Source organism: Tigriopus californicus, chromosome 4 (assembly GCF_007210705.1).
Source record: "Tigriopus californicus strain San Diego chromosome 4, Tcal_SD_v2.1, whole genome shotgun sequence".
In the NCBI taxonomy this organism is placed as follows: domain Eukaryota; kingdom Metazoa; phylum Arthropoda; class Copepoda; order Harpacticoida; family Harpacticidae; genus Tigriopus; species Tigriopus californicus.
Genome location: NC_081443.1, coordinates 801,857 through 903,013, shown reverse-complemented (window position 1 = coordinate 903,013; position 101,157 = coordinate 801,857). Strand labels below are relative to the sequence as shown.

Genomic DNA, 101,157 nt, shown 5'->3' with positions numbered 1-101,157 from the left:
TATTCAATACGTCCCTGGTGCTGCTAAATAATGGAATTTGCTCAAAGCAACCCTTTGCCAATTCCAGAGCCACTCTGAGCGACGACCTCTTCTCTAAGATCAGGCCGTATCAGCAAACAACAACAATAAGCACTACTATTGCAGCAACAACAACAACAACAACAACAACAGCCACAATGGCAACTACCACGATGTCGACGACGAAGACGAAGACCATGCAGAGGATTCAAAATGTGAACCAGACACTCACTCGCTCGTCTTCTTCCACTACGCTGCGTCCTACTCCTCGGCGTCCTCCTCCTCTTCATTCGCTTTGGTCTCTTCGTTCTCTTCGTTTTCGGCGTCTTGGTTTTGTAGGCTGGATTGGTTTGCAAACTCCCTCTGATTCTCGGACATTCACCCCCTCCATCCCAGTTAGTTGCGAAGCCTCTTGTTTGTTACTTAATGGCTTGGCTCAGAATGCGGGTCAGGATTCTTGAAATTCAATTTCGCGACTCTTTCGTCTAAAATGAATATTCCTGAAAAAAAAATATTTACATTCCCAGATCCTGTAATGATATACGCTAGATGAAATGCTAACTAACATGTGTCAAGCACTGATAAAAAAGATATTTCATGGATGAGTCTTTTGTAGACTTGGAGAAATAATATGGACCATATAATGCATTTCGTTTTTGAAGACTTCAACTGTTGATTGTTAGATATCTGACTTAATGGGCCTCCTCCTAGACGCTTTAAATAAAAGATCGGATATATGAACTCGCTTGCACTTTTTGATTCATTTGGTCAAATAGTGAAGATTTCTTTCCTTCTCAGGTCTCTGAAAGTGGCCGCCGTTTGAAACTTCCCTGTTAAGTTCTTAAGGTCATTGAGACCAATAGTTGAATGGAAGATCCTTTAACTGCCTGACCATATAACCCGGAACAACCCCGTTTCACTCAATTGAGCCATTGGTTCTGAGTTTCTTAGTTCTATGTCAAAAAATTCATCGTTATTCTTTTGCACCCTCAGCAAAGAATTGTCGTTGGAGGCCTCGTCACAATCCCAGCCCTATATTGCAAAGTTCTCCCTCAGTACCACAAGCAATATCACGGTCGTAGGGACCAAAGGTAGATTTACACACAACATACCGGCGAAGGTGGTGGTGGTGATGGTGGTTGTGTCGGTTGTAGTCAGGGCTTGTCGAGTCGAGGAGGCAGTACCAGTTACGATTATTCCACTGGATGTGGGTCTGGCCACTCGGTCGCAAAGAGTCATTTAATTTCAGCACGTCTTTTTTGCCAGCTTTATAAGCATGATTATGATCGTTGTGTAGTACTTGCTTGGGCCATCGGCCCATTGGGCTACGCACGTACGTACATCCAGAACTGTTTGTGCCAAGTACTTTTAAGAGAGGGGGAAGGGGCGGTTGGTTGAGCGGCTATGGTTGGAAGTAGTTGTTGGCCCATTCGCGAGAATGCTAGTGGGTGTGTTGTGGTTGCCCAGGAGAACCAGAGAAAAGCCGACTTAGTAAGACTCGAGGGGGGTGGTTATTGTTGATGATGTTGATGATTGCGAATGGTACGAGTACCTGCTTGTTCTTATGTCTGGGCATGAAAAAATAGTCCGCGCAGACCAAGAGCACAACGAGGGAGAAAGAGAGAGGGTTACCTGCCATTGTTTTACGAGTTAATAAAATATAATCACTGAAGGGTTGATTGTCCGTTAGTTTGGTCGGTTGGTCGGTGGCTTTTGATATGAGCATGGGGCAACATCAACAGGTTGGAATAAATCAGAGGGCCCACGATGCTAAATCTGTCCCGACCTTAGTTGCCCTACGTAAATGGACACTAAATTTTTGGTCGGGTTTTCCTAGCCAGGCCTAGGGGGGGAGGTATCCTTTTGAATTCGAAGAGTGATGAAAGCCCCCATAAATTTTGGTCTCTGGAGGGCATGCAAACTTTTTTTGTTACTCCAGCGATGAAATCAAGATTGAGGCATGCTTATGGTGGAGTATAATGACTCTTTAAATGGCCAACCCCTCCTAGAAACATGTTGGGATGAATCGCTCCATGGGCCTATTACGTCATCTCGACAACAACAACAACAACCACCACCACCATCATCGCAATCCACTTTCATGGTCTTCCAACCACCAGGGCATAAGAAAGATCTATGATATTGGCAGGCCTATCACTACCAAGGTGGACGTACTACTAAAATCACTATTACTACTACCACTACCAATCCCTCTCCTCCCTCTCCTCCTCCTTCTCCTCCTCCACCACCTCCACCATCTTCAACTTGATCATACAGTATATATGGTATACCAAAGAGACCTTCCAGCCCTGGCCAAGCTCCCTTCCTTTTTGTACCTACATCTAGTGTACATTCAGTTCAGAATAGTAGGACGAGTCCAGGGTGAAGAAGCCAGAGAGCCTCTGTGAATTCATTATGTAGCCATAATGGGCCTGGAATCACTTTCCAGTGGAAGCGGGGGTCGCTCCATCCAAGATGGTGGTGGTGGTGGTGGTTGGCCCAACTCGATCGAAGAAAGAAAGAAAGAAAGAGAGAGAGAGAAAAGAGGCGACGTTTCCAGTTGCTCTCAAGGAACGAGTAGTGAGCTCTTTCGGTCTTTCTTAAGGGGGATCTGGGCAAGAATGGGAAGAAGACGAAAATAATTATTGCAGATTGGAGGAAGATAGTTAAGATGCATATTAATTGCGATCTTTTCGGCACTTGCCAAAAAGCTTCGAAAAGATGAATATGCCATGAATAAAGAATTTCGCAACGTTTTGATTTGAGATGGCCTATTGTGCACGTACTCTTACACACTCTTGCTTGCGTTTATTTCTCGTTGGAGCTTGAATGAATAACAATAAAGGCAACATTATTGGCAGATTTTTGCTCTTTTTCGGACCTCTTCACCTATGCCACTTGCAATCCCAAGGTTCATGATAGATACGATCCGGTTTTTTTACTGCAGGGTCTGGGATAACGGTCCTTAATCTTTTGAAACTGTTCATCGTCTGAAATGGGATAATATCGATGATGTCGTGACGACTCAAGTATTGCGAAGTTCTGAAGAGGTTGTACGACAAATTGGTATCTCTAGAAGAGTTTAGTTACAATACCGTTTTGTAGATGGCAGCAAGTCCTGGAGTTTTTTTTTGTTTTCAACCAACGACCAATTCATTTGAAATTCGGTAACGTTTTAAGACCTAAATTGACTTGAAATGGATACAATTTCATGTTTGCACATATATTTGCCAAAATGACTAAATTCCATAATTTTCACTTGTTTTAGCCCAATCTGCCAACTGAAATTTATTGGAAGACTAGATATTATAGAAAATAAAAGTTTCAGTGGCAACAAAACGAAAAAAGTTTTTTTTAACTTATATTAGGAGATAACGTTTCTTAATGGTTTGAAAAAGTCCGCAATGACCGAACCGGAAAAACGAGACATCTTTCAGACTTATTTTGGAATCAGAGATTTTCACTAAAATTATTGAATGACACAATTCAAAGAACTTTGGCTATCATATGAAATGACATGGGCAACATGGTACATTGTCCTTGACATGCTAGAACTATGATTTAAGACATTTGCAACTTTGTAAAGGAATATTGTACTGGTTTTGAATTTGGTATTTGTTTTTCAAGGTTATCTGATTTGGTTATTTGAGTTCGTGCATAATCCAAATCTTTTTGTAAGCATTGCTTAACATCATTTATCAGTTTTTCATGCCAATCGTTTCAACCAAATTTTCTTTCAGAAAAACTCGTTTCTTTCTTTTGGCCTTGCTTTCAGCCTCACTGGGCAAAACCCATTTTAACTGTATTCCCCCTAATTGACCAGCATCGTTGGAGTGATAAGTAAAGCTGTAAAAAGGTGCAAATATGAAGGCCAAAAAGTGCCCATAAAATGAACTAAATCAGGCAAAACGTACAAATATGAAATTCAATCGTTTTTATATCTGTTAGTGAGTAAAAATGTCACATGCATGGCTATATATTAATAGAGCAACATTTTCTTTGGGGGATAAGTTGATTGGAATTGTAATTAAACGACCTCCCAATATCAATAATGATGTGAAGTAAACCGACAATTGTTAGCTACTAATACGACCTACTGAAATTAATGTTGCAGTCATATTTGTTATCTTATTCATAAAATGCTGTATCTGGAAACGGTAAGAAGTGCATGTATCCCATTTGGTACTTTTTTAGTGCTCTAGTAATTCCATTATATAACTAAAACCCGGATCGACGATTTGCTAATGCTTCTTACTGAAAGGACGTCCTGGTATTTGTTTACTTGTAATTTCGCAACTTTCTCTCGCGAAAATAAAATTATGAGCGTTCTTTTGCATCCTGTTCAAATGTCAACAGCCACTTGTTTTCCTCATTCTTTTTCTATTTCGTTCAATCTAGAACTTCCACGTGATTCGGCCAATTTCAAACAAATGCATTTCGGTTTTCAGGAATATGCAATAAATTTATTCATCTCACAAACAGTAGGTTCTATGACATTTAATACTATGTTTAAGTTTGCAAATGGAAAGCCCAAACCAGTATATGCTTAAACAAGGTTGGTCATCTTCAATCCGGTGTAGATCGAGCATCCCCACAATCCGAAGTATCCCAGATAGCCAAAAGCTCCTTGCATTCGCTTCTCAGGCTTACCTGTACCAGAAAAAAAAAATCGGAATTAGAAAATTAATATCAGAAATGAACGTTGGCACCATTATTCACAAATATACCAGTGGAGTATCCCAAAGCATAGACAATCCGGCTAATAGTCCAAAGCAATCCGGCTCCGGCGCAAAATCTCGGGCAAGAAATCCCGCCCGTGGCCAGAAAGAACAGGAATTGGGGGTACACTTCCAGGGTGTTTTGATGAGATCGCTTTTTGAATGCAAAATCATAAGATAATTGATCCTGTACAAAACCATCATAACTCTATATTTGAAAGCCAACCTGAACGCAATTGAAGACGTTATCCCCACCGTTTTCCGTGCTGTACATGACGGGGTACTTTATGTTGTGGGCCTTGCGAGCTTGGCCAACTTTGATTGCCTTCCACATAACCATAAAGGCTAAAATGATACAATTTCGTAACGATGTACTCCAAAACAATGTGGCATTCAGATCTAGGCGAAGTTATTACCGGAAGTTGCTCCGGCCAAGATGACATATCCATAATCGGGAGTGAGTTGAATATGCATTTTTGGCTAGAAGAGACAGTTGGCAGTCAATTGGAGGCATTGGTGGCAATGTTACGGTATGTCAGGATTAGCTTACAGATTAATGTGAGTTTTCTTGTTTCCAGAAATGTGTTTTCTCAATGGCGTCAAGGCGTAGAATAACGACGTTTCCCGAATGTTTAGAATACACGGTCTGTTGATTACTGTCTCTCCAGGAACTGAACAGCCTATTTGGTTCTCATACTTGTATTTTCATTCACTCATATGCATGAACTAACTAATGGTTGCAGCTGGAAGAATATGAAAAGATATGAACGGAACATAACGCCACGAAAATGATCTTTTAAAAGGAGCAATCTTTCAATTCGAGATGGACACGACGATCAACGTTTCCATTTTGAACCCGAGGTCTGTGATCATTTCCTCTCTGTGGCGGTGAGGGAAAGGAGTTGTTTGAACATGGCGGGAACCCCACTCTTTGGATGCCTTATAGACTGAAATATTATTCGATGTGCCTGAATCATTAATCGGATGCTTACATGTTTTAAATAATGCGAAATAAACCAATCGTATTAATTTTCTATGTCAACATGCTATCTAATCCTCACATCAACATACAACACACTCTACTATACAACTTAAATATGCCTTCATATCGACACAAATTGACAATTCTCATCCTCATTTCGGATTGTCAAAACGACAAACATGCTGATATGTGGGGTTCATTTTTGACAGAACAATTTGCATTGGAAAGTCCAGAGGCACTCGGAAGGACGCAGTAAATAATAGAGTAGCGTTAAAGAAGATTTACGAACACTTGTTCATGGTAGGGATGTGCAGTAGATATCCGATAGAGTTTTGAATATTTCTTGCGACGAATGATTTAAAGTTTTATGATTTTTATCAGTTGTGTCCATTATTGAGAATTTACTTAGTAGTCCATTCTGCTACAATTTCATGCAAATCAATGCCATCCTAAGAAACAACTGTTTAGTAAGCGGTTACTTAAGGTTCTCATTGAAAAAACTAAAGGTAAAACTAGAATGCACAATTCTTTAACAAATAGTGATATCATAAATGTCAAATACATTTCAAATGTGTTTTAAGTGATCTATCATACCATTGTTAGCTAAATTTACATTACACCAAGCTGCAAAATTGTCTTGATACATGAGATCTAAAATGTAACTAACTCTTATCGATTTATTGCCAAGGTACCGTCAAAGCATTTTGGTAGCCAGTTTTGACGACATCTGGGCCATCGAAAAAGTTAGTTAAAGTATGCCCATCAAACTAGGACCGAAATTAGACTTGCGCCCTACATGATTAACTTTATTTTTTGTCGGACAGGCTGAGCTGTGTTTTAATTGTAATTGCAATTATATTTTCATGTAATATGATTATATTTTCATGTAATGTGATTATATTTTCATGTAATATGATTATATTTTCATGTAATATGATTATATTTTCATGTAATATGAGCATATTTTCATGTAAATGTTATTATATTTTCATGTAATTGTAATTAGTCACATTGAGAAACAGTAATTGTATTAAATTACATTTGATTAATTGAGACATTTTAATTACAAATTACAATTACATTTTCATCCGAAAAAAAAATTTTTTTTTTTTATTTTTTTTTTTTTTTTGGCTAGATATTCATGTTTCTTCATTTCATCTTGCTCATCAATTTATTCCTTTGGTTGAACTTTCCTCCATGGAATGCAATGCTCATCCGACTTTGCGCTCATGGAGCAGTGTTGCCAATCATCTCTGCCACTGACCATAGTATCTAAAATATATTATATGATAGTAGCTAAAATATATAATATGATAGTAGCTAAATATATAATATGATAGTAGCTAAAATATATATGAGTACGGTTCATTAAAGTGCAAAGAATGTTATTCCTGTGACACTTTCTATCCTCAATTATCTTCACAGAGTAATAATCAGGGAACTATGACTTAAACTGAATGAGTACGCGCATTGTCATTGTATTTCAATATTAGAAGGCGCTTAGCTTGTTCAGGCCAAGTTAGTTCCCACATGGCTGAGATAATGAATTTGATAAAAAGCTAAAAAATTAGAACGGTGGCGGATTCAGAATAAAGGTAAGTCAAAGCCTTTTATTTCAAAGAGGTGTTCTGCAAAAAAGAAATTTAAATGTAATTTAACTACAATTTGAAAGTATTTGTAATTAATTACATTTCAAAATGAAGTAATTGCAATTGTATTTATTACATCTGAAACGAACGTATCTGTAATTTATTACATTTTATAAAATAATTGACACAAGTCTGCCGCTAAGTATGCTTTTAGTGACATAAAGTACCTTTTTGATAAGGCAACAAGTTGTTCTTTGTAATTTACACTCTTCAAAAAGGATCTTTAGAAGTTATGAGAGCATTGCTCAATGTTACCTAACAATATTGCAACCCAGAGTCAAGCTTTGATGGATGGGTTTTAAAATTGAGAGCTGAATTTCAGTATTATCAGTTACTCATCAACTTTCATTGTAATGAACACATGAATCTCCGTTCATTGCTCGGTCGATTGTAATGGTTACTTTTACACCGGTGCATTTAACGTGCCGTCATTCTGAAAGAATCACGTTTTAGTAGAAATGTTTGAACCAAAATTTTTGGTCATTCCCAAAATAGCTTGTTTCATATTTACAGTATAGTGGTTAATTTAACAAAAAACATTGAAACTAATCCATTTTTCGTTTTTATCGTTAACACATCCTTAACACATCTTAATTCCACATGTACGCATTAATTGTGATCACATTTGAAAGTAAGTTGATTTTAAATTGTTTGACTCATTTGCTCTTTCATCTATTCATTACTCTATATAACTGGGTTGGAGGGTGATGTCTTGCAACTCAGCATTAAATAAACACAAAAGAGAACTGGAATGCGCGCCATTAGTTCAAATATTATGAAACTCAATCCTGGATCCGAATCTGTATCGACCCGAAGCACATCTCTAATTCACAAAGACCTACCTGAGAACGTCGCACAAATGATACTCTTCGAGTTGTGATCGGTCCAAGGATCTTTGTTACAGGTAAGTACGTGTAGTATGAATTCTTAAGACTAACAAATTTGCTTTATGATTTTGTCTTTCCTGTCGAGCTACTTATACGTAAGTTGGGGCCTAAGGGAAATTTTCTCAATCGGCGAGGGGTGGCTAAAATATGAAGTACGAAGGATAAGGTGACTTCTGTCACGATACTTGCGAATGAAAGGGACCAGACGCTTATGATACTGTGCTTTCTATTTTGTATGAATAATGTGCCCGAATAGTAAGACGAGTAAGACCAAGACAAAATTGGCAAACAAATGGTTTAGAAGTTAATCCTATATGACTTTCCTCTTGTTACCTTGGTCTAAGCAATTTCTTGTCCAAGTCACAGAGAACGTGCGGTTACTGGTCACTTCGATTTCTTGTCACTAATGAATGTGGAACAACGTTCAATGTGACCTCTCTGCGAGTGTGTCGGAAAGTTTCAATGTCGCATGTTAACAACGTTCCTTTCTTCAAATAAGGAAGACAAATATCTAGAGCTGCTTCAGCGTTATTGATTATAGCTATACCAATGATAGGACTTGTGCATTATTCATGATCCTACTCCCAAAAAGGCCTTGCCAAGGCCTTTTCACACTGCTGCATAGTCCCCTCACCAATGGTTGGTTGATCATAGTTCAGTTCTCTCCAAATATCAAATGTCAGGATTTCTTGGAATGGGACGCAGTCCCGGGTGCCTTGAATTCCAAGGTCATTTTCCCCGTTTTAAAGGTTGGAAAAGTTGATTCATCGCCGAGCCAAGCCTTTCTCCTACATCGTTCCGTTGAGGTATTTCTAAATGTTAGTTTCAAATTTGTTTCCATGTTCATGTGATGAGAGGGGCTTGATGTAATAACTACCCTCAGAGGTGTACTACATTTAGTTCAACGAACGGTCCAATTGTTCCATTGCTCTACTGTTCTCTGCAGTCCTCTTCTGTCATGACATGAAGGCTTGTACCTCCTAGCACATGGACCCACCGTCCAACAAGGGTGGCGAAACACTTTTCCGAACTTGGTTTGTTCCACAAAATAGGAGCTTATTTCCAAACTCTGTTATGTTCTCCAATGTCTACCCTCCAATACACCAACCAAATTTGCACTCAAATCATGTTAACGAATTTACAGGTAGGGTTGCCAAGGTGACGTGACAATTTCCTGACAGACCTTTCTACCGTCACTTCGTGGAACAAGGAGGAACCTGCGTGTGAGGGACCAACAAGGAGGGCGGCGAGTTCATGGCGATCCACAGGTATATTATTCATTGGCTCATGGGCCAACGCGGGTCCGTTGAATTACTACTAGGAGAACCTTGGCCACCAGCCTTTCATTTCATGATGATGACTGCACCTGGTCGGAAATCAGCCAATGCCACTACTACTACAACAACTACAACCAACCACCATACGCCATGGCCCACCAGCCATAGACAATTGATCCAATGAGACGATAAAAGTCCAGATGGATGGACTATGTTCATGCGGTTGCGACTGTGTGTGTTTGTGTGCGGATTCGTGTAGACTTGAAGGTCCTACTCTAATGCTACTCTTGGATGCATAATTGACGAAGACACATTAACGTTGAGTCTCCGATTCAAGGGAAATCCAACGAGGTTGGAAGTTGGAATGAAAGAACAAACAAAAAACATCACTACCACTTTAAACGGTGGAAATAGTGATTTATAGTGATCTAATTTTGCTGGGATAAAAAGGATGTTCTCATATTTCATTGAGGCAACATTTAAGTGAATCCTTCCTTCCAAATCTGCTTGGCCATGGTGGCTGTCAAACCTTCAGGTGAGTCCATCGATTCTATTGATATAAATAAAGAAAGTTGCATACTCAATTGAACAACAAAATGTACAAGACTTGTGAAAGCTTGTCAACTCAACAAGGTCGCCAACGCTGATTTGATAAAACGGAAAAAAAATCAAAGGCATAGGAACTTGGGTTGGTTTGCGACTAGTAGTACTACTAGTAGTAGTAGGACGGGAGCCTCGCCTCTTTCTTGAATTCATCCATTAGTCGGGCATCAGAGTTCTCGGCGGATCGGCAAGAATATGCATGCAGTCAGTGTCTATGCTCACCATGTTCTAGGGTAGGTTGTCGATGCATTCACTTGTCCCAGCTTTCCTGAGACACAAGTTGAACACAGTTGTTGAACTGTTGTCAAATATGCGCCATTCAGCTGTTAGAAATCGAAATACACCGTGCAACATACCCCGAAGATTCTCCGCAAGTCCAAGACAACGCTCTCGTAGAGCTCGAACAACGAATGGCAAACAAGTTTGGAGCCTCCAATTGGAGGTAAAAATGTCATGAATGCCTTTTGGAGTGTCCCCAGTGACCAAGTGCCTTACTGGATTGAGCTGGCTTGCCCTACCGAAACATTCATTAACCGAAAGATAAGTCCCCCCACTCTGTTTGAACGAATTTGGCTGATTTTCTAAATCACCGTCAAGATTAAGCCAACGGAAATGGTAGCATGCTTGTCTGAAAAGTCAGTGAGTGGCATTTGAACACTTCAAGTGGGCCCGAAATGACTGAGCTTCAGCATTGTGAGAGTTACAGTGACATTGAGGCCGAGGAACGACTCTCACTGTTAGAGGCTAGTCAGGGCCATTCTAGTTACGTGGATGACTCCATCATCCTCGAGAAAGTGTCTGTAGTGAATGTGGACCGGACCAAGGTCAGATTTTGTTCCGTCCACGACTCAGAATCCAATTATGGAGGATTTTCCTTACCAGCATGGTTTGGACGACGGAAAACGGAAGGTAATGACTGGGGTTTTCCTTGAAATCCGATCAAGTGTTGACAAAATCGAATCTCTTAGACCAAACAACAACATCGTTCTTTATGATTGAGCAAGGTTGTGAGGTAGAGACTCTAAGAGATACCTAGCTTACCCACGAAACAGGTTATGCAAAATAAAAGGGAAAAAATGCAAGCCAACGTAATTGTGTTAGGTTAGTTGTTGGCTGATGCACCAACCGAAACTTGTAAGATAAGTGTCCGCTCAACATTGTATTGATTCACCGCAAAAGTTATCATTCGTGAGCACATAGCGTTACATTTCTAAAGGTAATATTTGGAACTAACCCAAGGGTTGTCAGGGTCCAAGAGTGCTATGTATCCTCGATCCACAGGTAAGCCATCAACTTACAAGTCTTTTTCGGACCTTGAAGGGTTTGGTTACCAATGAGCAATCGCAACGTATTGGATCAAAAGTCACGCAGCCTCGTTTCTTTCTCGGAATCCCCTCGTTTGTGAAAAGTTGACAGGCGAGCTGGGCCAAGAATGAAGGCCTTACCTGTATTTCACAGGCACAGCAACTCAGCTTGATGTTGCCGTGCCATAGGCGTCCCTTCCCACATCAGCACCTTTGTCGCTCCTATCCTCCTTTTACCAGGATTTGCACTTAAAATGTACCTAGAAATATGGCCAATCCCCAGGGATGAATCACAATTATCGAGCCTGGAAACAATTATGATGCATGCCTTCAACCTGTTGATGTTACGATTCTTTTGGGGATTAGTTGCGAGAGTGGATATAATGATCCTCTTATCGCACTTTCCGCGGAAACTCGCCACTCCAATTGACTTGAAGTCCACTTTGGCATCCCTGAAATACTGTCTCACGGAACATAACAGCTCATTATTCACTACGTGTTGAACGCACTCACTTTGATCTGCGGAGGATCTTTCAAAGTCCTCAGGTGAATTTGCATTAAACTATGAAAGAAAGCCCTCTAGCCATCGTGTCTCCAAATGACTTTCCTGTCCTTTGACGTGCCTTTTACATTTATCTAAACAAATAAGAGTGACACAAAGTGCTTCCAAGATGCATTGGCTGAAGGAATTCCTGGCCAAACCTCCCTCTTTGGGTAAGGACAATTGTTTTTTTCTTCATGCTCAAAAACGTGTGACCTTGATTGTACTTTGAAGTTAGTGGCCCAAGATTGGATTGGGAGGGATTAAATAAATTGAACCTTTTTGAGGGATATATGGATTGGGACTACACCATATCTGGACCAATGCATGTCTTGTCCTGGCTGAATGCTTGTGGTTGAGCCATTTATTATCAAGTTCCTGAGCTGAACGAGCAGCGATGAATACATAGAGTGCAGATTTGAATGGGATTCGGATAAGGCATGGGACATTAAGTTAATGTGCTTGGTTGAAGTTCTGAATTCTAATCTTAGATCTGCTTACTTGAAAAGGACATTTTTGAGATGATTCAAGCGAGTAAAAACAGAATCACTTCAAAATTAGCAATGTGCCACTGATAACTTGAAATTGAGTTAGTGAGAAAATATGGAATCCAAAATGTGACTAAAGCAAATTCCCAGACGTTTCTGTTTCGGAAGTTTTGGAACATGCGTTTTGATCGATGAGGCCGAAACAGTTTGCAACAATAACTTCTGAATCTGTCTCCTAAAAATGACTGTTGATTGAAGCAATTGATAGTCAGATCCAACCCCTCCCAGAAATGATGGATTCGTCAAGAGGGGTTCCTTTCGTCAGGGGGAACTTCCAAGGACAAAATATAATGAAAGAGGTGCTCCCAACCTCCAACCGTGACTTGATAGTTCTGAAGTCTCAATTTCAAAGCGATGGTGAAAAGCAAAATTCTAATGCTCGTTTCGTGGAGAGACTTGTTCGTTACGAAGGACCTCCAGTCTTTGGCACAGTTTTGAATGATGAAGCGAAAGGTGACATTGGTCCGTCTCTCAGTGGAAATCCTTTGAAAAGAGACTTGGTTAATTCAATAAATCAAAGCAAGTCGATGATAGTGATGATGAAAAAGCTGATAATGGTAATGAATCAAACCGGATACAACTTGTACTTTTATCGTCGTTGAGTGTCGATGAGAATTCCCGCATCATGAAAAACGGTGTCAAACTCAATGGTTCAATAAAAGGACATCTATAAATCAGTCCTAAAACCATGACACTCATGCAAGCGGATCATTTGATTGAGTCATTTTGCATGTGAGATAATCCATGATGAAGGAGATTTGGGAACGCAACCCCCCTCGAGGGGTCAATAATCCTCTGCCCCACGCCATAGAGAGTCACATCTAGCCTCAATTTTTTGGCATGATATAATCTTGCGACAGTTGTAGGAGAGGAAGGATATTATCATAGTTCCTTATCGTCGTCCGAAAGTATACCTTCCCAAAACTCGAGCCCGAGGTGTTGAGGAGTATCATTTGGCAGGTTCTTTTGTCCTTCAAGTGGCATTACGCGTTAGAAATACATTGTGATACGGATAATTCCTCAAAGCTACGAATATGAGTCAAGGTTGGCTCTCTGGTTTGTCTGAAGGTCGCTGCCACCCGTGAGAAAACCAATTTATTACCGCTCAACCCCGCGATGATGGATCGGTTTGATCGATAATTTCCACAATACGCAAGGCCATTCCATTCGTCCATCCATCCATCTATCCACCTACCTTCCGACCAACCAACTTACCGACCTACGCCGACTCAGTCACTGGCCGTTCAATGAGGTTCCAAATCCTCAGGGTGTCATGGCACAGCCAAGATTTGTGACCGGAATCTGCTCTGTTTCACTCTTGTTCCATTTTGTGCCCTGTTGAGCGACTAGGTACGAGGTACTTACATACCGTCTTGCAACTCGCGGTTACCAGTTGTGTATTGTGGTACCTTGGGGTCTAAAAAAAGCAGGAAGGAACGGGAAAGGGGACGCTTTTGTGCGTTTCCTTGCCTCCTTCGTCATTTGTTATCAAGCTGCTATCAAATGACTTTCTGCCTCTACAAATCGTGGAGCTCACTCGTATTTTGCATTGACCAGTAGTGGAAAGCGGAACGATAAGGCGTGAGCTTTGTACGATCAGAAGAAGTCATGGGCGTAATCCAAGCCGATCGTTATTTAGAGAGGACTTTGCCTCAACAAAGACAATTGGTGGCTCCGTCATTTGAAAGATACCCCAACGGGAGACGACGACTGTCCAGTTACAGCCATGGAACCCTGTGCTTATTAAGGTGCAGCCAAAAGGTGTTCCCATTTGATTTGTGGGGTAAGGCTGGGCGTAGGCGTGACTGTGACTAAATGGCGAATCCGGACACAGTATTAATCAATGCCAATCGGTGGATTCAAACCTTGGTTTGCCTTTTCATTTCAGAGTCACAACGTGATATCATCGCCAATGACAGTGTGTACAATAGTCGATTCAATTATGCGGTAAGTGAGACGTCCTTGGTTATCAGTTCGTTCGCCGGCTGAGCTTTTAACACGGAGCCTTTCTTTGGATTGCAGAACAATCACATCAAGACATCCAAATACACGTTTTTGACGTTTCTACCCCTGAATCTCTTCGAGCAGTTTCAAAGGCTGGCCAACTTCTACTTTATATGTCTCTTCATTCTTCAGGTAAGAACATTCGTTCTGAAGTACTTGGGAATGAACACGGTCTTAAATCGGAAAACTAAGGCTGCAGAGAAACCCACCGAGTTGTTCGCATAGACATGTTTTGAATTCCATTAAAGGCATAAACGTGAAATAATGCATAATTCAATTTCGAACCGTGAACACGAACGAATTTGAGGATTTACATTAGGGATGCCGTCGACATCGAGCAGGGTCCTTTGTGGCATATAAAAGAAAAGGGAATGACATGAAGTGGAGTCAAATGCATTTATCATTCTCTTTTCTTTTGGGAAACGCAGACAGGATTTCGAAATCAGGAAGGGGACAAGCTCAAGGGTCTCGTGGACCATGGTGTCAGATTTGGATTTCGGGGGAGATGTGAAGATTTGAAAGCACACCTCGTTTTGGTAAACTTTTCTGAACGAGCTTCCAAGTTTCAATCTCAAGTAGGCCCTAAAATTCTAGCTAAACACAACCACTAAGAACAAGTTGTTCTTTTTTCAAATATGAAGGCAAGTGAAGCAAAATGATCTCTTGGCGCACATCGTGAATGATGCTGAACTGGAATAAAGGGCTCATTTGCAATTCTGCTTGCTGCGCCTGTTTGCTATTCTCACTCGAAGTTTCCCTTCAGTTGGATAACATGCCTTTCACACTAGAACTCACTGGAAGTACCCGATAACGATGATCTCAATGCATTTTGATGCACTTTGGTTCTGCCTTCATGAGCACCATTTCCTCCTTTCGGTCATTTCAGCTCATTCCTGTGATATCATCTCTTACGCCAGTGACCACAGCTGTACCTTTAATCGGGGTCCTCTCCATAACGGCCATTAAGGATGCCTACGACGATGTGGTAGGTTCCAATTATCTTCTCCTTGTCTGGGGTGTTCTCTTTTCGGAGCTGCTCCGAAATGATGACCAAGGTCTTGGGAGTTATCCTCTTGGAGTCTTTTTATGATCTTTATCCTTTGTCTCCCCAGCAACGACATCGGACTGACAATCAAGTCAATAATCGAAGGTCCAAGGTCCTTCGGAAAGGTTGTTTGGTGGAGGAAAAATGGCATCGAGTTCAGGTGAGTGGTGATCATTACTGATCTCCCATTGGAGAAGAAGGATTTGATTTCCCATCTTCTTATTTTCTTGCAGGTCGGGGACGTTATTCGAATGGAGAACAATCAATTTGTGGCAGCCGATATCCTTCTCCTTTCGTCGCACAATCCCAATGGTTTGTGCTACATCGAAACTGCCGAATTGGACGGGTAAGGTTCAGGTTCCATTTAGGTTTTTGGCAATTTCCCGAGAAGTAAAAATAGGCCGAGCTCTAGAATGGTTGTTCAAGAGCAACATATTCTTGGAACTTCTTATTCGAACAGACACTCGCTTAAAAAGGAAAAAAACACCGAAGGCCATAAACATCTATCACGAATGACGAAAATGCTCGAATCTTGTTTACAGAAACATTATAGTCCATCCTTTTCCATCCCAGGCCTTACATTAAGTCCCTCAGATTCAAGTCGTGAAAAGAGATTGTAAATCAGTGCCTTAATCAATCAACTCCAAACACTCTTGTCCTAATGTAGCCTCTCCTTGGTCGGTTAGAAATCAATTCTTCCACAAACTCGCTCGCAAAGAAATACATTTTTCAAACTTTACCCAAGATTTACAGATTTCGGATAACTTACTTTCCAAGTTTTTCCTACTTGTACATACTACCACCTCTCACGCCGACCTTATATTTGTACATAAAGAATGTTTTTCTCGAGGTCTCAACCTCATTTGAATATGAATCCATTCAGGAAGGGCCCTTCCAATAAGGAAAAAGATCACCAATGTAACCCATGTTTCTATTGAAAGGAATCTTATGTAATGCATTCCTAGGGAGACCAATCTCAAAGCCCGCCAATCTGAGGAGCTGACCAATCAGTTGGGGCAAAACGAGAACGCCTTGAGTCAGTTCAATGGACACATCGTGTGCGAGGCCCCCAACAATAACCTCTCCAGGTTCGAAGGTACCCTCAGTTGGGAGGGTCAGAATTTCCCCGTGGACAATGACAACATCCTGCTACGTGGGGCGGTTCTACGGAATACCCTGTGGTGTTATGGGGTCGTGATCTTCGCCGGAAGAGACACGAAGCTCATGCAGAATTCGGGCAAAACAAAGTTCAAACGAACTAGTATCGACAGATTGTTGAACTTTATCATTCTTGGGGTAAGAAGCTCTGCATTCACTCTCTCACTCAGAAGTGGGTTATCCCAAATTGAACGGATGAACATTGAACCAGGATGGCTTGTATTGCAGATCGTGTTTTTCTTGGTGTGCATGTGCCTGTTTTGCACCATCGCCTCTGCCGTGTGGGAGACTCTCACTGGACAGCAATTCCAAGTAGGTCCTTTATTGGAACGGATAATCAATGGGACGGTAGTTTGGGATTTCACACCAACCATCCGTTTCGAACGACTTGAAGTGCAATTTTCACATAAGGGAACAGAATCTCGTAAATACGTACGTTCTGAACTGACAAATATGGTGGTGAACACTAACGCGAGTACTCAATGTTCCGCCATAACTTGCTCCTTCCAATGGAGGAGGAGGGNGGGGGGGGAGAGGGGACTAAGAAAACCAATGGTAGTCACTCAATTTGCCGGAGCAAGGCCCTTTGTCTTATTTTTCCGATCCGAGCGAGTGGGAGTGTTGTGGGTTTGTGAGATAGAAGGCGAAGAAGCAACCAGATGGTTTCGTACTCTCCTCGTTATTTGCATACCCCCAGATTTGGCCTCCGGAAACCGGAACGGCCTTTCGATGGGCCATCCTTTCCCTCCTATCCATGGTGCACACTTAATCTAAGTAGTGAGTCTGGCTGGGTGCCTGGGGGGCTGTAATATTGAGATGCAAAGTGGAGCGAGAAAAAAACTCTCTTAAATGAAGGGTTTTCGGTTTGTGGGCTGGTCTGTCCTACTATCCTTCTTTTCTTTAGACGATAGTCTATCCAAACCCCGTTGAAGGAACATTCGGCTCAAATGGTAGTTTCGAATCCCCCGGCAAAAAAGCAACTCCAAGCTAAAGAAGTCGTTCTCTTTGTACATGTACGTTAGGATAGGAGAAGAAAATTACGTCACTTGAGAACGATTTAATTTGTTTCTACTTCTTTGACATCAATATAACAGCAACCGATTAATGGCAAAAGAAAAATCTAAGCATGAAATTTGCTTAAGAAATGCGTTTCTTTTATACATGTAAGAATGCTTTATAGTTATACAGTTAGAAAAACATGTCAATAAAGCGAACGGCCATTCTCAGTTTTACACTTACTCAAAGCCCCAATAATCTTTAAGGAAAAAAAATATGCTTCCTTCAGCGCGATCTGGAAAATGAGATGATTTGTGCATGTGCTGATAATCTGGTTTGGATAAAAATTCCAGCTGAGATCGACTGCTTTCATCTTGGTTTGTTTTTCATCATGAAGGAAAAAGTATCTTCTATTAAGGACAAATCGGAATGGAGCCGATTGCCTCGATCTCCCGTCATGAACGGCTTTCCTCTCACTTATTCTAGATTTATTTGCCTTGGGACTCCATAATCCCAACGGAACCCATAAGTGGAGCCACTCTGATCTCATTCCTGGTGTTCTTTTCGTATGCCATAGTCCTCAACACTGTGGTTCCAATCTCTCTTTATGTCAGGTAAACCTCTTGTTTTATCCATGTACACGTCTGCATGGAACAAGATGCTGGGAACTCGCTTTCTCATCTCTCTGTGGTGGAGATTGGGGAAACGTGTACTTTATACCTTGGGACCAGGATTCGTAATTTGATGGGGCCGAGGACCTTCCCTGTTAGTTTTCGTCTTCCTCCAATATTTTCTTTTCATCAAATGGTGATGCTTTCTTTGTCAACTCCTTTCCTCCATGCGCACCTAGTTTAACCTTTCTGACCATTCGGCTCGATGTTCCAGCGTGGAAGTGATCCGATTGGCCATGAGCTTCTTGATTGGTTGGGACTTGAATATGTATTATGAAAAGACAGACACCCCTGCCCGAGCTCGAACGACTACCCTCAATGAAGAGCTCGGACAAATCGAATACATCTTTTCGGACAAAACGGGAACCCTTACTCAGGTAAGAGGGAAAAAAGATAAAAGTATTCTCAAGGTTACATTGAGTACCCATGCCCAGCCAAGAGGTCTGAGTGGACAGCACCAAAGCATTGGTTAAAATATAAGCCTAGCTTTTCTCAAGTTTTCAGAATGTACTTCTCTCCGCCTCTCAAAAGAATCCTTCAGAACAAATTTCCCCCTTTTTGACCAATTTGAAAGAAAGAAGGGAAAAAAACCCTGTAGGCACACGGCCCATTCTTTCCAATACAGAGTCGTAGCAATAGACCACTTACGCATTCAATGTCGAAGGTACAAATCGAGATGCAGAAAAGGTTATCTTCGTTTGGTAGTAAACAGTAGACTGACCGTCTGAATATTCTATCGCTTCAACCCCAAAGATCGACACGTCAAACATCTAGGACTACAAAGAAAGGAACAAGAGCCAAATTCCTAACTAGCTTCAGCTCAATCTCTTCGGATATTAGACGATGCTATTTGCAAATATCGGTGCAATATCGTCTAAATTTCGTCTTCTCTCCCCAGAACATAATGACCTTCAATAAATGCACTGTCCGTGGTGTCTGCTACGGAGATGTTATCAACGAAACAGAGCAAGAAGTGGACCCGGAAGAGGTGAGATTGTACCGTACAGAAACATAGCCTAATATTTATATATAAGTATAGTATAAGAGATGCTACTATTAGGCGATGAATCCTAACTAGGCTGTTGTAAAGTTCAAATCAGTGTGGATAAATCCGTAATAATCTTTTGTGCCTTCCTTGACGACTAAATAGATTACCGTGAGCCAACTGACCAAAATAATGGTAAGCTCTTTGGCCTGCCTGCCCAATAACCCTTAGCCTACGACAGACCAAACCGTTCGAGCACGTTCGTATTTAACACATATTACACCTGCAGTATATGTTTAACTTTTCATTCCCCTTCCACCCCTCGAGTGTGATTATCTCAATCCGGAAAGCAATGGCAATATCACTACTAGTACTAGAAAAACTTTAGCAACAACCGAAGCACGGCATTCTTTTTTCTGCTCGCTATCACCACACTACTCCCAATATTTGATTAGGATGAAACTACCGCCCATTTGGAGCGAGAGGAGCCCTCGTTTGCACTCATCACCGACATTTTTAGTCGATTCCTCATTCGAGAGGCCACTGCCAATATCCAAGGCGTTGATTATCAATTGCCCAATCCGAGTGACGAGAGGCCCCAAATTGCCGCCATATCGACAAATGGAAGTCTGGGAGCCCGTCCCAAAACGCAGCCGGACAAACCCAAAAGTTCCAATTTAAAACAGCCCAATGCGGCCCCTCTCGCAAAAGTAAACTTTATTTCGAGCATGCGTTAAATAGCTTATGTTCTTCCTTTGAAAGGAGGCGCCTAATTTTAACCTAATGTGATTCTGGGTGAGGCATAATCGAACATTATGTATGTACTATACAATTGTAAATTGAGATCTGAACCAAGTCGTAAGGCAAAGTTGAAGTATTACTTGTGACTGGAGTTGACCTCCATTTTTGCTTTGAATTACCTTCTCTAAAGCGGAGTTCTCTTAGGATCCAAATAACAATTTCAAAAAGCAACAGTGTCTAAAATAAGAGTTCTCTCTGGGAATGACAAAATATCTCTGCTTACCCTCAAAATGGCGGTCAATCAAAATGCCGATCGTTTTTTACTCAGCGTGACCATTGCTGGTCAGATCTGGCTCGTTGGGTATTTTCATCTTGTCAAAAAAACCTCCCTGAAGAAGGTTTGAATTTGTACTCCTTTCAAAGTTGAACTTGCTTTGGGCGCATTCGATTTGGTTGAAGTTGTACAAAGTTTTATGGAGAGATGTTTTTTTTTAAAATGGTGATTTGGTTCTGTAAATACTTTAATATGGCGAGTGTTTGCACTAATTGTGTAGTATTTGTTTTGTTTGATTATTCTCTACTGCATGACATGTGCCTTCTTGTTGGTTTTTCTCTAAATGTTTCCTTTGGCCGAAGGTCAATTTAAGTGGAATTGTCGAGAGTAAGTCTCAAAAAACTGCGACAGTCACATCAAGCATCATTGGTCTTTCTACTGTGACAATAAGTCCATTAATTTTCGCCTTTTTTCTCTTCGTTACCACCCACAGAAAGAGAAAAAGGTCGATTTCTCCGCCAATCCAATGTCTGAAGCCACATTTGACTTCTATGACCAAAGCCTGTTGGATGCCGTGGGTTCAAATTCAGATGTGGACGAGTTCTTCCGATGTCTGGCCATTTGTCACACAGTCATGCCCGCAGAGAAAGATGGTAAGCTCAATTGACTGGCCCATTCATTTTTAGCCTTAAAAGCCCGGTCTGTCGAAAGTCGACAAATCATCCCGAGTCTTTGTTGACCTCAAACTCACTTGGCCCAAGTTTCTCGCCTTTTGGGCACTTTGTGAGAGAAAGAGAGGTGATTTGAGAGTTGATGAGGCTTTCTTCCTGTGGAGTTCAAAGACACTTCAACCGTAATCAAAGACTTCTTTCCTTGGCAGAGCTAATTCAAGTCTGAACTGTGGATTCTTTTCAGGGAAATTGGAATATCAAGCTCAATCGCCCGACGAAAATGCTCTGGTCTCGGCAGCCAGAAACTTTGGGTTCGTGTTCTTGCAACGTTCTCCCCGAAGTGTGACGATTTCATGCAATGGCAAGGTGAGTTTGGACTTCTTTTTGGAGCCCTGCTTTCGATCACAATAAGTTTATCTCCTCAAATTGAAAAGTGGCACTTGCCAAATGTATTCATAATGGATTCTCAGATCATAGGGGATTTATCGAAACCTTATTTTAGGAGGAAATCTACGAGGTGTTGTGCATTCTCGATTTCAATAATGTCAGGAAGCGCATGTCTGTGATAGTGCGAAGAGACAACCGGATCAAGTTATATTGCAAAGGTAAGCAATATGATCATAGCCACAAGGTTTTGAAAGAGCCTTTTTTTGATTGGACCAACATCATGTTTCAACTTTCAGGAGCTGATACGGTGGTGTTTCAGAGGCTCAAGGCTGGCCACGACGACGAAGTTAAAACCAAGGTTCAAGACCATCTGGATGTAAGTTTTCCCACAGCCATAATTGTCAGAGGGATTCACTGTGAAGTGGAAGAGACATCAAAAGTTTTGGATATCTAAGCATCCTAAGTTTGAGAGCACATGACCTGGAAATCCAAAGCTAAGCCAACAAACTGATCCCAGGATTTGCCAGAAGGAGACCATTTGTTGGTTCCATCCAGGAATAACCACCAGACATCGTTTTGGATTTGGGTTGAAACGCGGAGAAAGGCTTCCCGCTTGTGTACCATTGGTCGGTGGAATTATTGGATTAGGGAACTTTCGTACCGAAGAACTTGCAATAAGTGGAAAGGACGAACAATGGCCAGGCGATGAGAGAAGCATAGTTTTTGGATGGAAAACTTTTTATTTCATTAGACGTCATCCTGGATTTGAGTGCATGTCTTGTTCAAGGGATCTATATGCAAAGTGCTGTGTCACCAAAGTCTGCACTTCGTCAACGTTAGGAATTGCGGGCAAATGCAAATTCCACATGGATTGAGCAACTAGTGAGGGTTGCTCATGGATGACTCGTCCCAGAAGAAGTCCTTGAAAAGTTCCATAACATTTCTATTTCTTGCAATCTGCGTCGCTTGGAGTCACGCTCGTTTTTTTGGCGTGAGGAAATTATGTCCCGCCACCGGGTCACTAAGTTCATTTCGGCGACTAAAACGTAATTTTGAAGGCATCCTAGCTATTAGAACGGGTTACTTCTTGATGTTAATTTATCCAATGCCGTCAAGTTAGAATTGCCTCATTTTAGTAAGGATTTATGAGTCAACCATGATGATGAGATGAATCAAGGACTCGATTGGAGACCGACGATCCCTTGATTTGTTCTTGAAGAAAGAGCGAAGGTAAATATTTGTGTTGTTCTCCAGACTGCATATTTGGGTAAATTCCTGGAGCTGAACCGTAGATGGATGACGACACTGTTGCCTCGATTTGTGCTTGTCCATGAAAATTGACCTGCTTGGTCGAAACAACTTTTGTATTACGTTACCTTGGTACCAATCGTCAGATTTTTCAGTCCATTGAAGTGGGTTTACATTCCACTATTTTTTTTTCTTTTTTTAGGGGGAAGGGGATTTCTTCATTAGCTTCAATGTGTGTTACATTTATATTGATAATACGATGCGAAAAGACGAGAACAAAAATAATCGATTGCTCTTCTGTTATTGGCTCGAGGTTCCCATTGTACCCAAACCCCAAAATATTGCAAGTACAAAAGCCAAGGACGTGTTGAATAGGAAGAAAGAGTGACTGACTGACTCACTGACTTAGCCTTTGGTTTCTGGATGACGTAATTTCTTATCTAAACATTGCTCAGTAGATGGATGGATGGATATCGTCAAGAAGCTAACCCCCTCGCCCAGATGGTTGCGGGAACGTACCAGAGTGAGAAATGATGTGGAGATAGGCATGAGCAAACACCAATATTGCCTCCAACCCATAATTATGGCCCGAGGTCCCTTTCCTCGATCCCTTTTCGTTGTTCTTTCTCCTCTGGATCACTAGCAAACCAGCCAAAGTTTTTCCGTGCTCAAGCTTGCGTCCATTGTCTAGTCTGTTTTGATGCTTGAGACACAACTTGATATTCCGTGAGAACCTGGCTCGGTTGCTACATGATTAATTAATTGTTTTCGCCCCTCTCGTTCCCACTTCCTAACTTCCATCTTCTTATCTCCGCCAAGAAAGTGTTCCATTGGCGAGACCTCACCCGTCCACATTTGGGTAGGATTGTTTTAATGCAAACCACGGAAAGTTTTAGTTTCGGCGGCTTGATTTTTATCACTTTGCCCTTGTACGGGGTCCAAGCACCAAGAAAGAGAGGTAGAACTTTCTCTGCTCAAGTTTTTTTACTTACCCTCATAAGAGAAAAAGACACTGTAATAAATTCAGAGGGCTTTTGAGATAATCAAGTGGAATATTCTGGCAGAGCGTGCTTTTAGCCTGTGTTGAACAGTGTTGAATCATCCTAATAGATCACATTGATATTCCTGAGACGAAGACGTGTATAAACTTCATATGCTGAAGGCGTTGTCCTTGTTCCAGAAATTTGCGTCCGAGGGTTTGCGAACTCTGGTTTTGGGCGTCAAGGACCTAAGTGCTGAGCAATTCGAGGATTGGAAGGCGTCTCACCATGAGGCTGCCATAGCCTTGGATAATCGGGAGGAAAAGTTGGATGCTATCTATAATGAGATCGAGAAGGACCTCCAATTACTTGGCGCCACGGCCATCGAAGATAAGCTACAAGTGAGTCAAACATCATTAATCATCAAGCCAAAGCTTCCGGTAATCACCATCAGAATCGAGTGCTTGGAGAGAAACTAGGCTATCTTTCCACCACGTGCTATACTAGTGTTGAGGCGAATCCGGATGGGATTCGAGTCTTCTACTCGAATCTTGAGAAACATGCCGGGCATGATCATGTGTGGTTCGTAATAATCCTGCATGTTCTTCTGAGAATACTGTGCAAAGCAATTTATATACCTATTTTATATGTAGCTCTCGTTAAACCAAGCGTAGTATGTTTGCTAAATCCCTTCTGTCAACCCATAATTCAGACATATCCGAGTCCTTCAAAAAGTCCTTTTTCAGAGGAGTCCTGAACTCATCCCAGGACTAGAGTGCGGTGTTGGATGTAAAGTTGAGGGCACTTTATTCACAATATACGATGGTGGTACCAAACAAATCGGGTCAACCGTTTTGAAAATCTTGCGTTTGAAATAACCACTACAAAACTGGATTCATGTGAAAGATGCAACTCTCATGGTTCTGATGATATAATGTTTGCTTGGGTATGTTGTTTGGCCCTGAAGAAATTTGTATGCAAAGTAAATTAGTCTGAGCCACCCTTCAAAATTGTGCAAATTGACATTACCCAGGACAAAGCAAAGCCCCAGAAAACCAGGGGTTTCTTGGCCAAAGGGAAGATCAAGGTTTTTACTCCATACACCTTTACAGCACAGATTTGGCACCCTGCAACTTTTGGCTTTTTCCACAGTTAAAATTCAAGCTTGTTGAACACAGACATAACATTGCCAAGTAGGCCTCCAACATGTTTTTGACAACTGGACGAAGAGGTTGCAAAAGGGCATTGTTGTGCACGGTGACTATGTCAAAAAATGTTTGAAATCGAGTTTTTTATATTTTTTAGTCTTAGAGAAAATGTAGTAGTCTTGATTTGTTTGGTACCACCCTCGAACATACAATACTGTAGATGGCTTTAATGTCATCGGCATTTTGTCTGGACGGCATTCAACTTTTGTCTGAAGTGTTTCATGTCTCAAATTGACACCTTTCCACCCTCTACCCCTAGCTTAAACAGAAACATACTTAGTGACATTTAGATGGTACAAGCAGAGTTTTTATGAAATTTAGCTCTTATGTATGAAGCTATAGGATCTGACATATCGTCTCATTGCATGGATGCAAAATTACATTTCCCGTAAAAACGACCAAGTTATTTCCATCTCAAAAGGAGTGGCTAAAAGTCACAAAAAGGGGAGACAAAGTTGTCACCTTACTTTTGTTGGCGCACTTGCGTGCATGCAATTCCTTGAAACAAGCATGGCAATCCTCGAAAAAAATTCCACTTCAGCGACAGTTTTCCATCTCAGCAAGTCGTAAGAGAAGTATTTCATGGTCCTCTGCACTTACGCAAAGGTGATAGGTATAATCCGTCTTGGATGGTTGGGTTCATTTTCTCCATTCTCCCATGGGCTTTGGTTTGCCTGGTCGAATTTCAAAGGAGGAAAATGAGCCTTATGCGTGGAACAAAAGACAAGCTCTGACTTGTTCTGACTCGTTCAGCTCGTCACTTTGAAGCATGAATGTAACTAGTCCCAATCGCCTTTTTCCCTCCAGGATGGAGTACCCGAGACCATTGCCAATTTAGCCTTGGCCGGAATCAAACTCTGGGTCTTGACAGGTGACAAACAAGAGACGGCCATCAATATCGGCTACTCGTGTCATTTACTCACCGATGATCTCATGGAGGACCCGTTCATCATCGACGGTGAAAACTTTGATGTAAGCTTTCTTGTGACGTTGTCTTTCATTTTGGGCATTCTACGGGGCATAAATGTTAACGCTGGTTGTTGTTGCCTCATTTCTAGGAGGTCCAACTTCAACTAGTCACCCACCGAAATACCATCCAAAACATTACGAGTCAATACCAAAGAAGTCGAGATTCCTTGTCAATGCTGACGTTAAGCGAGACCTACTCGGACAGCGATGATCTGGACCCGAGCTCTTACGTGGACGAATCGGGTAGATCCGGGTTTGCTCTGGTGATCAATGGTCATTCCCTAGTTTACGCACTTTCGGAGGAATTGGAACTCCTTTTCTTGGGCGTGGCCGAGAAATGCAACGGTGAGTTGGTGCAACGCCTCAAGCACGTGCCTAGGTTTAATAGCTAATAATTGGGCGGGAGATTCAAAAGTGAATCAGGCAAATGTACTTCAGTGTGCTTGATTGCGTCTCCCTAGAAGGATATTATCCACTAGACCATGAACTGAGAGCCAAGAGCCGAAGGCCCTTCTATGGGACAAACAGAGAGCGTGGTTGGTTGTGTTGGTGGGATGGTGTTTCATCGAACTACATAGCTTTACGCACCAGTATTCGTTCTCTCTCAATCACTGCCTGTCTTTGGACTTGTCAGGATTGGAACAAGAACACTCGCTAGCTCTCTTTTCCTTGGGGGACGATAACATCACACTCAGAGATACTACTAGAGTGTCTCTAAGAGTGAGATTAGACGCATATGTAAGCTATTTATAGCATCTTTTCAGGAAGAGAGACGTATAAGCTTTTAACTTGACGCCCATTCACTTTATTATTCGTACATAACCTCCTCTGTGAGGTTGAGCTATGGGAAAATGCGGGAAAATGCCACATTGTCCCAGTTCTTGAACTCTGGCCACTCTATTGCTGATCTTTGAGTGTCCTTTTAGTTGAAATGGCTTTCAAATGTCGGAGTGTGTGCCCGCACTAGATTGGCTGGGTTCTAGATCTCGAAGGCCCTTATCGTTTTATTATTTATTGGTGGTTCATTTCCAGCTGTGATATGTTGTCGGGTGACGCCCTTGCAAAAAGCCATGGTTGTGGAACTGGTGAAAAAGTACAAAAAGGCCGTAACCTTGGCGATTGGCGATGGCGCCAATGATGTGTCAATGATCAAGAGTGAGTACAAAAGACAGCAAACAGCAAGAGCAATCGTACAAACAGTCCTGTAATTAATTCCCTTGGTGTACTGCTTGTATGTACATGTTGTACGAGCTTGTACTAGCTTTACGATAAGCACAACGAGTTCACTTTTACAACCGCTAGCCATGGACTAATGGTCTTGAAAAACTACTTCTGGTTCCTGTTCACTCCATTTCTTACGTGAAGCATACCCCCGACCCCAGAGATTACGTACTTTAAAGCCAAAAACACATGACAAAGTCTCGAACTAACGGGGTCGGTCGTGTGCTCAAGTATGCTAAGAACATCCTGTGGGATAGGCCTGAGGCGTGTGGGACAAATTGTTCGGAAAATGAGTCCATTAAGGAGCAGATTAGTGGGAAAGGCTGCAGCCCTCTTTTGCTCCATGTGCTCCTGAAGATTCACCACTGGTTCGGTTGTACTATACCGAAACACTTTCGAAAGAAAGACCGACATGAATCTATCCTAATCTATTTGATACCCTCTCTCAAAGGATTTGTGGTCCTCGTCTGGGACAAAGTAAAGTAGGGCTGCCTTTAAGTCATACTTTGATCTTTTGAGGGATAATGCGAATTAAGTTTTGGAATAGGCTTCATTTTCCCCCTTCACCATACTTCTCCAGAGCGTTTACATACATTAAGCCTAGTTGGCAAGCTGGAAGCGCTTTGGCGTTTAATTTACCTTGACATCAAGTCTAGAAGTGGCATTTCAATGAGAGGCCTCGGGGTCCCACGTTCCTCTTTCTTCGCCGCTCACTCGCGGCCTTCGCAAAGGCCTTGGAATGGAATAGAGTTCAACCTTCATATCAAATGGAAAAGCCATTGGACTGGACTTTGCACTGAAAGGACTCTTTCGCCCCAAGATCCCAATGCTCAATGCTAGATCAGCAGTTTTTTACCTCATTTTTTGCTCGTTCCAGCCGCCCACATCGGGGTTGGAATATCCGGTCAAGAAGGAATGCAAGCGGTTTTGGCCTCGGATTACAGTTTGGCTCAGTTTAGATATCTGGAACGGCTCCTGTTGGTCCATGGTCGGTGGTCGTACTATCGGTAAGTGGGACGGTATTTTTTTCGAATTGAAGGTTGACTGATTGACCAGCGTCGATGAAGTGCGGCCTCCCTCGTCTCTTTAACCCTTGACATTTATTGGCTTTCGTTTCGTAGGGTGTGCAAATTTCTCCGATATTTCTTCTACAAAAACTTCGCATTCACCCTGTGCCACTTTTGGTATGCATTTTTCTGCGGATTCAGTGCACAGGTAAGTTATCGAACAAACACAAAGTTATTCGTCATCATTTCGGAGATATTCCGCACAGTTTTGCCATCTATATTTTCGCGTCTAAAATACAAAATTGCCAAGCTCAATCATTGGATCCGGGTGGAACATGACGCTTACCTGCTCGGAAATGATGATCCATCGATGAGGGATGATAGTACCTCATCTTGTCACTGTCAAGCTTCTTTAGAAAAGTGTTCGTAGAAAAGATGCACAAAGTCATGTGAGGATAAAAAGAAGATTGATCAACGACAAAAGGGAAACTACAGTAAAGTTGTTAGTTCGCATATTCATCTCTTTTTTTGCCAAACAAGATATTCGTTACTCTTTTTTCACAAGGACAATGATGACTTCGAAGACCATTTTATCATTAGTCTTTGTTGTGAGTTGTGCAAGATCAAACTTATCAAAATCACGTAGCCCAAACGAAAACTCAAATTGGGTCATTCTGTATTTTTTCACGTTATAAAAGGGCATTGTTATGTCCCCTCCTAGATTCTGCTCTGGTGCTACATGAGCCCAATATCTATCTACTGCATAAGAAAATCAAGGTGTGAGAAAACCTTGCACTGAGATATTGCATTCGAGAGCTCCTTGAGCATATACAATATTTTTCTCGGGACCTCTTTCTTCCTTGTTCCCAAGTTTCAGGACAAGGATGTTCCTTTTTTGTGTTCTTAAGCAACACTTTGGTTGTATGATAGTACAGGGCTTTGGTTAGTGATGATGACTCTGCCCTTAAGCTTGGGGGTCATCTTAAATCCATTCATTTCGCGAGCCCCTTTGCTCTTAAGGGGTTAGATGAAACTTGGACGTCTAAAGCTGACATAACGAATGAGATATACCCTATATTCTACCCTTTTACCCTATCGTTATACATAATCATATTGATAATGTTGAATATCAGGGGAGTTCTGAATCCCCATCTTCCTAGGTCAAATTCTATACAAAATGAGATGGTTAGGCAATCGACTCAAATTACATGGCTGATGATTGATTGATTGGCCAGGTTTTCTGATTATTGTTTATTGATACATTGTTACCGTGAAGTTCTTGTCCCTCGAAGCTCGAAGGAGAACGTTACATTGTATTTCGGATGAGTGTGCTTGATTTCATTTTTTAAAGTCAAGATTAGCATCGCCAATGATGTGTGTAAGTGTCAGCAATAACCACAAGTTAATTTAAGACCGTGACGAAGCATGTTGGCGTAGCTATGCCCATTCCATTTCTAGTTGACGCTGAAAATTTATTTATTAGAAATTGCGGTATATGGCACCCCTAAAAGCATAGAGCTAGATGTGAAAACCTAATTTCTACGTTATCAGGAGAAGAAAGAGAAAATATTTTGATCAAAGAAGTAATTCCGAGAGATTGCGACCTAGGTAACATTGTTAGCGGCATATCTGAAACCCATTTGTTAGTCTCAAAATGTAATCCTCATTTTTTACGTCAAATCAGGGTTGCCTCTTTGTTCCAACCTAACCACGATATTTGCGGTATTTTGTGAAAGACGGGGGCCTTGGCTTTCCAAGGTTGTTGGCAACCTTAGTTTTGGTAATGTATTTGACCCCTGGACCACAACTATTGATTTGGCTGTCCTTCAGTTGCAATTTCAAAGACATTTTCTTCATAAAAGATAAGTAAGATTAAAGAATACATTCTTAATAAAAAATGCGAGCCAGTACAATGAAGCAGGTCAAATACAATAACATAGATTGGCGTAAACAATCGAATTGTTTTCAAGGGGAAAGAACTTTACGGTCATACTGTAGTGGCCTGGTTCAATCGATTAACGTAAGTACGTGTACAAGTCAGAGCATGCATAAAGGAATGTAAGTAAGTGAATGTCCCTAGTGATGAGGTATGAAATTTTATCGGAGGTACTTCAATTTTGAAGAGTTTTCTTTTACATATGTATATATTTTTTATCATAACCTTCTTGAACGTAGAGTAGTCCAAACAACGAATTTGCTATATTTGCTCTTTCATATTTTTTATTTTTTCGAAGGAGCTTGATAAAAACTTTCGTTGCTCACAATGGTTGTTCAAGTGATAATAGGGGTTATATGTACGGTCACTATATGTAGGATAGCTTGTTTCTCTGAATGGCTGTCGTTCTTATGCTGTTGTTGCCGGTATGTTGGATGTTGAATTTCGAATTTCTGCAATATGAGCCTCGAGTGCTCTCAAGGGAGCATTGTTAAAACGTTGGCCTTCCTTGAATTCGAGCTCGGGTCTTGAAGACACGGCAACTCTTGGACCACACCACCAATACACATACCTTCTCGAATGGGATCGAATGGGACAAACGACTAACCCACCAAATAAGGAACGAAAGTCTACCATACTGACATCTAGTTAGTGCCGTATTTCTTTGCCACTTCGCTCCTGTCTTTTTTCTTGTGTTCCTCCTGGAAGTTGTTTTTCTTTGGGCCGTTCAATTTCATTAGGAAGCTTCTCTCAAAAGTGTTCCAAACTTGCAAGTTTCTGGTTGGTTCCCTGTCCTTTGAGAGACCTTTCATCAACGCGATCCTACTCACTTCGTGCCACGTGCCTAGGATCTCCTTGGAAGTAGTGGATTGGAATGGTGGCACTCCAGGCGACTTCTCACATTATTTAGAGTTCTCAACTGGCTGAGCTTCCTCAGAGCCCAATGTGAGGATACAGGAATAAACCCGACAGACCTCGATTTGTCAGCCTTTGCTCACGTTTTAGACGTAGGGCTAATTGTTGCGGTTATATGGAGCTGCTTACCTTTTCGGGTAGAAGGTTGGGAGTGAATGATGCTCTTTGAAGGTGGAACGAATTGGGCTCAAAAACTTGGCAACAACCAGGGCTCAAATTTCCTCTTTGAGAAGGAAGAGAAGAGACCCATGGATAATTGATGATCAAAGAATACGCGAACATAAGCCTTGTTTAGAGAGTATGCTACGACAGTTTTACTTACCCACGCATTTCTAAACAACATCACCAGGACCTGAAACTGGGTAGATTTGCCGGGATTTATAATTGGAGGGGACGTTTCCCAATGATGTGTTTACTTTTCCTCACAAATTCTTACTGATATGAATAAATTACCTTCTCTCAGGAATGAGTCTCTCCCTTGGCGGTGATAAGAGAATTCAAGAGTCACTCACATCCTTTGTGGTTGTGGGTAGAACCTAACTATCAAAGTTTCCTCACCTTTCCTTTCGGGGTCTTTTTCATTGAGGGTCGTTGGTTGATTGACATAGTTCAAACCATGACGAGTATTAATGGATTTTGCTTGGATAGACAAGCGACGTAAGAGTAAATCAGAGATGTGAGAGTCAAACAGCATGTTGTTGATTTTGAATTTGGAACCACTCTGAATCAGTGAAACTTTGTCTCCAATTTTTAGAACCAAACTGACGAGAAGGAATAAAACACAGAAGCGGGAAATGACATTATTACCGTGCCCTTTTACAGAGCTCGAGAACCGGGACTTTTTTCACGCCACATAAATTTTGAATAAGGCTTCCTGTGTCCAAGTTTTTGTAGAAGCGCCGAGTCGAGTTTCCAGATTTTTGTTCCATTTTACAAAACAAAGACCGTGCATAATGTTTCAGAACCAAGCGTCAATTGAATGTTCTTTTCTTAATTGGAGGCAGTGAAAGCCAGGGAACGAATCATAGAAACGACTACCAAGTCTAGCCACGGTAAAAACGAGATTTTTGGGGTTGTCTTGATGACGGTCGTTTGTCAACGTCAGAGTACTCTCAGAACTAACTCGAATAAAAGGGGGCCCTTGACGGTTCTCGAGGGGAGCAAAAATTCCAATAAATCCATCGTTTGCGTTGAGACGCATTCCAAAGCGATTTGAATCTAGGATTTTAGCTTGAAAGTCGTTCACAACGATTGCGGCTTTTGTGCGAACCACTTGCACTACCTTTTTTACTCGATTTAGATTTGCAAGTTATGAAAGTCGAACAATAACAATAGAGCTCTCGAAAATTATCGGTTGAAGTAAACACCCATGGAATGAAAGTAACTGTATCTAAACATTTTTGTCATCAGTTTCCGATTTAATTTACATTTGTTTTCCAAATCAGCATAACCTTAGTTCGTACCCCTGCAATATTTAAAAAGCCGTGCTAACCTTTGCTACTACATTTTGTCCATTCTTTCTATGACTGCAATCCCCTACCTAAAAACCACCATTCAGACTTTCGCATAAACCTTCATAACACAAGTGTTCTCAACTACTTTGCATTGCATCTGCTCAATGGAATCACCTTGTAAACGACCACCCTACCATCCCCCGATTGTCGTCATTGTTCCAGACCGTGTTTGACCCATTTTTCATATCCACCTACAACATGTTCTACACGTCCATGCCCATCGTGTTCTTGGGGATCTTGGACCAAGACGTGGCCGAAGAGAGCGCCTCACGTTACGGACAGTTGTATGCACCGGGCATCCAGAACCTATTCTTCAACAGGACCAAGTTCGCTCTCTCGGCCTTCCAAGGCCTTTGGAGCGCCATTGTTCTCGTGGGATTTGTCATGGGTGAGACGTGAGAGAGAGAAAAAGAGCATCAGCAGATCACTCACTCGCTCACTCACTCCATATACTTCTACATTGTACACGTACACATTTTCACACCTCCTCTGACCTCCGTGTGTGTGTGTTTGCATGCATGTTCGTGTGCCTCAACTTCTCCACGCTCATGAATTGAGTGTGTATGTTTTCACTTTCAGCGTGTGTGTTCCTTTTCGACACAAGTTCTAATTTGTTCCAATGCCTTTTGAGAAGGTACACGAAGAAAGTTAAGTTTTCTTGAGCTGTTGAGCCATTGCCTAGAGGAGAGAGATGCCGAAAATAATCGTCTTTGGTTTCTTTCCTCCTCATTGTTGGGTATTTGGGCGGTCCCTGATGTTCCACTTGGATTGTTCCCGGGAACTTTCCTGAAGATCCAATAGAAAAGTTTCTACGGTCGTCTGCTCCTTGGCTGTCCTGGTCCACCTCTAGCAATGAAAATATTTTCACAATTGTTCCAACATTCCATTTTCGTGAGAAATCTTCGAGTTACGCGAGAATCACTTGGAATTTGAAGTGGACTCTAGGGATTTGGATTCGATCAAGAACGTTTCGGTTTCACTTCGTTCCCAACATCTCCTTCTTAAAGCCTTATGTTTTTCCCCACTTCCCAGTTCCCACCCGATGGTGGGGTTCCTCGAGGCTCATACGGCTGCTTGCAAATGGAATTGTGGGCAATTTTCTGCCTTTGGGCAGAGGAAGAAAAGGCTCCTTTTATTTGAGTCCTCCCCATTCTTGGATCTCGGATCTCGGGTCCTTGTTCGCTCTGGTCAGGATTGGACTTGAGGAGTCGGAAGAGTGGCTGAGCCGCTATTTTTGTGCTCCAATGATTTTCCCCTTGCTCGTTTTACCATAAACCTTTGTATGTTTAAGAGAACTGACTTCACTTCCATTTCAAGTCAAGGATAATCCTCAAGGGCTCTGGTTCCGTTTTATTGATTACTGAGGACCAGGAGTATTCCTTACGATCAATACACTACTTCAAGCAAGTTCGACCAAGTCGGCGAAAACAAGACGGGAAACAAAGTGATCGGTCAATAGAAAGTACCATGAATTATAAAGGTCTTTAGGCGAGCTGATTGTAAGGTCCTCGTGTGTACTTTACGGTACGAAACTTATTCCATCGACAAATTGGGAAGTTCAGCAGTGGACTAGTACCACCAAAGCACGATTTTCTTTCACTACGTAGTGTTAGGTAGTCTATAGGTATTTGATGTCTCACCGAGTTGTTTCCTTCTCTTTCATGGTTTTAGACACTTTTTGAGCCTGCCTTCATTGCTGTGTACAACTTATTCTACACCTCACAACCCGTTCTGGCTTTGGGTGTGTTTGACCAAGATGTAAGCGCGGAAATGTGCTTGAAATATCCCAAACTTTACACACCCGGACTGATGTCTTCTCTTTTCAATAAAAAAGAGTTCTTCAAGAGTGCATTTCAGGGATTCTTTGCCAGTTTTGTGCTGTTCTTTGCCACACAAGGTAAGTTTTGCACAGTTTTTCCATTTTTCACGAGGTGCTTGCTGCTGTCTTTGCGTTCGAAACACCGTTAAGTTTCTTGGAACGCGTTCGATTTTTTAGGACGAGTTTTAACTCTTTCTGTGTCATAGCAACTTTACTCAAGATAACGAAAGTAAAACGAGTTTACTTGCTCATAACCTTGAAAAAGGGGCTCCTTTCGATCTTGACGAGTCACTCCGTTGATCCACCAATGCAAAGCAAAAAATACTGGAAACCTTTAAGTTTCGGTGCCTTGATGAATGCATATTTTGCCTCCCCCCACGGGTTTTTAATCTAATGTCAAAGGGCTCCTTAAAACTTCGTCTCGGGTGCGTTTTTCCCAAGTCAGAAAGTTTAGTACCCAATAAAACCAAAGGCCTTAGAATTTTTTGCCAAACAACCATTGACGTTCAGGCAGAAAAAAACAAGGCATGAGAACACTAATAAATTCCCTGGTTCATTCCCCAATCTTTCCCCGACGAATTGTGTAAACAGCATGGACTTGGCTTTTCTCAAGTTCAGATCGCACTACTCAATGAGCAAAAAGCCTCAAAATCCATAAGCATTATCTCAATAACAAACGCATGTACTCCACTTTAGGCGCATACCATGACAAGATCTCTTGGAACGGAGAAGGCCTTTCGGATCATATGACCTTTGGCTCTGTCGTGGCCACCATCCTTGTGGTTGTGGTCACCGCACAAGTGGCCCTGGACACCTCGTATTGGACGGCCTTTAACCATATCACCATCTGGGGAAGCATTGCCGTGTATTTCTTGCTCCAGTTCTCCTACAATTACATCTTTGGCGGTGCTTATGTCGGTTCTCTGGCCAAGGTAAATAGAACACATGTTTATACGATTATATTCGCAAACATGCATCATACTGAATGATATATCATATAAAATCCATTGAACTTGGGTGAGCATTAATTCAAGACTTGACTTGCTTATCCCTTCCAGTCGTTTGCTTACCTTTTGCGTGTTTGGGAAACCAATGATGGAACACTTTTGTATTTCTTGTTTCTCTGGAGCTTTGACTTCTCGTATATGTATACATAGGCTCCTACTAGGATAACATGGCTTTTTTTGTCTTGACCAAAAATTTGATTAGATGCCAAAACAAATGTGGGAAATAGAGCCAACCACGACTTTGCATGTAATTCGTTTATTTGGAATATCCAACGACCTTAGAGCCCATTCCATGACCGAACTCAGGCTTGCCATTTTCATTGCCCATGTGGTTTTCCTTGGTGGACTGACTGACTGAGTGACTCGCTCGCCCGACGCTCTCTTTGAAACCAAGTATTCTTGGCTCTGCTTATCGCGAGCTTTTTCTCCGTGCTACCTCTCAATGATCGAGAGAGCGATGTTTTTTTCATCAGAGAACATGGGCTCGGTAAAGGTTCTCCGGGGAATGATGAAAAAGGAGATCTAAAAGATTTCTGCTCCCAACTGAGAGATCCACTTCCTCAAAAAGTTCCTACCACTCCTTTTTTCCTATGCCCATTCAACAGCAACGAGTGTGATGAAAGTTCTTGGACTTCCCCCACTCATTGAGATAAATGTTCAGCCAAGTTTATATTCACTTTCAAGGGCTCTTACACAACTCGAATCCCCGGGAAAGCTGCTGGCTTCAGGAATGAAAAAGTCGAAAAGTGCTTTCTAAAAAAGTCCAGTCTAGTTTGTTCAGTTTGAAAAAATGTGTAAATCAAAACAAAACCTCCTGCACTGTAGCTTCATTTCCCTCTGCTGAATTTCTAAACCATTGGGCAACGAAAAAAAAATGTTGGATGCTTTGGAGCTAAGCTTCTTTTCTCATTTCAGGCTATGTCAGATTGGACGTTCTGGTTCACTTGTTTGGTGACGACGGTTGTTCTTTTGTTGCCAGTTGTTGCTTGGCGTTTCTACCGCATGGATGTCCATCCAACCTTGACGGATAAGACCAGATTGGTTCAAAGGTCACAGAAGAGAGTCAAGCCCAAGCCAGAGTTCCGTCCTTTCAGTGGCAGAAGAAGTCGGTAAGTCTTGGAATCAATCAAATCGAACACATGGATCGAATCGAGACCTTTCAGGTGAAAGAGAGAACGCGAAATTGCCTCGTCAATGGAGCAGACCGGTGCATATATAGGTCAATTCGTCATTTGGCCGAGTTGACTTTCAACCTGAATTAGAAAACAAGGGAGCCGGTTTTTGTAGTATTTCTCTTTTTATGTCTTTTTTTTTTCTCTTTCATAACAAGAGCCTTCATGCGAAAAGTCATCCAAGTGGGGTTTAAAAGTTACTTGTGAGAGAATACTTACACATCTCTCTTGGTCATGGTCTTTTCCCTTTTTTTGGTTAGCATGTTCCAAGAGGTTGAGAGTTTGCATAAAGAACCACAGCAAAGGCTAATAGGCCAACCCCCCTCCCTCTCTTTGTTCCCTCCTTCCTTTCTTCCTTCGAGTCTTTTTCTGCGAAAGTAATGGTGTGGCCTTTTGCTGTTCAAAAGGCCATGTCTTCGCGATGAGACTGCTGTCTGAGGTTCTAATTTTATCTAGCGCTCTTCTCATGTTTCAAAGTAGACAGTTCGGCCTTTGTTCTTATGTTCATGGCCTTCAGTGATCAACGTTGCTAAAACGTGCACTTTTTTGCCAAATTTCGAAGCATTTTGGTTCTGCAATCCATCGTTAATGTATGAGCTCACTCCAGAATTCACCATGTGGATCGAGCTTTTGCAACGACCAGCCACGTGATCCGTGATTGATTCAAAGTCCTTCGTTGTTTTTATGGCCTTCTGACCTTTTTTTTCAGACGAAGTGTTCGCTCTGGATACGCATTCTCTCATCAAGAGGGATTTGGCCGCCTTATCACTTCGGGGAAAATCATGCGTCATCCTCACCAAGGACCATTCTCACTGCATCCAGTAAGTCTTGGGATTAATAGTGTGCCTTGGGACTATTTTCGAACGTCATTAATGACAGAGGTCGGTTTTCTAAGTGACCCCAGTTATTTTCGATGCGAATGAGGTCAAGCAGGCATTTGCTCGGAGACGTTCAGAGAACTACGCGTAGAACTCTGAAGCTACGTAAGCTACAACTCATGGACTTGTCGTTTGTATTAATTGTCGCATTATCATTAAATGATGTTGATTAGCCTGGGGCATGACGTCGAGTTTCGGCCTTCGTGATTACGGCATGGCCATTTTGTAACGGCATACACATCTTCTTCTGCAGAATCCGCCGTCCCAAGACGGTGGCGGAGGTGCCGGGAGTCAAGTTTCCTCCTCCAGCGAGTCCTTGGCTAGGAACACAAAGGCCAACAAAGGCAGTCGCGGCCATCATCATAATCATCACCATCATCATCAAAAGGCATCACATGGACGGCAAAGACCCGGTCAAGGCGGACTCACCACCCCTATGGAAGAGGGCAATAATCTAGCAATTAATTTGGAGATCAATGGCCACCTCCGAGAAGTCGGCATTCCCAATCGAATCGAGAGCGAATAAGAGACGTCGAACCCGAAAGTTGCTTTATCTTCTGGGATCCCGTCATGATCCCTGAGGCTCAAGTGAAGCGAAAATGGACTCGGGCTTTTCTCATCTCGTCACCCTCGACCTTCGTCCGTCTCTCGATGTCTCTGTGGACCCGTCAAATTAATCGAACCAAAAGACCAGGGCCTTGATTGTTGGCGGGTCTGTTTTCCTTGAGTCAATACGTTCACACCATGAGATCCAACATGATGATCCAACATGTTCCAATGTTCCAAAACATGGGACAATGATGAAGAGCAATGACTGTGGAGAGAACGTTCTTGGCTTGCTAGTCAGTCAGTCGTCTTACCACTATTAACCTACTCCTGTACGGAAAGCGAATCCCTAAGGGAATGATGATTAATGGACATGATGAGTTTTGAATTCATTTTAATGACGTACCTGTTTCTTGAGCGTGGACCAACCGAGGGAAATGCTATGTGCATATTAATACATTATTATGGATGTTGGTAGATTTTTGACAAAAATATCACCGCATAATGCCCACCCCTTTTTATGAACGTAGACCTTCTTATTTTTGGCAATAATAAAAGGAAGAAAACAACAACAGCAACAACAACAATCTTGACATCTCCTCTAGGCAGTATTTCGGAAGTGGGAAAGGCTTCGCAAGAGAAATGTCAATGAGAAATGAATGGTGGGAAGCAGGAGCCAACGAAACGCCTCGTAAATTTTGTCCCTCGAGTGAGAGTTGTTCCTGGGTTCTTTTCTTCTCAGAAGAAACCCTCATGGACCATTGGGATTCATATGGCAGACAAAACCAAGGTAGTTGATTATCACCTCCCACGTAGGCGCACACTTCTGTCTGAGCAAAGTAGTTGCAAACAACAAGGAGCCAGACGATCCCCTCGTCTCGCCAATGCCCAATTTCTTTGATCACATGCCTAATTTCTCATGCTCGTCTACATAGTATTCTGGGGAACTGTAACTAGTACGTACATATGTAGTAGACTGCATGCATGAAGGGGCTGGTTTTAAGGCTGTTCCTGCCGACTGGTAGTTGCTTGATGAGGTCTAATTGTGGTCGGGAGATCTCGAGCTTATTCGAGAAAGAGTAATGATTTGTTATGCATATCCAAGGCTCGGCTGAACCTTGTCTGAACTCTCTCTCTCTCTCGTTCTTTCTTTCTCAAAGCCACTGCTTGGTTGGTTGGTTGGTTCTCGCTTACTTGCCTGGTTCAATTTGGACGATCAGTCTCCCATTATTAGCATGTTTGCATGTGCCTCATCCCTCTTTCCAGCACGGGTAATCATGTTAATACAGAAAGAACCGAGAGGAAACTGAAAACCCCACTGACGACAATTTTTCCTTATATTGGCGTGCAAAGGCCGAGGAGCGATCCATCTCGGTTCCATTGATGTCCTTCATTTCAGCACTATTCCGCCCTTTCTCCTCTTTAATCGCCGCCATTTCGGACCAAGGATTTGGCAAGGAAACCAATGCAGTAGGAATCACTTCAAGCACGAGAAACATGCCATTGAAATTTTGGTTCGGACCCATCGCAGATGCATTGGAGACAACGACCATTCCTGCATTTTCGAAACTATGTGTTTCTACTACAATATTCATTCATCTCATTTCTGGAGTTGTAAATTGAATAATCGAACCCATGATTGTCAATAACTAAGTATTTCAATACCATTTTCTTGGTATGTCTTGGGTAAGATTTGTGTGTACTATAAGTACATTTTGTGTTAGAAATGCTTTATCCTTGATGAAGCATTAATATCAACTCATCTAAAGCCATGCGTCATTGGTCTGGCCACGAACATCTACAAACTAGGACGTCTGAGTGAAAAGAGAAAAGTTGTTTGTACTTGGAAAAGAACTATTTCTTGCCTTCTCCGAGTCTCGTCTCTAAGAGTGCAGATGCCTGGCAAATAAGAGATGTCATGGTAAAATGACAAAAAAAAGAGACAATGGCAAAGGGAACAAAAAAATAAATCGCAGGCATTGATGACAACTAAAAAAAAGATGCCACTCCTCCATCAAGGCCTGTCTGGAATAAATGAGTCCAGTGAGTAAGTGATATTTCAGTTGATACTTAAAGCTTTTAAGTAATACTGACAACGGGAAAGATCAGCTATACCTGACTCCTTGACGTCAATCAGTTGGGAATTGGCCAGAAAATATGACAGAAATGGAGCATTCCGATCCTCAAAGGAAGGCATTCCCTATCCGTCCATGTTTAGAGCGGTCCTTAGTTCATCCCTTGTTCACAATAACATGATCATATAGCGTGTGTACCCTAAGACAAATAATGCCGTGAGCTCATGGGTAACATCATGAGGTGAATTTAATGTACAGAGAGTGGTATCCATTTGCTAATTGAGTATACATTTATGATAATGTTGGTAAAGTGTAAGAGCCCTTGGCTTTATGATGTGCCTGGTCCATGAATGGTCAGATTTATCTTGGTGTTTAAATAAGAAATAATCATGAATGAAAAAAGGACATTTTACCAATATCATTTGACATGTTGTATTCTTGAATAGTGTTTAAAATTGGTGTAAAACTCCTTCAGGTCGGGCTTACACAGAACTATACGCATGCATTTATTGATGGCTTCTTACGCCAAACAAAGAAAACAAAGGGAAGACATCCTAACTGTTCATGATCCTACCAATAATTTGTTCCACGACTTTACTTTTTTCATCAACGCTCGCTCGTTCTTGTTATCGTTCGAGCCATTTGAATTGTAAAGATCCACGTAAACTTGAAACTAACAGCTCTACTTCACAAGTTATAGAAGATTTCGTCCAGTTCTACAGTTCAGCCTGCATGAAGAAAAACGAAATGTTTCCTCGCCATCTATCACGATTGAACGTTTGAGCTTTTCTTCCGCACCATGGACTTCTTCCATCAACAATCCGAGGGTCCTCTCCCAAGTTCCAAGCTACTTGGTTCATTAGACCTCCACCGAGGTTTCCCTAGCGAGATGCTCTTGACCTTTGAGACCTTATTTGCATGCTTGTATGCTTGCATGCTTATATCCAGTTAGGAGGAGTCTACTACACGATCCATCTCGTTATCGAATTCCATGTGTACATCCTCGCGTTCCCACCAAGGGCCTAAAAGTCCCCCCAGACATTGACAGTGAATCTTATTCCAGGGATTTTTTTTACCAAACACGGTAGTGCATTGGTAAAGCCCCTCGATCTGAAATAAGAGAGCATCGTTACGGCTGAGTCGAAGAAATTCTCATCTGAACATCCTCAAGTGAACGATAATGTTCCCCCCCCAAAAAGGTCCACAACGCAAGGAGCGGAGAAACAACGACGACGACGACGACGACGAAGACAACAGAGAGAACGATCGTTCCGAGTTCCAAGTTCTCACCACTCCTGCCCTCTTCCTCCTTATCGTGGCCCTCTTCGTCGTGATGAGGCTTTTTTTAGCCGGGACTCGTGGAACCGCGAGGGAACACACTCATAGACTTGGAGAGCGATAGAAGAGACGGAACACCGAGAGTGAACATGGGCAAGAAGAGGCAGAGTTCGGAGCAAGCCAGAGAAGAGGAACGAAGAGCGATGGATCCTGCGTTGGATCATCTAACTCCAGTTTACTTTTGACATGCACAACTGTAAGTTGACCCTCCACGTTCCATCCACTTGTGCTTCGTAATTGGGGTGAAAACAAGACAAAAAGGACACCACATAGCCAGATAGATCAGTGGCTGCTGGCCTCTTGGGAACGCAAAGAAAAAACTTCCAGAAGGTGAGAAATTGTACCCCATGAACATGCCGGAACAAATTACGTAGTTTGTTTAGGTGGATGATAGACGCGCCTTTTTTTCATTGTGGAAAACGATATAAGTGTCAAGTTTTGGTGAATGGATTACAATTAGTTGATGACAAAAAGTGCTTCAAGGTGTTTTTCTTGATCCGATTTCATTTTGGATGGATGTGTTGTGTTTCAGGAAGGTGCAGAGAAATAGTCGTTTTTCATAGCACCAAAGGCACCAGTCAAAAACGTTCCATTTTGTATGACAGATTGATTTGCCATCCCGGCTCGTTTCTTTGTCCTTTGATGGGTCTCAATGAATTGTTTTCTCCTCTTTAAGCCTTCTTTGGTTGGTTGTGTAAATGACTTTTTCCTTGCCCCCTTGGATTTGAGTGTTAGGTGCCAATGTTCCATGTGCCTGACAATAACAATAAAACCTCCAAAGAAAAGAGGAAAGAGCCTCTTCAGCTTGTTCTTCGAGTTCTTCCTCATTGAGTACTTAACTGAAGCTCGGTATTCAAATAGGCCTTTGTTAGAATCGGAACGTCTCACTTTGATTGTGTGAACCCCTCCTCAACAAAAGGCTCAAACGGTCTTTTTCGTTTTTCTTGGCCACAGTTACAACACACAGAAAGAAAAAAAGAGGACCAAGCTCAATGTCCTTCAGTGCTCTACAGTGATCCAGCACTTTACTCAAAGCACAAGAAAGAGCTTGTTTTCTTTACCCCGATCAAGAAACCCTTTTTAGTCATTTGTTTAATTAAGAAGGAAAGTGGTGTCTTTTAAGCTCTTGTATGACCACAGCCCTCCCCTGACCGTAATTTTGACGTCCTCGTAGCATTATAGGAAATTTGGGAAAATGGACATGACTTTCTTGAGTTTTTCCTTCATCTGCTTTGGGAACTGTACCTTCCTTTCCCAATGAGTGAGACAACTCGTCCGAGCCTGAATGAGCCAATTGTTCTGTTCCTTCTTGCCTCTCTTCCTTCTTTCCTCACTCACTGTCTTTCGGAAGGTTATAATTGTTGTTTTTGCCCTAAGTGAGCAATTGAGGTAATTTTTCGAGACTCAAACACACGAGATTTGGAAGGGGTTCATTTTTCACAGCAAAAGAATATATATATGTAAGATCTGTAATTTGCCTCATTCGACTCGAATATGAGGCAAATGTTCAGTTCCAATTTGTAAAAACGAAGCTGATGCAGATCAGTGATGCACGCACGCCTCTCAAAAGGAATTCTAAATGCCTTCTTCGCACCAATTGCTTAACCAGGTTTGAACTAATCTTCAGAATTTTGATGGATGGTTTACAAACCTTCTTGCATATTACAACAACAAGATGAAGGCTGAACCAAAGTTAGAGGCATAGCCAATTTTTCATCTGTCAAAGGGTCTTGTGGGCAATACAGATGCTGCCTCAAGATGAATTGTGCCGTATCGTTAGGTTGGCGATTCTAAATGCAATCAAATGTGTAGACAAGCAAAACACTGCCAATTATGCGTGTACTTAAAATTCAACTGATTTGGATTTAAAGAGGTCAAGCTATAGAATAACTTAGATTGCCATGCAATAACTTTCTGATGAGCAAATTTGTCCGTGCAAAAATACAATTATCAATACTAATATGAGAAGAGCAACGCGGGGTATAAAAGCACGGAATGTGATTTTATATCATGAGCGGAACATGAAGCAACCCAAAAACACATGTTAAGTACTCGTGCTCTGTCGTGGATTAACCCTCAATTCTTCTTTTCCATTTTCCCTGCCAAAAGTGTTATCTGTCATTGTTCCCTTTCTTGCACACCTCATTAGCAAAGAGTTCACACTCAATTTATGGCTCCCTCCTACAAGAAAGAGTTATCCATTCAGCCTCAATCTCGAAGTGAAATGACCTTCATAACTCACGGTTCTCTTTTGGTCTTGCGAAGATACCTATTTCATTGAATTATGAAGAAAGCCTAATAAATCTCCTTGTGAGAAGCACAAACCATTACGAGACCAGCAAGAATCGACAATCAAGAGAGAACCGAATATTATCCATTAATCAGCGTTGTCTTGGCAATCCAACTTGGACCGCTAAAATAGGGATGATTTATGGCAATCGCTTAGTAACCGCAACAGAACAAAAGGTACAAGATGTGTGTGGATGTGCCTTTCTGAAACACTTGCGGTCCCAGGGAAATTTGATTATTCGAAATCATTCCAAGCACCTGTTTCCACCTGTTTCCTCAACGTATGCATGTTTTTCAGCCAGTCAACTGGCGAGTTATGTTGAAAAAGACGAGATGACATGAAGAACTTGGCATTCCTCAGGAATGGTTTAAATCCTGATGAAGTCTACTTGGAAGTGCTCTAAAGCTCCATCCATTATCACTGAATTTGGGACGGTGATTGGCCTATGTGAAGAGAGGGCCAAGAACACAACTTTTTGACGTCCAATCAAGAGGAAAGGGGTTTGAATCGCATGGACAAGTCTTTGCTTTCTTATCTTGAGAACTTGAATCAGAACAGTTGTTTTGGCTGGTTTTGAACAATACCAAACGCGCCAAATACTTAGATAAAAATAAGTATATCAAGTATGTATGCCTGACTGAGTCGAAATGATGGAACAGACGTGTATGCTGTTCCTATTTGTGTATAACTGCAATGAAGTATGCCATCATCTTCTTGTTGGTTCTCCATGCGTTTTATCTTTAATCATAATAAGAATGATGTAACAGTGCTCTCTAGGTAGATCTACAGATTGCGGCGTAGTCACAACAATTTAGTTCTCATTTATTCGACATCTAACAAGCAATCTCTTTGGCTCCTTACATGGTCGGTACTTCTCCGAATATAGTACAGGTAGTAAGTATTTAGAAATCCCAACTTCTTGTCCAGAACTCACAAGGTTAAACGTTCTACCCACATTAACGCCAGTTCTTTATTTTGTACAAAAACAGACTCTTTAGCAAATAGGTAACCCCAAATTTAATATTATGGACATTGTGCGTACTTCATACAATGGCATGCTTGATAAGTTACTGCTATTGATCTAGTTTGGACGTTGAAAGGGTTAACGACAGTGATCACAGAGGACTCAAAACATCATTGATCCTTGCACACAAACTGAAATTGTAAGCTCAATTTGAAGTTAGCTCGTTTGCTCAGATCAATGATATTTCGCCAAAGAATGACTAGTGTGAACTTCATAAAACGGCTAACTTTCTCCAATTTGAATCTGATTGTCCCCCAAAGCCTGGGAAATTCCGAATATTTGAACTCGTTTCTCCCTCTTTGAGAAACTGTTGCTGTCAATGCCATGATTGGCCTTTCACAATGATCAAAGATTTTTGGGGATTCATATTTTCAACCTATCCGGATTGGGGAGGGAATCTGGAGGATCAAAAGGAACAAAGCTGAGCGCCAAACATCCTCCACATTTTCGTTCAAACCACTTATTTTTTCTTAGAAGGCAGCCCCCCCCCCCCTGCCTTATTCCCTGGTGAGTAATAATAATACATAAGGACACCAATTTTGTCATGCTTCATTAAACGGTGTTCGGTGAAGGGTCAATTCTAAAAATAACAATTCAATGGCCCTTGCAATTACGCTATTCTATTGTTCTCAATCATCATTACAAAATACTAATCTGAACGGGTCCTCAGTGTCTTGCTATAAGAAAGCACATTCTGCTGTGAATGATGAATGCTTGTTTTCCTAAAGTCACGCATGATCTCGTTAAATGGTTGAACTATTTGCGAATTGAATCCTCTTGGGAGCCCTCAAGGAGGTAATTCAGTCAAATTGGACAGACACTCGAGTAGAATATAGACAGAGGGCTTTGCGACCTTTGAATTTGATCAAGTTTAGGCTCAACCAAAGGCCAGGACAGTCTTCTAATAAAGAAGACACTTTTAGTAATTGAAGACTGCACAATGATTCTTTAACTTGAATAAGTTTAATGAGCGGAAACATTGAAGCGACCGAAGAGCAAAATAAAATTAGTAGAATACTTTATTGCCGTTTTCTGACTGGTTTGTGGTAAAGATTGCGAAAAAATTGTGCTAAAAAGGAGACTAAGTTTCATCAAGATTCAGTTTGTACCATAGAAGATAATATATGGCTTGTGCCAGCACCGCTGATATTTTACCTGCTTACAAATATTCCCATGCGCACTAAACTGGATTGAATTTGAGTTTGAGGGCGGTGTTACGAAAATCCTTTGTTGGCCAAGATCGTAATGTTAAAGCTTGATAATGTGACTCCTACGTAAATAGGTTTTAGGGGTTCATTGAGCTTTGCATGAAAGCTTCGCTCAAATTGAATGTAGCCTTAGAAAATGGAACCACTCTTGATAATATATTCATGACAGACGGAAAGTCATAGTCATTGGCAAGTTATTGATTTTCTCATGACAATGAGCGAGCATTGACGTTTTTTCCGTGCTGCATAGACATTTTGAATGTGTTCTCTTGTGGTATTAATGCTCTCACTTTGACGATTCAGCAAATGTTTAAAGCAGCTGTTAATCTCTGACAAGGCTTCATTGAAAAAAGACAAAGGGCCTCAGACACGAGATCTTTTTTTTAATGAAAAAGTGCCCAAGGCATAACTTCAGGATTAAGAGGACATTCCAATTTTGTTCCAGGCGATCCTGGCTCTCACACAACATCGATGACCTTCGAGTGACTGGTTTGAAACTAGAACCTACAACCACCAGTATATTGTTCAGTGTGCTAAAAGCCGTCTCGATTAGTTGCTGTGGATAGTTCCCTCCATTTGGGTTGAATTGCTAAATGGTCCGTTGTCTGGGAACGTCCGTGGAAATTGACGCCGGAAAATGTCGCTTCTCATGGAGCGCCCAACCGGAAACTCAAATGCTTCTTCACCTTCCAATTCCAACACGAAGGGCAACGGACATACATCCAAAGTCGACCACGCCAAAGGTAAGCTAAGGTCGTGCAAAAGTAAAAGAGCTTTTTCGATGGTAAGATTAGGTAGTGAGCAATTTCAAGATAAAACGGATGATTTTGATTATTGCTCAACCTCAGCTTTCGGCGTTGTTTTCTGGAGTTGCTAATCGGCAGGCCAAAGTCTACACAGATTCATTTAAAAATAGCCAGAGGATAAGTCAAGCGGAGACTCTGCAATTGCTCCTACCCAGGTTCTGTCTGGGTCCTTGGCAACTGAAGCCTATCTGTAGAGGTCGGATTTGCGAGTTAGTGATTAGCCAAACCCTTGGAATCACCGGTATGTGAGAGAAAAAATTGCAAGTGTATATTGTGTCAATTTTTTTCCATTTTGTGTGTCATGGAAAAGCTATGTATGACAAGCATTTGCTTATTTTGAGGACTCAATATTCAGATATAAGATTGGTTGCAAATTTCAAAATTGAAGCTTGCATTGGCATTATTCTTTCAGATTTGTACTGACCATAATCTGAACCACTATTGTTGTTTGGGAAAACTTTTTACGAACCATTTGAAGAATTCCAGAAAGTGCATCTGTTGGAAAAGAAATACGTTCAAATGCAACCATAATTTCTTGGGTAAAGAAATTGACGGAAACTGCATATGTGCCGTCCAACTTCAAGGCAACCTGAACCCAACCTTGGAACTTGAAGTGAAAGAAAGGGTGCCAAAGTTTAACATAAGAAGAGAATGATATTTAGGTACTAAGTTAAGCTCTCAGGCCTTTTTTTCACAGGAAAGGTGACGTGTTTCAGAATATAGTATTAGTTCAATTGGAACCTTTGATGAAATTGTAATGAGGATAGTTTGAAACATGAAACCAGTGGAAAAAATGCCGTTAAAGACACTTAAACTTTCAGCACTCAGGATACTTCATAATCCTAGGGAGAAAACAAAAAACTATAACAAAATTCTTTATTGATTCAACTAATTTAGTTGACTGATTTCTGCGGGATCACTTGAAACTACGTTGACCACATAGTTCCCATTTTCTACGTCATCGCTCTGAAAAGTGTATAAATGATGAATGATCACTTCTCAATCTGCCCTCTAATCATTAGCAACTCAATCGTGATTGGCAGGAAATTCGTGGAAAAAAAGAGAGCGAGCCCCCATCCCCTATCCAATGACATCTGGTCTTTGTTCCTTGTTTGCATCCTCCTTTCCAATTCCAAGGATGAATCATTTCACACCATTGCTCTTGATTCATGCCCACTCAATCATCAAATTGATTCCCTGTAAGCTTTACAGATGTCAAAAATGCATTTCACCAGATCATCACTTCACCTTTAGTGCTCCGCCATGCCCTCTTCCGAGCCAATAGCTTCCTTCAGGGCGAAAATAGGGCCAAACAAATCCCGTTCCTGGAACAGACATCGCATTTATTCCCAACGTGCAAGTCTGCAGTGGGACGCAGCACTAGTGATAGACCGATTCACATGTTCAGGATTAGTGAAGAATGATCTTTGGCTTCAGCCCAAGTAGAGACCAAGAGAACACATCCAGGTTCATCTTGATGGGTCATTTTCTCTCAAGGTTCTCTCATGCTTAACTAGCCCACCAGCACTTGGGAGTATTAGATATTTGAGAATCCGAAATGAGCGGCCATCACCAATTCCAACGTGGGCTTTGGCTGTCATTGGGAAATTACGATCCTGACATCATCGTGTCTAGATTTCATCGCTCTTCCGAAGTATTGTGCGGTCTAGGAACTCGTAAATCATGGATGAAGAAGTGCAGAGGATTAGGTAAGGTTCCTTTGGTTACAAATGGCTGCCAACAAGAAAGAGGATGAGAGTGTCGTAGCCTCACATTGAATGAAAACTTACTTGAACATTACCAACTCGATTTCTCATACACCTTCTCATCACATGACACCCACTTCATAATCATTTCCAATCCTCTTCATTTTTTGCATTTTCTCGTCGTCATCAGTGAAAACTTCGCATTAGGGTTCTGAGGGATGATGAAGGTTTGATGGGTACACTCCTTGGAGCAGCCGAGAGAGTTGTTCAAGTCTGAGTATACGGTAGCAAGAAAGGTCCCAGTGGTCGGGATCATTCTTCAGCCCATTTTTGACATTCTTGAAAGGTTTCTTTTTCTCTGCTTTTCGGATGAGCAGAATTCCCTGGGTTGTAAAAACATTTGACTTGCCTTAAGGAATAAGATATGCGAAGGGGCCCTTTGTCGTTTTCTTGGTCTTCAAACGGCTCGTCAGATACTATATCTTGCTCATACTGAATCCCTTAGTTATTGTCTGATTTTGGCACTCTGGTTTCCGGCTGAAGGGTGACCAGGGTGGCGCTTCTTGCCCACTCTCACGCGGCAATAAGTTATTCTGCTGTCATCCACAGTGAATTGGGTAACTCAAAAATTGGAGGTTACAACACTGGAATTGGGATTGAGCAATCCAAACACAATCAGAAAACGGAGGGGCAAAAAGACGAGCTAAAAATAGTCGTGGTTGTCCATTTTTTTTTTTTTAACTTTTTTGGCGATGGCTTGGGATCTGTCCGTCGTGGGCCAGTGCAAACAGTTAGAAGTAAGCCAGGCATTGTTCTTTTATGACTCGACTTTTCTTCCCTTTTCTCGAGCTTTTTTCCCATGTTCCAGCCTTTTGAAATGCCACACTGAAGTCAGTGAGGAACGGTTCCAATTTTGTTGCCCTCTCACCAACCACATTACGAATGATCTACTTAACCACGGTGGACTCACTTCTAAGGGTGGCAAGGATTTCCGCTTTATTTTGTCCTCGGACACAATTCACAAAAAGTTCGGTTCAAGTCAAGTGTCAGAGTGAAAAGGCTTTGACGTATTGTCAGAGGCCTCCACAGGCAACTTTACCAATGTTCAATGAACACCGATGACGCAGTCTACCTTCATCTATATTTCAAATGTCATTAAAGTCTGCGCAGCGTTTGGACCGGTGAGGTTCATTTTACAGGAGAAAACCAATCTTGCATTTATTTTGAGCCAAGTGGTTCTACACTCGTTCAGACGTAGTTTATGATTGCACCAATTGCTAACCGAGCTGAAAAGTCGACCAAGATCCAAAAAAGTGTAGCAGCCTTGTATCGGAGAACTTCTATTTGCCAAATGTGGCTCGGCATTCTCAAAACAGTCCAAATCATTGCCCAAAGCTGTAGCTTTGGGTCAAGGTCGTTTTCAAAGAAAATATCTTACTCATTAAACGATCCAAAAATTATGAAAACGGGTAACTTCACAAATTACGAACCAAGTTCAGGAAGCGTGAAGAGGTTTCAGTAATCATTGGACTTTCGCTCACTCAATGAGCTCGAACACACAAGATTGTTCCTTCTTATATGACACTTTCTCAAAGAGAATCTAAAATCTAAAAATAATCACTAAGCTAAGGGAACAATTAGACAAACACTTTAAACATTAAACACTGTTGTAATTGAATGGCTATGAAGTCATGGGAATCGATATTTCATGCACGTATTTTTTTTCTATTTTTTACTGCCCTCTGTGTAATGTTTGTTGACAGTATTGTAGCTCCAGGAATGCGAATGGAGAGTGTTGAAAAAAACAACATGTTTTATTGATCAGATGAAAAAATCTTAGATAAGGGCTTTCTTTTAACGGGCTCACCCAGCATTTTTTTGCACTAACCCCGGCAAACTTCATAGACCTTTTCTTCTTTAATTACCCCTTGTCCGAAGTTTTTGCTCCAACAACATAAAACTGGTCCCATCTCGACATTGGCCTTATTTTAAGATAAAATCTTGCATTAGTTGCCAAAAATCTGGTCAATTCAAAGACTTTTGCTCTTTAGCAAAAACACGGGAAAGTACCTCAGCCATTTTCCAACTTCAACTTCAACCCAACATGAAGGAGAGAGAAATAATGGAATCCAAGGGTCCGACGGGTTCTCAATGACCCATGATGATAACAAATACTAAAGATACCTGTTCCAATAGAACAGAGTATTTCCAGGTCTAATGATGCTGATCAAGCTTAAAAAAGGAACAAAGTTCTGACAAGAGTCTTGGCTTGTGAAACATCACATGGGCAGAAAAAGATACCGAGTTGCAATTCTTTGTGTGCGAGATGATGTTCCACGTTATTTCCTCAATCGTATTTGTGACACGAGATCAAGATTCCTGCGATTATAAGTACACTATAACTAGATAACACCATAAAGTTCGCATTGATTAAAAATGAAGAATCAACTTAGATATTTATGCAGGTGATATCCATTGAGGTCAAATTCCTAGTTTCAACAATCTAAAGAGTATTGAACTCTTTTTGCAAAAGCAGGACTTGAATTCAAGCTCAAGGGGATAGGGTAATGCATCAGTATCACTCTTTTGACCCTGTGGATACTGTAATGATATGTTCAAGACCTTAAGGCCACGTCTTAATGATTCAAATGCAAAATATAACGTATTCCAGAAGGAGGACAATCCAAGTTTTGTTTCGCATTTCTGGTCAAAGAAGTCACAGGTAAATTCCCAAATAGAGTTCTAATATGTATCTCTTTTTTCTAATACCTATTAATCAATAGGCATTGCAGTTGTTTTCTCTCCTTATTGGCTCCGTATGAAAGACAGTCAGCAGGTCTCTACTAAATTATTCTCTTAAAGCAAGATCCGTATTGGATCTCGCAGAACCTTCATTGTCAGTGCTGCATTTTGCACCACATAGGTTTCCTTGGCTTACGGACCTTGAACTCCGTCCTTGGGTTTCCATTGGTTGATTAGGTACATGATCTTCAAAGTTTTGGGGGTTTCTTTCGCTTCGTTTATGTAGACCGCGTAATCACTTCTTGACAAGCTCAGTTTGGAGCATTCTCAATATACTGCACTGAGTGTTCCCTCTTGATATGAGGAATAAGACAATCAATGGTACGTCTCGATCGTCTCTAGATAGACCCTAAAAATATCTGGCAATGATATTGAACTCATAAAACCTTCCTGAAGTATCCTACATTGGGAGAGTGGAACAGCCACTTCTAATTGCTGATTTGATGCTGTTTCAGAACTAAATGGAACTCCATCGGCTTATCCTGGGTACTCGATGAATCCAAGTAGTGAATGCCACGCCCTTGCAACCATGACAGCCTCGGCTCAGATCTCGTCCTCCCCGAGTGCGTCAGCTACCAAGTTTCAGCATCCACGTCAACGACTTGGGTGTCGACACACCTCCATATCAAACGGAAACGAGAGCACCAACCGTTGCTCAGATTGCTCACCCACTTCCTCCTCGTCAGCATCGTCCTCAGCATCTTCAGCATCCTCGGGATCCATGGCGTCTTCGTCCTCGGACCACCCCCATTCAAAATTAGTGCCATCTCCATCCAGTCTTCCCCGGGACAATGTCCAGCAACGCCTTCAGGGTGAGTGTGTCCATTCCATGTATCTATCCTATTAGGATGATGATACTTACATGCAGTAAATGCGGCCGATGCAGAAGTCGTTCCGGCATAACCTAGAAGTCTACAACTGGTGGTGATGGTGGTCTCTGAATCAAGTTTGACCTTCTGCTTTGAGCAGATTTGGTCGAAAGTCAATCGTTTATTGGTTTCCAAATTACCGCAAGAAGCAATCAGTTTCCTTCTGGGTTAGGGATTGGTTATCCCGGGTTTTCCACGTGCGCGTGAACATCGATGGGATTTCTTGAGAGCTCCACTTTTTGGAAAATGTACGCTTGTTTCCCCATTCATTTAAATAGATTGGAGTGAAGACTTTGACGAATCTTGGAAATCGCTTTCGCAGCCAACGGTTGAGAGGCTCTCTAAACCTCGGATAATCTTGTTAATCAGTGGAAAGGGTCTGAAGCCTTCCTTTTTCTCATGAATAGTCCTTGTTTTTGGGTGTAACTTAGAGTGAATTACATGATTGCTTTTGACGCTAACGTGCAGATAGTGTGTGGACAAACTAGAGGAATGCCTTAATAGTTTCAATTGAAGGCGCTGAATTGCTTCAGTCCACGAGAAGCGAGAAAGGTAAGCTTTCAACTGACAGCACCAACCAACCATGAGGCAAATTAGAAAAGGACACTGGAACTCAATCTAAAACACTTCAATGAATGAGTGCTCTGCCTAGCCTGACTTAAAAAAATCATATGCTAAATGTTGCAGCAAAGAATACTTTTACCGTTACGGTAAATTACGTGAAAGCTGGAAGTACTCATACTATCTTACTACACCATTTGGCTCTTTTATAGTTTTTGAAACGATTCTTTTTTTGTCTTTGTCTCTCACGCTCTGCAGTTGTAATTTAGTTTATTTGGTGTTTGCTTACCGTAGACACGGTATTTGTTCATTTTTCACGGGTCTCTTTCGTTCCCTGGGTCTTAAACATTACGATGTATTTTTTTGGCCTTGAACCTTCAAAACAGATCGAATCGAAAATTGAAATATCTCTATTGACGCAAGTTTGAACATGAGAAATTTCAACCTTAAGCACGCTATTAAAAGTTTTTATTGGCTTTTCGATGCATTATATTCTGACAAATATAACATAAATGCATTGGAAATTGCACTAAAAAATAGAAATGTCTGCCATTTTCTAATAGTGCGTTTCTCAGCCATTGCTATTGTTGAATCAGTCAAAGCATTAAAAATGCATATATGATAGGTTTACACGGGAGAAAGAGAAAGTGGTGAAAAAACGAACACAAATTTGAAACATATGGAAAAGCTTGAAAACTTTTTCTTTATGGAGAGGTACATACCACCGGCAATCTTACTTTTAAGGGCCCTTGGTTTCAAGAAAAGTACCATGGCGATTTCCTCAACAGACCATAAAGCTTGGAACAACGTGTGACAAAGGAACGTTAGTAGTCGAAAGCAATTTCTTAAGAAGATATAATCAAGGGAGAAGGTACTTTCATCTCATTGTCGTTATTGTTTTCCCTCTGGCTTTCATACACTTTTGTCCAACTGGAGCCTGTCTTGGACTGTGTTCCAACCTATTTCCAACAGTAGCATGTTATTATTGGTCTGTGTGAGTGTGAAGAAACAGGAGCGTAACTTCAGGCCTTTTGGACTCCATCTAATTCATATAACAGTCTTGAAAGGCCATGTAGTGGAAGCCTAACTACCTCATAACCTCAGAGTATACATACAGAAAAATAGACCAACCCAACTATCTCTTATCTATGGAAATTGTATTGCTCTCCACCCCAACCCCGTCATTGAAAGACACTGCCAGATGATGTTGATGATGATCTAATCAAGTGGCAAGTTGTTGACACGGGTTCAACGGAAACGTCCGCCTCAATTTGAAGGATTGCCAAAGTTGCCACGAAAGTACCATGACCAGGCAGAAATCTTGTTCCCTGAGCAATCACGTTTGACGTTTGACTGGCCCAAGAGAATTTGGACAAAAAAAACAAAAAAAAAGAAGCAGGTAGAAAGTTTCCCAGACAATGCGGAATCAACGGTTGGTTTCCGATTACCGTTGAAGATCCTGCCGCTAAGGAAATACATCTAATTCTGCTTGAGTGAAAAGGACACGCTTTATTGACAACGTGTTAGCGTTTTGCTCCAAATAATCAGCCTGATGAAGTATAAAAGGTGCGAGGTAACATCACTTACTTCTACTTATGCTAATGCATTAAACGGGATTTATCATGGATGGCTGTAGTGCAAAAAGATCGAATCTCGTTCGCAACTACGAAAGTTGCTCAAGAATTGACCGAAAAATCATCCACCGTAGTAGCTCCTGCGGCTCCGAATCCATTTTCTAGGATGGACAGGGAAATTTGCCTCGGGATCACTCGAGCATTTCCCTCTGGGCCAAGCTCTGCATTTCCGAACTACTTTCGAGCACTTTAGTCCAGAATTTAATCATCGTCAGAAGAGAGCCTGGAATTATGCGCCGGCTATAGCGTTGACAACCGTCGGATTTGCTGTTCAACTTCCCCATGGACCAAGGTAGAGGAGAACGAACCATGAGTCGACCTTTCGAGGATCGAGGGAGAAAGCGAACAACCTCAGTGAACCCACCTAACTCGACCAACACCTTAGCTCAGTAGTGCAGTGGTACTACCTCACTTTTGCTCGTTCAAGCGAGTCTCTTGGTAAAAAAAAAGGACAGACTTCTTCCACTAACAGCCCTTCTTGTCTTCATCGGGCCCCTTCCTCGAGGAGAGCCTTGTCCTTTTTTGTTGTTTATTCGGCCTCTGGGTTGGAAAAGTTGCTTTCAGTTCATTGGCGGAGATCTTTGAGTTGACTTGGTTCCCCCGGAACAGAAGAACTCTGATCAACGAGGGTGATAACATCGATCCAAGTGAATAAATCGACCACTTAGTGCGGTCTTAGAGAAGAATAGTTTATTGTGAAATATTGGTTTGGTTTCAATTGCAGACACATCCTCGTTTGACCTGATCGAATCTGGTGAGGGCACTCTTCCATCCCCGTCCGCCGAACTGCTTCACGTTCGAATTGGTCAGCCTCATCATCCGGTTGTTGAAGAAGAGGGAGAGATCGGGCATGAACCTGGGCCCCCCTCCCCCTCGCCGAGTGACCAGCAACGAAAGTCCAGTAATCCGTTGGTTAGGTAAGTGCAAGTCCTCGACCACCGCTGATAAACTATTCATTGACTAAACGGGTGTACCCTTTTATCTAAAGCATTGTTTGGGTGCGAATAATCGATCAGGAACTTTCGTCACTCTCGATTGCACATTTTGTGCAAATTGAATTAAGATTCTGTTTGATGATGCCCACCTTTGCCTGTTAGCTTGTTATGTTCACTTTTGAGAACGTTGCATGTTTACGAGTTTATGCCGTTTATGCCGTTTATGAACGGAATCAGAGAGAGTCTCATTTCCATTTGAGTCCTGCCCGGCCAGTTCCTTGGTGGAACATATCTTCAGAGACTTCTCGAAGGATCGATCTCATTTGGTGGTCGCTCTCCATTTCCAGGTTATTGTACAAGCTCACGCGCAAGCAAGTGGAAGAAAAGCGGACGGACATCACTCTAGATATGCTCCAGCCCAGTCGATATAAACCTAACGATCTGAACCAAATGGCCGAGGACACGAAATTCTCGAAGCGTAAGCCATGTTCATCCGTACTTCTAATTCCATTTTCCAACCGGACTCTGGCAACTTCCGTGACCTAAACTGACTTTTGCCACTTACAGTAAAGACCACCTCGAAGAAACGGAAGGTTCTTGAAAGCTCTTGGCAACGTGGGATCAAGTTTTGTTTTGCCTTAAATCTTGAGTAAAATTTGAATTCTTTTATGCTCTCGCTATTTTTCTGCACTTCCTAAAATGGTTGATAGAATGCCTAGTTGTTCTGGGAGAGAGCACTGGTGGGTTGACGTTAACAATGAATGCTGAATTGTATGACTTGCGGGACGAAATACAAGTCCATTTTCTACAGCACTTTTTTTTTCTTCAGAAAGGAACTGAAACACTTGAAAAATGTAAACGAAACAAGCCAAAAGTGTTCTTATTCATTTGGTTAGAAAATGTACCAATGAATTTGAAATGATAACTATTACTTTGTTGGTGCAGGCCGTTTGGGCGCAAATTCAGAAAAATCTCATGATTTTAAGATTTTATTACCACTAACAGCCTGTCTGAATTAATTCCGTTGCCACAACTCCGGTTGAAGGCTGTAAAATGACATGAACAAATTTGATGAATCGGTTTCAAATGGAATGACGAAGCTCTCAAAGCTGAAAAGACTGACCGCATAAAACCTCCTTTTGAGAGTTCTTGCAGTTTCTTGGACTGCAACCTTTGAAGTGGTTGTCTGCAACTTATCATACAGACATTTTGACCTTTGAAAGACGGAATGGGAACGACGAACCGTGCAAATCGCTCATCAGAGCAGTGAACGAGTGAATTGCCAACAACTCTGCCAAGGGAAATGAAAGCTCATCCCACCATCTCTCATGATGCCCTTAAAATCACTTTTCCATCATCAAGATTGTGCCACGGCTTCACTTGGCTGGAAAGGCCACAAAGTAGGAAATGGCCTTTTTGAAGTTGTGTTGATGGTAGAAATAGAACCATCCTTATTTCTTGAGCACCAGAAGAATCCCCCCCTTTTTCAAGATACATTGTTGGGATGCTTACATATATTGTGCCTATAAACAAATAACTTCACATGCACTCTTTCAGTAAACTTCATGAGTTTTCCATAAATAAGAAGAAAGTCAAGTAAGGTCTGTTGTGATGGATTGCAATCAAGCTAATGTATTTTCTTTCAAGGACATTTTTCGAAGGTTTTTATTAGCAGACCTATCTATTTTTGAAATGATACCAGCATTTCCAGGTCTTTGAAAGCATTTCAATGATCAGTCTAGAAAACAGTAACATTCAAGAACGACCATTTGAGTGGCGTTTCCCACCTCATGTTGAGAGCTAGCTAAAGCAAACGATAACATTAAAGTAGCTTGCCATTGTCAAGTAAGTAACTCAAAACGAATGAATTCGGGCGCTTATAAAATCATTCCATCATCACCCTTAATAACACACATGTACAGTTATATTAAGACGGGTTTGATTTTCTTTAGGGGAGGTCCGCTCGCTCTATCGCGCTTTCAAGCAAGAGTGTCCCAATGGCATTGTGGATGAGGAGACTTTCAAGGACGTGTATGAGAAGATTTTTCCACTGGGCGATGCCACCCACTACGCTCATCTGGTTTTCTTAGCCATTGACAGGTAAGGAGACCCGACGACAAACGATCTCGAATCGCCACACGGGGGGATCAAAAGACCGAGCCGACCTTGTTCCCACTCACTTTCATTACGCTCATCCCATCCTTTTTCCCGACATTGTTTTCATCCAAATTAAAAAAAAAAACGACGGGGACCTTGGGAGACTGGTTGTAGAGAGAGCAAGGCTCAAAAAAATACTGGTGTCTTCACTTTGTTCAGTTGAAAAATGAGGGTCATCCTTGACCTCAAGGCCACCGTGTGTGTATTGTGAAGGTTGTCTAGTCAATCCATTTCGAATGAATGTGATAGTATCGGTAGATATTGGAGTCAATTCGAAGGCGCGGAGGACGGGTTGACAGTGTGACATGTAAATCTGGGTTTATTGACAGCCTTTGGTTTCCGTTTGCAGGGATCGAACGGGTGGGATTACCTTCGGAGACTTTATGGAATTCCTTTCTGTGATCACCAAGGGATCACTGCAAGATAAGCTTCTTTGGGCCTTTACCTTCTACGACGTCGATCATGACGGATTCATAAGCAAAGACGAAATGCTGAAGGTAAGACTGATTTTTTTTTGCGCTAAATCTTTATTTGACCTATTTGATGACCAAGTCAAGCTTTGGGGATCTGTTCCCAAAATGGAATGGCCCTTAATAGTTTCGTCAATAGAGAGAAATGTGTGTCAGAGCGCGTTTTTCTTGTGGCTTTTTGCATGTCTCTCAGTCGCCATGTTTATGCTCTGCTTTGTCGAAGCAGCCTTGGGGAACCTGTTTTCTCAAATTACTTGGAAATATTTTCATTTCTCTAAGCGATAATCATCAACGCAGGCCTTTAAAGCATCTTGCCTCCAATTTCTCCCATTCAATCATCAATCTTAAATCAAAGAACAACAGTCACTTTCATTTCTTGGTTCACATTCTGAGAAAACCTTTAGTTGGAAAATTCGTCTTAGAAGCCAACGAAGACATGCAATTTCATTAGCTCCACCACGGTGGTAAAAAACGGATCCCTTGATGGTGTTTGCCTTGGAACGGGATCATTCAAAGGATGACTTTGTTCAATGATTGATACAATCGGACTCTTCGATTTCAATTCGTTTTGAAAAACACGTGGGTCCCGGATTGAGAAAAACATATTTTTTGTTCCCTCTCTCTTAGAAAATAGGATCTGTTGCGTTGGGTTGGACCATTTGTCCACAAAGAGAATGAAAGCGATTTTTTTTTCTTTACATATCCAGGTGACAGATGCCATTCACGAGCTGATGGGCTCGAAGAATACCTCCAATACCTTGGATGCCCACATCAACGTGGACAGGATCTTTGAGACCATGGACTTGAACCGAGATGGGCTGATCTCAATGGAGGAATTCGTCCAATATTGTACCTCGACCACAGAAGTGAGGGAATCCTTGGAGGTGCGGGGTCCTTTTCTTTGCCAAGTTTCCTCTAATGGTTTGGTCATTGAGGCTAATTGCACTTTCGTTACAGGTCCTTCCATATATGCAGTCAGAGCGACAACAAAACCCACCAATGCACGAACTCACATGCACACACAGTTCCAACTCAAAGTGCCCGGCCAGCATCGCTCTTTCTTTCCCTCCCTCTAGCCATCCACCCATCCATCCATCCATCCATCCATCTACCTATCTATCTATCCATTTATCTATCCATCCAGTCATCCCTACTTTCCTACCCAAAGAGTTGGTTGGCTCTCTGTGTGGAGAAACGCTAACAAAGGAACGAAAGAACTGCTCTGGAATGACAGTGTTCCAATCAGTGTTAGAGTGTGCCTTGTTCCAAGCCGCATGCTTCCTCACAGGATTATTATTCGTCGTCGTTGTCGTGGTTTGTTTCCATCCGCACATGGGAAGGAACACACACCTACGGAGAACTCGCGCCCTCGCTCGCTGTTGATATTCATATGATTACCATCGATATAATTCCTATCAGACATAAATAAGTGAATACATATATATTATATCTGAGTGTACCTCGCATAGCACTTCTATTCAGCGAGATGGAGTGAATTGGGGTTGGGCCAAATTAGGTTAAGAAGGCTAGACGGACGAATTTTCCAGAATCTGAACGACAGTATGATGGTTTTTTTTTTTTGGATTAAATTGCACTGTACGGTTTGTTTCCTTTTCGACCTCATATAAATTCAAGATGGAAGGTATTGCAAGTTGACTCAAGTCTTTTAGAAAGGTCTCGATATTATATCGCGCATATTTCATGAAAACAGGTGTTCATGGCAATAATCTTTACTCTCAACGACGTTAAGTAGACCAAAAGCGACTTTCGAAATGGTTCTTTCACGGTTCTCTAATCATGAGCTGTTCGAAAGAAAACCAGGCTTGGCAAGTAATTGACTTGAGTAAACATTTAACGTTATTACAAAAGAAATCTGTCCATTTAACGGGCATTACTTTCCACTCATGACATCCCTGATCCCAACTTCTTCCTAGGTAAACCATACCCGTGCCTAACATGGTCGACCTTATGGCGGCTATTGAAAGCATCATATACCTCGTAAGAAGTTGGGTTCAGGGATTTCGTTTCTTCCAATTTCAAAAGTCAATATGGTCAACATTTTGATGGCATCTCATTTGAAGAGAAGCACGGACATGCTAGCGCCTCTTTCTTCTCTTCAAACTTGATGGCATGAAAAGGTGTCCTCACCAAATGTGTTCCGACCACATTGACTTTCTTCGAGCCGCATCATGTTCAAACTAATCTTCGGCTCTTTCGCCAAGAAAAAGGCGATGGACTTTGGATCAATCAAGACTGCGTGAACTTCTTCCAAGATGTATCAAGCAGGGGACGCGTTTAACGATCAAGGTTTATTCCAATCAACCGAAATCATTGGAATACAAAAGACACTTTGGCAAGTGACAGCATCGCAAGTGCATGGAAAATGATTTCCATTATTGACACATGGTCTTCAAAGCATACAAGGCAAGGTGTACCTCGACAATTGGTATTGATTACAACCGTAACATCTTGAAACTTACCTTGCACATTTTCACAGCCAGTTTTACATCATGAGTATAAAAATTGATATGGGTTTGAATGAGATATCACAGAAATGAGCATTGGTTATGAATTTGTTAAAATACGAACAAATGAGGAAATCAATATAAAATTAGAGGAGGAAGACCCCCTCCCCCCCTTCCAGATGATTGACATAGTTCATCAGTGCCAATCAATCCTTTGTAACACGTCAATGGGATCGTGAGTACATCAGAAATGGTGAACCAAATCAGAAAGGAGTAATACGTAGCCAGGGCGAGACAGTCTGGACTTTAATTCGAGTCGGGAATATCTCGCCGAGTCTTTGGATTCGATTCATATCCAACAAATATGACATTAACAGTCAACATTTTTATCATCATGAAAATAGTGAAAATCGCAGTACGAAAAATATCATGAGTAAAACAGTAAAATACAAGAAAGGAAGACATTGTGAAGAAATGAACAAGATTGGAACACAATGGATATGAAATACGAGCGAATGAGATACGGACACATTTATTTCACACCAAATTACATCCAAATTTTATCGAGGGAAGGAAGACATCTCTTGGGGCAGAGACGATCGCTTTCTTCGTTAGGAGAGTGAGTGAGTGAGAGGGGCGGTGGTTCCAATCGGTTGGTTGGTTGGTTGGTTGGTTGAGGTTGGTGTGCTTGCTCTTGAAGGGGAGCGAGGACGATGGTTCGACGGTAGAGGGTATGTATCTTCAAGTGGAAAATAAACAATAACAGGAAGGGGGTAGAAATCAGATCAGGAAGGAGACGGTGCTAACTAGGTGAGATGATGGGGCTGAGCGTCGCTTATATTTAGTGGCGGGGAGGGCGGTCTTTCTCGCGGTCCAGGTGTTCGCGATCCATTTCTTCGCGACGGCTTCGACTGGACTCGCGGTCGCGTTCCCGATATTCTCGCTCCTTGTAACGTTCATCATAATAGCGCTCCTCACGCGGGGGTCGATGGTGTGGGTCACGATCTCGGGAACGTGAACGCTCTCGGTGATCTCGATGGTAGTATTCGCGCGATGGTCGATAGTCGCGTTCACGTTCACGATCACGTTCGCGTTCGCGCTCGCGCTCACGGCTGTAAGACCGACGGCGGGCAGGCCGGTGGCGCTCACGCTCGCGAGACCGCGAGCGTTCCCGTCGAGCACCGTAGCTCTTGTTCTCGATACCGTGAAGTGTGTCTTGCAGCGAGGATATCAGGATTCGACAACGATCGTCGTGAGCCACTTTCGACTGCTTGATCAGGGATATGGCCGTAACCAGAGTTTCAATGGCGCTGGCATATTCGCCGGCCGCGGCATCCTGAACGGCGCGGGCAATGGCTGAGCTGGACACAGTGCGATTGCGGCCCATAATCTCTTCAAACTCGATTTCACTGAGAGCGTGCCCGGGAGCCACGCCGTACGAAGTGGAAGCGGGCGGGGCCCCGTGTGGGAAGAAGGCCGGGTTGACGTGAGGAGCCGGGGGAATGCCCGGCGGTGGCACACGGGGAATAATCGGCGGCGGATTGGCCATGAGTGGAGGCGGACCCCCCAACGGGGGTGGTCGAGCCAACATAGGACGACTCACGCCAGGCGGAGGTCGGCTAAAGGGCGGTGGGGGGCCGCGCAGCATACCCCGCCCCAAAGGGGGACGGCCCAGCCCACCGCCCATGGGTGGATGTGAGCCGCGCAATGGGGCACTAGCCGGAGGTTGGGCCGGGGGTCGCGTCTTACTCTGCGACTCGAACTGAATCAGGGCTTGCTTGGTGGCATACGTGACCACCGGGTTCTGTCCGTGCAACTCCTTCTTGGGCAACTTCTCCATGAGCACCTTCATCGACGTCTCCGAGCCCAAGGAGACGCAACAAAAGCCCTTGGACTGTCCGTTGGCGCGGTTCTCGTGGAACTTGACCTCGATGAAGTCGCCAATGCCCACACTCTGCACGGCATCGCTGATATCTTGATCCGTGGTCCACCAGGTCAAATTACCCACATACATCTGGTAACGCCGGGTGTGACCGCCTAGGCCTCCACTTGTCTGGGTGGGCGTGGAGGGCACTGAGCCCTCCCGCCCATCTTCGGATCGAGCTGTTTCGCGTTTGATATCCGATCCCGACGAAGCCAACACGTCATCGTACAAGTCGCCGGCCGTATCTCGCGTCTGACTACCCTGTCGGGTGCCCCCACCGCCCCCCATGGGGTCGTCATCTTGGTCGTCATCCTCGTGCGTCAGGCTGGTATTGCCAAAATCCTCGACATCCGCGTATAAATCGATATCCACCCCACCGCCGTTGTTCCCGGCGTCACTCATCTTGGCAGCGGTCTCTGCCTTCAATGCAACACCCGCCCACCAAAACACAGAAAGAAAGGGACACTTCTGACTGACTTACTCACTCACGCCAGCACCGCACTCCAATAAGGAACCGGCCTTTAACACGCCTCGGCGGAGGGACCCCGAGCTCACGAGCCAGGCTGGATTCACGGCCGCACTACCGGGCTAGCCCGTGGGTCTCTGGGGGACGACAGGGGAGCACGAGGCAGCCGAGGATGGGTGGATACCGAGCGTTGGTCTGTCGGACGGCGTCGAAGTAAAATTTCCACTCAGCGACAGTCAGCGTCAGTCTCTTTTCGCCTAAGAGGATTGGAGTCCTTCAGTTTGGCCACTTGGAAAGTTGACGGCCAGTTGACCCAAGTAGCGCATATACGGTCAGATATGTCAAAGGCGTGAGGTTTATGATGCCCGCCGGTTTAAAAGTATTAGCAACATAACTAGGTAATGGAAGGAAAATGTATTGCCACACATACTTAAATCAATAATATATACCCAAAGGGGGCCTAGAGCATATGTCAGTGCAATGAGATGCATCAAATATAGAGTAAAGGTTGGGATCAGATCTCGCAATAACGATTTTCAAAGGTCCACGAAAACGAAATGAGGCATTCGCAATTATTTTCATAGAAGAGACAAATATGGCTTTTTGAATTTTGATTATTTTCCCGCGACACTAAAAAAAACCATGTAAGCGAAAAAATGGCCAAAAGAGGTTAGTATTTGGCATCTCTCCTACGTTTATACGGCATTACTCAGTGTTGCTGAATGAGTGTGTATCAAAGCCATCCAAGATCACACATCAGGGGTTCTTAATTGCAATTTTCCTCCTTAGCTTTCTCAGAATAAATCTATCACAAAGGGATGAAAATCTTATCATGCTAATTGGACTAACAACGTGTTCTAGATCGGAAGAATCCCATGTTTAATGGTCCCTCTAGCCACCTTCAAATAGTACACCAATATAAGTGGCAGCACTAGGAGGCAGCTATGTACACGGAACCTCATGTACTTGCGAGAAAGAGCAAACTCTAATATATACCCTTCTCAGATCGTAGTACTCATTTACACATGCCTGAAAGGTTGATTGTAAAAGCTCTCTTCTCACTTCAAATTCCATCGTAACCTTAAGAATCTTTGAAGTTTTGTTTAGCTAATGAAAACCGTTGTTAAATGAAATGTGACAATAAAACCATTTCGAGGTGATCTCTAAATTCGAACCCTCTGTGAAACATATTCAACCTTGATACACACGTAACATGAATTAAGCTCCCAAGTACTAACAGGTACAAATAAGTCTTCGAAATAAATGGCACAGTTATGGTTGCCAGAAAACTGAAAATAGGGGCTCAAACTGTGCAATAAAAAATGTACAATCATGAAGCTAAGAGGTCAGGTTTGAGCCAACCCGTAATCCTAGCTTGACGCACATAAGGAAACTTAGGGCAACATTTAGAGGATATTGAAACAAGTGTTGAACACGCCACTGGTAATGTTAGATGTTAATTGGAAACCCAACTTTCGGTCTCATTTATAATTCACCTGATTTATGAAATTTCTTTGATCCAATCTATTTAACTCACTCAACCTCTTACAATTCAAGGTTGACCATAATTTCCATCAAGTAATATGTCAGCCTTAATCGTGCACGATCGATACCAATTTGTCAATTGTTCAAAATGGGGTGATACAGGTGTCATTCTGGAGTTTGAGTCCGGAAATATCAAGGATACTGGAAGAAACCAACGCCAAACAGCAAAGGCCACAAATGATAGAAGATTATAAAAGAAAAGTAGCCCATCCAGCCTATGATGGGAAATGGCTGGAAAGAGCACACCTTATTCAGACTGGATTTTTCGCGCACCAACAAACTTCAATCAGGGATGCCACATTGGCAGTGTTTTTGAAAAGTACCATGGCTTATTGGGGGATAATTTTTTGTCACATGTGAATATTCTTTTCTCTCTTTGGATAAGTGGGTACAGAAATGCGTAGCCCAAGACGAGCAGTAAAACTCTTTGACAGTGACTCTTTGTCAGTGAAATATTTTGATTGGCCTTGGCTCAAACGTCTCTGAAGTATTGAATGCATGCCTTCAAAAGACAATCTATGCATGTATGTATATTTCTTGGGTCAGTGTTGCAAAATGACGAGGAGGCTTTGATCTCAAGCGCATAACAAGATTTTTATTACCAGTACTTGATTAGCAGCATTGCATTCCAACCCCAAACGCCAAAGCTAAGGTCAGATAAGATATCTATCAGATATCAGACTGCCGATACAACCCTATCCTTCTACGACCACGGCCTTATGTCACTCTCAATCATACCCACCGATACCAATGTTGCCTGTCCAAACTCTCCTCAGCGGCCATAGTCCACATTCTGCACCTTGTGAAGAATAAAATGCGACTGAAATCTGCCATTACAAACCACTGAGAGTTGGGCCAAGTTGACCATTTTGTTTCCTAGTCCATCCTGGCAATCCTGAATGGTGGTGATACAAGCTAGGATAACCAAAACAGGGTCTGCTCAAAACCGTGTTCAAGCTAACTGGTTTCCCACTTTGCTCGTGCTCGTCCCTCGCCCGTCATCACGGTTGGTCCAGAAAGATGTTATGCACCCCGGACGATAGCCCGCACGCGCCGTCCGTTTTGGCTCCGTCTTCGGCGAGTTCAAGCGCTTCAGCCGCCGTGCCCGCGCCCGCACAGCGAATGATGAGTTTCGCGGGCTTTCAAGCTTATTTGTGCACAGTGGCCCGGTTATGTCGCGAAACGGAGAAGTATACGGATGTGCGGGTTGAATGCTCGGATGGGGTGTTGCACGCCCATCGTTTAGTCCTGGGTTCGGCCTCGCCGTTCCTGCGGGCTTTGTTTCTGGACCATCCTCCGGGATTGGATGTCCATTTGATGATCCCCACCATGCGGAAAGCCGTGGTGGCCACTTTACTCGAGTTCTTGTACACAGTAAGGCTCATAAGGCTCTTAAGGCTCATAAGGCTCATCACTCACTCTTAAGGAGCAAAGTAGCGGGAAGCAAGGCCCCAAAAAATGACAAGTATACGCCAAAAGCAGCCGATGAAATGGACAAGTTGCGGAAATGATGACAACCCCAAATCAACTAGATGGACCTTCACGCATTATTCTTGAATTAGCTGAAGAAATTTTAAACTTTTTTTCTCTCTGTGCCCATCTCTCTTTGGCTGTTCATTGGTTTCAAATCGCAGAAATTGATGATTTTTTGCCCAGATCACCCAGATTTGTACATCTCCACATCTCCAGGTAAAAGACGACAGAAACCTGTCACTCACTGATCCTTGGGTTGTGGCCAAGTTAAAAAAGTAGGCCCAAAATGGAAGAGGAGTTAATCATTTTGTTCCGATCGAAACTAACCTACACATCCAAATCAACGGTTCTATTAAAGATGACAATCGAATTTAATCGATCTTACTTTAGGTTCCTGTCGACGATGATTCAGTGAGCCATGAAACCTATTGGTCAGCCGCATAAAGTTTGGCTACAATATATAACCTTTAATGATGTGAGTGCTGCCTTAATTGGTCAAGAGCCAACCTTAGTTGAAGCCACTTGGTCAAAGGCGGCTTCAACGTTTTTGAACTACTTTATTCATCGATAGCATTGACTGAACCCTTGACCCGATCCAGGCCTTTTCAACTACTACATTAGTCCATGTAGCACTCGGCCCTCGGACTCGGCTCCCGAGGTTGGTTCCAGATTCGTGAATTCTTTTCATATTCTAGGGCAAGATGGTTTTGGCCCGCAGCCACACCCACGACTTGCAACAATTGGTTCATATCTTGCAAATTGATCCGGAAAATGTACGCATCGATACGCCTTCCCCCGACCCCAAAGAGACCAAATTAGTTCAAGCCAAGATCACAGCTATCAAAGGCGGCGTGCGGGTCGTCCCACCTGCCCCTCCACCGCCCACGACCCGCAGTGAAAGCAGCGGTGGGACGAGTGCGGCTCTCGGTTCAACCGAGACGAGCGGTCGCCCGCAACGGACCACCACAAAGCGAAAAATATCCAACGATCCCACCCCCACCGCCGACCACGCCCTGCCCAAAGTGAAAGAACTGAAGAGTGAGACCCTTACTTTCTTTGGTTCCTGAATTCCGGGATCAGCATTCATGTTTCTCGCTTTGATCTCATTTTCAGTAATATTACCCCATCCGAATAGTTTGATGCAAAGTTTAAAGAAAACCTCCTCCAACCCGGCCACCAATAATGGAAAGACTCTACGGCGTCGAAGTACCCGCCGAAGGCCCGCCCAAGCACCCCCTACCTCGACTGATTTGCCCATGGACGCCAAGGACACCACCCTAGACTCCACTCCTACCGGATTTCACGACATGAGCAATGTTCACACGTGGGTGTGTGCGTTATGCAGTCAATTTGACCCGGTTCTGCCGCCCGGCGTGGAATCTGGACCCTCTTCCGAGACCGAGTGGGTCGGGTGCGACTGCGATAGGTGGTACCACAAATACTGCACCCACTTACCTTCCATTGACGACAGCTTTGAGTGCAGTCAAGTCAACCTCACCTGTCTTCCTATGAAAGAGACTTGAGACACGCTCTTGAGAACCACAATCTGCCCTATTAGATCTCAAAGCCCAAAAGTCCCTTTTTATGGCCCCCATAAGACAGTTCAAATCTATTAAAGTGAGTAATCCATCCATCCATTAGCTCTAACGAAGTCGCTGTGTGTCGGTTTCTNTTTTTTTTTTTTTTTATAGTTTTTTTATTCGTCACTGACCGCCATATGTCTCATTTTTTGAAAAAACTCGTACATTGACACCTTTTCCCGCCGTTTGGCCTTGATTTTGGCCGCCATAGATAAAGAAGGCTCGTCGATGTCCATACCCACCTCCTCGGTTTCCTTTTCGTTGGATTCGCCATCATTCAAAGCTTGGTCTTTTCGAATCTCGTCCAGGAAATTGACCTCTCCTTGCTCCAATTGGACCTGGTGGGAGCTTCTGGGCGGTTTCGAGCTCAAGAGGTAGTATTTCAACACGCAAGGATGGACATCAGAGCCCTTCATCTGAATGGTGATGGTGACGTGATCAAAAATCTTGAATACCTGATGACCACTGACCGACTCCACGTGCAGCGAGTGGTCATCTTTCCACAACACGCCATTGACCCACATGGGACCTAGTTTCTGGTCGCAAAACAGAACCTCACCCGATGCATTTTGCATGTAAACGGGTCCTTTGAGGGCATATCGTGGAATGTAGACCAAAAATCCATTGGCTCTGACACTGACAATGACCGCCTCCACCATACACCGCGGGTCATCCACATCCTTCCCTTTGAAGTAGAGGGTTTGAAACAAGGTTTGCGAGGATCGCTGGGCCTGTTGGGCTGCCCGATTGCGCTCATTGATATGAGCTGCCACATCGCGCAGTTCGGAGTTTCCCATGAGAGCATTGTGGTTGGTCTTGGCCTCGGAGTTGGTCCACCAATCTTGATTCTCCAAGGCCGCCAGGAGCAGTCGGTGGACGATGATGTCTGCATACCGTCGGATGGGTGAGGTGAAGTGCGTGTACTGGCCCAATGCCAGTCCGTAATGCTCCCATTGCTCGGGATTCACGGATCCCGTGGAAAAGTACACGGCCTGAACCATGGCATGTGTGGCCAGGTTGCGGAGCAAGAAATTGACCACGGGGTCCTTGGGGTCGTTGCACTTATTCAGGGACTCGGCCAGGGCCTTGTTTCACCAGACTTCAATGTGCCACCCGCGGGATGCGGCACATTGTTTCAGTTCTTGAAAGTTCTCCTTGTTGGGGGCGGGATGACGTCTCAGCAGGGATTGTTGGGGAAAGCTCTTGGCGATCTTCTTGGCCACCCAATGATTCGCCAAGATCATGCACTCCGCGACGGTCTCGTGGATTTTCAGGTGCTCTTTGGGCTTGATGTCCTCGAGGTTGGATCGCTGGAACTCGAACTGGACCTCTGTGCTTTCCAGCTGCAGTGCTCCACTGCGTTCTCGTCGGGTTTGGATGCTCTGAGCGATGTTACTGAGCATGGTGAGTGCATCCTTGAGGGCCTTGAACTTCTTGGCTAGACCTTGTCCATTTAAGCCTTGCAGCTCGGGGATCTCGTTCTGCATTTCCTTAGCGGATTTCCCGTTGATCACGTCTTGGGCGGCTTCGTAGAACAGTTTATAGGCTGACCTGATGACTGTCCTACCGTACCAAACGCTGATGACCTCGTGCGTCGACGGGTCAAGCTCCCAAAGGACCGAGACTGCAAAGCGGTCCACGTTCCCGAGTAAGGAGCACACGTTGGCCGAAAGGACGGAGGGCAGCATGTCATATCGCCGATCTGCCAGGTAGACCGTGGTGGCCCGACGTCGTCCTTCAAGATCGGTCAACGAATTCAACGGGACGAAGTGGGTAACGTCGGCGATGTGCACGCCCAACTCCAAGTTCCCATTGGACAGCTTCCTCACCGAGAGAGTGTCGTCGACATCTTCGCATCCCTGAGGATCAATGCTCATGACAAAGTGGGATTTACGCAGGTCCTTCCGTTGATTGATCTCTTCTTCCGTGGGTTGCCAATCGTCTTTGGGCATTTCGGCCAGTATCCCTTGGGAGAAGGGTGTGATCGAGATCTCGTTCTCGGCTAGGATGCCATCAATTTCCGTGTTCAAATTACCGATTTTGCCCAAGGAACGGACGAAATGGCCATTCGGATATTGGCTATTCACGGGCCAATTATCGATTCTGACCACGATCCGCTCGTGCGCCAGTTTCTCGCCTTGCGCGGTCAGAATGCGGATCCGGGGAATCCGGTAGTCGTACGGAAAGGCCAATATCCTTTTGCCGGATTTGCGGTTGAGACTCGTGGCTTCCTCTTTGGGAATAGTGGCTATATATTCGCGCCAATTCCGCTGGAGGATCCCGACAACTCGTCCCGTCGGTTCCACATCGGCTCTCTGTTCCCACACCTCTTCCTTGTCTTGGTTATCGGCATCGGAGCCCAATTTGGTGATCTTACTACGCCATTCGGATTTGGGTAGGAGTTGAACCACCACCATATCCCCATGGACCGCCCTGTTTCGCAGGACCATGCCGGGAATAAGGATGTCTCTTTCCGAGGACTTGGAGCCATCACTTTGACGGTGAACAAACGCCTCGGTAGCGGCGTGATGCTTGTCCACACTGAGCTTGCCAGCCACGAATTTGCCCTGCCGGATCCCGGCTTCCAAGACTTCCAGTTTGAAGTAGTCCTTGTAGTCTTGATCCGAGTCCTTGATGGACCTGGCAATTCTAGCCTCAATCAGGCCTTGGAAGACGTCTTGGACGTCGGGCAAGGTGGGCCAAAAATCCGTCAGATACTCGCCTAATCGCAGAACGAAGACCTCTAGTCGCTTGGAGGCGAAGTGGTCGACTATCTCTTGATCTTCCGTGACCATCACGATCGGCTTTTGACCTCCCAGATGCTCATAGTACCACTTGGCGGCCTTGTAGGCCAACTCTGCTTGATGCATCTCCAAGGGCACATTCGGGTCTCGAGGAAGAAACGTGTCTTCGAAGAACTCATTGGGGAAAAAGATACTAGCCTTCTTGGGGTCCTTGATCAGAGTGCATAGCTTTCTGTATTTACTCAAACTAGCTTGGTTCACCGAATTGACCACGGACTGACAGAAAATCATGCCCGTGATCTCGGTGAAGTTGAGTATGTCCAGGAAATGTTGCACCACATCGGCCAAGGGCAAAATGTAGTGCGTTACATGGCTGGGCAATGTCGGACTACTCGACGGACTGGATGCGGTGGACGTGTGAGAACAGCCTTCAAAGCACAGGTCCGACTGACACGGAATGTCCGTCCGGAGATAATGTTCACGCACCACCCCGATGACCTTGCCGCGGGTCTTGATCTGGACCTTTTTGTTCACCGCGCGCATGGCCATCCCTCTGAAAAGGAAGAGGGGCGTGAAAGGCAAGAAAACACCAATGAGTGAAGTCAAGTCAGAGATTTTATTCGACTCATTTCGAGATGGTTTTGAAATTGATAACAATGATGCGGCATCAGCGAGATGAAATCGATCACACAGGAAACCCAGAGTTATCGTTGGTCGTCTACTTGAGCTCCTTGACTTGCAGGCCTGGGGGCAAGGACTGTTTCAGCTTCTCGGCCTTCTCCTTGTCCGTGATCACTAAGGTGTAGAGGAAACGCGAGCATCGAACCTAAACCGAGAGGAAATACGGAGTCAAGTTGAGATCTGGTCCGTCGTTGGTGATCAGTCACCACATCAGTCCCTTATTTAAGATTGCCCAGTTCATTTAAAACTTCGGCATCGGGAGATAGGAAGCCTGGGGATGTGCAAACCAATAAATATTGAGCCCATGGATTTCACGCATGGGGTTATGGAACTTCAGGCTGGATGGACGGGGATTGTACTTCTAGCGAGGCCGATGAGGCAAGTTTTATTCCAGGGTTACTCGGGGGGTTTTGGCCATGCCAAAATTGGATTCATCAGAGACGGGGAGCGATTGGAGTTAACTTAACTTTGAATGGACATGACCATTATTCCCAGTTATTGACGACTAATCGTTTCCATGGAACCTGCTCACGTCCTCATTTTCAGGTTTAGATGGACTGAGTAGGTTCCTTTCAAAAATTTTTTAACTATCAGAAGTGGGTGAGCGGTCGTGGCAAGTTAGGCCGGGTCTGGCAAATCGGGAGACTGACATGAAACTCCGTCCAACAATCGCAGCTATGGTCAATTAAAAATGCTATGGCTAGCTCGTCCATGGGCTAAAACGTGGGCCGAGCTGGAATCCATCGGATAGGGAGCCACATTAGGGAGGGGAGGGTTGGAGTGGGTGTTATCGGGGGGGTCAAAGGCAATGAACGTGAATGTTCATCAAGGATATTGCATAACCTATTCAAAGCGTAAATTTCGCCTGAAGGTCGGCCAACGAGGTCTTGGGGTCGATCTCATCTACTGACCTGACCGGGCCTGAACGATCCATGCAAGACCCAATGCGTCAGACCAGCCCTAGACCAAAGGAGAACCAGGGACCCACTCGTTACACCACCGATCGGGTACGGAGGCTGACCTTCAACCTAGACCCGGTGGAGATCATATATATGTCTTTACCTTGAATTTGACGTTCTCGGCGTTCTTCTTGATCTTGACGGACTTGGCATCCTTCCTGCGGGCCTTGAGAAGGAAGTCCTTGATCTCCTTGATCTCACGCGGCATCTTGCAACAGGCTAGGCGATCTGATTACACCAAAAGACACCAATGAAAGGGGGATATTCACAGATTTATACTGACCCAATTCGTTTTATTTACCTTTCTCTGAAAAGTTCCCAGCGGAAAAGGAAGGGCAGCGGGCCAGATGGTCGAACGAAAATTTCAACCCACCCCGCCAGGAAGATTTTAGCCCACCCACCGTTCGGTTGGACTGAGTGGTAATGATGATGGATGGCCACTTGAAAATCGAACGGGTGGGGCGGTCGGTATGGATGGGCATGGATCTGGACGTCCCGAGGCTGGCCCTCATTATCGTTTCCCCCTGATCCACTCATGGCAGGTTCAAAAGTGACCAAATCGGGCTGGACGGATTAGCTGAGCCGTGGAGCGGTGACAAGAGACAAGCCAAGCCAAAATCAGGCGTATCATGGTCACTCAGTCCGCCCTTCCCCCCCCTTCCCCGACCGTGCCATGGTCAGATCGCCATTCCCGGGGGTGAATTAGCCCGCTGGGCGTGGCCTCTAAATGTCAGGCCCAGTCGGGGACGGAGAGCTAACCGCAGCTGACACGATCCGGACCATTTATCCATGGCTCACAGTCGGCAATATTCGGCTCATCCGTTATTTCTCCCATCCATTCATGTAATGAACCGGCCCCTGACCCAGAGGGTTGGAATGGGTTGACTCGAGCCGGTCACCCTGTTGTTGGGGTTATCTCCAATGTTTTCATGTTGGCCGAGACTTCTGCCTGCCGCCCAGACCAAGCCCACTGAGTCGACTGAGTGGCCAGCCAGCCCTTGTCCCTCGTGTGCGTCCTTGAGTGAGTGAGTGAGTCAGTCAGTCAGTGTTTGAGCCGTTGGAGCGCTGTGGCCGATGTGGGCCGTGGACAACGTGAATCCGTCTCGATCATCCAAGGAGTGACCCATCGTCGTCCATTGGGCCAGTCATCCGGACGTGAGTGCCGCTGAGCGCCTTGTCATTCCTTGTTGGCCGTGTTGGATTGAATTGATTGGTCCCTCCCCACCTTGATCCGAAGGCGCCTCTCAGCATGAGCGACGCTTGGGGTAAGCCGCCCTCCATCCTGATGGATTCCTGGGATCCTCAGGCCTGATGACCCGGTTGAGGCAGGGTCCAGTGTCCAGTCTAAGTGTGATTTTGGGTTGCAGATGCCGATGATTTTGAACCTCCGCCGGGCACGGGTGCGGCGGGCGGGGACGCGCCCAAGATCCCCATCGCCAAATTAGACAAATGGGCGGGTGAGGACGAGGACGACGACGTCAAGGACGCGTGGGACAAGTCGGATTCGGACTCGGATTCGGGCGAAGAAGACCCGGATCGGCCCAAAGCTGTGCAGCGCAAGAAGAAGAAGAAATTGGCCGAGATCATCGCCGAGAAAGAAGCGGCTAAAGCGGCTCAGCAGGCGGCCCGGGCGGCCGAGGAGGCGGCCAAACGCCAATTGAACACGCCCGAGGCCAAAATGGTCGAGAAGATGCGACTCAAGAAAATGGAGGAGACCTCCAATCTCCAGCTGGCTCAGGAAATGATGGGTAAGCCCTAACCGCCGTGCCTGCGGCCGGTGGACCCCAGAGAAAAACCCACCCTTTCACCCCATCTCCACCCGCCGGGCTAAAGGCCACGCTGAAAACAGAAATATAGAGTCCAGCCCAGGTCCTGCCTGACCTCGGCCTTCTTCCAGATTGACACCTCAACCTGTTCTAGCGGTAGTTTGATCGATCGTTTCGTTTTGGCGGTGAGAGATCGATTGAGAGAGGGATTCCAATCTCAAAAATAATCATGGTTTCTTGTGAATTGGGCTAGCAGCCGAATTAGGTGGTCAACCTTAGATAGGGGCTGACCAATCTGGGCCCGAGCCCGATAGTGCCGGGTCAGTTCTTCTGGCCAGTCATCAGGATCATGAGTTCAACCTTCTTCACGTTCGACCCAACGTGTTAACCTGTACTTTTCGCCTTGTCCCGGGCCACTCAATTCACGGTCCCACCTCCTGATACAAGTCGCCATTAACGTCGCTGTCATTTCCCTCGCTAGGACTAAAAGTGGGCAGTATCGATGCGATGGTGCCGGTGGAAAAAGCCGATTTTGATCAACTCGACAAAGCGGTGGTGAACAAGATCAGTATGTACGCCGAATCACCGCACTTCCCCGACTTTGTCGAGAACCTGATCAAAAACATGTGTCTGGACCTGAACGCCACCACCCTCAAGAAGATCAAGATGAACGTGGAAGCCTTGCACGCAGCCAAACTCAAGGACGAGCGAGCCAAGGCCAAGAAACCCAATGCTAAAAAAGGGGGCACGATACGAATGGACACTGCCAAGGTAAGGAAAACCCTGTGGTGGTAATATGGAATGGCCGAGAGTGTTTGGCCGGGTTTGCTCTTATTATGAGTCAATTTCCCATATTTGTTTGTATCGTAAAGGGATCACCAACAAGTCACGTTTGTTAAAAAAAAAAAGGAAACCCTCTCATGTTCGTGTGTGTTACTTTTGCGAACGCCGAAAGTGATAGAATTGTGGATGGCATCTTTCAATCATTGAAACCCGAATAGATCTGATATTAATACTAAAACAATAGTCCTTTTCAATTCGGTTTAGCTAACTGCAATGCAATATTTCATTTTATTGAGTCAAGAGACTTGGATAGTAGTCTTGAGTGTCAATAAGATCCGCGATATTGTTGGTAACCAATTTTTGTTGTTGATAACATTATTTTCCCAATAACATTTGTCTTATGATGACCAATTTTTAATTTTTACCTTTTAGGATATGTTCTCTGGTGGTGCGGACTACGACGAACTGGACGACTTCATGTGATATTCTTGGTTCCTGTGCACTCACCTACCTATCTTTGGCTTTGTTACGTCTCACAATAAAACCATTGTTACGGTGGGGTCTATTATACTATCCCGTCTATTTCTCATCAGTGAAAGGCCATCAACTGTACTAAACAAAGAACAGAGTTCAAGGTTCTTCGGGCACAATTCCCAAGGCCAACCCGTCGGCTTGTTGCTCCATTTCCGCGATCTTGTGTCGCTTCTCGTTGAAATCCAACTCGTTGCCAGTCATATCAACCGGGGTTTGCTTGAGGCGTTCCCCTTTGGTGATCTTGACCACTTCCTCGTTATCATTGCCATTGCTGGACATGCCAATCTCACTCGCGATCCACCGGACTTTCTCCAGGACTTGCTCTTGCATCAAATTGAGAGCCAAAGAGATCAGCATGATTCCTGCCAATTCAAGGGGAATTGAATTGAAGCTCGTAATTGGCCTGCTGTTGCAGATATACTTACCAAAAATACAATAGATCACGGTAAAGGCCAGTTTGAAGATGCCGTACACGCTCTTGGTGGCTTCTAAGAAAGCGTTTTCCGGCACCATGTCGCCAAATCCGATGGTGGTCAGGGTCACAAAGCAGAAGTAGATGGACGAGGCGATATCCCATCCTTCCCAAGCGGCAAAAATAACCGCTCCCACAAACAGAAACACGAAGATGATGATCAGATTCACCATAATGGGCACGATGACCAGGTCGGTGGGCATGTAGGTCTCTTTGCCCACTTCGTCACTCATAATGTTCTTGCTTTTCTTGTCGGCGGTTGGGGCGAGCTCGGCATCGCGACGTCGAACTCGACACCATCGACAACACAAACGGCTATTGAAAAAGGGCCGAAGAATGAACGTCACTTCTCCAAGCAAAAATGCCAAGCAAAAATGCAAATGGAAATCAAAGATTGCAATAGCGTTTGACATTATATATTACTTGATTTCAAAGAAAACTAAAACTTGGGGTTGTGACATATTATGTCACACCTGTTCTCAGTGCTAGGTCATGGGGGACATGAAGGACCAAAAGACTGAAATCATAAGCGAATTGTATTTGTTGTCAAAATATAATCAAATCAAAATTTCTATTGAATATTGGTTCGCATTAAGGTGATTGGTTGGTTACCTGTACATCCACCGAACTCCATCGGCCATCAAATCGCCAATATCCTTCATGAATACGAGGAGCAATGGAATTCCGACCAAGGCATAACCAATGCAAAACAACTTCCCTCCGAAGGTCTTGGGTGAAATATGTCCATAGCCTGCATTGAAAAAGAAAACCGCAAACTCAACATCAAATCCACACACAACGTGTGTTTCAGAATTACCAATGGTAGTCATAATGGTGATTGTGAACAGAAGCGACTTGGAAAACACCCAATCGTAGTTCCATTCTTCCGTCCCATCATATCCATAATCATTCACATAGGATATCACAAAGTTCTTGAGAGTGGTCAGATCTCCATGAACCTGGAACCACATACGTAGAAAATTCGATTACCCTAAATCAGCAAATGTTTGCCACCCAAACCATAGCGAAATATATATACCTGTTCACGGAAGTCGGTCCGCGAGAAATTGTACTTTTCATTATTGGCGTACTGCCAGAAGATTTTCTTCAGATAATTCACCGCCGTGACCACTTCCTTGGTTTTACTGATCTTGAGCTCATGTCTGGAAACTTCCGCGGGTCGCTCAATCTCGATGAAGATCATGGCACCTAAGAACGAAACATGTGAAATTCAGAACAATCTGAATACTCCCAACTATGAAAGCCCTCCCTCCATTCACCAATGACTCCATAGAGAATGCACAGAACGAAGAGACCGAGATGGGAGAAGAGGATCCCCGAGATGATTTTGTACCAAGGACGGCCCTTTTGGACGTACACTTCATATTTCTTGCTGGGCATGGTTGCCGTTGGTCAAGTAATAGAAATATCCCTTTCTCACTGGTCACTTTTCACACTCGGGTTTGGAGTGGAAAGCCAAGCTTTGCTTGGATCTGTTGCCTTGGATAGTTTTTCGTCCTGGTGACGGTTCAAACAGGAAAGCTAATCTTGTTACCAAAATGAAAACAATCCTATAACCACGACTTGGATGAAAAGAAGCATAGAGCATTTATTAGTTATCAATGTATCATCATTCTCTTAAACGAGGCTTGCTGGCATGATTGTGTTTTTTTTGTTGGCTTTTGGTTGCTTATATAGTAGCTATAATAATAGTAGAAGTAGCAGAAGTAGTGGTTGGAGTAGAAGCAATATGAACAGACAAAAACGTCCTGTTGGACACCGATTGAAATCAGTACAAAATACATATATGAGACGATCATCCGTGAGAAACAAGCGAAACGGCAGAGAGCCTCTCTCTCGTCTTTGGCATCAGCATCACCATCAATCAGTATCAATATCAGGGCTATTGATGCCGGTTGATGGTAATTCGGGAGGGAGTCCGACGGACGCCCTCTTTGGTTCGCCGCCGGAAGTCGGAAGTCGGAAGTCTGAAGTCACGAGGCAAAAAGTGGGCCATGAAAATGTAGTGTTGTATTATTATGTTCTAAGCGCGGGTACAATGTGTCCATTTTCTGATTGCATCACAGGTGTGCAGAGCCTAAATGTCTTTACTTTCTGTCTTTCCAATCCATCCATTCTAGATCATTTTCATCTGCATCATCAGCATCACGCCCTTCTTCGGGTCGTTCTTCGTGTTCTTAGAGTTCTTGGTGGCTGGAGACTTGAGACACTAGCTCTGTGCCGTGGACATGGCTTCACTCAAGGCCTGCTTCTGGGCGTCCTGAAGGCTCCCAATACAAGCCTGGAAGAGTCCTTGATTTGTCTGTAAAGAAAAGAGAAGAACAAACCCGCAGGGTTATTCATTTGCTTTGAACTCATGTACGGTTTTAGACAGAGAGAGTGAGAAAAAGAGCCGGAAATTCGTTCGGTTAATGCTATTATCGAAAAGAAGGATTCCTTAGTTCTTTTAAAACACATGTGTATAAAAAGCAAAAGTATTTGAATTCACGTGTCAACCTAGGCTTCTACGTACTGAATATGAAATCGTTTTCGGGATCATAGAGTTCTTCTTTCATTTTGTAGGGTCCTTAACAAAGGCTAGAAGGATGCGGCCCCCTCAACTACGATATCTCATTTAGCTATGGAATGCTTCCGGCGGAGACATCTCTCGGTATAACTTGTTTTTTGCAACGCCAAAACAATAATATTCAAACATTAAAAGATGGTTTCGGGATCCATTGAGGCCATCTTAGCCTTTTCATGGCCAATCATATTTCATATGACTATTTCTAACTCGATTATTATTCATTTAAGTATTCAATGAAAAAACAGCCCATTTAGGTATCCTGTGTACTCCCCAAAGGACTTCGAAATACGAAGTAAACTATGACCAGGCACAAGGGGAAAAAAATCAAGAGTCACGTATTTGATAAAGCTTACCTGGACTTGTTTGACAATGTTAATCATTCTGGTCTTCACTTCATGATTGGGAGGTAGGGCGTCACAACAGAAAGCCTCAGCCACGACCGACACCACCTTGGGAAGATTAGCGTTGTTGGCGCCCAACACGACCGGGTGGTTGATCTCGACCAGGTCGCACAAGTAGCCGTACACAAAGGGAGACTCGTCTACATCCTCGTAGACGGGCAACCAGTTGAACCAGATGGGTAGGATCTCATCCACATTGATCACGGACGAGTTCCACTTAAGGATCTTGGTCACGGCAGATATGGCATTCTCTGTCGGGTTGACGTTCTCCACCTCCCGGCTATTGGGGGCTTCGATCAGTTGGATCAAGGGTTGGAGAGCCGTGGCACAAATTTGGGCGTATTCAGGACCCCCAAATTGTCCTAGCACACCGCAACCGTAGGCAGCAGCCTGTCGAACTTCGGCCTGCTTGTCACCTAAGTAGTGAAGCAGAGGCTGGATGAAGTGGTCTTTGTATTTGGTGGACGCCGGTCCCAGGAACTCGATCACGTCATCGAAGATACACAAGCCCCATTGATGATCGGACCACGGATGAGATTTGTCCTTCAAAGGGTAAAAAAAGGGGTTCTTGAATTGGAATTGGTGGGCTATAAAAATTGCACTTTAGTCCGTCACCTACCAGGAGTTTAACCACGGAAGGCAGAAGCTGGTCAAACACGGGGATCATGGATTCTTTATGGGTTGAGAAGAGGGCGTGAAGTAGATCGCCGAGTTTGCTCAAAACAAACACGTCGTCGTCATCCTCTTCCTCCAACTGTTCCTCCACACCTTCATCGTAATCCTCGTCCTTGCGTTTCTTCTCGCGCTCTCCTTGACGCTCGTAGTGTTCCTGGAGGGTCTTTAGCATGATCTTGATCAACTCGCCCATGGCTTGCTCGGAGAGACAACCCAGACCCAAGAGCTCGACACAACGAGCCAGAGCTTGAAGATGTTCGGCTAACACATCAGTTTCAGGTTCAGCGTCAATGGCCTAAAAATAATTGAAAAAAAAAAACATTAAAACCCCCTTGGACTTGCCAGCTTCAAATCAACTACTCCTCATATCACACTGTTTCTTTCCAACCCACCTTTAAAAGTTCTGGGCAAATGTAAGACCACATCTCTTGGACGTACTGGGGTCCGCGAATCTTGGCGCACTCCAATAAGCAGGGCAGGGATTCGGCGGCCGCAGAGCGAACTCCGTCATGGAAATAGAACTTCAGCATAGGCACCATCAGTTTAACCGTGGGCTCGGCGTAATCCACAAAGTGCTCCTTGAGCTCTCGAGCGTAGCACACCAACATAGTGCAAGCCGTGGCCTTATCCTCCAGTCCTGAAGGATGAAAACAAGTTTTTTTTTCCAAGTGAGTAATACACAGTTGCTTACCAATGAGTGAGCCCAGCCCATCTTACCAGCTGTTTTGATTCCAAAATTTTGCTGCTCGCCCAGACTCACGAATTGCCAATCCTCTGTTTCATTCTCAACTCCACCGAGCTCTTCGTTGTCGAGCAGAGCCACTTCAGGCTTCAAGGAGGCCGTCTTCATGATGGGCCCCATGACCAAAGGCAAATAGGGTGCGAAACGAGGGCCCATGATCTTGCAGATGCGGGCCCAAGCACTGATCATGTACGACATCTACAATCGTAAAACGCAGACATCACGGGGTCGCAAGTACATAGCAATTTCAAACCAACCATAAAAAGGGGTGGGTTGGTTGGTTGGTTGGTTGGTTGGTTGGTTGGTTGGTTGGTTGGTTGGTTGGTTGGTTACTCAGAATTAATTGTCGAGCCGCGTGTGGTGGTTTGCCATTCAACTTACTTGTGGGTCGTCGTCGGACATCTCTTCAGTGCCTCCTTTCTGCGTTTTGAGCAACATTTCCATGACTTCGCCGGCGTCAGACATAAACTTCTCTCCACCCACGGCCAATCCTATCAACGAGATGCACTCGATGGTCTTCCCTCGGAGGAGTCGGAGCTCCTGCGTGTTGGCATTCTGGATGATATACTTCAAGCAGGGCACGAACCGGTCGTAATAAGCCACAAATTTCTCCTCGGCCGTGTCTGCCACCGAGGCGATGGTGGTCACGATCTGCTCTAACACGAGTTTATTGCCTTTCTCCACCAGCTCTTTAAACTTGGAACTCAAGATGCTCTCCAATTTGCAGATGATCCCCTCCAAATACGGAGCCAAAATGGCCTTGGGACAATCTTCACTGAAGTTGACCAAAGCAGCACCTACAAAAATCAAATCTCCCACGGTATTAGCTGCTCTTTATCCTAAAGTCCACTTCACTAGCTTACCCGCATGAGCTTGGACACGGGGATTGGCATGGTCATCCATAAGATGAAGTAACCCCGGGATGACCTTGTCGTGGAACTTCTTTTCGAACACGGGAGCAAAGTCCGTGGACATCTGCCCGATGGCGTTACAAGCCGCAAATCGAACCCGCGGGTGCTAACAATACATGAATGAATCAATCAATCGCCCAAAAGTTCCATTCCAATTGGCTCCATGTCCATGACTTACCGGATCGTTTATGAAATTCATGACCCCTTCCATAATTTGGGGCAAAAACGATTCCATCTGCTTATGACATCCCTCGCCGGCTGCGGATATGGCCATAAGGGCGGCGTGTCGGAATTTCCAGTCGGCTTGCGATAACATTTGAGGCGTGTTTTGCAAGATGTGCGGGAACACGGTCTTCCCGCCCAGACCGCAGGACAAACGATCCAGGGCGGATTCGGCCACCACGGCATTGCTGTCGTTGTCGTCATCGGCCAACTCGTCACTGGTGGCCCAATCGTCTTCCTCCTCCACTTCGGTCATCATGTGAAGCGTGGCTTGAATGGCGTGGGCCAAATGCTCGCCAGCCACCTTCCGGACCATGGCTGGGGCGGTTTCAGCCAAGGTCACGATGATTTCCAAGGCCAGATGACGCCACGAGTCCATGGACTCTTTGTCAGCGTAGATTTTGATGCAAGCCACGAAGAGCTGCTCCAGTTGCGGACGAAGGTACTTGGGACAAGATTCGGCCAAGTCTATGAGCGCTTTCAGAGCGGACTCATCGTCACCTTTCTCCACCGATTCCATCGTGACCTGGCAGACATACACAAAACTTGAACATTAAAAAGAAAAAACTCCACCGAGCATCACATGCATTCTATTGGCTCACGTTAAGAATGGGGAGCAAGAGGTCCCCGTAGTTCTTTTGCAAAGTGGACTCCTTCTCATGGAGCAGCAAGTAATTGATGGCCGCTTTGACCGCCGCGAATCGCACGTCAAAACTGGTTTGATCGTTCAAGCTCGTGGCCAACATCTGCTTGATCACTTCCAGATATTGGGTCTCTTGGTTGCCGAACACGGTGGGCACCGTACTAAAAGGGTGAACCATTGATATTGACATGCATACGAGCACACAGGTGGACCAGCTCATTGAGCGGGTTTTACCTGAAGAGATGGAGGGCTACTTCTTTGAGTTCGGGGTTGGGCGAGCTGGCCAAATCGAAGAGGAACTTGAGAAACTCGGGCCATAGATTGTTGCCGTCGTCGTCCATGAGATTGCGGGCCACTTCGGCCACGAGGTCGGCCACCTTCTTGCGCACGGTCTTGTTGGGCTCCTCGGGCAAGGTCATCAGGAGATTTTGCTTGAATTGAGCTTGTTGGTCGGGCGCCAATTTCGGGTAGAACTCCTCAAAGTCGGTCGAGATGAGACGGCGCAACATGACGGCGGCCAATTGACGACCTTCCTCACCCACGGACTGACCTTCCGTGGTCAAGGCCGAAAACAGCATGGTCACCTTTTGCGCGATGGCCAACGTCTCATAGTTTTGCTACCGGGGAACAATCGATATCATGCACAACATCAGAACATCAGTCCACCAACCCGTTTATATCAAATAAATACGATTGGGCCCAAACAAGGAAAACGAGATCCTACTTCTGGCAATGGCCAGGTAAGTAAGTCACCCCCGGGTATGGCCAACGGGATAATCCCGTGATCCACCCTATTGGTCATCAATCTAATTCAATCTCTTTGAATCCCGTTAGCCTTTTTTTACCTCAGCTTGGGATCGAATGGCGTTCTCCGTGGACATGAGCGCCCGCAATAAGGCCGCCGTGCCGCCGCCGCCGCCTTGGACCGTGGCATCACCCGCACTCATCTTGCGCCTCGATTAGTCACCCCAGCCCACAGAGCGCGGATCTCTTTCCGGAACGAGCGAGCGATCGATGAATCGGGGCGTTCAAACCCCGGTCGAGCCCAATCAGACGAAACTGGGGTCCACGCCTTTCACCCTTCACTCGATGTTCCGCCGTTGTTTGGCCGTGCTTGCGCTGAACTCGGGGATCGAGCCTGGGACCAGCGTGGGTTAATCGTCCACGTGAATTTGAGCCTCAGCCATATGGAATGAAATTGAGGAGTGTTGTAAGTTTTTTTTCCCAATCGTCCAGTGGGATGGCTGACACGGCCAGTTACTTAGAAGCGACTAAATGTTATATATGAAATGCGATTAAAACTATGAATATGCAAATGCAAGGCAATTAAAAAGCGAATAGCCATGACTGGGGTACTATCATAGATGGCCTTGACCAGAAAAGATTCAGTGTTCATTCATGAATGATTGTTGAGTATGGCTGAAAGGATAAGTCCCACAGCTTCCAGTTTCNTTTTTTTTCCCAATCGTCCAGTGGGATGGCTGACACGGCCAGTTACTTAGAAGCGACTAAATGTTATATATGAAATGCGATTAAAACTATGAATATGCAAATGCAAGGCAATTAAAAAGCGAATAGCCATGACTGGGGTACTATCATAGATGGCCTTGACCAGAAAAGATTCAGTGTTCATTCATGAATGATTGTTGAGTATGGCTGAAAGGATAAGTCCCACAGCTTCCAGTTTCCTTCAGTTGTTGGGAGAAAACGATAAATAAAACTGCTATGGACGTTAAACAAAGCACGAAGACAATCATTTTAAGTCAGCCCAATCAATATGCCCATTGACATGTCATATTTTGGCCCAGAATGAGTTACTTTTTGGCCTACTAGCAATGTGAAAACACATGGGAAAACTAGATGGGCCTGATCAAGGGCAGGGTCCAAAATTTGAAATCATGGCCGAGCACGGCACGGAGTCCAAGTAATAGGCCAAGACGAGGTTGGACTTCACTTTACGGGTCCAATCCGCATCTAGGCACAGGCGCATGCAGATACTCCTAAACCGCCAGGGCGTGACCGCACCAGTGTTCTGGCCAGGGAGAATCGGACGAGTCTCGGTCGGGCCAAATATTGGGCGGGAAAATAGCGCGTGACCAGACAGGATGGCCTGGTGGCGCCCCAACATTGCGCCATGGGGCGACACTCTACCTTCTACGATTTCAGATACTTTGAAATATTTTTGACTCACTCAATTTGGGATAAAAGGAGCCTAAATAGAATATATAAATCCATATTACTCTGCGGTTAGGCTACTCCTTGAAACATAAACACTTTTTTTTCCTCTTGATCTCGGCGTAGTTCTTCGCCCCATTTGTGGCGGGAAATCCGTTTTTAGTAAGACCGTCATGAGTAAGATAAAGCATGAGGTTAATAAAATACTACATGCTCTTGAGGCTCGACTTGAGCATTCTAATATCTGAAAGAATCCTGACCTTTTTTTGCCATTCATCGATGTCATTCACACGGATTCCCAACAATTAGTGGTATGAAATTTCCCAGTAAGTCATTTCAGACATAAATGCACTTCATCCAATTCGTTACCTTCCTATTTATACTAACTCACTCACGCCCCCCCTCCCTCTATCGCATCGTAACTCGAGCCACACTCAACAAATACAAGATAACTTTGAAACCATGAATAACTAAAACTATCATCGTTTTAGACACACCAAACCATGAAGAGAACAATCGTAAAATCTAGAAAATCAATTGCCAAATCCAATAAAAGAAGATGGTACATCAGAGAGATAGCCTGTTTACTTGAGACATACAACTAGCTAATAGAAAGCTAAAAAATACCCCGGTTACTCTGATTCTCTCAGATATTCTCTGAAAACCTATACCGTATTCATTGGCCCTTTTTCGGAAAATCCAACATGATCATCAAGTCCGGCAAGGACATGAAGGCCGCAATTCTCAGATCCATTCAAATTTATTTCTTCTTCATGAACTTGGTCATGGATGTTTGTCCTTTAGACCCTGTCTCTGGTCTTTTCGCCGGCTTTGTGGTCCCCGATGCCTGGTTCGAGTCCTTGCCTTGGCTATAAGCGGCCTTGTGACGACCAATATTCACCTTGTGGATGGTATCGTGGTTCACAATGGGCTTGGGATAATCCGTTCCGATGATACAGCCAGCGGCCTTTTGAACGGACAATGGGGCCTTCCACGGCTCATAGATGTACTCTTTGGGATATTTTTTGAGCTTGGGTACATATTTTCGGATGTATTCGCCCGTGGGGTCGGTTTTCTTCCCGAAGGCCACGGGACTGTAAACGCGGAAATACTGATGAAAGAACGCGGATGCGGACAACCACATCCAATTACCCGCATTGAGAGCCCAATCTGCATCCAGCAGAAGTTCCTCAAACACTCGCTGCCCTACAAGAACAACACCTTACCCATGAGAGAGGCCAATGCAGCTGGGAAATGCAATCCAGCCGTCAATTTACCGTCTTCCCAAGAGAGATACAGATCGCCCCGGGTGAGAAAGCAAGCCACGGCGTGTCGAGCCAAATGATGGATCCAGCCCTCATCGCGCAATTGTATCATGACTGCGTCGATCCAAGGATACCCGGTTCTGGCCTCGGACCAAGCTTTCAAGTACTCCGGATTGTCATCCCAGGGGATCTGCTTGCACAATGGATTGCCCTTCATCCGGTCAAAGTGCGGCGTGTCCGCGGCCACCACATAGTAAAACTCCCGCCAAAGGAGCTGACCCACCAACGAAACCGGGGGTTGCGAATGTTTGCCCTTCTTCAGGATGTCCTGCAACCGCCAATACATTTCGCGGGACGAGACGCAGCCAAATTTAAGGTACGGGCTCAGGACAGTGGTGGACGGCTCCAACGAGTTGGGAGGGGTTTGCGGTTTCTCGAAGGCTCGCACCCAACCCGCCCTCTTATCGGAGAGGTATTCTTGGAGTCGTCGCCGACCCTCAGTCTCGCCCCCGGGAAAACGACAAGTCCTGAGCTCGGCGGCTTTCACGCCCAATTCCTCGAGTTCAGGCACGTTGTAACGCACATCGCTCAGATCTGCCGGACTACTCAATTGCGACTGGGTGGGAAAAGTGGGCGGACATGCCACGGCTGTGGGTGGATCGCCCAATTTGGCCACCACTTTCTGGAAGCTCACATAGGTGAGGGGTGCTTTTCCATGATTGGCCTAGATGATACATGGAATCAAATCAGATCTGATGATGGCATTGCCCCTGTCCCCACAATGTGCTCCTCCAATCACCTGGATCACCCGATGAACGCTGTACAACGTGTGGGAGATGCGGCTATCCACCACCACACCCGCCTCTTGAGCCAAAGCCTCAATTTGGGCATCGCGTTTGAGCGCGTAAGGCTCGGTATCCACCTCAAAGGTCAACCATTGGACGCGCCATTGCTTCAAGGGTCAAACCAGAGGAGTTCTTATCAATACATAAATAACAGAAAATGAATCCAACCCAATGAGAACTCTTTCCAAAGGGCCCAAGGGGCCCAAGGGGGTGTTGTACCTTAAACAGCTCTGGCAGGATTGTCTCGGGTTGACCCCGGGCCACAAACAATCGGGAGCCACGGGCTCGGAGTTGATCATCCAGATCCTGGAGCGATTGTTGCAGGAATCGCCAACGATTGACACCCACATGGGCATGCGCCACAAAATGAGGGTCCAAAATGAACAAGGGTCGCAATTCCCCGGGTTGGGCTAAGGCGGACAAAAGCGCGGGATTGTCGTGAAGTCGCAAACCTTTGCGGAACCAATGGATGGCACTACTGCCCGTGGATTGGGTCATGTTCTTCCAAGGGCCACGGCAAGGGTAGATTTCGTAACCCAAAACTGAACACAGTGAACTTAGCCATTTATCAGCCAAAAACGATCAAGGGAGCAAATGCAAAAAGGCTGAAACGACTGCATACAAGTCACCCCGAATGGAATCTGGTGCTTGTGAATTATTTTACTGTGGGAATTTGCGTTTTTTATTCATTTAAACATTGACGTCTTTCTCATGGTCATCGTTGTTTATCTACGTAAAGCAAAGCAAAACAAACCAGACCAATGCATGGAATACAAAACTGCATTGGAAAACAAAAAACATGGTTTATTCTCACTAACGCGGCGGTAATAAAAGATGCTTCCTGATATATTTTTTTGTTCTTGTTCTGTCGTATGCATATTTCGATGGCAAGGAACCTCGCTCTTTTAGACAATGGAATCTCCAGTACATAATGCAATAACTCTAATCTCTGAAATGGCAACAAAGACCATATCAAAAGCAAGCCAGGATTGTATTTCAAAAAATTGTCTCACCTATGATTCATAGGCAGGGACTATTGAGACATAACTTTTGTCAAGGCACACCCAGCACAACTCTTCCCTGTCCTTCATGTCTTCCTCCATGTCCCAATAAGCTGGGATGGACTTGCAAGAGTTCGTACTCGAACTCTCGTTCGTGCAAAATTTGAGGGTTTTTTGAACTGGAAAATGGTTGCAGTGTTTAACGTCATGATCACCAAGTTTTCCATATCAATTCCTATTTTGATCATTTAAGGCACGGACTTCTAGAGTTGTGGACTTCTAACGGAAGCAAAAACATTTGATTACCTAAAACCTTTAATTTTTTTTCAAATAAGCACATAATATCTGGTTGAATTGACGAACTTGGCCCAATTTGAGTTCAAAACTATGTTTAGGGAACATAGAAAGATATATCCAAAGTTATGTGGTAAACACTACAAAAAAGTCGAATTTGCGACCTGCTCTTGGTCCGCCAAATAAGGTTTGGACAACATAACTTGGCAACGAACCATTTTACAAGTAAATGATATAAAATTGACCTACCTTTGACTGAAGAGATCTACATTCCTTACCTTATTACTTTGATTCGAAAAGTGGCTCAGAGGCGCAACGACCAAGAGCAGAATGATTTGGCGGGAAGCTCGTTCACAGTCCATATTTCTAGAAGTCCATTTTTAAGGCTACATTGTGTGTGAAAGCTCAGAGCTCCAAGGAATGGGAATAGAGCAAATCACGATTGGTGTCATAAGTACTGTTTGGATTATGGTAAACGATGCCCATTTGGCAATTACTTTCTTCTGTTGGCAAATCTGTTACGCTGCCGAGGTCAAGAAAAGATTTGTGCCATGAACAAGTTGTAAATGTTCAAGTCAAAATGAAATGCAAATTCCAACAAGGAAATCACCCGTAAGCCCCATGAAATAACTGGAGATTTACAAACTAGAACCTTTTTTAAAAAGAGATGTTTTCGTACATTGTTTTAGAGTCCATCGTGTTTTTCAAACCAGATACCTACCCCCAGCCTTTGGCGCATCCGAGTGACCACGGCGGTTGTTTGCGTTCGTGGTCTTCACAGGTTGTCTGTCACACCCATAGAAAACCATAACGGTCACACCCCAGATGCCATTCGGGGTAATTGCCCTCTATTCGTTTCAGCCTTGGCTTTGGCTCCCATAAATCGTTTTTGGCTTGTCAACGGCAAAGATCATTGCGTGAATGCATGAACTGAGCTCTCACTCCATGCTCTTGAAGGTTGCGAGATTGGACAATGACACTCATGGATGACGACACTCTCTTAATACTTATGCTCTAGCTTTAATCTTACATCCATCATTTGACTAACACCGAGGGCAAATCATTTACCACCCCCGGATCAAGGTTAGGGCTCCATCTGTGAGGCGTGATCGGTCATCAAGCTTACTCCCATGAAGGTCTAATCCCTCGAATCCGACTAATCCTCCGAGATCAGCTGTTTGGTCATTGGTCTGGTCTTACCATTCCTTTTGTCCACCATGACCTCGCCGGTTGCCGTGCCCTCCGTGCATGTGACCGAGCCGCCCAACCCCATGTCTGGCCTCCTTCCAGAAAAGGAAGGCTCGGGTCCGACCCACCCGCCGGATACGGCACCACGCTCGCCTCATGTGTCCATTACTGCTACCCCTAATATGCCCACGGGCACGACCACGGGCACGACCACGGGCACGACCACGGGCACGACCACGGGCAGTTCGGGTGGTGGAGCGGTGAATTTCTTCAAGAAATATTCGGGCTGGTCGTTGGGTGGCGGTGGAGGTAGTGGCAGTCACACCCTGCCCGTGTCGCCCACGCCGGTCTTGGATGCTTCCTCGGGCTCATCCTCCACCCTCACACCCACACCCGCTCCGACCAATCCGGTGGGTTCGTGGAACAATCTAGACACGCCGCGGAATAGTCAGAACATTCCCATGTCCGAATTCAAGGCCGACGGCCTCACCTTGGTATGTAGCAGTCCAATTGGGACTTGAAAATGGGATAGGTTAGCCATTCCTCAGTGGTATAATATTATATTGTGGATCCGGTAGATGTCGGATATCCCGGAGAATGGTCCATTAACTCAATCCGACTTGACCACGAATGGGGCCCTGTCTGATATGGGAGGGCGTTCCAGTCCCGGTGAAAGTTTGGCCTCCGATTCTCGACGTCATGACTTGACCCTGGTAGGCAATGGTCGTCCCACCCGTCGCAAACTCTCACGACCCTCGATAGTGCAAAGGCCTTGCCCCACCCACTCATTTCACACCGATGCTACAGAAGTCCAACATATGGAGAAGAGCTTACTGGGATTGTTGGAAGACTTCAATTCCGGCAAACTCCGAGCTTTTGGTAAGCTATCGAAAAGAGGGTCGGGCCTCAAAGAGGATTGATGTGATATCTATGTATGCCCTTTATAGGCCAAGGGTGTAGTATGGAGAAAATGGAAAAGATCCGCGATCAGCAAGAGAGTCTGGCCAAATTGCATTTTGAGCTTGGAGCTCGACAAGACATCTTCACCCCTTTGTCCGATGATGGCCTCCGAACCTCGAATGAGAATATGGAGAAGCTCATGGGTCGCCTGGAGAAGCTATCCATGTCCATTGCCCAGCTCAATCCGAGCGATGATCTGACTGGATCGGATGCCACACTCCATGAATCCGGGATGAAAATGGGCGAGAGCGCCGAAGATCTCCTTGACATCAGATGACACGAAAACGATAACCCGCTTGACAAGAAGAATCGGAAACTTGGCCGACAAGAAGCTCTCTCTGGGTTTGGATGAGGGTTCCCTTCCATTTTAATCGGGGCCCTGCTTCAATATTGTTGTAGACACCGCTGTGGGTTCGATAGAAAGATTCAAAACAGCATTGGCAGCATATTTGGTGTCAGTAAAGTTTGGACATGTCTTGCTTACTCATTTACTTTATCGTATGTATACTCTTTCATAGATGGAGCAAAATTGATTGTACCTACCGCTTATCTACTAATTAAAACCTGAGCTTTTTGGCCGGAGCCTCGGGATTTTGGGTGTAACACTTCAAGGGGATCAATTTTCTTTGTGAAATTGCGACCTTTTGCCAGCTTTGAGTATCTGGGCAACTTGTGTCTTTTTATTTATTTGTCCTCCGAATTGTCAAATCCAAAACTTTTCCGCCTCCTCCTCACCTTGTAAGCCATCGCCCTCGAAAAATTTTCGGGGCAAAATGGCTAGACCGACATTTGATGAAACATTTTCAAAGCCTTTTTTTTCGTTCAAACCCCAACATTTGAGGCTGACAAATAAAAGTAACACGCCCTATTTCTACTTCTTTGCAGTCAAATGGAAATTGCTTCATATCTAGTGGGTTTTAAAAGCAAATTAAATCATGTTCATGAAACATGCTGGACCAAAGATTTTCCTTGAACGAATATATTACGTTCCCCTAATAATGAACGCGTATCCCCAGAGGTGGAAGAAATGCAACCTCCCAAATTCACAGCCTTCATATTAGAGCAGTTTGAATAAAGTTACAAAAATATGTGTGTTATTTTGAAGTAGGTGGCTATAGTCATCAACTCATCATTTACGCTTATTGGGAATGAGATTCCTCTCCAGTCGGTAAATGCTCTTTTTGTATTAGTAATATTAATAATAATCTTTATTGCGACTCTTGGTCCTGTCATTAATATATCTGTCTAAAAAGGAACAGCTTTCTTTCTTGTCAAAAGTTTGCATAACGTTGGCTAATGATTCAGTTCATTCATGAAATGAGCTTAAATGAACGTAAAACAGTTGATGAAATCGAAAACAAAAGAAAATTAAGAGCTTGGTAGAATCAAAGAATGGGATATTAGGTAAAGAGGTTAATTCTCAGATAAAAGCGTCAATAACTATGCCCCACAGGAGCGGTCAAGTTACAGAATGTTCTCTAGACCATTGGATCTGCCACTACCAACCATTTCGTTGCCATAAACATCGTCAAAAAGTTGAAAATGCCACTTGGACTGGTCTGGATCTACTGATACTGGTTGGACAATCCTTGATCGGATTGCAAGGACCTTTCATGGTTACTTGTGATACAATTGGGTTTATATAAACCTAATTGTAATACCCAAGTCGAAGGGTCAATTTATTTTTGAAAGCTTGATATGGCTTTAAGTTAATGCAACTAGAAATTGGTTTTGGGAAGAGATAAAAAAAATGCAAATATTATATCAAATAACATTGTTTGGAAAAAATGCAACGAGGAGACAAAAGGTCCTTGGAAATCCCAATGAACAAGAATTGTCCAAGAACAAAACATACTTCTGACGTTGCATGCTGCCTTAGAAAGATCCCCTTCAGTATGCAAGAACTGTCATCAGAAAACAGAGGGAGTCAAAAAGCTGTTTTTATTTTCTTCAAATGTTCTTGAGCCTCATTTTCTCATGAAATAAATAATTGCATTACACCTTCCCAGCCCTAACAATTCTATACCTTTTGGGTTGCAGAACTTTTTACTCGCCCTGTGAATAATTTTGCTTAGGTATTAAAAGGTACATCATTTTCTTATGAACTTGATCCCATACTTTAACATTATGCTTTTTCCAACTCAATTCAACATTAGATGTTTCATGATGCCAAGTGTATGACAGTATAGGTAGGAAAAGGACCTATTTGTGTTAATACATTTGTCTTTAAGGAAAAAAATCTTCGCCAAAATCTCCAAAATCCAGTTCTGACCTTTTATCGTCATCCTGGACAAGTTATTTACCATTCTAAAGAGAAGCAAGGTAGAGGTTCAATCATGTTCTGGGGAACTTTCAGTGCCAAAAAGCATCTTATGCCGATCAAGGGAATCGTGAAAATGAAATACTGGAGCTAAAGAGAGATTAAAACCTTGGATAGTTTAACCTAAAGATTGGAATGTGTCTGGTTCAAGAATGACAATGATCCTGAGTATATTATCAATGCAGTATCGTCAAGTCAACAATGCATGTCAAATTCTGTTTTATGTTGGTTATAATGAAAATAGAATTGATTACTGCTCATTCCGAATTGATGGAACCAACTAAGTATCCTTTACGATCTATCTTACCTATAGGTGTGGCTAAACCAACGCATCAAGAATAAGAATATACATACACAAGAGACTACCCAACCATGAAACCGTTTGACCAAACTGTCGATAAATGAACGAGTACGACAATAACTGGCACTATTTTTGTTTCGCTTTGAGATTTCGTTCCAACAAAAGAGGACGTTTATCGACAATTTTGTTCCACCTTTTTCTTGTACCTACTTGTGTGAATGAGTAGAGGCAGAATTAATGGAAAAAACGCCGAAGCGATCTCTTGCTGGGAAAATCACCCCAATTTTATCGAACACTCACTTTCAGGGGCAATTACCCTCTCTCATCTCATCTTTCTTCATAACCTCCCCCTTCCCCCAATTCTTGGCATGGTAAACAAAGCACTTTTCTTGGCAGAATGGTTCGTTATTGAGGGACTATCGGGTGGGTGAAAAGGGGCTTTCTATGTGCATGAAGAGGGTTCCTTCACTGAACAGATGAGTCATCCAGACCATTGGCTCGATTATTGAAAAGAACAGACGGGAAACGATCGACACGAGTAGAAAAGTGGTAATCAGGGGACATCCAAAAGGAGAGAGAGCTTTGGTTCGAATCCCCTTCCTAGTCTCCATAGATTTGGTGCCATTCTGGGTGAGTGCATACGCACACCTCACTCCTGTTGCAATTACCAAGAACAGCAGACAATGTTTTTCAAATCAACATAAACTAAAATTTGGAAACCATTTAAGGTCTTATGTCTAAATCAAGGAAACCGCAGAATCAAAGAACCGTTGTGCCTGTGCTTTATGGAATTTGATTCCTTCCTACATTCAAACTACCCTACCAAAGCGTTTTTGCCATTGTCTCGATTCACATCTGGTTTTAATTTTTACCGCACGAAAAAGACTTGCCTTATTGAACACATCCATCTTGTTGTTGTCAAACCAGGAATAACAAGATCCCACATCTTTGTCAGACCTATCTGTTTAGTGCGAGATCTTTATTGAACAGATCTGAAGGAATTCAAATCGAATTTAGACGAGATATTCATGATATCAGCCCGAGACAGATGTTGAAGATGAACCCATCTGGCCAATCACATCAACCCACTCGGGGTTTAAGCCCACATTTCATGCCTTTTAAACGATGAAATGTGTTTGGCAATGTCCTCTTTAAACTCTGAAACATCCTCACCAAGTGAATTTGGCCTTTCGACTGGGGTTTGTAGTCACACACTTCAATTAAACTGGCTAAAGGTCACATGAAACGTTCTCTAGGATTTGAAAATAGTTTTAGCTTTGCGTTTGTCTTTGAAGTAAATCAAATGCCATTGAAGTTATCGAATAATCCTGGCCCATTCTACCACCAAAAGGGCACCAGGCAATTTTTTTGTAGGTTTTAGTTATTTCAAATCTCATTCTCGGTGTTTTAGGGTTTATTAGCCTTACAAATGTATGGCTGTGTTAGTTCTTTTTTCAGGGGGAAGGAGGGATGTTCCAGCTAGATGAAAGGCCATCTAATTTCGAGCAAGGTCGGGAGTCCTTTTGAATGGGTCGCTCCTAAAGTTTTGGGAAAGAAAATGGAAGTCATTGCCCTTTGTTCCACCTCATTTGAATGCTTCTCTCAAAAGACACAATGGATCTATTTGTCCTTATCTCCCTGTTTCTTAAAATGTTTCAACTCTTCTCGAATCCTTGAAGTCGTTGACCTCATTTTTTTCGAGGCGACAAAACGAACTAAAGATAGAATCAAAGGATTGGGTGGGTCCACTGAAACATTTTTCTTTCAACCGCAGATGAGTGAATCTGTTGTTGCAAAGCAAATGATGGTATAGACTCCGACAAAATCAGTCATATTCACGTCGAACAGAAATTGCAGAAGTTTGACGGTTCGGATGTGCGAAAGAGCTAAACGGAGGTATTGGGGAAAGAGACCGGTTAGTGCAACCCTTTCTTATTTCTGCTTGACAAACGAACAATATCTTTTGTCGGAGTCTAAATTAATGAATGTAACAAAAAAGGAGCCATGACACCATTTGCTCCACATACTGTACCTTTTCATTACGCAGTGATTCAGGCACTTTTTGGCCCCCAAAATCATGATAATGTGGTTTAGATTACCAACTTCTACAATGTATCTCAGAACCATTTAACAAACAATCATTTTCCGAAAGCCAAAAAACATGTTTCTCTTTGGTGCATAACCTCGAAATAGCTCGATATGTCGTAAAATATTACTTAAAGCCATCTGTAAATGACTTTTTTCGGATGTCAAAATGAGAGTCTCCATCGAGAGTATGAGGCGACGCACTAATCACAAATTAATCAGGGTGACAGTTGTTGCTGTATTGTATTGCTGTTGTTAGAATAGATCAACAATAAGTTGTTCAAGGAAAAATACCTGGTTGAAGTCAGGCATTTTAGAGCGTACTCTTGTATTTCTCCGTTTGTTTGTCCGCAACGAGAGGAGTGAGAGAAGAATGAAAAGGACTATTGACTCTTCAACAAATCACCTACATATTTCCACATACGAGTACTATCAATTTTCAGTGAAGAGTTCCTTCAATCAAGCCTAATTTTTGATGACATGAAGTCGAGTAATTTAAACTCAACTCAACCTCATCTCAATTAAAGTTTGACTTGACTTAAAACGTTCAAGATTTAAGGGTGTTGAAGTTGTTTTCAGATTGTCTGGGGGAGTATGTAACTGAAGTATAATAGTCTTGGTTATTGCCTTTCCTGTATTGTTGGGTATTGAGTACTTTGAGCTTGTGTTTGCGGTTGGTCCATATCTTTATGAACTCCATATTTTGTCAGACAATAGTTGCCAAGCAACTTTTACACGTCGACCGTGAGTTTACCCTTAGGGAGGTCCCAGACTTAAAGAAAAATGGAAAATTGTCACTATATGTGAACTATATCAGCTATATGTAAATATTTGCATTGTAATTTTAATAAAGGAATAGTATTGACACTAAAGACAAGAAGTAGTTCGATACTATGCTGGTGATGTGGTGGCAAAGCTTGAGCTTTTCTTGTTTAAGATTTGATTACATGCCTCCATCTTCAAAGCTTTGTTTTGATTTGGGTTCAAAGTACAAGTTGGTCATACAAATTGAAAAGTTCCCTCTCATAATTGCACCATTCATACCTGAAAGATGGGAAAGTTTTGATCATACAAATCAGTTTCAGTTGTCGTCATTTAAATCTAGTTTCTTTGGAGGTATTTTTAGAAGCATTTTAACTTTTTTTTAACGTTCAAGCATACCAAAGTTATTCAAACCGAAGTTCAACATTTCTGTATCAACGGAGCTACAATATTTCAGCATACAGTACAATGCTCTTGGTCGGCAAAAAATAAAACACAAGATCGACCAAAGCCCATATGTTTAGAAGTCCATGCCTAGGTCTAGCTTTATTCATAAGATAACGCTTGTCTTGCATGTTGTGTATGTAACTCCTCGTATAAGCTTTCCCAGTCGAGTTTTAAAACCCTTTTTCGTGTGGGGTTTCACTGAATAGTGGTAGCAACATTAACAATCCTACAACAAATTGAACTGTCAAGAGTAATTTCTCAGAAATGTTAATGTGCACGAGGAGTAAAAAAGAAAATTCGGTTATCGCCTACTGCTACGTTCAAGGGTTGTTTCTTCGCTTCTCCTTCTCGTTTTCCCGTCCATTGTTCAATCTTGAAGCCTGCGTCTTCTAGTACGTAACACTGAGAGGCGCTTATGATTAATTGCTTATTGGGAGCCAACGAACAAATTAACTCGTTCAATTACGCGCGTGCAGAATTATTAATGATAGTCGTCTCGTTAGCTCGGAAGCACCTTTCCAGACATTTGGCCGATTGTGTCAAACACACATGATTGCAAGGCCTTTTCACTCCATTTTTATAGGTAATTCGGCACCTTGTGAACAATTTTCCCCTTACTTCAGACGATAGAAAAAAATGATTGAACAAGGATGGGTTAAATTGGTCTCAATCCTAAATACTAAAAAAGCCAATTCTCTGACTTTAAATGGCATTAATCCTAATTTATGTTGTTGTGAAGTTGTCAAGGCCTAGTTGGCAGAATCATCAATTGGTCAATTATCATTTGAATGAGCCTTCTCTTCCTTTTTATTGAATCACAAAGGATGATTGATTGCCCAGGCATTTATTTTCACCACTTCCTCGTCTTCAAATACAAACAAATGCCAAGGTCACCAAAACAAGATGAAAAGCCTCTCAGCTTCAACTTAATGTATTTATTCTACGGTCTCGCTCAAATCTAAAATCAGCTCCTACTTGTCGCTATCAACTTGTGCCACGGGCTTTAGGCCGCTTTTGCGGCTTGACAACGTTTCATGCTCTGATAGATTTAGATTTAGATTTAGACCGAGTTAGTTCGTAACAAAACGTTCACCAGTTGTGAAAAGTTCAATCCAAATTCTCTCTCGAGACCTTTGTTCTTTGCTTGGTTCTTTGATGGAGATTTATTTTGATTTCTGAGTGACCTTTGATGAGGAAAGTTGATTTCATTTTCGAGTAACGTAAGTGAGTAACATGTGTCAGTGTTTAGTACTAAAATAGGAAGAATGATTCAAAGTGGCTCTTGGCCATGCTTTTTTTACTCTTGGTACTTGAAGAGCCTGGACTGTCTGATCTAATGGACTCATCTTGAAATGGGCGCCATCTTTGTGACCACTTCATGATATGGCATTCCCCGAGTCTCATTTCTTTCCATTATCGTTTAATCTCGTCACAATGGCTGGTTTGAATTGAATCGTGGCATAAAAATCGGGGCTCTTTCCTCAAGCCTTCTCCAATCTCATCTCTGATGGAAGAACGAACAACCCGGACAAAGAATGGGCCATTGTTTGATGATGACGGACACATATTTCCTGGCATCACTGAGCGTGCCCATGATCTCTTGGGCATTTAACTATTATCTGTTCTAAGTAGATAGACACACTAACATCCGTCCATTGTGTTTTTTCTAAGGGAAGTGCATTTTCTGTCATATCGAAAAGAAATCTTGCGCAACACGTCCAATCCTGGATCTGCATTTGTAGGGTCCGGTCGAAATTAGGGGTTAACCGATTATAAACTCAATAAAGCGATAAGTATTTTTAGGAGAATACGAAGTCTCACTTGAAAGTGGATTTTCAAAACTGTGATAGAATTCCGAAAATGAATATCCTTAGCACGTTGTCTACTTCCAGGTTCCTTGACTTTTCAAGTCAATTCTAGCGAAGCGACCTTCAAAACGCAGGTTTCGAAGGGAAACTCGATGAATCACACTAATATTAGAAATAATTTAGGTCATGAAAATGAGCAATTATCACCATCCGTCAGATACACCGGGAAAAATTGACCTTACATGCCATGACGAAGAACCCCAAAACCACCAATTTCGATCAATTGGCAGAAAAAACATGGCCTTAGTTAAAGCAGTCCCCAAAACTGTGAAGGTAACAATAACCAGAAGCCAACGTTGAGATTATGAGAACTCATCTATCATTAGACGCTTAAGAGTTAAATCTAACGTTGTTTTTTTATGGACGACTGGGAAAAATCAATAATGTTGATGGCCAGCTATCACGGAATCTGAATCAAACATTCCAAGAGAACTATTTTTCCACCGTCCATTCCACGAAAACGACCGTGATGCATAGAAGGTCATGTCATTGATTCGCGATTCCCAGATGCAGAATGGGTAACTGTCAAACTTGGTTTTTGTATTTCAACGGTGGGTTTACCACCTACAGCGATCCGGAGATGAACGCTCCCTGGGTTTTGGCTTTGACAGTTGTCTCATTCTCAGTAACTGGCATACCTGAGCATGCATGAGATGAAAATCATGCGGGAAATTTGAATCTTGGCTGATTAGCCCTTACTACAACGCACGGATGACGTTGGGCGTCATCTCTGATTGGCGTACGACGCGGATCATGACCTTATTCATGTCCTATTTGATGAGCCCGAGAAGACATGACCTCACAAGACTGAATCGTGATTGAAATAAAGAAGAGAGAAAAAGAAGACAAAGATGAACCTTAAAATCGTGACGAGCCGAGATTCTTTTCTCATTTTAATACGTTCAAGGTGGAACCAATGTCATCCATAACTATCCCCGCTCATCAGGTTCATCAGACCCTCTTCAGGCACGTCACTTTGACGCTGGATATCCTAATGGATATTGATATCTTGTAATGGGTACACACATACTACAGATGGAGGCACTTCGTCCTTGCCAATCCATGAAGTGAGTTGGGGCCTCAACTTGCTCATCGAAGCTTCGAGTTTGAGGTCCTGAGTCCAGGCGTCGTTCTAATCACCATTATCATCGACCAGTCTGGGTGTAAAAAAGCTGATCGTGGACAGTGGGCAAGTGTGTCAGACAGACATATGGGCCAAAAAACTGTGAGTGGAGCCCTGCAATTTTCTTGTTAAGGTATTTTCGAAAAACCCACACGTCGGCCTTGGAGAACGGTGCTGACAATTAGGATACATATAGGAGGGATTCCCTTTGAAATTGCGGGAAAATTATGGATGTTGAAATTTGTTTGATAATGAGTTGAACGGCAATTTATTGACTGGCTGGAATTGAATGCCAAATCCTGCGCAGCCTTGCCTGTCCTCGGCTCACATCTCACATAATAAATGGGGAGGAATGAAATTTATATCCTTGATAGTTAGCACACATGATACGGCAATCGAGAGGAGGCTTCGAGACCGGGGTCTCTCGATTCTTCACCGAGTTGATATGCAAATTCACATTTACTATGCATCAACACCTCACCGATATCCAACCTGAATTCAATTCACTACAAGGATATGTCAGGATTGGACAAACGATGTCCAAATGTCGGACGCTCCTGTCCTGCCATCTAGAAATCCACATGAACGTCCGATAATATTATGACATGCCACTATGGGGCGATGACAGACGAACATGGACGCCAAGAACCACTGCCATATACTATGCAGTCTACAGTACGAGCATAAGCACAGGGGCTGATGGAAGAAATAGCGAGAATCGGATTGGACCTTAGGCTGCCTCTGAAGCGATCCCAGACCAAGGCGGGCAAAATGATGCCTTGAAGTGTCTTGGTCATTTTTTTTATATGACATGAGTGTGGCATACATGTGAGCCATGTGCTCAATTTCAAGCCATCTCCGACCTTGACAAGTGGCTGTGAATCGCTAAACCCCCGGTCAAGGTCCAGAGACCAATCACGAGCAAATTGAAATGTTCATAAGTCATAATACCACAAGTGTGAAGGGCAGACACCTTTTTGCTGTCCCTCTGTGATGGAATCGGGTTCAACGGGTCAACGATCAAGGCACCATCGTACCAGACGACTTTTCATCCATTGAAAAAGAGTCATGGACTAGACTCCAGTTTTTTTATTCACGCTCTTCATACGGAAAAAGTTAGAAGACGACCACCCAAATGAGAGGAATGAGTGCATGTGTTAACCCTTAACTAGAAAAGGGTACATTCGACAAGGCTGGCAGATAAATCGATAAATCTACCCATCCTTTTATGGTTACATCTGGTACAACCCTTAAAAAAAAGATCAAGGTGGACACAAGCTCAAAATAAGGGTTAGGCTCGAGGTTTGAAAGTTGAATGCCTGATTTGATTGAGACTGATGCCTTTGGATGTTATTGCGTGCGTCAAGGTAAGCGATCGTGTCTGGGTTCCGGGAGATCGCGTTGATGGCTCAATTTCTAGCAAAGGGGAAGAAGCAAGCAAGCAAGCTTGCAAGCAAGCAGGAGGAATGAAGATGCAAACAGACATTAAGCCAAAGGCAAAGTGCAAGTTTGAGACAAGTTTCCTGATATCTTGTAAACATTTGTAGTAGCCACCCGTAGCTCGTACCCCGTTCCCATTTCCATCGCAATGTTGTTCCTCTTTCCACTTGTCCCCCTTTCCCCCTTTCCCCCCTCTTTACTTCATATTCGTTCGTCTCGCTTTCTCGGTTAGTTCATTCTGTAGTACAACAGTGACGTGTGTGCCTAAAAATGTCAGCGACCCCACTCACACCCAGAAAAGAAATGAGGGGTAGACTGAAAGCTTGAAAGCATCTATAAAAGATCTCCTGATGGAGTCACTATTCCACAAGGTATGCCATGCATGTCGGAGATCGCTTGAAAGAACCAAGAAAACCAGCTTGAAATCCATTGATGAGGACGAGGGAGTGAAGACCGTCCACATTTGAGGTCGTGCACTACGTTGTAGGGTGTTTGGGTTTTAAGAAGTCCATGCTCATTGGAGGAAAAAGGGGGAAGTCTGAGATGCTCAGCAATATACAAAAGCAAAAAAGTGTGTCAAATATGGAGGCATAAAGGCCGAGGAACGGGGCGTAAAATCCCCCCTGATGAGCAAAGGAGCTAAGGGGGAAGGGACAAATTTACAGGGTGAGCAAAAGTGCCTTTACCGAGTGGAACATATTATGCCTTTCATAAGAATATGTCTTGTTCTCTTTTGTAATGTTTTAGCTGATCTATCAGGATTTCTTTTTTTTTTAAAGCGATAAATCCAAGGAACATATGGTGTTGCTCAATCGTCATATTTTATAGACTATTTCTTAAGAAGCAAAGTGGGAATCAATCAAGACGCAATCAATAAGGTTGCTGGTTTTGCTCAACAACTAACCTTCGATCTTCCTATGTGCACTTGGGATTACGTTCATGTACCTTAACGATGTATTTGGCCTTGGAGGCAAAACAATACCGTTCCAAGGCCAATCAATAAGCATGATTACGTATTCAGAACAAATGGTAACAAATGGTGCACCCTGTCTTGTTCCAAACGTCTACTTGCCATAAGGACGATGTGAAAGTAATCTTTTACCGCCCATTTCCTTGCCAAGTTCCTGCCTTAATGTTCCATAATTTCACGATTCTCGCTCCATCGAACTTGGAACAACTCATGCCAGATGGAAGGAAGCAATGGAATATCCGGATCTGGCTCAACAATACTGAGATCAACGTACGAAGATCTTTTCCGTGTATTCCTTTCAAAAGCTCTGTGCCAACTGTCAATGTCGTTCAGTAAGTTTGGAGTTACTGAACAAATTGTCAATCACTTCAATGACGGGTTGTTTATTTAAAAACTAATCTGACGACGCAAATTTATGTGTAAAACCCAAACAGTTCTCTTTTTGGGTGACATGCATGAACAAACTTTTTCGCCCGAAAAAAGCTTTGCTCGACATTTCTGTGTATTGACCCGGGAATTTTCATCACGATATCGAAACAACGTTGAACTGGGCGCTAATTGCGATACTGCCCAAAGCGAATCGAGGACACGATTCTAGAATCTTCAAAGAGCACAACTAAAATAGGGGGTGGAAACTTTAACCCCATCCCATTCGAAAATTGGGCATTATAAATTAACTCTGACAGCGACGGCAGGTGGACAAAACAATCCCCTGATCAAGTCCTGAAATGAATCGCTGTCAAAGATGGGATCAAATTTTGAGATTCCAAAGAGTTTTTTCCATGG

General features: G+C 43.5%; 12 protein-coding genes across 21 annotated transcripts; 5 read left to right on the top strand and 7 right to left on the bottom strand.

Annotated features, from left to right (window-relative positions):
* Positions 1 to 4,459: 4,459 nt before the first annotated feature.
* LOC131878864 (glutathione S-transferase 3, mitochondrial-like) lies at positions 4,460 to 5,450 on the bottom strand. The gene is made up of 5 exons (XM_059225004.1): positions 5,287 to 5,450; positions 5,153 to 5,216; positions 4,963 to 5,081; positions 4,746 to 4,890; positions 4,460 to 4,668 (listed from the first exon to the last, which is right to left on the bottom strand). Exons 2-5 carry the CDS (start codon positions 5,208 to 5,210, stop codon positions 4,565 to 4,567), a joined length of 426 nt encoding a protein of 141 aa, XP_059080987.1. The 5' UTR covers positions 5,211 to 5,216; positions 5,287 to 5,450; the 3' UTR covers positions 4,460 to 4,564.
* A 3,959-nt stretch (positions 5,451 to 9,409) lies between these two features.
* LOC131878863 (phospholipid-transporting ATPase ID-like) lies at positions 9,410 to 38,453 on the top strand. Of its 7 annotated transcripts, XM_059225000.1 has the most exons (28): positions 9,410 to 9,522; positions 9,594 to 10,066; positions 14,416 to 14,474; positions 14,550 to 14,663; positions 15,418 to 15,516; positions 15,644 to 15,736; positions 15,810 to 15,922; positions 16,542 to 16,872; positions 16,963 to 17,046; positions 18,217 to 18,344; positions 18,616 to 18,778; positions 19,300 to 19,389; positions 19,842 to 20,096; positions 20,895 to 21,054; positions 21,317 to 21,438; positions 21,575 to 21,677; positions 21,756 to 21,835; positions 23,888 to 24,088; positions 25,703 to 25,867; positions 25,954 to 26,209; positions 26,897 to 27,019; positions 27,963 to 28,092; positions 28,207 to 28,300; positions 34,129 to 34,354; positions 34,973 to 35,208; positions 36,199 to 36,392; positions 37,165 to 37,276; positions 37,587 to 38,453. In XM_059225000.1, exons 2-28 carry the CDS (start codon positions 10,045 to 10,047, stop codon positions 37,857 to 37,859), a joined length of 4,026 nt encoding a protein of 1,341 aa, XP_059080983.1. In that variant the 5' UTR covers positions 9,410 to 9,522; positions 9,594 to 10,044; the 3' UTR covers positions 37,860 to 38,453. The 7 variants fall into 7 exon arrangements, with proteins under 7 accessions (XP_059080983.1, XP_059080981.1, XP_059080980.1 ...); XM_059224998.1 differs by lacking the exons at positions 9,410 to 9,522; positions 9,594 to 10,066; positions 34,129 to 34,354 and adding exons at positions 10,467 to 11,043; positions 32,620 to 32,845; XM_059224997.1 differs by lacking the exons at positions 9,410 to 9,522; positions 9,594 to 10,066 and adding an exon at positions 10,468 to 11,043.
* A 2,993-nt stretch (positions 38,454 to 41,446) lies between these two features.
* LOC131879074 (uncharacterized) lies at positions 41,447 to 59,208 on the top strand. 2 transcript variants are annotated; one of them, XM_059225278.1, is made up of 9 exons: positions 41,447 to 41,622; positions 46,260 to 46,557; positions 51,584 to 51,940; positions 54,917 to 55,109; positions 55,475 to 55,605; positions 57,080 to 57,227; positions 57,634 to 57,781; positions 58,462 to 58,638; positions 58,712 to 59,208. In XM_059225278.1, the coding sequence occupies exons 2-9, from the start codon at positions 46,452 to 46,454 to the stop codon at positions 59,135 to 59,137; spliced, it is 1,686 nt and encodes a 561-aa protein (XP_059081261.1). In that variant the 5' UTR covers positions 41,447 to 41,622; positions 46,260 to 46,451; the 3' UTR covers positions 59,138 to 59,208. The 2 variants fall into 2 exon arrangements, with proteins under 2 accessions (XP_059081261.1, XP_059081262.1); XM_059225279.1 differs by lacking the exons at positions 41,447 to 41,622; positions 46,260 to 46,557 and adding an exon at positions 48,293 to 48,329.
* Positions 59,209 to 60,044: 836 nt separating this feature from the next.
* LOC131879075 (cleavage and polyadenylation specificity factor subunit 6-like) lies at positions 60,045 to 62,868 on the bottom strand. The gene has a single exon (XM_059225280.1). The coding sequence runs from the start codon at positions 62,543 to 62,545 to the stop codon at positions 61,061 to 61,063; it is 1,485 nt and encodes a 494-aa protein (XP_059081263.1). The 5' UTR covers positions 62,546 to 62,868; the 3' UTR covers positions 60,045 to 61,060.
* A 2,119-nt stretch (positions 62,869 to 64,987) lies between these two features.
* On the top strand, positions 64,988 to 67,267 carry LOC131879647 (uncharacterized). The gene is made up of 3 exons (XM_059226010.1): positions 64,988 to 65,528; positions 66,323 to 66,665; positions 66,741 to 67,267. The coding sequence occupies exons 1-3, from the start codon at positions 65,175 to 65,177 to the stop codon at positions 67,148 to 67,150; spliced, it is 1,107 nt and encodes a 368-aa protein (XP_059081993.1). The 5' UTR covers positions 64,988 to 65,174; the 3' UTR covers positions 67,151 to 67,267.
* A 30-nt stretch (positions 67,268 to 67,297) lies between these two features.
* On the bottom strand, positions 67,298 to 70,500 carry LOC131879645 (DIS3-like exonuclease 1). The gene is given in 1 exon segment (XM_059226008.1): positions 67,298 to 70,500. A coding segment is annotated over 1 exon segment (3,177 nt). The 3' UTR covers positions 67,298 to 67,323.
* A 48-nt stretch (positions 70,501 to 70,548) lies between these two features.
* Positions 70,549 to 72,118, bottom strand: LOC131879650 (uncharacterized). The gene is made up of 3 exons (XM_059226012.1): positions 71,893 to 72,118; positions 71,695 to 71,819; positions 70,549 to 70,777 (listed from the first exon to the last, which is right to left on the bottom strand). The coding sequence occupies exons 1-3, from the start codon at positions 72,101 to 72,103 to the stop codon at positions 70,670 to 70,672; spliced, it is 444 nt and encodes a 147-aa protein (XP_059081995.1). The 5' UTR covers positions 72,104 to 72,118; the 3' UTR covers positions 70,549 to 70,669.
* A 496-nt stretch (positions 72,119 to 72,614) lies between these two features.
* LOC131879649 (eukaryotic translation initiation factor 3 subunit J-like) lies at positions 72,615 to 74,713 on the top strand. The gene is made up of 4 exons (XM_059226011.1): positions 72,615 to 72,856; positions 72,959 to 73,339; positions 73,839 to 74,128; positions 74,573 to 74,713. Exons 1-4 carry the CDS (start codon positions 72,841 to 72,843, stop codon positions 74,621 to 74,623), a joined length of 738 nt encoding a protein of 245 aa, XP_059081994.1. The 5' UTR covers positions 72,615 to 72,840; the 3' UTR covers positions 74,624 to 74,713.
* Positions 74,702 to 76,688, bottom strand: LOC131879646 (potassium channel subfamily K member 18-like). Its single transcript, XM_059226009.1, has 6 exons — positions 76,427 to 76,688; positions 76,186 to 76,355; positions 75,964 to 76,105; positions 75,759 to 75,897; positions 75,100 to 75,461; positions 74,702 to 75,036 (listed from the first exon to the last, which is right to left on the bottom strand). Exons 1-6 carry the CDS (start codon positions 76,545 to 76,547, stop codon positions 74,771 to 74,773), a joined length of 1,200 nt encoding a protein of 399 aa, XP_059081992.1. The 5' UTR covers positions 76,548 to 76,688; the 3' UTR covers positions 74,702 to 74,770.
* Positions 76,689 to 77,288: 600 nt separating this feature from the next.
* LOC131879644 (importin-5-like) lies at positions 77,289 to 82,507 on the bottom strand. The gene is made up of 11 exons (XM_059226007.1): positions 82,173 to 82,507; positions 81,562 to 81,944; positions 81,287 to 81,488; positions 80,641 to 81,210; positions 80,415 to 80,568; positions 79,933 to 80,348; positions 79,527 to 79,749; positions 79,202 to 79,446; positions 78,754 to 79,104; positions 78,087 to 78,677; positions 77,289 to 77,469 (listed from the first exon to the last, which is right to left on the bottom strand). The coding sequence occupies exons 1-11, from the start codon at positions 82,272 to 82,274 to the stop codon at positions 77,377 to 77,379; spliced, it is 3,330 nt and encodes a 1,109-aa protein (XP_059081990.1). The 5' UTR covers positions 82,275 to 82,507; the 3' UTR covers positions 77,289 to 77,376.
* Positions 82,508 to 84,243: 1,736 nt separating this feature from the next.
* On the bottom strand, positions 84,244 to 86,960 carry LOC131879195 (cryptochrome-2-like). 3 transcript variants are annotated; one of them, XM_059225439.1, is made up of 6 exons: positions 86,626 to 86,959; positions 85,832 to 86,561; positions 85,567 to 85,719; positions 84,780 to 85,491; positions 84,655 to 84,708; positions 84,244 to 84,596 (listed from the first exon to the last, which is right to left on the bottom strand). In XM_059225439.1, the coding sequence occupies exons 2-6, from the start codon at positions 86,108 to 86,110 to the stop codon at positions 84,424 to 84,426; spliced, it is 1,371 nt and encodes a 456-aa protein (XP_059081422.1). In that variant the 5' UTR covers positions 86,111 to 86,561; positions 86,626 to 86,959; the 3' UTR covers positions 84,244 to 84,423. The 3 variants fall into 3 exon arrangements, with proteins under 3 accessions (XP_059081422.1, XP_059081423.1, XP_059081421.1); XM_059225440.1 differs by lacking the exon at positions 84,655 to 84,708 and having other exon boundaries at positions 84,729 to 85,491; positions 86,626 to 86,960; XM_059225438.1 differs by having other exon boundaries at positions 84,244 to 84,708; positions 86,626 to 86,958.
* Positions 86,961 to 87,919: 959 nt separating this feature from the next.
* Positions 87,920 to 89,929, top strand: LOC131879196 (mucin-2-like). Its single transcript, XM_059225441.1, has 3 exons — positions 87,920 to 88,589; positions 88,674 to 88,974; positions 89,043 to 89,929. Exons 1-3 carry the CDS (start codon positions 88,125 to 88,127, stop codon positions 89,330 to 89,332), a joined length of 1,056 nt encoding a protein of 351 aa, XP_059081424.1. The 5' UTR covers positions 87,920 to 88,124; the 3' UTR covers positions 89,333 to 89,929.
* The last annotated feature ends 11,228 nt before the right edge of the window (positions 89,930 to 101,157 follow it).

Coding starts and splice junctions, on each gene's coding strand:
- LOC131878864 (XM_059225004.1), bottom strand. CDS start 5,210: ATGCATATTCAACTCACTCCCGATTATGGATATGTCATCTTGGCCGGA. Junction 4,891..4,962: donor ACGTCTTCAATTGCGTTCAG/GTTGGCTTTCAA, acceptor GCATTCAAAAAG/CGATCTCATCAAAACACCCT. Junction 4,669..4,745: donor TGCTTTGGGATACTCCACTG/GTATATTTGTGA, acceptor TTTCTGGTACAG/GTAAGCCTGAGAAGCGAATG.
- LOC131878863 (XM_059224998.1), top strand. CDS start 10,809: ATGACTGAGCTTCAGCATTGTGAGAGTTACAGTGACATTGAGGCCGAG. Junction 21,836..23,887: donor AGGTTCAAGACCATCTGGAT/GTAAGTTTTCCC, acceptor TCCTTGTTCCAG/AAATTTGCGTCCGAGGGTTT. Junction 36,393..37,164: donor TTCAGTGGCAGAAGAAGTCG/GTAAGTCTTGGA, acceptor CTTTTTTTTCAG/ACGAAGTGTTCGCTCTGGAT.
- LOC131879074 (XM_059225278.1), top strand. CDS start 46,452: ATGTCGCTTCTCATGGAGCGCCCAACCGGAAACTCAAATGCTTCTTCA. Junction 55,606..57,079: donor GGACACGAAATTCTCGAAGC/GTAAGCCATGTT, acceptor GATTTTCTTTAG/GGGAGGTCCGCTCGCTCTAT. Junction 57,228..57,633: donor GTTTTCTTAGCCATTGACAG/GTAAGGAGACCC, acceptor TTCCGTTTGCAG/GGATCGAACGGGTGGGATTA.
- LOC131879075 (XM_059225280.1), bottom strand. CDS start 62,545: ATGAGTGACGCCGGGAACAACGGCGGTGGGGTGGATATCGATTTATAC.
- LOC131879647 (XM_059226010.1), top strand. CDS start 65,175: ATGTTATGCACCCCGGACGATAGCCCGCACGCGCCGTCCGTTTTGGCT. Junction 65,529..66,322: donor TACTCGAGTTCTTGTACACA/GTAAGGCTCATA, acceptor TTCATATTCTAG/GGCAAGATGGTTTTGGCCCG. Junction 66,666..66,740: donor CAAAGTGAAAGAACTGAAGA/GTGAGACCCTTA, acceptor TCTCATTTTCAG/TAATATTACCCCATCCGAAT.
- LOC131879650 (XM_059226012.1), bottom strand. CDS start 72,103: ATGAGGGCCAGCCTCGGGACGTCCAGATCCATGCCCATCCATACCGAC. Junction 71,820..71,892: donor TGGGAACTTTTCAGAGAAAG/GTAAATAAAACG, acceptor TGGTGTAATCAG/ATCGCCTAGCCTGTTGCAAG. Junction 70,778..71,694: donor CCGAGAACGTCAAATTCAAG/GTAAAGACATAT, acceptor CTCTCGGTTTAG/GTTCGATGCTCGCGTTTCCT.
- LOC131879649 (XM_059226011.1), top strand. Junction 73,340..73,838: donor GCTGGCTCAGGAAATGATGG/GTAAGCCCTAAC, acceptor TTCCCTCGCTAG/GACTAAAAGTGGGCAGTATC. Junction 74,129..74,572: donor TACGAATGGACACTGCCAAG/GTAAGGAAAACC, acceptor TTTACCTTTTAG/GATATGTTCTCTGGTGGTGC.
- LOC131879646 (XM_059226009.1), bottom strand. CDS start 76,547: ATGCCCAGCAAGAAATATGAAGTGTACGTCCAAAAGGGCCGTCCTTGG. Junction 76,356..76,426: donor CATTCTCTATGGAGTCATTG/GTGAATGGAGGG, acceptor TTTCGTTCTTAG/GTGCCATGATCTTCATCGAG. Junction 75,898..75,963: donor CACCATTATGACTACCATTG/GTAATTCTGAAA, acceptor TTTTCAATGCAG/GCTATGGACATATTTCACCC.
- LOC131879644 (XM_059226007.1), bottom strand. CDS start 82,274: ATGAGTGCGGGTGATGCCACGGTCCAAGGCGGCGGCGGCGGCACGGCG. Junction 81,211..81,286: donor TCTTGCTCCCCATTCTTAAC/GTGAGCCAATAG, acceptor TATGTCTGCCAG/GTCACGATGGAATCGGTGGA. Junction 80,569..80,640: donor TGAATTTCATAAACGATCCG/GTAAGTCATGGA, acceptor ATGTATTGTTAG/CACCCGCGGGTTCGATTTGC.
- LOC131879195 (XM_059225438.1), bottom strand. CDS start 86,110: ATGACCCAATCCACGGGCAGTAGTGCCATCCATTGGTTCCGCAAAGGT. Junction 85,720..85,831: donor TCCTGCCAGAGCTGTTTAAG/GTACAACACCCC, acceptor TGACCCTTGAAG/CAATGGCGCGTCCAATGGTT. Junction 84,709..84,779: donor GTATCTCTCTTGGGAAGACG/GTAAATTGACGG, acceptor TTGTTCTTGTAG/GGCAGCGAGTGTTTGAGGAA.
- LOC131879196 (XM_059225441.1), top strand. CDS start 88,125: ATGACCTCGCCGGTTGCCGTGCCCTCCGTGCATGTGACCGAGCCGCCC. Junction 88,590..88,673: donor AGGCCGACGGCCTCACCTTG/GTATGTAGCAGT, acceptor TGGATCCGGTAG/ATGTCGGATATCCCGGAGAA. Junction 88,975..89,042: donor CGGCAAACTCCGAGCTTTTG/GTAAGCTATCGA, acceptor TGCCCTTTATAG/GCCAAGGGTGTAGTATGGAG.